Source organism: Plectrocnemia conspersa, unplaced genomic scaffold, assembly GCF_051122295.1.
Source record: "Plectrocnemia conspersa isolate PC_06_02 unplaced genomic scaffold, ASM5112229v1 ptg000001l, whole genome shotgun sequence".
Lineage (NCBI taxonomy): Eukaryota > Metazoa > Arthropoda > Insecta > Trichoptera > Polycentropodidae > Plectrocnemia > Plectrocnemia conspersa.
This window is the reverse complement of record NW_028277165.1, coordinates 28,557,960-28,679,855: the sequence shown is the minus strand read 5'-3', so window position 1 is coordinate 28,679,855 and position 121,896 is coordinate 28,557,960. Positions and strand designations below refer to the sequence as shown.

The following is a 121,896-nucleotide window of genomic DNA, read 5'->3' as shown; positions in this document are numbered from 1 at the left end:
CTTCGAATCGTATGAGTATAGAATTTGTTGGGAAATAGCAATGATTTTATTAATAAATCAAATTTACTTATTCATCTTTTAAATGCTTAAAATAACTGTAAGAATTAATTAAAAATATTTTAAATAAATATAAAAAATGTCAAATAAATTATTTTTGTAAAATATTAATAAATCAGGAACAGATTTTAATTATAAAAAATATGTAATTATTAAGAAAAAATTTAATCAAATTATTATTATTTTTTATCGTAAATTTGTCGATTATTGAAAACATAATTTGATTTTTATCAGACAAAAAATATAAAAATAAATTTAATTTATATATCTTATCGCACTATGTATTTAAAACTAAATAAAGGTGTTTTATGCATTATAATATATGTATGTTTACCCTTTTTATTTTTACAGCATTTTTTATTGCTGCATAATAAACTTAACAGCTTTCGGCTTTTAAATCCGACGATTAACTTTTAGCTTATATCATTAAAAGGGTTAAAAAATTCATATCACATAAAATCGATTCGAAGCCTTTGCATTTAGATTATTGTCAGTTCGATTACATTATATTTTTTTTAGATATCAAACTTGACTAAGTCCATAACCGAGAAAAATATATTTAATATATTATATTTTTTATTTAATTTGCAATTTATTTTAAATATATATCTGCTACATTGTTTTGAAATATAGTAATATAGTTTTATTACGTCAATTTAGGGACTTGTTAAATTTTGATATCTGACGACATAGTATATGTAAATATTTATATCTGACATCTGTTATCAAATTAGCAATAAATTACATCTGAGAACATCGGAGAAAAATTAGTGATCTGAATTTAAATACAAAAACCTGATGTTGCTGTGTTTTTTTTCACTAAGGCTCTAAATAAAATTAAAGCTTTAAATCAGAATCAAGACTATAAGTGTAAACATTATTTTATTATAATGAGATTACTATATAGCGATGTTCACATCAATGCAGTTTTGCAGCACATTTTAGGAACATGCTACAGATAAAACTTCAAGGTTTGATGAGAAGTTAGGTTAGTTTGGTTATCTAAAGTTAGAATAAATTAATTTAAAATACTTCTAGTTAGGTTATAAAATACAAAATTAAAAATGAAATTTAATAACTAATAAGATTTTTTATTTAAAAAAAATTGTGTAATGTAATGATTACAGAGATCATGAACTCATTTTTTTCTTAAAAATCCGTAGTAAGTCAAATACGTATAAAAACAAAGTACAATAAAATATAAAACTTATCTAGTTTTGTATAGACTAAAAACAGGTGTTTGAGAGAATAAAGAAAACGTGGTATTCAGAATATTTATAAAATATGTAAGATTACTAAGCTTAACATCTTCAGAATTTAAATCAGTGTTGAATATAAAAAATAACTTCAATACTATTAAGATGAAATTGGTTGTTAAAAAGACGCATTTTTGACCATTTAATTTAGTAGTAAGCAACTAAAAGCTTAAGCTCTTATTGAGTAGTTTAAGTTTTAGATATATTAAGCAATAATATTATTCATTAAATATATTAAAGCAATTAAATTGAGTTCGACGTATAACGTTTTTGTGATTTGAACCAAAACTACCCTGCAAATAACTTACCTCTACTGCTGAAATGCTTGATCTCGGTCATTGCGACCAATGAACCTTACCGTTGCTGCTGCACTGAAGTTCCTGCTAGAAAAAAGTCATGTACAATATATTTTCATGTCGTACAATTCATAAAATTTGCACGGAGCTAATCGATTAAGTAATATATATTCCTCATTATAAAATTTTATTTCATTAATGCTTTTAAGTAATAGATTTATTTGTATACTACTCTGCAAATATATATTTTTTGAGAACTTCACATCATGGTAAACATAGCTTTGTGTTTTTGTATATACCTTTATATTTATTCTATTTTTTTCTCCGATGTCCATTAATTTATTTACGATTCTCGATTCACAGCTTAAGACAGAATTACAATCAAGGCGTTGATACACAGCATAAGCATTGTGGGTCCGGTCAAAATATGCCCCCTACCGAAGATCATCCACTGGGTGTTGGGCGTGGACTTGACCGGCTTTTCCTTCCTGTCCAGGGTGTTTATCTCAATTCCTGCGTCCATCTCTCCGGCCAGCTTGAGGCCGATGTCGTCGGGTGGCAGAATGTGGTTGGTCAGCTTTTTGTCGCTCTGCTTGGCGCCCTTAGGCGTTTGCTTTTTGCGAGGCCGCACGGTCTGCGGCGGCTCGGTGGTCGTGGTGGTTGTCGTGGTGGTGGTGGTCGTTGTGGTCGTCGTGGTCGTCTTCGGCGGCAGGATGATCTCTGACGAAGTTAAGTTTGGTTAGTTAGGCGTTATAAATCTTGATGCAAAATGTGAGGATGATGTGAAAAGGTGTTTTATATTAGGTTTAAAAATAAATGATAAAAATATATTTTTTTAAATATAATTAAGACCATCGTGATAATAATTTTTCTATGTACGGGTACCCGCTTGGTTCTCTTGGTTCTGTATGTTTTCATACAATAATTTTCTAATACGAATGTCGCCCTTAAAAGTGTTTCGCAGTCGTATGTTTAGAAATTTTGAGAATATCTCTGTTTTGCGGTAACTAATAGCTTATTATTTGTTATTAAGTGTTCTAATATTTTTTTTTGTGTAAATACGCAAATCTCACAGATTTTAGCAACATTTCTGTATTAAATAAAAGTTCACTCGTCTATTTAAAAAATATTTTTATACATTAAAACGGTTTTGTGCAGAAGTGTCCACTTTATTTAATTTTCAACTCTGCTCACGCGCTACTTTAACAAGGCGCTGGTATTCTAAAGGTTAAAAAATATTATTAATAAATTAAATATAAAAAAATAATGAATACTAAATATTTTAGGATAAAAATGGTTATTAATATTAACATGAATTTAAATTAATTAAAATGTAGACTATTTCACGCAACGTATGGATTCGAAAATTTATGTTTATGTAATTTATGCTCATCAATACATACAAATCAATGATAAAACATTTAAAAATTAAGCTTTGAATAATTTTACGAATTCATGAAGACAAAGCTTAATAAAAAACCGCTTCTAAATGATTAAAAACTCTTGATGATTTCGTTTTAAAAATATCTTCCGAATTGGCGCGTTTGATAATATAGCGATTAGAGAAATTAGCTTCATTCAAAAAAGTTTCACAAACTCGGGTTATAAACTGTCCAAATGTGAAAGGGACGTTATGAATTTAATTCATAATTTTTATAAAACAAAAAAGATTGAATAGAAATTAAAGAAAAGCCAACAATTTAGTATTACGCTATACGAGTGGACGAGTATTTAAATATGAAAACTACAATTAAAAGATTTATTTTAGTTTAGTCAGAATTTATAATTCATGTTCAGCTACTCAGTAGAATGCCATAATGCTTATTTATTATTAATTTATAAAAAAAAACATATTGTTGGATGGAGTGTAATGATTTGGTTTGGAAAAATATTTTCTTTACTTTTTACCCTGTGCTTAAATCACTATACACTTTTGTACTTCACAAGAAAACAAGCTTTTGCATACAAGTCAGGATAATATTTTATAAAAAATAATGTATTTATGTCAAATACCTTTGACAGACCATCTTCAGCAGCTAGCCAAGCAACATTTTCAGAAAGTTATTTTATTTTAACACGCACTTTTTGAGCAATCTATATCGGTTGATTCAAGAGTTTTTTTGTTTATCTGAATTTGATGAATTTCCCAATCCACTTGTGTTTTTCCCTTTATAAGAAATTTGCTTTGAACTTTTGTGTGTGTTTTTTGAAATGTTTACACACCTAGAATGGATTTTTATCCTTATGGGCTAAAATAATTAACAAAGAAAATATTTGAATAATAAAAATGATACTGTACGTACAGTAAACGACAAATATAAGTAAGGTAAATAAACAGTAACCTTTGTAATTTTAGTTCAAATTTACAGCGGCGGGAACCGTAAGTACGGGAATAATTTATTTGGCTAAAGTCAAAAGACAAACTGATAGTTTTAACATTTTTTTAAAAATTATTTTAGTTTTTTTTTTACACTCGCATCGTATTTGTTGTAACATATCGAAAAGTATCTTGGGAAAATACTTCAAAATATTTTCTCTTCTGCATTTTTTTTCGTTGAAGTAATATTTTACAAATAATGACGATTATTAATCTCTCGTTACAATAAATTATTTTACAATATTTTTCATTGATCGGTAAATGTGAAAAAAAATTCATTTCACCAATCCTTAAACTATCTGCTTGGTTTTGACTATGCAGATTTGATTCTTAAAAAGTAAATGTACGAAATATTCAATCAAATTGAATCGGAAATCGTTTCAATTAATGTTAGTGTAATAAAGCCAATAATAAAAAAAATCTAAATAATAAAATATGCTTTGCTTAAGCTATGTATAGAATATGTATTTTATATATGATACACATTTTTATAATAAAAGCAGAAAATATAACATAAAATACAACGTACGCAAAGAAAAAACTAAAAAACACACACCACACATAACTATCCATCTACTTATGCATTCGCGACATTCCGTCAAAAAGCCACGTCAAAGTCACGCGTCTGTTTCCACGCGCAAGACGGATGCTGAAAATCCGCCCCGAGATTTACGACTTTGCCGGAATGCTCCTCTCTAAGGATGACTATTATAAAAAAGAAGACATTCGAAACACCACTCACCCTGCAGCCTCACCGCCCCCTCAGCCCTCCCGAAAGAGTTGGTCGACGAGCAAGTGTACATGCCGAAGTCCCTCTTTTCCAAATTCTTGATTGTGATATTCGTGAGAAGAGCGTATTCATTGAGGCACGTCTCCGAAATGGTGTACTTGGAGCCCTGGAGCAACTCACTACCTGATAAAAATAATAATATTATATATATGTATAAATAATAAAATTGTAATATACAAAAATAGATAATAATTAAAACTATTTTATTTATTATAACACGCTTGCTGGGTGTGGGTAACATCAGCAATATATTTTTTTCTAAATTGCAAAAAATCTCAAATACATTTAGATAATATGCAATACGACCTTGGACAAGCGAACGTCGCTTTCTAAAGGCGTATACCTATTTCGACGTTATACGAAGCGACTGCAGCGATTGGTGGATGTTCGCTGCATAAATGCGATTGGCCAGCAAACTTTTTTTTCAATTAAATTGTGAAATGTATTTTATTTTTATTTTACTTAAATTGCCACCACTAACGTTTTATCTTGAATTCCTATTTTTTATTAAATATAAAAGTTGCATTAAAAAATATATTTTTAATATTTCATAAATTATACTTATTCAATTATTATAATATTCTTGGTGAATAATTAGCAGTCTCGCCTCTCGAATGGCGATAATGAGAATTGTGTCAAACTCGTCACGGTTTGAAGAACTCAAAGTGATAAGACATGTTGCGGTTAACCGTTGACAAACTTTTGACAATACTCACTAAACCGCGACGAGTTGTCTGCGAGAAACATTTTGCGGGACGGTCTGCAATCTGGCGAGATTTAACACAAAAAGTGAGTAGTTTTTCTTGCTTGTTTGTTCACAATATTAATTTCTATACTTAGTTATAAATACATAATGTAGCAGCTTTCAAAGTTATGACGTAATGCAAGAAAAATACTTTTGTGACGATGGCACGATGACATAGTGTTAATTTTTATATTCATTAAAAAATTAGCTTACATTGATTACAGCACATTATTTTAACACTTTGCTTAAACACTCACAACGCAATAATATAAGAACTTCCTGAAATTTAGATCTATTGCTTTAAAATATCTTTTGTGCATTTAAAAAATCGCTTAAATTCACAAAAATTCCAATTAAATACTGTCATTCATTTAATAATTTTTGGCTGAACAATCAAAAATGTTTTTTTTTCTTCTCCAATAATTTTCTCAAGCTCTTTCAATCCTGCGCCAGTTGTTGGCTTCAAGTATACTGGCAGCTCTCGTTACGTCATCCAACCACCGATACCTTAATATTTCTGTCAATCATCAGCAAGCTAGTTTCCAGCAGTTGTTTCGGCGGTTGGAAGGATTCCATTTGAGCAACGTAGTCCACCCACCGAAGACTTCCAACACGAATGAAGGTGGAGAACCCTCTCTTCTTAGCACAGGTGGTACAGCTCTTGGTTGTTTCTCATACGCTACTCATTGCTTTTTTTAAGGCTCCATATATTCCGTGGAGCACCTTTTTCTTAAATATATCAAGTAGCCGTTCATCAGATTTAGTAAGTTTTTAGCTTTCAAAGACATATGATAGCCAGAGCTGCCGAGAGCGAACCTGGGCCTTGGAAAAACAATGATTCCGGGCCTCATGAAAAACTTAATTTACTTATAATTAAGAAACTATGTGCTAGAGATACAGTTATTTATAATAAAATGAGTGCCTAAAGACTTAAACCGATCACGAATAAATAACAAAAAAATATTTAAAACTTTAATTATTATTTAAAGGTGTGGAAAATTCAAATTAATCATAATAAAACTGAGTCAATTATATTTACGAAACGTAGACAAACTTTGCCACTGTATCTTCAAAGTCAGAAAGGCAGTAGCGCTTAATGTAATTCGAGCATTAAATACCTTGGCTTACACCTGAACTCCAAGGTTAAATTAAAGAAACATATTTTTGCTTGCTACCATTGCAGAAAACCGATATTTATTAAAAAAAAGAACGCGCACTACAAAAATACTTAAATCATTGCATAAACCTATTTTTATGCATGCTTGCTCGGTGTGGAGTAACACCAGCAATAATATTTTTTCTAAAATAAAGTTATAAAAATAGTACAATTTATATTTTTTCATACTTATTTTGAATTTTTATAAGAACTTACAAGTATCAACAATAAAAAAGCATTGTCATTTTTATATTAGAAAATACCATAAGAACTAATTAAAAATATTTCTGTAAATTATGGCTTTAAACTCTGTTCAAATAAGTTATATTTTGCTATATCGAATAATATAAAATAGCCAGCTTCAGTCAAAGTCATACGCTAGTATCGGAAACTAATATTTCTGATCGTCCGGAAAATTCTCGATTGAAATTTCCATCTGGCGGTGCAGCATCCGATAAGAATCTCTTATTTTCTAGTAGATACTGGAATAGTATACGGTGGATATTGTTGGAGTGGTATAGTATAATGGAATCGATAAAAGTGAGCCTTTGGATGCAATTGTCACAGGGCTCGCTCTTTTCACGATTGAAATTGAATAACCACACTTCCATTTGTCGGTCGCGAGGGTTTATCTCCTTTATGGCAGAGAGAATCTTCTACATAGATACATACATGTGTGTATGTATGTAAGTACAGAGGAATCCTCCTGGAGGCGCTGTAAATAAAAATGTTCCAGCCAAGAACATCGGGATTACACTTTAGCGGATAAGCTTCAAATTTATTGGAGCCTTTTCGGCATTAGTCGTTCCCTTAAGTGGCATACGATATTGATTCGTATCGTCAAAATTGTAATTTTTCACTAAAACTTAAAAGTATACTGTAAATATGTTAGATCTGACAATGAAAAATAATGTAATTGTCATATTTTTATAATGTAATTTAATACATGAGAAAAAGTAGTAAAAAAAACTTCAAAGATAAGGATCAGCACATTTCAAATTATATTAATTTATCTATCCTAAAATTGAGTATTCATATATGTAAGTTACATATCATGATACATATAATATATACAAAGTGTCTGGACACAACACAGGTGATTTAACGCTAGATAAGAGCAGAGCAGGGGTAGCCAAGCGCGGCACGCAGGGATAAGCCGGCAACGGCCATATCCGCAAAGTAATCTGGATAAAGATACGGCCTCCGTGGGTCAAATTTAACCCGTGGACCGTACGGCCGGCGTGCAAACGTTAATGCTCGCGTTTCGACAACCTGCGGCCCGCTTTGCCGTACCGCTAAACCTACCGAATCGTTAAGGTATTATTATATTATTTTTGCAATATAATTTAATGTATTTTTTGTAAATCGAGTAATTGAAAACGACAGGGTCGAGTCGTAATCTGGCTTAAGGGTAATGCTTTGTTTTATTGTAATGCTTGTTTCTTTTGTATTTGTGGAGGGGTATTTCGGATTAAATTTATTGTATACATATGTAGCACACGTATAAAGTAGTAAAGAGTGAGTTATGGATTTATTGAACTATTATTAACATGTAATCTATCAGTGTTATTATTTAGGATATTGTACAATAGTAAGGATATTGCACAACTTGCTTTTGCACATTTAAATTATATGATTTTGTACAATAAATTTACTTTGCGATTGAATTTTTTTGTTATATTTATTTATTTAAATATTCGTGAAAAGTATTTGTAGTTTGCAATACTATAAAAAATGTTTTTTAATAATTAACCAAACGCATTAATTTGATTATTCGTCAAACTTGTTCAATGTTATAATTCAATCTAATTTTTGAAATTGCGCCGTTGCTGCTTTAGAGCGTAACCATCTTGATGTTTTAATTTCACTGCGTGCATCGGTGGAGAGCGAACGTTTGCTCCGCGCGCCACTTGCTTCCACCGTATATAGTCTGACTCGCTCTTCACGCAGTTAACCCACATCGCAAAATACAAATAAAGGGACCCCTTTATTAGTGCCATGAAGAAAGCGGCAACACACAAGCGTGCAGTGTCATGCTGAATGTAGAATGGTACCTGCCAAAGAAGACGACAAGATCATCCACCGAGCAAAAGACATTGGCGATCTTGAGAAAAAACCGATTCGAAAAGCTTCTGGAAGTGACTGAAACTCTAATGCTTAAGGATACAGGTGGCCCTTGACTTTCAAACGTTCGACTTTCGCACAATTCGCTATTTTGCACATTTAAAAAAAAACATTTTTTTTAAAAATACGTTCTGATAGCGGTGAATCTTTTGCTTCAATCGGACGTTCGTATGATACAAACAGGTCTATGATATGTTTAATTTTGCAAAATAAAAATATAATTAAAGAATACGTTCAAAATTGTAAAAAATAAAGATATATTTCCACAATCTCTAATGAAATGTTTCCAAAAAAACACAGCAAAAAAAAAAAACATAGATTAAATGGAAAATCCTTGTCATCGTAGATCGATGACTAACATCAAAAATTATTTCAATTATCCAAGCAAAAGCTCTTAGTTTGCACAAAGATTGGAAGGATAGATTAAAAAAAATTTAACACGGTTTTTCAAGCAAGTAACGGTTGGTTTTACAAATTTAAAATGTGGTATATTTTTCCTAATATTAAATTTACTGGAAAATTGGCTGATGCGGATAAAGATGCTGCAAAAGAATTTATTTCCTAATTATCCAAAATTATTGAAGATGTAGAATATTCCTTTAGCCAAATATTTAATGTAGATGAGACAGATTTATTTTGGAAAACTCTTTAACAATGAAAAATATGAATGAAGCCTTCACGCACCTTGACAAATTTTTAAATATTATGGAAGATTGTGATCCCAATGGAGAACGCATATCTAAAGTGCGTGGGGCGATCAATAAAAACATAGTATGTTATAAAATACTATATGAAGAAAAGAAAAAGAATAGTGGAAAACAGTTAACTCTTGATAACTTTTCAAAGGAAACACCCGCAAACCACACTTAAACGTGTCTCTTAGATGCTTCTTAAACATCTTATATTTACTTGATAAATAAATATTTTAAAATACACACAATTTCATTTTTTTTTACTTCCCTCGACTTTCGTACATTCAACATTCGTACACATTTTCAGGAACCAATTATGTGTGAAAGTCGAGGGCTGCCTGTGTTCGGTTATTTTAACCAGAGATTTCAACGACAGACACGTGCATTGGAATTGTTTCGCTATGAATCGATTTGAGACACCGCTTTTTAAGTACTTGCCCGGCATATTTTTGTTAAAAAAAATCACCGTCTATAAAACATATTTTTGACACGAAAAAAAAGTAAAATTATGAAAAACAGTCGTAAATATATTACTAATTTTTTTTAATTTACCTTTTTAACTAATTAAACACATTTCGTTCTTCTATGATTTTAAACTTATATTAGTTTCTTTATAAGTTTAAAAATCTTGGTTTTCAATACAATTACTAAGATCTAACTACAAATATTTTAAGTAATATTTTTTAACAACCTACATTTATTCCGCTTTTAAGAATATTTGAAATTAAAATTACTAATACTGCCAAGATGCGTATTGTAAATAATATTAAAAAATATTTTTTTAGGTATCTTTATTTACAGAAATAATCACATATACAAAATACTATTAAAAATATAGATAGAGTATTCAATGTCAACTAATAAGTACGCAGTTTTTATTTTAAAAAAGGTAAATATTCCTAAAGAAAATATAAATATGTATAAAGTTAGTGGTAAAGTATCAGAAAATATGAATTCCGTACATAGAAGTAGAACATTTTCTGCAGTCTGATTTATTTATATCTATTTTCATGCTTCCCAGTCGAACCGGGCTATATATCATAAATACGCTATCAAATATCACTTCGGTTAGTTTTAGATATATTTCTAATGTATTTATATGAAAATGTAATAGAAATTACTGTTCTCTATTGCAATAACTCGATGGGTATTTTTCAGATTATCTATAATCCTATTTCCATTACAGACATCTTACCCATGTACACATACGTTTAATCCCCATATAACGAATTGTGAGGGTCAACCGATTCCAATTATGAAGTCCGCTGCACAGGATTCAATTAATTAGTAGATAGGATCCGCTACACTATCTGGACCAATATATCCCTTAACCAGTTACACGCCGTAATCCCAACCCATTAAGCGGCAAGTCATTTTCCTTCAGAGCCTTCTCTCTCTCTCTTCGCGATTCCTGCGTTTCAGCAACGCTATAAATTCGCACCTAATCGAAATGAAATATTCGCCAAAGGGCCCGACGGGTTCTGCGTAAAAATATATCACTGATTACGATTTGAAACTTGCAGCCGTAACTTAGTTATCTGCGCGCTTCCGACTTATTATTGTAGCAGGGCGTGTAAAAGGGTAAACCCCGACTTTGCGCTAATGCGCTTTTATTACGCCGTTCCGGAGAAGAATGGCCTATTACCGTGGATAGGAATCTCGAGGTGCTTTTATACGTCAAAATAAGCTCGTCACCTGCGTAGATATTTATATGTTAGCTGGGTGGTAATAATCATTGTGCACTCATGTATCAACCGAAAGATCATGGGTTCAAAACTAATATTATTATTTTTATTAAAAAATATTTCTTTTAATAGTAAACATGTAGAATGGTTTATTAAATTGCTTTCTGCTATATTTATTCTTCTATTTTGTTAAGCAGTCAGTCAGACAACATTTAAAATAGACCGATTAAATCCAGTTGCTCACTTTATGATCACTGTGAATGAAGGACAATATGCTTACAAAGCATTGTTCATGTGTTAAGCTCTTTTGTGAAAGTATCACTGTAAGACGTATTTTTATTTTATTTTCGTACGAATTGATATACAAAGTGGATGTTCAGAAAATTCTATAAAAATACAAAATCATCTGATGCAACTGATAAAACTGTGGCAACTCACATCGCCTCCAAAAAATATTTGTTCGTCCAGTTCTCTAATTTTTGAAAATATTGAGGCATACTAAAAAATTAAGTATATGTATTTTGTGAGTTTGAGGCTGTAGGGGTGTGACTTTTTAGGCAAAGTAGTCAAACACTGAAAAAAGTTAGTAAATTACCACAACACAAAACGTGTTGGTTGAGAAACGTCCTCTGGACGATTCGCTAATGTCTTTTGTGTGGATGTGAGTCTCTCTCGGTTTGTCTCAAATCTCTGATTGTCTCTCGTCTGGCCCTTTCATCTCGAATCGGTTGATCGTCTTGTCTAAAATCGTGTAATTATCTGGCGATGTAGCTAAGTTTCTTGATTTGAAACAGTTCTTTCGAATCACGGATGCGGATGTTGGTTGGCCAATTGCATCACTTCATTATAAAACCAACGAAATATGTTTACTTTTTGAAAAAATTGAACTTTTAAAAGGGGTATCAGTTCTGTGAATAAGCTTTCGGACGGTCACCTACAAAATACGCGTCGAGTCGTATTTTTAAAAGTTATTGGCGCGCCAATCCTTTTTTTTTGTCGGGGTTGTTCTTTCATTGGAGGCGCGATTATATTTTATTTATCGCTTTTACGACATTGACGGGTCAAAAAACAGTTAAGAGAGTCGGCAATAGTTCAATTGTAACAAAATTTCACAAAAAACCTAAAAAAAATGTTTTTTTATTCAATACCCCTATTGTATCTTTAGTACGACGTAATATTTGCATCTTTAGTACGACGCAAGACAGTTGTTTTTAAATAGTTTTTGATTTTATCAGTGCATATTTATTAAAATAGATTTTTAAATACCGTCGTTTAACCCTGCCACAGCAGTCTTTATAGTGCTGTTGAATTCTTTTACAATATTTCATTTGGATGGGTAAACTTATTGTAATGGATCGACAAAAAATATTATTCAGCACCAATAAAGACAATTTTGGGATATAAAAAATTGAAAAAAAAACTAAATAGATCGATGAATAACCGAAGCACTATTTAGTGGTCTCATCTTTGAGATCAAGAAAGAAGTCAAGCCGTGATCTGTCCATGGATCTTAATGAATCATGCGGCGTTTCAGTAACCCTATTGGTGGTTGAGAGTCATACTGAAAAATAATCTTCGAAGGTGTGTGGCCTTCGAAAGAATAATCATCAGAGACATAACCAGTGTTTAGCTGCAATAGTTGAGCACGGGGGTTGTTCTATAATGGTTTGGATGTTTTTCGGCGAATGGGGTTGGACCCTTGGTCAGAATTCATGAGAGACTGAAGGCAGATGGCTACATGAAAATATTAAGGCTGCATACTATTCCACCTGGACGCCATTTTAATCATATCACACAGTAAGACAACGACCGTAAAAACACAGAAAAAATTATAAAAATATTTTTAAAGAAAAAAACGCGATGGGGTCCTCGATATGTTCAATTGGCCGGCGCTGAATTACACTTTTAATTTAAGTGCCCCCTATTGGGAATATTTAAACAATAAAAAAAACACTCCCAACAAATAAGAAAGATCTAAAAAAATAATTGGCTAAAATACCCAGAAAATTCGCCGACGCACATGGCAGAAACAGTGCGCGCTAAATGGGAGCATAATATTATATTTTAATTGTAGTTAATTTATAATAATGTTTTTTTAATATCATTTTTTATCGATAAAAATGTAGAATAAGAAAAAGAAGAACTATCAGAATATTTTTATGTCTCTAACATTTTATGCCATTGGAATTAAAAAAAATGAGCAAGGTGTTTTATGTTTGGAAAAAAAAATTTTTTATAGCATCAAAAAAAAATCAATATTTAAATCTGATTTTTTTGCTTCATTAAAAACTTTGTTTCAATGCATTTAAATTTAAATAACTATTCTTAGTAAAAAAAATGGATTTACTAACCTGCTTCTCTCGACCATGATATCATAGCCCTAGGAGATGCTTCTACGTAGCATTGCATGACGATGTCAGTCTCTATAGGTGCTGCCACTAACTGATTTGGTACTCGTATCAAAGGAGGAACTGTTGTTAATAAAAAAATTTATATAAATATATTTATTTTACGTGAAAATATAGATAAAATTAAAACGTTACGTACAAGTTACTTTCACGTCAAAGCGTTTGCTAACTGTGGGTGGAACTCCATTGCTAGCTATACATTGGTAAGCCCCCATGTCCATTCTCTGTACATGCTCCAGTTGTAGAGATTCGCCCATTGAGGAAGTTATGGCTGTTGAGAGAAAAGAGAAAACAATTTTAATTAAATTATTTAATTTAATTTCTTAACATATTATATTTTTATCATTATTAAACGATGAAAAGTTCATTTTAAAATATGAATTAGAAACACACAAATTAACTTAGAAAGCTCTAAAGTCAAGAGTCAAATAATACATTTATTAATATTGTATAATATATATAGGTCTATGGGGCATTTTAGTGAAAAATTATCAACAATGTATAAGCAAAATCGAATTGAATTGAAAGTTATATGAGTAATTGTTTTTATCTCAACTTTTATTATAATATTTTTCCTGGGCCAGTAAATATTTATGGCAATCGTTTAATTATGTTTATAGATCGTAAAAAATACTTGAACTTATTTGTATACAAATAAACCTTCTATACGTTTCAAATATCAATCACTCTAATCTTCGCTTATACCATTTTCTGGGTAAACGTAAACAGACAGTAATACAAAAAGATCTTTTGTTTCCCCAGAATATTTGATAAATTGCAGGCCGTGTATCAAGATGTGCTGTTTGTTTTCAGCCGGTGTGTTTCAGCAATAAAATTTGCAAATTCCCGTGTTGGCTTTTCATGCAAATGCGTTACAGCCACGCAAAACCGCACACTAGATTCTTTTTATATCCGCGCATTACAATCCCAGGGAAAAATTCAACACACATACATATTATAGATAAGAAGGGTAGAAAAATATATTTTGAAATTATTTAGATCCCTGTATTTTTAAGTATAGTGACAACATATATCAGTTCCCTCATTTTCTTCACACATTTAATATTTAAATTAAACTTAATATTACATTTCTTGAAGAAGTCTTTTTAAAAATTTAATTTTCTGCTCTCGGATCAATAAAATTGATTTAATTTAGTGGACGTTAAAGCAAGTCTCTATCTACTATAATTAATATTATATAAATAAGTATATAAAATTACCTGCAGCTGCTGCAAAAGAAGCTTTATAAATAGCGACTTTGTACACGTGAGTACAATAAAATAAATTGTTTTATTTAATTTTTAAAAGGTTTAATTTAGAATGAAAAAGGTATAATTCAAAATGAAAAAGGTTTATTTGATTTTTTGAAGGTTTAGTTTGGAATAGAAAAGGGTGTTATTTGATTTGTGAAAGGTTTAATTTGCAATGAAAAACCTGCATTTTTTTTCTATAAAATGCAATTGCTTATTAAAATATTATTTGTGCTACAGCGTTATGTCAATATAATATTGTTTTTTTTTTTTGGAAAAATCTCGAGGAAAATAAAATAAAATATTTTTTTGATAGTGATTTTTATTTCGTATTTTTTTATTGTTTTACTATACATTGCAATTATTCAATGATTTTTTTTACGTTTAATTTGCCATATAGTGCAAATAATATCTTAAAGTTTCAACAATGACTTTAAAAATCTGCAAAACAAAACTAGTTTAACAAAAACCATTAGATACGGCATTTCAGAGCACCCTGAAATGCACAATAGCCACACAAACTTTTGAAAAAAAATTATTTAATTTAAAAACTCTGATTGGTCTAGAAAAATATATCTACCAAGCATTGTGTGGATTATCTTATGCGCATGAACAATATAACTATTAAATTATGGAAAAAAAATATTTCATGTTTTTTAATTTACAATATGAATAAGACGTAGATTTATTAGTAATTTACTTATATAATTTTTTTTTTTTTTTTTGTGTTAAGGTAGATTTTTATTTTATGTTATGCTGTTAAGCTACCAATGGTATTTCGTTGTCAAATTAAGCATATATATATATATATTACTAATGCTGATTATTAGACTAATAAATTAAATATTGTGTTGATAGTTTATCATGAATTTTTTCAATAAAAATGTAAATAAAATTGATAATGTTGCTTGCGTTTTCTAATATGCCTTTTTCTTATTTGTTTCTTTAAATGGTAACTGAAAAAATAAATTGCCATTAAAGTCATTTAAAATCATGTTTAGACAAACTATATAATATTAATGATATATAACACACTTATTGCACTACAATATAATAATTTTTCACTTAGAGATATAAAAATTTTGTTCTTAAGATTAAAAATACAATAACCCAGTAAAATTTATAAAAAAAATCATGAAAAAAATAATATACATATTTAAAACATTAAATAAACATTTTATAACACAAATGTAAATCTTTTCCAAAACATATGAGAGCACTTAATAAAAGGCAGATTGTGAAAAAATCTCGCGAGGTTTCCAAATTCTTGCCGCAAACTTCGACGAACGTTTAACATAGTTTACTGAAGGAGGTATTTCGCATTTTTAAGACGAGTCTGAGGAGTTCAAAGTTTTACTTTGAAATAATTAATTTTACATAAATTTACATAAAAAAATTTCGAGTATTTTGTGTGTTTCTCTAAATACTTTTGCTTATTTAAAAAAAATGATATATATTTGCTAAATTTATTTTCTTTTTACCTGACGATTCGCCAAAGTCTATTTATTAATTTACTCTCATGACTTATGATAATATATTACATAACATTATCATTCCACGTCTGTTCTCTATGATTCGATAAAATATTACACATTACCTGTTCTACATATTGCCCATGTGTTACTCTGCCTACACACGCGTGTTTATATTTGTGGCACCCTTTATATGCACATATTTGGAAACGCTCTATCTCTCTCTCTCTCGTTCACTTCAAATCTGAATATCCATTTACCTATCCGACAATATAAAGCAAACTCCTCCGCTTTCCGCCGATTTTCATACGCTGAAGTGTTCGAAAGATAAACGACCACACATAAATATCCCGGGCCGAGCCACAAATTTTATAGTCGCACATATAGGTACAATTTATGTACTATATATAGAGATTATTTTAATATTGGCTCCACTCTATTGAATCGAATACTTTAACAATCGCATAATTCAAAACGCTACGGGCGCACTTCAGACAAGAGGGCAGTGCTCAAGAGAAATATGGTATTTTTCGCATACGATACAGATAAGTGATTTTAATCATGTGAATGATTTTAATTATATAAATATTTGTTTAACATGTTAATAAAAAGGGTTGAGAATCAAAAATATATAATCTGAATAATGACAGACATGCTATATATTTAAATCAGTTTTTATTACCTTATTATAATAACAAATTATGTATCTAGATTCTAGACACATACCAATGTAGTCAAGTAAATATAAAATGCTAAAGATAAGGAGAGTAATCAATATAAAGAGGTGAACAATATCTAACTAAGTAATTGAAAGTATCGAAAAAAATCATTTACAATAAATGCTCAATAATCGCATCCTCTCTTGATCTGTTTAATGTCAGCCACGATTTAATTTAATGATTTTTTTGATTACTATGTAATATCCTTTAGTGGAATATTTTTACTATATTATTTCAACTTGTAAGATGGTTTTAATTAAATTTAAATAAATTATTAAATTTTGAGATTAACACTATTTTATATTAAATAAAAATAAATTTGTATATATTTATTTCTATGTATATTTCAGTGTAAAACTAATAGCAAAAATATTATTTCAACTATTGTAATAAATATAATTAAAATTATATTATAATATCTTAAATCAAAGTGACATTTTTATTCCAATTAATAATGAATTATAAATGATCCAATTATTAAATATATATAAATATAATTTTATAATACAATACAAAAAACTGTTTTTATTTTAATTTTTTCCGCTTTAAATATTTTTGTATATATTAAATTATAAATATATAATTCCAGTAAATATTTCTGGAATTTAAAATTTTAATATTTAAGGGATAAACATAATACGCAGCCGGTACAAGAGATTTTATTATAAGCAAACGATATTGAAATTAAACAAAGTTATGATATATCATCAAACTTTTCGCTCGGTTCTCCTTCGCAAGCTTTTCCGATAATAATGTCGGATTTTCCCATGAAAATGCAATCGAGTGCAGCGTTTTCTTTTATCCGGCAACAACGAGGAATAAGCTGCTTAGTTCGTGACACGTCTTCGAGCTTCTCTATCCAGAATATATTATATCACATAATAATATACCTATGTACATAGCCATACGATTTTCGGACATCTATAGAATGTAAAATATGATTTTGCAAATAATCGTGATTTTAAAGTGTAAAGTCACGCGATTTAATTTTATATTACTCTATAATATTAAATTTAAATTAATGGAAAATTTTTACCGCAAGTAAGAATCACTGCTTTATTTTTTATTGACTATAATTATCTAGTTTTTGTGTATTGTGGTTGAAATGTGACGTCACATTATTTTATTAATAATAATGATAAATATTGAAGCAAGTAACATAATAATTACTGTATAGTATATGAGCTTAAGATGGAAAGGAAGAAACAGTTACAATAACTGATTTCTGTTTAATATTACTATTTTTTCTCAATATTTTGTAGTAAATAAATAGATTAAAAAAATAGCAAAATTATTTTGATACAATATCGTGCATTAAAGTGTTTAACTTTTGCATAGATTTGTTAAATTAATATTTATATAATAAATAATTGGACTGGATATAAACTTAATTGAATTAATAAATATATGTTCAAATGATTTTTTATATATTAATATATTTTAAAATAATAAAAATAAAAAGTGGTTTCTATTAATGAAAAAAACCGTTACTCATTAAAAAGTTAAATATTTAATTTATTTATTATTTATAAGTTAATTGTTGTCCAATAATTTATTACTATCAAATATTTTTAATAGGTGTATATTTATGATATGTAGTTTTTTCTAAAGTCGCTTTTCATTAACTATATTTTTAACTCTTAGCAAACAAATCAATATCCTACTGATTTTAATTTTTTTGTGGCAACCTTTATTTAGCGATATTTAGCAAATCCGTAATTAAATATTAAATGGATTCTATATATTTTTTTTAATATATTTAGAAACATTTTATATAAATAATAATATTTAAATTACGATATTTACGATAAAAAAAGTCTAAAAGTTTACCAGCTTTTTTTTAATCCCAAGAATTATCTTGGTCGATTCGGCGTAGCTCCGTTTAGTGCAAGTAAAAAGTAAATAGTTTCAAAGTATGAAGCTTAAATTCTTTTATGGCAGCGTTCCATCTTTTACACGATAGGGATAAATTAATTTACAGATATATGTAGATGATTTGTGGCTAGCTAAAATATGTTTTAATTTGATTAATACTCCTAAAGATTTGTTAGCTGTTATACTATTTAAACTTCAGTGAAATTATTTGACTATAGTCTTATTGGAAGTCCTGAATGAGTTATATTATATGTACATATAAATACAAAATAATTCAATAATTAAATTGTCCACTAATCTGATTTTAAGAAACTGTATTTTAAACAGTGAAGCTTACATCGTACGTTTTATATTTATTTAGAGATCAAGCATATTTTGTACAATAAGTTTTTTAACTGAAATTTAATCACAAAAAATAGCTCTATTAAGTCATAAGCCTATATAAGACAAACTGGATCATTTTCTTGTTGCTAATTCTAGCAAAGATTTATTAAGCAAGTAAGTGTTTAATTATAAAACACCAAGTGCATTTAAAAATATCTTAAATATTTAAGGTAAATATGAATCTAATACAAAATTATTGTGCCTACAGTGAAGAAGTACCTAGGCTGTATTTTCCATTAATTAAATTTATAAATACATCTAAATTTAGTCAATATTTATAAATGGTATAGGAAACTTCAAGCTCTAGGACTTTTCATTAGGTTCTTTGAAGGTTTCAACGCTTAAAACATTAGAACATTGAGAAATTTAATAATTACTTATTTAACTAGTAGCCATGTTTTGTACAAGGCTAAATATCAATTAATTTATATAATACTATGGAAATTGCGTTTCGTACCACAAACTTTTCATACCACGAACCGGTTTGTGGAACAAATTAAGTTCGTGGTTTGAGGCTCCATTATATATTGATATTAGATCTATATATTAAAATATACTGTTACAAAAGTATTATACGTTTGATTTATATGTAATTAGGCAGCTACAAAATATTAAAGAATAACTCTAATTTATAGTTATTAAAAATATAAAAAAATCAAATAAATTATAATACACTGATTACTTAAAAGAATTGATGCAAACATATGTTTCAATAAAATATACAAATTAATTTAGAAAAACACGATCCTAAAAATAAATAAAAAAATAGAAATATTTACTATTTTTTTTAATGTTACTTTTAGTATCTTATATAGGTTTAAGTGTGAACGTTCCTTACATACTTTCTCAAAATCTGTTATTTTGTTCAAGAGTTGTGTCAGCTTTTGTGCAAAAAAATATTTTGCGCTAGTTAAAAAATATAAAAAAAACATTTTTTAAAAAATCCACATTACTGCATATATCAAGTACTTTCAAGATAAATTTCTTAAACTTTGTTTATTCAGATGCAATTTTTAGTATATGTTAAGTATTTATTTCAATATGATACAAACTTAAATAAAAGTGAATGAAATTACTATTCTAAAGTCTATAAGATATTTTCGGTAATAATACAAGGATTCAATAAAACGAAATTTGCCCATTAACCGATCGCTTCTCCCACTGTCCCAACGGGTGACTCCATTCTCCGTCGAACGGCGAAGGGCCGTCCCAATAATGTAATTCTTTCCGGGCCCATATGCGAGTTTTCCAAAAGGGAAAAAAATGTATCGGCTTACGTGAAAAATATACATTTCGCCCATGTGTCGGCGCGTACGTGTAGACGAAGGCGATAGTTGTCCCCGGAAAAGCGCCTTTATGAGATTGAATGTATTTTAATACTGTCCCTAGTGTACCCACATCCGTCCCTTTTATTTTGTGCCATTTTATTACAAATTCTACCGTTGTAGAAAGCGATTTACTTCAAATGGGAATGTCTACCCCCGAGAACCTTCAGTTGGAAATGTCTACTTTATTCACACTGCATAATCACTTCCAATTGCCAGAGATACACAGACATTGGTATGTGTATATACATTGTATATAGTATGTTTATATATAATAAACATTACACTTACATATGCAGAAAGGCCTTTAATGATTTTTGAATTTTTACATTTTTAAAATCTCAGCATAGCATATTTTAAATAAGTATAAAATGCGAAACAAATTTAAAAAATATAAGTATATAAATTAATTAAATAAAAGTAAATAAAAATTACTTAGAATTAGGGCTTATGTTATTTATATAGTATATAAATTGAAATAAATGGATTAATTTAATAAACTGAGTATTATTAATAATATTGTAAAAAAATAGGTTGCGTGATCTGGCTTTTAATAAATAGTTTAAAAATATTTTAAATTAGTAATTAAGTTTGATTAATTTTATTTATTTATTTTCAATTGAAAATCATATATAATTAGTCTGCATTTGATTCTCGCGAGCTTATTTTTTCCCATTAATTTATTTGAAGCGTTTCTTAGCATATTTACAACAAAAAACTTTCAATTAAAAAATGTTTAATAATAATAAAAAAATTATAAATAAAATAGCGTCATCTTTTCTTCCCTTCACAAATTTTTTCCACAACAAACATTTCGACATATACTTATTTTGTTAAAAATGTGTTAAAAAATGGAAAAAATTACATTTAGTTATCCTACTTAGCTGCAAAAACGTGATTTTAAGTATTAGTATATATTAAATAATATTTATAATTATAATCTTATTTTGTAATTATTTGTATGATAGTGATAATAAATAATATTAATTTGTGCCTTTCTAATATTTAAAAATTATGCTTTGGTTAGATTTGTAGTTAAAAATAAATAGCGTTAAAAGGTAGTTAAAGATTATGTAGCTGCAATTTACGATTGTAAAAAAAATAATAAATAAATTATTATTTGTAATTAAAAACAATATGATATTTAATTATTATGTAGTTACAAAAAAGTAAAAAATATTTTATAAGAAAAAATAGTAACAATTGCTCAACAATTTTTTTTATTAATCTTTAAAATTAAACCTTGAAGCCTTTAAAAGCAAAATGATTACAGTTTTTTTTTATAAAAATAAATACATAAGTATAAGTAGCATTAAAGGCAGCAAATTTATTCGTTGGTTTTGAATAATTTTATTATTAACTAATATTAAAGGCAGTGAAATTCTAATTGTTACCAACAATTATAATTATAAATTAAAGATTTTATATTAAGCTAATAATATATGCAATGATATTCTGAAAGGTAAGAGTAGTTTTTAATGAAAGTGAATTTATATATAAAAAACATGATTGATAAAGGCTAACAAATTAAATAAACAGTTTTTATCTATTTAATTTTTAGCCAAAGCATCATATAAAATGGTAATTTTTTTAATATAAATGGTCAGAAACTATGTTATAAACAGCCAGTCACTTCTGTCAAAGCTCAATTTGGAGGTATTATAAGTTAAAACATATGTATTATTTTTTATTTCCAGGCTTGTATAGCTTTTTAAATAAAAATATTTAAAATTCTTAAAAAAATATGGCGTCAATATATAATGCATATTGTTTAGCAATGCATTTAAATATTATGTATTAATAAAAATTTAGTTGTAACATATCTTAATATTTTTTTAAAGAGTTGTTAATGAAAACTATTAAATATAAAAATAAGTGTAACCTACTTACAATTTACTTTAATTATCAATCACTTAATAAAATGGTAGTAATTTAAAATTAAAACATAACTGACTAACTAAATTTTGACCGAAGTAATTTAAGATATTATAAGTATAATAGATTTTGATTATTCACGGTAAACAATAATTTGACACTTTATATTAACTATTACAATTAAGATTTACAAAAATAAAAAATATTGGAAAATCAGAACATAACTTTTATAATTAAATAACAATTGAAATAAAATATATTTATTAAGTTTTATTTTTTCGACCATCGTGATGCATTGGGGTTACGATGGTCTCAAGTTAATTTAAATAAATAAATATTATATGTAATTTTATGAGCAAATTAAAAAAAGAGTCTTGCTCATAGTAATTAAAAATAAATTTATAATAATATCAAGCTATTTTATGTAAATTCAAAACTTATGCTATTTTAAGTTTATAAATAAACAATTATTAAGATAAGTATCAAAATTTTACACAATAAAAACTGCGCATAGAAGAAGCTTGTTTAAGCTTTTATATAAAGCAAAAGGGCAATTTTTTTATACATAAAAGATATTCTCTACAATCTAAAGTAGCTCAATATTTGTGAATGACTTATACCTAATATAAATTGATTTTAATTAATCATGATAATAAAAAGCGCTAATATTAAAAAAATGGAGGAAAACTTAATTAGAAATATATTATATAAAAAATACTAATTCTGATCTCTCAGATATGATAGAAATTAAAATACACAAATATTTATATAGGATTTGAACCCAAGTCTTTCTGTAATTAATTAGTCCCTGATCAAACCACTGATTTATCGTGAAGGTGATAAGATAGAGTAAGGTAAAAAAAGAGAGTAGTGATTATTCAAAATAAATAATTTAAGCATAGCAGTTTATTATCTCAACCACATTTAGCTATCTATTAAAATTTTAATGTAATGAAAAAAATCTCTTATACCTTAATTTACCGGTATTATGTTCCTTACTATATTATAACCTAATATTCAATACTAATTTAAACTGCTAATATATATGTATAGATAATGTAAGGTGGCGCATTGTCTTAAAAAAATATTTATCAATAAGTTTTCGTATTATGAGCTTTTTCATGAGCTTTTAAGTCAATATCGTCCATTATGAAATTTATAAATCCATAAAAAAAATTATAAATCATTTAAACTATTTGATTTAAATATATAGATGATTTGATTTATATATCAACTAAAACAGTTGTAATGAAAAACATTATTAAATGTATTTTATTAAGCTTTAAAAAAAAATTGCAATAATTAAGATTTTTTGTTATTAACATTTTAATAATAGAAAATAAACAAGCTAAGTATTTTGATATAAATATAATCTTTAAGACACTTTTAACAGTAATTTGATTGTTAAAACCCTTACTAAAACAAACAGATATTTTGCTGCATTTTATCAATTTTAAAGTTACTCCAAGTTGTAATGATTAGCCATAATTTAGTCACTTTAATACATAAAGTGTAATTTTGGTTTTAAAAAATATTCAAACTATTATGCAGACCATTTTCTTTTTACATAAAATATCTATCTTTACATTTTTTAATGAATATAAAGCGCAGAATAAACTTTATTAATGCGTTTTTTTAATTAATACGTGCGGTACATAACTATTCATATTTTATGTTTTTTTCAATTTGCTTAAGAAGATTTTTATTACTGAAAAATTTATTTTGTACAAGCTTTTAAACTAATGCTTAAATTGATCAATTGGGAAAAAACTCTTCAAATCTTTTCTATATTCAATGCTCTTGTACACAGCACAATTTTTAAGCATTATTGTACTGTACATCCCTTTATAGTATCTACATAAAAAATTATAGCTTCTTTACTACTAGCTTTAAGTTCATACTAAAAATAAATAATATTATTTTAAATTAAAAGTTTAACGTACATGAGTGTTATAGTAAGATAACTTAAGAAAGTATAATATTCAAGTTTATTGGAAAAATATGTATATAATATTTTTACATGTAGGTACAAGTTATATACGCTTAAACCTTTGGTTGTTTTAGTAGATATAAAATTATCTAGGTATTCCTTTTCGCCTCTGAAAAAGACAAATATTCAAAGTCTCACTCTCCATGTATGGCAATGGCCATTTTTTAAGCTATCGAAAAGCCATGAGTCGGCCATGTGTAAACATGAGGGTCCCCTTTGGCCATCGTCGACCCTAGATGGCTTCCAATCAAATTTGAATTCTATCTTTGGGCAGATGGAGGAATTTCTCCAGCGCGAATAAAATTTGAATAAATAGGTACAAGCACGGTCTGCGGTTCCCCTTAATACAATAAGACTGGTACAAAGTTGTAACGGGGCAGCTAACCTATGTATTTATATAGCCTTCTTTGCGAGATGAACACTCGCGCCGAATGCCTTATGGATATTGCCAACGGGAAACTTTTCCCTCCATATATTCAACGCCGCATAGATAGACCCTGGGTTAAAATTTCGTACACCACGTGAGGCCTCTAATTTATTTTTTATTGTAAAATATAAGTTTTAAATAACTAAAAATAAATAAAATTTATTCTATATACTATGGTGAAATTTGTATTACAGTGGTTTTAATTAATAATGTTTTACTGTATTACTTCCAATATATAATACATATGTATGTGCAAATATTTTGCAATAATATAGTACAATTACAATTCGCCTTTGAGAATTTAAATATTATATAATTTCAAACGAATATTCTAATTTGATTAGGAAAAGAGCCTTATAATGTTGATAAGTAAATTTGTCACGTACATTTAGTCAAAGCGATAATAATAAAGCCCTTTGTTAAAACTAAAATTCGACGAAAATTTCGTAACAAGTTTTTTGCATAAAATATAAAGATAATTTCAAAAATTAAATTAAAAAAGGATGTATTATATCATGAATACGAAATAAAATAATAGCATTACTATTTATGATTAAATTCGATTATTATTTAGGTACATGGAGTGTTAAAGAAATCTAAGCCATTAATAATTAAACATATGAGCCATTGATTTTGAAAGTAGGGTAAGTCCATATTATGTTACTGATGGATAATTAACGGCTTGCGTTTAAATTGATTTAAAAATATTAGTAAGCTATAAAAGATTTATTTTAAATTGCTTACGGTCATGTTATTCACACAAAAAACATGTTTTTAATAGGACCCAATGATTTTATAAAACTGTTAATAATCAATAATATAGATACAAATCACCAGTACATTTTTAATGTATGGAGTCCATACAAACAATAATTTGACTGTAACATCAAAACTTGATGAGATACATCATGATCACTATAGAGACTTTGAATACGTATGATAAACTTAGTCCAAATCAGTTATCATAATCCTAGTTTGTCTTATTACAATATATTATTTTTTTTTAATATAATACTTTATTATTTGTTAGAATAATAATAAATATTATTTTAAATTCAGGATTTAAATAAGATCAGGTAATAGTCCGAAGACGCGTACCTATTACCGGTCCCAATGTTTGCTTTGTGCAAAGTGTGTAAGTGTGGCCCCTGGCCACCAGGGAGCTACTCTGCCTTGCACTGTGCGGCTCCATTGTGTGAAAGGCAAAAGCGGCTACCAAGGAATCCGACTCGCATTTGTATTCAGACAGGAGACTCGGCGATAACCTTAATCTAGGCAAAGTGTCGCACAAAAGTGGCCGTGTCTTTTCTTTGTCTGCTGTCCAAGACGCTCAGCGAATATTTGAGAGCCCTGTGCTTACTCGGAGACCTGTATGTTTATATGACATCAATCTTATAAAGGGGTTTCTGAATATTAAACAGTTTTTATTGTAATAAAAGAAACAAGGAAGTATTTTTATTGTGCCACAATTTATAGTCTGGTATTTTAATCATACTTATTGATGTATAAATTCGAATCTCCTGAATCTATTTTTTTATATATGCTATGCAATGTTATCACATATAATGAAACTTGCCATTCTGAATGGATGGTGTCTACAAAATAAAAAGGCAGTAAGCCATATGAGAGGACATTGCAATAAATAAAAAAAAATATTGTATTTGACTAAAAAAAATATTATTCTACATACGTATCATAAAAGTATGTTAATGAAAAAAATATGATATTATGAAAAACGCCTTTTACGACAAATTGGAAAATAAATAAAATTCTTAAAAAAAAAACTATACCAAGATAGTCATAGGAGACTGTAAAAAAAATAATAAACCATCAATTAGCAAACATATTCTGCGTAATGCATATAATGACAATGTCACAGGGCTCGTATACTTTATAGGGTCCAAAAATATGGTTATCAATTGTACTTTATTTTCACTTGGAGATATACACAAAAGCATATGGAGAACCCTAATTGACGCAAGGCATATGTTTGTTCAATCTAATGAACATCAGGTCGTATCGTGGAAATAATTTAGACTCGAACCATTACTTAACTATTGCAAAACGGCGATTTCAAAAAGTATAAACCATTGCTTAGGAAAAAATATAACATCGAACTATTAAAAAAACAGTAGCAAAAGAGAATTCATAACTACGAAAACAATGCTATATAAGAATTACCTGAAACATGTTAGAGTTACTGTAAAAATGTTAATACGTCAGCGGCAGAAAATTAGGGCAGGCATTAAAAAATAGAAAGTAACCCCTGCATATAAAATAATGTAGCAAAGCAAAAGCATATGTTAAAAATTATTAAATACTGAAAAAAATAATACAAAGGAAGAAAAATCGATAAAGCAAAAATCACACGCTGTACGAGATCAAACTAGAGAGTAATAAAAGTAGATACTTTTACCGTTGAGTTTATAAGATTAACAGAAAAGCATCATTACTAAGAAATCAAATACCTTAGATAGAAGGGTGGAGCAGTCCGATGAACTATTAAACGACGGTGAGAGGATCTCAGAACAAAAATATTACTTCGAAGAGACACAAACAAATATCTTAAGTAGGAATTGCAATACCGGTAGTACCGGTATTGGACAAAATCCATAATTGGTACTACCGGTATTACAAAATAAAAAACCGGTATTACTGAAATATATTTTTTTTAAATCAAATCAAAATATTTGTAACTGCCAAAAAATAATGATTAATAAAAATTGTCAAGTAGTGCTCTGGCCTCTGGTTTAAAAATTTGGAAGACATCCAGAAGTGGTAAATCAAAAATGATCTTTTCCTATACAAATTGTTCCAAAAAATAAAGATTTAGCGCCTGTATTTTCAATTTTTTTTGACAATGTAATAGTTAATAAAAGTAAAGAAGTAATTAAGACAAAATGGTTTTTGTACGCAGTCGTCCTATTGATTTAATTAGTATGTACTCGTAGACAACATAATAAAAAATTTGCGTATAAAGTATTTTCAAAAGCACCTGAATGTAAGGAATATTGTTTAAAACCAAATATGCATAAATAAAATGTCGACAACTCAAATTATATCTGATTGTTAATTATACTTCGCAAAAAATGACAATAAAGCATTTTCGACTCATAAATCCTTGGATTTTTTTGCAAAACTGGGAAGTATGTATCAACATTGAATAGACATATTTCAGATTTGCTGATTAAACAAAAATGACAATCAGGTATACTTTTAATGTAATAAAAAAAACAATTTATAATCAAGAAAAAAATCTACAAATCACAAATGCCTACAAAACATAATCAAATAATGCTATAATTAGAATATTTATAATGCTATAAAATGTAGGCGGTACTTGAATTTTTTTATTTATAAATTATAATAATAATGTCTATATCGGTAATACCGGTATTGACTGTTTTGTTTATTGGTAATACCGATATTATTACAATCCCTAATCTCGTGTTGTAATAAAATTTCTCTTGAAAAAGTAATAAAAGCATTTATACGTCTAAAAAAAATTAGTCACTAGGTAAAGACAACCTTTATGCAGAGATGCTAAAAAGAGGTAGGAATACTTTTCTGCAACACATACAAAAAAATATTTAAAATATTTTCCAAAACGAAAACTCTCTGAATAAAATAAATAAATTATATATCCAATCTTGTGAACTATTGCTCACACTAAATTTCCCAAAAGGCGATTGCTCATACGAATATTGCTCACACGAAACATTTTTCCGTGGCCACCTACTACAGCTCTGAATGACTTCCAGACAGCAAACTGAACACTAGTGAGGTGTTTTTGAGTAATAAAAATACATTCTTTTAACTTTGAATATTGAAAATTGGTCCCATTTTTGGGACCCACTTTTACAATATTTTTCATGAGAAGTGCACTTTCTCACTAAAACTGACAATCTGTCAGTTGGCAGCAGTGTTGCCAATGTAAAAAAGTGTTGTGAATGCAAGTAAAATTATTGCAAAAATGCGAAATTATAGCCAAAATATATTATATTTACCTATCAGACGCGGACGTTGAGATACTTGTCCTTTCGATCGCTCGCGTGTTAGGTGGCGAGAGGGAGTGAGAGAAAAGAGCATGCGGTCAGCCTGCCCATATCTCTCATTCATTCTCGTTACTTAACACGCGAGCGATCGAGAGGGAAAGTATTTCACCTGATACCTATCATTATCTGAAACATCTGATATGCTTTATATTTTATGTTTTTATAATCCGTAAAAAAATAATAAATATAAGTTTACAGATTAAATGTCTGATATGTTGAATATCAAAGAAAATAATACATATATATCCATAGTAGTGATTTCATGAATTATTTTCATTTTTATTAAATTTTGCGAAAAGTATCCAACTCTGCATATTCACGTGATATGAGAAAATATAATAGTCGGCTTTTCAAATCAAGTCCATCCCAGCAAAATAAGTCAAATAGAATGTCAATCGCCTTAAACACATTTCCATAGTCGAGATAGACGCGGGACTTACTCTCACTTTGCTCACAGTAAATATATTTTTTTCGCATCAACGCCGAAAATATTCGAATTTGGCTGGGCGTTTTATTGCCTTCGCTTGTCAAACATACCACTCTGCCGAACTGAAAGGTAATCCAATTGTATCAGGCAGTCAATTGTGACTTGAGTTACGGCGTCTCCCGTAGAGTGGGTTATTTACGGCCTCCGCCGAGACACGATTATATTATATAGTGCGGTGCTGCAACAATGCTACATTTTCTCGCTTTTATACTACTGTGCTACAATATATAGATGGACTTTCTTGTACTGTGAAAAATGAAGTCGCAAAGAGGTGTCTATCTGCCCAACTGCTTGATATTCAGGCAGCGTAGCTTTTGATCGGGAGCTTTTCCATTTCGCGCGGGAGCTTTCGCAGGAGCGTCCGCCGGGGGACCGCGTGTGCACAACTCCACTTTTAGTTGTATATATTTTATATATCTTTTGGGTATTGTGAATATATTAGAAATATATATTTATATTTTGTGAAGTGATAGAAAACCATTGTATTTATCATTATATAAGATCGATACTTTATTTTTTAATATTTATTGTATCATCTTTTTCACCTGACTTTCTAATATATTGTTTGCTTGAGAAGAAACAGTTTTTGCTTTGAAATTCACTAATTAAAAATATTAATAGAGTTACTAAGCTATATTTTTTTAAATATTTTGTAAATATTGTTATTCTAATATATATATTATTGTATTAAAAAACTAATATAAATTTGTAGAAATATAAATAACAAGCATTTAAGTTTTTTAAAACGTAATTATTTAAGATAACATAAAAAATAAAATAGTGTTTCTTCCTAAGATAGGTTCTCAGAGGAAACATCTAAAGAGCGGATCAATGATGGATGGAGTGTGTGAATGAAAACTACAGGACGTTGGGTCTAAAAAATTAAAAGAGGGTAGCAATGGTTTAAAAGGGGAGAATTTTACCGGATAAGAGAAAAAGTATAGAACCCAGGCCTTGGAAAAGCAAAGGTTTCGGGACTAATGACAAAATGCTATTTTATATATTTTTTAACATCGTAATATAATTTCTTGTATTATTAATAATAGGTACAAGTTAACCCTTTCTATGCTACAAATAAATACAAAAATTAGCTATCGTTGCGACATATTTTATTAATTAGGCATTAAAAATTATTTAAAATATCTACTCATTATATTCGATTAATTATTAGTCGTGTTTTCTTTGCTGCTCAGTGTTGCCATATAGAAAATTTGCAGTCCAGGTCAAAAGAAATAAAATCGTGTCATTGCGGTGAAAACGCACGATTATCAAACGTTTATTTTAAAACTTCTTATAACAATATTACGAGTGAATCGAATAAAGGATAACTAAACCAAATTTTGCCCAATAGGAGAACGCAAAAAACAATTATCCCTTCTCAGAAGTCAAAAATTCACGTCAAAAGCAATAAAATCGTGCCGTCGCCGTCGCAGTGGGAACGCTCGTTACCGAGCGTTCCCACTGCGACGGCACCGACACGATTTTATTGCTTTTGACGTGAATTTTTGCCTTCTGAGAAGGGATAATTGTTTTTGCGCTCTCCTATTGACCAAAATTTAGTTTGAAAATACTTTAATTAGCCCTCTTATATTTGAAGTCTATAGTAATATTTGTGAGGATTGCGATCACATTTTTAAAATATAGTATAATATCGAAATGCAGACAAACTATGAAGCAACATGTGAGATGCGATGTTTGTATGTAATTATTTTTTCGCTTATTTTCTGCTGAGAGATAAGTTGGCTTAGTTTGTATTTTTAACTTGACCTAATAAAAGTTCTAAAATTAATTATAGTTGACAGACTTTTATTAGTTTAGGTTTGGGTTTGAGCAACAAATGGACGTTTCGCAACTGTCAAATTGAGTTTTAAAAACATTTAAGAGCAGCATTTTAGCGCCTATAAGTTAAATTATATTTTTGCTAGTATAAATATATATCTACTGGTGAAAATATATTTGGACTTTACTAGTGAAAATATAACTTCACTGTAACATTTATTCTTCGGATGTAAATAAATAATAAAAAGTATGTAAATAAATACATATCATATTAAAATCATATAATATTACTAGCACCTACCAGATAATTTATATTTTCACCGATAAAAATATATATCTACTAGAGAAAATATATTCCGATGTTATTTTACTGAAATGACATATTTGTAAAAAATATTTTTGGGATAGATTAAAGAAGTATTTTATAGACTTTCTTTTAGGAATAAGAACATGAAATTGCGAGTATTATTTATTTATTTTGCTGCATTAAATCAAGTTCCAAAATTATTGATAATACAATCTATAAACACATTAAATTTATATAATTGAGCTAGTACTGTTGTTGATTTTTATTTATTTCTTTACTTCATCCTTAGATATTGATCTAAATTTTCTGATTGAATACTCAAATTTACTGGTACTAATTAACATTCGTTGAATATTTTCTCCCATCTCTAATATTTTTTAAACGTTTTAAAAGCAATAAAGTCAAAAATATTTTGCAAATAAATGGAGCTGCGTCAAAAAACTACAATCTGTCCCTTTGAATAATAATGTTTATTGTGAAAGTGTGTGCTTTTGAAGGCAATGTTCCGCTCATTTTATTTATTGTATGATATGTATAAAAAAGCGGTGAGAGCTAAAGGAACTTATACCTAAAATACATCAGTATATAGGTTCATCTCAAACAACTGTACATAGTTTAGTTCAGTTTCATTATTTGAAGTCGGTTTTTACTTTTTTATAAATATATTTTTGCAATGATTTTTTATAGAGTTGAGTTGCTTTCAAAGATAAAGGGCCTCAGAAATTTTTCCACAGATATTAAAAAATACTATAAAGTATTAACGCCCAAAGCACGATAGACTGTTGATACTTAAAATAAAAAAAACGACAATCTGGATAAGCAAATATCAACTCAGCATAAATACATATCAAAGTTCATTATATTTCATTTGCTAAATTATCATATTTTCTGAATCCCTTACTGAGATAATACTAATATAAAATATTAGTTACTCAAAACAAAATATTAAGTATAAATACATACTAATAAAATTAGGATATAAAGAAAAAAATAATAATCTAAGCAGTTGGGTTTATAAGTCTATGTGATACATATCAAATTTTTAAGTGCACAATAAAAGTATATCCATTCTAGATTATGAATTTATTTAAATACTATTATAAAACATATATCGCTTAAATCCCTTTATATATCAAAGGCATTAAAAAAATAATTCGCCTCACACGCGCCTGTGCGTGTCCAGGTGATTAGATTAATTTCACGTTCCTGAAAGAAAAATTCCTTAACTGAAACCGAGGGTACGTCCCTTTCGACCTATTATGCCCCTTTTTTGGCACTAAGTGGAGCGTAGTATAATCCTGTATAAGGCTGTAAAGAGTTTATTTCCGTTGTTGTTGCAACAAGCTTGGCCGGCCATTATTTGGCTTACAATAGTCCTTTCTGTAAAATCCCCAGCAGCCAGAATTTACAATGGTCCCTTAACCGCCACCCCTTAGCACCGCTAGACCTCAACCCCCAAGACCACCGTTTACTTGTAAACATTTTTCCTTATGACACGCAAGCTTAGAGCTTAGAGCTTAGGTCATCGTTTTATCAAGGCTAGAAAGGAAATTCATCACTAGACAGCGGTCCTGTCGACACAAACTGGCACCGCCCCACATTGATTAAGATTGACATGCATATTCATGTTATACTGAGATTTAGGTTTCACATACATGATGATGTTAAAAATGCTTTAAAGAGAAGATTTAATAAGAAACAAAACAGGTGGATTATAAAGTTTTAAATAAAAATTGAAAAACATAGCAATAATGTAGAAATATGACAGTATGAAAAGAAATTACCTGAATAAAATGTGGAAAACAATAAAAAAATACTTAATCCTACTCAAAGAAATAATATATTAATATAAATAAAGATCATCATATTATAATGAAAAAAAATACAAAATAAGATCGTGAATTCCATACAGGCGGCTTTCGAACGTTCGACTTTCGCACAATTCGCTATTTCGCACATTAAAAAAAAAAAAAAAAATTTAATTTATTTTTAATTTTTTTTTTAAAAAACGTTCTGATAGCGGTGAATCTTTTGCTTCAATTGGACGTTCGTATGATACAAACAAGTCTACGATATGTTCAATTTTGCAAAATAAAAATATAATTAAAGAATACGTTCAAAATTGTGGAAAATAAAGATATATTTGCAAAATCTTAAATGATGTTTCCAAAAAATAACAGCAACAAAAAAACATGGATGGAATGGAAAATCTTTGTCGTCGTAGATCGACGACCAACATCAAAAAGATGTCCTCTGAGTATTTCAATTATTCAAGCAAAAGCTCTTATTTTGCACAAAGATTTAAAGGATAGATTAAAAAAATATTTTATCACGGGTTTTTAAGCAAGTAACGGTTGGTTTTACAATTTTAAAATGAGGTATTCTTTTCATAATATTAAATTTACTGGAGAATCGGCTGATGCGGATGAAGATGCTGCAAAAGAATTTATTTCCTAATTATACAAAATTATTGAAGATGTAGAATATTCCTCTAGCCAAATATTTAATGTAGATGAGACAGGTTTATTTTGGAAAACTCTTTAACTATGAAAAATATGAATAAAGCCATCACTCACCTTGACAAATTTTTAAATATTATGGAAGATTGTGATCCTAATGGAAAACGCATATCTCAAGTGTGTAGGGCGATCAATAAAAACAGCATGTTATAAAATACTATATGAAGAAAAAAAAAGAATAGTGGAAAACAGTTAACTCTTGATAACTTTTCAAAGGAAACACCCGCAAACCCAACTTAAACGTCTCTTAAATATTTTATATTTACTTGATAAATAAATATTTTAAAATACACACAATTTCAATTTTTTTTACTTCCCTCGACTTTCGTACATTCAACATTCGCACACATTTTCAGGAACCAATTATGTGCGAAAGTTGAGGGCCGCCTGTACCTTTGTTTTATAAATAAGTACAATACAAATAATGAAACATTTGTATTTAAATCAGTATTCTTAGAAAAAAATCAAAGCATAATTTGTAAATTTTAAAAATAAACCGATATAAAAAATTGGATGTAAATATATATAATTAAAAAACATGGGAAATACTAGGAACTAAATTACATGTTTAGTAACTAAAGCACTCTTTGAAGCAGAAATACCTAATAATTTTAAAATTGCTATTATTATGCCTATACACCTCAAATAAAAAATAGTAAAAAAGTTAAGCAAATGAGATTATTTAAAATGTTGTCTTCTATATAAAAGGTGATGAAAAAGGTAGTAATAAAACGATTAAAGAATTTTATAATTTTTCAAAACATTATGTGTGAACAACAATCGGGACTCAGACTGCACTTAGAATAAATTTAAAACATAATTCCTAAATTAAAAATAAATACAAGTACTGATATGAAAATTTTATTACAGAAACATGGAAAAAATCTAGGAACTAAATTACATTATAAAATAAATAAAGCACCCTTCAAATAATTAATATTTGAAAATTTTAATATTGCTACGATTATAACTATACCTAAAATAAAATATAGTAAAAAGGTTAAAGAAATGAGACCAATTAACATGTTGCCCTATGAAAAATGTGATGGAAGAAAAAGTAAAAAAGCATTAAGAATAGCTAAAAAAATATTAATCTAACTCAGAGAAAAGACATAATAAATATGGAATTAGATGGAAATATACATAAAGATCCTCATATGAATACATACTTAATTGAGAGTATAGAAGAGATGGTGAATTTAATACCTTAGTTAAGTAATTTAGTACAATATAATAATGAAACATTGAACGTAAAATTGAGTAAATTTAAATTAGTATCTTTAGATAAAATTCATAACATAATATTTAAATTAAAAAAAGGCAGCAGTTCTAATAAATAGATATAAATATAATTAATAACACTCAAAAGAAAAATACTAGGAAATAAACTACATTATTTAGTAAATCAAGCGCGTTCCGAATGAGAAATAATTAATTGATACTACTATACCTATACCAAAAATAAAATATAGTTAAAAGGTTGAGAAAATAAGAGCAATTAACATGTTTCTATATATTTAAAAGTTTATGGAAGAAGTAGGATTCAAACAATTAAAGGATTTTATAATTTCACAAAACTTTCTGTGTGAACAACAGTCAAAATTCAGAGAAAAACATTTCAAAGAGACTGCATTTTGGCCAAAGATACGAAAAAAATGATTGAAACCGTTATCTTGGATTCCATAAGAGCATTGGAAACAATAGACAAAAGTATAATCTTAAGGAAATCGGAGATTATAGGTATAAGTAAAATAGTTTTAAAATGGTTTGAAAAGTTAAAATAAATTATGCTTATTCCAAAGAAAAAATATTATTTAATTGTGTACAACAGGTGTACAAATTAGGACTTTTGTCGTTAATAATTTTATAATATTTATTTCCATATAATTTTAATAAATAACTAAATACATTCGGTCAATAATTATCTAATAATTACAGATCTTGGTAATGTATTTGTATATGAATAAGAAATATAAGCAAATCAAAAATCAATATAAGACATTGTTATAAAAAAAATATTTACAATATATAAAATTTATATTATATAAAAAAAGGAGGTTGAAAATATAAATAATACTATTTAATATAACTAATAAAATATGCAAAAAAGTTTGATAAAATTCAAGTATGTACAAGAAATTAAAATAAATAGTAAAAAGCGACGTATACACTTATTTTATATTTACACAAAAGGTTTTTTTATTAATGATGTTTTAGTATCGCATACACATTTTTTGTTAAAATGTTTTTCCAACAAATGGCAAATCATTGACTGACCCCTGATAGCACGTACAAGGTCTATTCAATACCCAAAGGTCGACAAGGGGTTTGTTAGACAAGGTTATGGGGCGTTTGTTTAGTACATCCCAAGAACGCTGTTTTAATATTGGTCATTGAATTCCTTTAGTTGGGAAGCGTAGTGTTATTGCTTTGAATGGATTAGTGTGCTTGTGCAAAATTATATTATTTTCAGGTGTGACGGTCTTTATGCTTTTGGACGAGCTTTTGTGTTGGTAAAATTTACGAGGTGTTTTTGTTTGAGTGTGGGTCACAAAAGTGATGCTTAACCTTAGGACAATGGTTGAACGTTATTGTTCTGTGCCTGGTTGTCGTGTATGAAGCACGTGCTTCATAATCAAGGATAACTGCCATTATTTATTATACATTATATTCGCAAAAGTTTAAGAAAATTCTATCATACGATTCACTATACTATTGTATTAAATATTAATTAAATGCGATTATCTTAACCTTTAAAAATATTTTATACCTCACATGTAAAAGATTAAAATTTAATTTCACCCATATTACAAGTAGTGTATATATGTGAAAGCCATAAGCCCAAGAGCTAATGTCGCGTGGCATGGAAGCCGCGAAAGAGTTTCTCGAGGTCTGATCCGGCACATATTGATTCCTCAAGATATTCTCTCAGACTTTCGCCATACATTGAGAGTATATGTATATCTAGAAGATACAGAGAGAAAAGATACATAACGGAATATTCAGTTGTCCTTCAGCAAACGCTCTCCAAAAGCTTCAGCACAAAATGGAAAAGCTACCGATCGAAAGCTACTGTTTTTTTTTTTATCTGCAGCGTTGCATTTATAGACACTGTTTTCAATAAAATTTTGATAATAAAAAAATCATATGATACGTTTATTTTATTAATATAAATAATTTATAAACGATTGGTTTATTAATAATAATAATGACCTTCGTAAAATTGACACATGTGTTAAGAAATAAATTATTATATTAAATTATTTTTTTAATATTTTGATTATGTTCATATTATATTTTTAATTTTTTGTTTAGTGAATAAAAAAATGCTTTATTAAATAAATTAATAAGCACATGAAAATAAAAATAAATAAGCCAGAACAATAATCAAATCGTCTCAATGAAAGCGACCCAAAGAACTATGACCAAATAAAGCACGTCAAGTTATTGTTTTCTTATATTACAACGGTTAAAATCATTTTAAATCCATATCGCTTAAACAAATAGATTTAACAAATACTGTTTTTGCAGATAAAAACAACATTCAAAGAATATTTTTTTGCAATACAAAATCGTTGTTTGTATTAAATTGTATTCCACAAATGTTTTGAGGATTGAATAAAAATCTTTCTACATTTGGTTAAGTAGTATATCATATACAGTGGTATACCCAGTCAATGTTATTATTTTTCCTTACAGGATTTTTATTTGTAAATAAAATAAAAACAAGATTACCATGGAGACAGAAACACTAAAAAAATATTTCCTATACAAAACGACTAAATCCTGCCAATATTCCTCTCGTTCGCGTGAGGTATTATTACAATAATTTAATTTAACGTCCTATATAACGACACACTTTAATGCAGGCTCTTATATTCTGATTGCCTGCGCCCGCGGGCCGCACAAAAGATAAACAAATCCAGATAAATTTCATTGTTTTGATCCCCGCGTCTTTGCGGACGCACCTGGTCTCGAATCGCGGAAATACACAAATATATACATACATACATATACATCGGTCGTAAATATCTTAGCGTAAAATTGACATCGGGTGGGGAAAATTCGACGCTTGTTTTGCGTTACGGTACACACGTAACTCATAATGGGCGAGAACAAAAGGACACTAACCCGAAAACTCCGGGCCTGACCTTACGCGAACATCCAAATCGCACGCTGTGGGGCTTTTTGTTTTTGTGTATGTGTGTGTGTGTGTGTATGTATCGTACGTGGGTGTATCTGCATTTTGTTTCGCCTTATGAGGGATTTTTGGGAGAGCTTTTTGTCGGATACAATCTGCTCGCTCGATCTAGCCGCTCCAAGATTGAGCGCCACTGTTAAATTTAAATTAAACCGAGAGGGGCTTATTTAAATAAAATTGTGTTTATTCTGTACAATTTTAAGTAAATAACAACACATAAATTAAATAATATATATGGTAACAACATAATTATGTTATATAAACCAATAGAGCTTTCAAAAGTCATAATAATGTTTTCCAGTATTTGCCTCTAAGATACAACATTTAAATGAAACAAATCCTTCAAGCAGCTCTTTTACATTGCCTGGTGAAATAATAGCCACTATAATTATTTCCAATAATAATAATACTAAAAGCGCTCTTAAACTGAAATAAATACCTTAAAATTATGGGGTATAATAATGTTAAACATGATCCTTTAAAATTATAATAATATACCTTTGAATAAACCAGCATTAAATAGTTATAGATCTATAGGAAAAGTTTCAGGTACGAATCTGACAAGAACCCTTAACTATATCAAATTAGTATTATGTCAGGAGAATTAAAATTATTAAATTTCATAAGTTTAGTTGAAATCCATTTTTAATATTTTACAAATAAATATTTTAGTCAATTTATTGCTTAAAAAAAATTGAAAAATTACAACTATATTTTTTTTTATAAAAGGTAATAAAGCAGCTTTTTCTTTTTAATACTAAATTCATAAAAAGCTGTTTTTGTCATTGTTTTAACTTAGAAGTAAATTACTCACATTTTATATTGTGATTTATCAATTGACTTTAGAGTCGTTATCATAGCAAAACTGGTAAATCTTTGTAAGATTAAATATTATATTGCATGTTCTAAGGGTTATTTTGTGATTGCTATTATACATATTAATTAATATATATGTAAATATATGTCCATTTAACTATTATATATTGAATATTTTTAATAAGGTTATAAATCCTAATATATTTTACGGATATGAATTACAGAAAAAAGAAGTCAGCTGAATCAATCAAGTCATTTTGTAGTCCGAAAAAAATATTAAATAATTAGTGATGTGTCCAAGTAACACATGCTTTATATTAATTCTTTGCGGACGCTACAAGAAATAGGAGAAAAATCTTAAGAGTTAAAACCTGTCAGTTTTCGTTTTTTTTTATTATTTCCTTTTTAATAAAATACTAAAGTATTTTATTAAATAACAATAAAAGAAATAAAATCAGCAGTGTAAAATTAAAAAAAATGAATCAAACCAAATTTTCACTTCTCAGAAGTCAAAAATCCATGTCAAAAGTAATAAAATCGTACTATCGCCGTCGCAGTAGGATTGCTTGGTAACGAGCGTTCTTTAATTAATAAAATTTATTATTAAAATTTATTATTTCTTTACTCTATTGGTAAATAAATAGAGTAAAGGATTAGAATCACACAATAACCCTCGTTACGACCAAAAGAAATTACATAAATATCACGCAAGTTTTTTTACCGTAAATATTCTCCGTCATTAAAAGAATATTTCTTTGTTGCGAAACGGCCACGGATATAATAAATCACCAAATCTACGATATTTCCGTTGTAGTATACGATCTTGGACAATGCCCATTAAGCAAATGTCGCTTTCTAAAGGCGTATACTTATTTTGCTGTTAAGAAACGAATACATCTAATGATTATGATTAATCAGCAAGCTTTACAGCCCTGACTCCGATGAGGAGAAGGTTGTCACAAGCAGAAACTCGAAGAGACCAGCAGATGCAAGCCGCCCGTGGACAACATACTGTCATGGTCGCTCACATCCCAAGAGGGACTTCTCCATACGAGCATCACCGTAGCAGAAAGGGATCATCCTTTGCTATACTGTCACTGCCACGCCACCTGCATGATGATCATCATCCCTGCGCCAGCTTCCCCACCACCACTCAGAAAAAAAATCTCGGCATCTCTATCACAATTGTAATTTAATCTAATAAAACACTAACTAGATTCTACCTTGCGTCTTACTGGCTACAAAGTGAAACCCTCTACGATTTTCAAAGCTTAAATATTTTTAAATAAAAAACAAATTTTCTAAAATTTAAAAATAGGAACACATTTTTTAATAGAGTGCAAGAACGTATTTTTAGATTCTTAGGGTTGCTTAAGGTTAAGAACCACTACACCAAGGCCATTAACGAGCATTTTAACTTATAAAAAGGAAATAATAACGCGTTTTGCTAAAAGGTTAATAAAAATTAGTTAATATTTTATACTACAATTGTGTAACTGAAAAGACACCCTATTAGCGCATCAACTTGTGAATCTTGATCACAAAAACTATCATTATGTGCATAAAAAATGCAATAGACAATGCGTCCATCAGCTAAAAACCGCTATTATAATCCACACCTTGCATTTCCGACTTTTAAAACTTTCACATTGTAAAACCGTAATCATATATAGTTGGTTCAATAATTAAGTCATGCAATTAGCCTACCCATATCCGCAAATATGATACGCTGAGACGTTTCAAATCAAAAACAAAAAGTTTTTGAAACTTTTTCAGATAAAAATTAATTTTGAAGATGACAATATTTTTAAATTTCATTATAAATTTATTTCAATCCCTTCTAGAGCTTTTTTCAGTAATTTAATAGGTATATCGTGATTATTTTTTTTAATGTAAAAAAAAGATCCCGATAACAAACAAGTTGGCTGCCAATTTATAGCCAATGGTATATTTTATATTAATTTGTTTAATTAATTAAAATAGAAACAAATGTAGTAAAACTCAACACGCACGATGAAAATACCAATTTTGGTACCATTGATTGATTACACCTCGTACAGTGTAATAAATTTAGGAAAATATGTACACATGAAATTTTGACGGATCGGACCCTTTCCCTTTGGAAAATTGTAACGTAATAATAACGACGCACGTAAAGCATAACACGCATATTTCTGCGAAGATTTCGCTCTACATAACTAACATAGCCTAACCCAACTATCTTAACTCAAAGTGAACTAAAGTTAAAATTTTATGCAAAAGATCATACATCAATCATTTAATTATTTTTTATTGTTAAATAATTTACCCTATAATAAATTTCCATTACAAAATAAAAATGTTATGTAATGTTTTTTTTATTTTTTTAGGATTAACATAGCATATGACTAAATTCCCTTATATTGCTCAAAACAAAAATCATATCTGATGTTGTACTGTGTTATTAGTGTCATGTTGTAGAAATGAGTTATATATTAGATTGCTAAAAATAGTAAAAATTTTCTCTAAAATATGAAGTGGTCGTACGAAAAATATATTGATTTATTTACGTTAAGCTTTTTTTAAATATTGTATTAATAACATTTACATAATATATAAAAGAATAAAAAAGCTATGGTTTTTAATTAACTATTTCATTAAATTTATTAAGTTTTAGTAAATTTAATTATATTTTGTTAAAATATGAGTATCACACATATTTTAACAAAATTTTCATCTGCAGACACAACTTATTAGCAAACACACACAACTTTTGTGAAGCTTAAAACGTTAGACACGTCCTATCTTAAATTTCTGTGTGTACAAACAATACTCTGACAATGTACACGTGTTTCAGCAACGAATTTAACGGCGCTGCATTTGCCAATGTTACGTGATTGTCATCCGTGATACGATCTTACGAAAGAAATTAATTCTGGTAACGTTGCTTCTTGCTTCCGGCGATATAAATTGTAATAACAACTCGGGTTTAAAGTGGTCTAGTTAACATTACTTAAAGTTTGCACTATTACATTTATTGTACATAGTATTGAATTTACTATAATAAATTAGAAGCGATCTTTAAGAAAGACTTGAAATTGTATCAACTCGATTCAGAATCGATTTCAGTTTATACAATTAAAGCAGCTCTCGTATTCAATCAGAAACGCGAGGCTTCAACATTCCGCGAGCACATTTATGCGTCTTAAATTTTTAATTAAAATCCTGTTGTACTAACCTTCGATTTCTTTTCCAGATTTATCCCTCTTGAAGATATTCCTTCCGCCTTCTCTCCTCCACGTGATCGTTGGCTGAGGTTCTCCTACAGCTGAACAATGAAGCCTCACTGTGCCACCTTCTGGTGTCTCTAAATCATTGATTCCACTGGATCCTTCTTCGTCTATTATATCAGGTGGTATCACTACTGCTAAGTATCCCATCTGTAAAATAAAAAGGCTTATATAATATTTGCTATAATAATATGGAATTTGCATTAAAACATATTTATATGGACGCATTTCAAATATCCTTTAATTGTAATATCTTTAGTAATGTCAAACAGAAAGAAATTATATATACAATGATTTTAGTAGTGCCTTATTATAAAATTATTACAAAATTCTCTACATTTCGCCGACAACCCTGAAATATTTTAAGTAATTGGCAATTTTAATTATTGTTTGTCTCTAACAAAATATTAATTACCTATATAGATGATGATTAATTATTCAACTAAATCTTAGTGTTGGTCAATTATTTATTATATAATAAATATTGGTTTACATTAATGTTAATAATATAATAAATTTGGACGTGATTTTTAAAAATAATAATATAAATTATTTTTTATTGCATATTTTAACATTTATATAATTTTCAAACACTTTTTCAGGATATTTTGCTTTGAATACCAGATGAGTTATGTTTTATTTGGGTCATATTCTAGTCCTTCATTTTGGTTAAATAGTTTTAACCCGTTTCTATTGCTATGATTCTTTCTTTGCACCTTTTTTTCTTTTAGTACACATTTTTTTTTCATAAGTCTAGAAAAAATATTTATTAATGTATATATCATAAACTTGTATTAAAAACTGTTTGTGTTTCTCTATCATAAAATTTATATTATAAAATAAAATCACTTAATAATCCATCTATTTGATTTATTATTGTATTGTTATTATTAACTGACAATTCACTCAAACAGTATAACCATTAATTCACATAATCACAACAGCTTTTCGCTTTTTTTTTAACTAATATTTATTTTTTAACTGAACTTTTCTGCCATAATGCTTTATACGGTGTATTTATACCATATTTTTTTAATCTGAATAACACCAGTAACTTAAATTAATCTTGATTACCTTGAAATATTAGCTAGTTTGAAACATAACTTTCATTATTTGAACCGTCTTGCATCTCTATCCGCGGGCCGTTTTTGCCAAGCTCCTCCACAAACGCACATACACACTTTGGAGAAATATTTGCAAAATATGTCGCCAGCTGAATTCCTCCTTTGAGGAGAATTCATAAATGCTTGGCATTGTGTGCCCCGGCAAAATTCCATACTTTGATACCATGGTTAGTAACCTGGTGTCGTGTTGTGTATTATGGGTTTGAACTTGCGACACGTTACAACGACGAGCACAAAGTGGTATGCACACCTGGAATACCTGATGCTGTGCTGGAATACTTACGCAAAGATAACCAGACAAAAGGCAATGTGCAGGCCTGAAGCATGCGCTAAACATTCTCTAAACAATGAAGGCCATAATGCTATTTATAAACAATTATGTATATAATAATACACACGTTAGGTTGAACCAAAATACTGTATGGCTTAATTCGATATATTAGTAAAATCTTATATGTTTATATCTAGTGCCTTTTTATATCTAGGATCAAATAAAATTATGCTGTTAGATATTTAACAGGCATAATAAGGTCACTGATATGTTTATCTTTAATTTATTATGACGGGGTTTTCTAAATTATGTTCCGCAGAACTCTGAAGTTTCACGGAAAGTAAATAGGTGTTTCGCTAACAAAATTTAAATTTTTTTGATCTCATATTATTTATACTATCTTTTCTAACCCAGTACGCATGAAAGAGATGGTTGCCTGGTTACTACCGACGTAACAACTGACTGGCATTAGTCTGTCTACAGTTGCCAATATTACTAAGGCACTTATAAATTTGCTCACAATCTGATTTAAAGATTGAAAAAACAGCCTAAAAATATGAAAAAAATGATCTAGCACAGGCATGTCAAGCAGTCTTTCATCAAAAGGTGACAAAATTTCTCGATGCGGGAATTCTATGGTTCTAGCTTAACTTCGTTGGCACTTTGAAATGATACAAAATAATGAAAAAGAAAAGGTTATGCATTTTTTAAATAGATAACGTGAGTCACGGATAAATAAATAACTTTAAATATATTACTAAAATTTATATATAATGTTATTTTAAACTAAGTCAGATTTCGCCAAATTATAATTGTAAGATTTAAAATGGCACGTCTCCAGTGCTGATAAATAAATATATAAAAGTCAATATGCAAAATTACAACATAAAGATTTTATTCTGCCGGCGTATGAAATGATTTCCCGCCGGCCTTCCGTAGTCCGCGAGCTTGCAACCGCAATAGCTTACTTTCCGAGTCGCCTCTTTATCGCCATTGATGCGAGTTAATAATTTTCACGACATACATTTGTAATAATGACACTAACAATCTTAATAATAAAAAAAAACACTATTCACTTGTCAATTTTCCACTAAATTATATTTAATCAAAGGATTAATATTCAAAATTAAACAAATTCAAGATCGATATTCTGAAAATCACAATCTGTATTAATAAAACGCGACAAGGTATTAGATTATAAATTTACAAGTAAATATTGTATATGTATAATCTAAGTCTTTTATTAGCATTAATATTATAGTATGCGTACGCGTATCAAAGTTTAATTAACATAGTAACGCCGTGCGATTAATCACTCTTAGTGTCGATCTTAATTTCGCGCAGAGCGCCCAACTTTTTGCTCATTCGCACAACCAACTATCGCTACTCCTGCGTCTCCAAATTGATAACATCTATCATTTACATATTCCATTTCGGCTTACAATATTCATTTCTAGCAGATAATTTCCTGGTGCTTCCCCCTTCGTCGTCGTCGTCGTCTTCTTCCTTCGCTCTTCTCAACCTACCCTCATCCCTTGTCAGGGATGACAGTGTATTTCAATCAGGCGGTCATTAATCATTCGTCCTACCCCCACCCCGCATATACACTGTACACATTTACAAACACCCCCGCCTCCGCCCTCAAGCATCCCCTACGCCGCGCGTGACGTCACATCGAGGGCTAATGAAGTAATGCAAAGTGAGTTTCTCGGTTGAATTCACTGCGTTAATGGCGCCGGGTTTATTTTTCTTTTTAATTTGTGTGTAATTCAATTAAGCGCCACATTAAAAACTTAATTGACAGAGCCGTGTTTGTTTTGATTAATGTCGTTAGATGTCTCTGTTTCTCGTACTTAATTTAATATAATTAAACGGTACTGTAAGATACGTTGTTTTAACGCCGTAATAAAAGATTTGGTCAAAAAAACGTTTTGACATATGACAAAAACGCGTAATAAATTAGAATTAGGTGTTTATTTAAAAAAAAATTATATAAGCGTTCATACAAATTTAAAAAAAATATTGCAATTGTCACATATTTGTTACATGACAAAAATATTTTTTTTATAATGAATTATTAATTAAAAATAATTAAAATTGTTATTAAAAATTTTCAAGTGTTTTAAAATTAAAATAAAAAAATTAAAACAATAAACTATTAGCAAAGTGTATTTAAAATATACACAGCTTTTTTTAACACTAATTAAGGTACAAAAATAAATAAATTAGATAGTATATATGTATATATATATTTTTTTCAATACTAATTAAAGTAACTAATAGTTAAAAATAGCAAGAATTGTGGATAAAATAATGTTGAATAAAAAAAAAATGAAAATTTTTTTCAAAATATCAGTTTGTTAATTATGTAAAAAAAAAATCTTATTTGAATTTTTTCAATATTTTTAATATATATTTGCAACACTTTTTTTCATTGGCAACACTACTGTCAACTGAGAGATACCTTATCATCGATTATAAATTTAATGAAAGTCTACTTAAAAACCCTCAAAATAATACGTGAAATCAGTTAAATGTTTAAGGGTATTTTAAGACACTAAAAGACCGCGATTGATAGTTTTAGTTACATATGTGGAACATATATATCAAACAGAGAAATAATATAAATCTAAAGATTGCAACTGCATATTTTCACTACTTCGGGTGGCGTATTGGTGATCAAAACAAATCATGTTTGTTGCACATCTTTAAATGTAAATCTAACTCAGTGATAATATGTCATTTGGTGTTGAGGGACCTAGAGATTATGTAACAGATTGCTACTTCTACCTTACTGATGTCACATGATTCTTAAGTAAAAATAAACATTGCGTTTCGTATCCGAACCTTTCATCTGCCATAAGATCAGTTTTTTATAGTTCTGACATACCAGTGCTTACTCCACTATTCAATATAGAAGATACTATTTTTCATGGAGAACCAATTGCTTCTACCTTGAGAAAACTGTCATTATCATCGAGCGATGATGAAAGTTATGACGACGAAAAGAAACCACATTTAATTCAACAGTATAAGACATTAATTTATCAAAGCAAAAGGCTGAATTGCTCAGCTCACGACTTAAATAATATATTTTATTTTTAACAGAAATTGGGAACTAATAAATCTGTTTATTTTGATACTATGGATGGCGCTACTTATCGCAAAGATATACGTGGATTATTCTAAGAAATGAACAAAAAATATGATTTAGATGACTGTCGCCTATTCATAGAATTATCTAAAAGCAGTTTGGCTCTACAATAATAATAAAAAAAACCATCGATTACAATAGCTCATGCGCTCATATGAAAAAAACCTACGACATTATGTCTCTTCTAATGATTGATAAAATACAATGATTTCTAATGTAATAAGAAGTAATAATCAAACAATTAAAGGAATTTATTACTTCTCAAAACATAATATGTGAACAACAGTCGGGATTCAGAGAAAAACATTCCACTGAAACTGCATTAGAAGTAGTGATAAATGATTGGTTATTGGCTAAGGATACAAACAAAATCATTGGTGCAGTTTTCTTAGATTTCAAGAGAGCCTTCGAAACAATAGACAGAAAAATAATGTTGAGGAAATTGGAGAATATCGGTATAAGTGATATAGTTTTAAGATGGCTTAATAATTATTTACATAAAAGAAAACAAAAAGTTAAAATAAATTATGTATATTCTGAAGAGAAATTAATGTCATATGGAGTACCACAAGGGTCTAAATTGGGACCATTGTTATTTGTATTGTATATTAATGATATAGTTAATAACGTGAAAAAGTGTAAAATTCATCTATTTGCGGATGACACATTAATGTATTGCATAAGTGATAATATTAAAGAAATTGTAAATAATTTAAATAATGAATTAAGTATATTAGAAATATGGTTAAAGAATAATGTACTTAAACTAAATGAGAATAAAACTAAATGTTTGTTTATTAATTATAAAAATGTGTTAGATAATAATATTAAAATAGTAATAAATAAAATAGTAATAGTATAGAAATAGTGGATAGTATAAAATATTTAGGAGTAATTGTTGATACAAAATTAAATTTTAAAGAACATTGTAATTACATATTAAAAAAAATTAGTAAAAAAATAGGTTTATTATCTAGAATCAGAAATATATTAAGTATAAATACAAAAAAAAAAAATTAACAATAGCATAATATTGCCCCATTTTAATTATTGTGCAACAATATTAAATATGTTGAATAAATTAGACAAACAAATGTTGTAAAAATTACAAAATAGTGCAATGAGAGTAATCTTAAATAAAAATAGATTAACTAGTTGTAAAAGTATGATTGATAGATTAGAATGGTTGAATGTTCAAGAAATATTGAGTATGAATGTTTTAGTATTTATATATAAGTTAGAAAATAATATGTTACCAGAATATTTTAATAAGTATTTAATAAGAAATAGAGATGTACATAAATATAATACTAGAAATAAAGAAAATTTAAAGATAGATAAGTATAAGAAAACGAGTACGGCTAGGGGAGTTATGTACGGAGGTTTTGATTTGTATAATGGTGTTCCAAGAATAATCCGCAAAAGCAAAAATATAACGGGTTTCCTAAATGAAATTAAAAAACACCTTCGTACATATAGAAATAAATTATAATATTAAGTCTTATTAGTGTATATTTTTATTTTCTGTTGTATATTTTTTATATATTTCTTATGTATGTTTATATACTTAAATTTGTTTGATGTAAAGATAAGCTATTAAGCTAAATAAATAAATAAATAAAATAAATTTGTGGAGACTTGAAAGTTATTGCTTTACTGCTAGGTTTACAAAAATTGTTGTTTCTTATGTTTATGGAATAGCAGAGTCATACATAAACAATATAAAATAATAAAATGGTCTTAGAGAACAGAAATTGTGACCGGAAAAGACAATATTAAATTTAAGCCACTTGTAAATTAAGAAAAAAATTTTTTACCACTTTTACACATAAAGCTTGGTCTTATGATTTTTTGTGTAAGCGTTAGACAAAAAAGCACTGGTTTTTAATATCTTATGATAAAATTTCTAAAAAATTTAGACGCAAATTTGAAAGATGGTATTTTTTTTGGTTTACAAATATGGGGCAAGGAGTTTGAAAATCACCTTACTAGTGTTCAGTTAGCTGCCTGTAAGACAATCAGAGCTTTAGTGAAAGATTTTTTAGGTAATAATACGACAGTAGATGCAAGAATATCTGTGGGCCTTAAGCGACGATCTGGGTGAGAGATTTAATCAAAATGTTGCTATTATAAAAAACTGTTTTCAAGGAAATTGGAAAGCTAGTATGATGGAATATTACTGCAGGTTTCTGCAAAGAGAAACTGACGAAATTAAATATAAGAAAAGAAAATATATTAAGAAACATTTTTAATTATGTTTTTAACTGATATTTATCTTTATAGATTTGTTTTTAATATAAACTAGTACACTTTACGCAATTACTTCGATAAACTTAAGTAAATTACCATGACAGAAATAAAAATCATTACAACCCTTTTGATTAAAAATTTAATAAGGTAACATAAATATTTAAAAAAAAGTGCTAGCTAACTTAATAGGGGATAAAAAAAAAATTTTCTTTGCCCTAAAAAATAAATAAATAAAAGCGAGAACGAATTAATAGATACTCAGATGGATGGCTTTGGCCAGGAACTGGAAAAAGAAATATTAGACACTATATTATTTACTACTTTCACTAAATATTACCACAACTTTCATTTAACCCTTAGACAAAAACATTCCTATGTATCAATCACCGGTACATGTCTAATGTATGGGGTTCATACAAACAATAATTTTACTGTAAAATCAAAACTTGTCACATTGAAAATATACATAAAACTTAATCCAAATCAGTTATCAAAATCATAGTTGGCAGTGTATTTGGAATATATATTGCATAATAAAAAGGTTTAATTTGTGAATAAAAATGATTTTTGCAAAACATATTTAGTGTAGTTAATAAAACATAAACAAAAAGATCATAATGATTGAGCAAAACATTTGTAATAAAAACTTTAAAAACTATGAATAATGCGATTTCTAAAAATCTTAAAGGCTTGGACAGAATTAAAATATATTAAATACTCCGGAACGAACGTTGTGTGTTACATATTGCAAAAGAATTTCGCGCACAAGACGTTTTTTTAAGAAATACTTTTTAAGGACTTTCTAATTAAACCTTTAGGAAGGTCCCTGGGACATATAAAATAAAATATATGATGCTAAGACATTTGCTTCAAATGCGCAAAAGATATACATTTTTATTTCGGAAAAACCAAATAAACTTAACTTTTTCTTTATAAATAATTAGCCTAATATTTTAGAACAATATGCAAATTTTAAGAAAATAAGAATGTTGTTGATTAAGATAATAATTTGGGTTAGATACTTAATAATAAAAAATATGTAATTCACCCATAAATCATGTGATTTTTTGAGCATACAAAAAATGCATAAAAAATAATATTTTATTTTTAGGGGCTTGTACTGCTGCGCCGGGAGTTCTGCTTTCGGAATTAATATTTTAACTTCCTACATAGTTGCACTCATAATGACTCAGTGTCCAAATAATTAGGTGTATATTGTGCTTAATAAGTAATATGAGTTTAACACATGAGAAGAAAGAAGCATTACATGTATATTTTACTATAGAATTAATTCAAAAGTAGATCTGAATATATTACGTTGTGTATGGATAGGCACGCCCGCGTGCGTTATAGTTTACCTAGATAAAAAGTTTAGATCTGTGCTCGACACCAAAGTTTGCCTTTATCCCGACATGAATTACAAGTGGAGAAACTGGAATGGAGACACACCATTTACCTTCACGCCGAGTGAGCAAGCCGTTTTCCATAGGGTCTGCGGAATTATTGCGTCACGATGCCACGTTAATATTTGCCAGAGAGTGGATTTTGTGTATGTGTACCTATTGCGGGCTTGTTTGGGTTTTCAGGGGACAATTGAAAATTTGCGGATTGATACAGAGCCAGATATGAGAGGCTGACGGCACAATTGGGCAGGCAAGATAAATATCTGCCGAAAGCGCTGTGTCAACAGCGCTGCGAAAGTTGGCCAGATAACGGGAGAATCAACAGATTTGGCTGATAATTAGGCAAAGTTGGGGACGAAAGTACGAATTGTACGGGAAAAGTATATCCCGACGAATTCTAAGGAATTAAATATGCTTGGCTCAACTATTTATCTTTTTTCTTATCTCTTACATTGCATAGTATTTAATTAAATTATCATTACAAAAAAATAAAATTAACATATTAAAAATAATACATTTTACAGCTTTTAATGCATTTCTATATTAGTTTAAAAAATATTAAAATAATAACAAGCCAAAAATTTGCGATTGTTATTTACTTTCTAAGACAATATAAAATGTATCTATCTTATCAAGATTAATATAGTACAGTAATCCGTAGTCGTTACTCTATAAATTATATTAATCTTGAACCATATTTATTTCAATGTTTTTTATGTATTTTTCGTGAAAATAATTAATCCTTTACATTCAAGATAAACAAAATAAAAAATAAACCATACAAATAAGTACTTATTACGTTTCAAGTCAATAAGATTTAAAACGTTATGTCGATACGAAAAATAAATATATGTTAAAATATTGCTCTCACACGTGTACGTATTATACAATATATTAATAGCAGTAATAAAATTTACCTAATAATGTAACGTACTTAGTGGTTTATATACATATTTAATAAGTACTTACATTTTACGTTACAAATTATAATTCATAACATATATTTTAAATTTTGAGAATATTAATGTTACATATATATTCTTGCATTTAAATCTAAAAATTAAAAAAAAAATAAGTTAAGCTTTTGAAATCAAATAATATCAACTCTGTTTCAGTCCGCAGGCAAGTGGCTACTAGAGTCTCCAATTACTCGAACCATCAACTACTCGAGTATCGAATATTAAAATTTTAAAATACTCGAGTACTCGAGTACTTTCGAGTATTTACCAAATGTACCAAAATAGCTATTATTCAAATTCGTGCACAAATAAATAAATAAATAAAATACTTAGTATGTTAATTTTTACAATTATTTTAACTTCACGAACATACTTTTTAAAAACAATAATGCAGTGTCTCGAATTTAATATTACTGCTAAACTTTGGTTTTATTATTCCCGTTATGGAAAAAACCCTTTCCGTTGCTGTTGATGTTGGTCTTATTGTCATTTACGCGTTGGATAAGGCTTCTAATTTATATCTGTTCGCTTTTTATAGTTATAAAATTTTTTGAACTCTCTTTTTATGTTCTCTTCTTTCATTCCCTTCTCTGCTTTTCTCTTATTTCCTTCGACTATTGTCAAAATAGCATTTTGTAATTCTTCTTGAATAGATTTTTTTTCTTAACAATATACAATATTCTACTCCTTCTGATTAATGCGAAGAATTTAAATCTATATCCTTCGAAGATGTATTTAGGTGAATCCCTTTCACTCTAGAGCTAAACGGTTCGCAAAGAACTGACTTTACTTTAAATGCCTTTAAAACACAATTGTTTTGATTTATATTTTAAGCTGAGGGATCAGTATAAACAATTTACAACACTTTACGCTACAACTGCATAGTCATAAAACCTAAGATTTTTTTTGTTGGTATTTCATATTGTTCATTGCCATAAATTAGATAAGTCGGGACTGTCGAACAGTAAACACAAAAGAAATTTCTCCGTCGTACCCACTAACATAGCCGACGACCGGAACTATGCAACTATGGAACTATGAAAAAATTATACCTGATAGTAACTCGGGACTTCGGGCATAAACGCCAAATAAAAGCAAGACGTTAACCTTTACCGGACCGAGTTAAAGTTATTTTTGTTTCTGAAATATTTTAAAATTTTTTAATTTCGAGTATTAATCGAGTAATTTTCAAAATACTCGATTATGAAGTACTTGAAAAATAGATAAAAATACTCGAGTATCGAGTACTCGATTACTCGAATTGGAGACTCTAGTGGCTACACGTTCATTAGTAGTTAATAAATAAATTTAATATTAAAATCTTATTGATATGGACAAAATAAATTTTAATTCACGTAATCTAATCATTGTAAGAAATAAATGGTATATAGCGTTGTTATTTATATATATTTTTTAATTTGTCATTGTCTCAACTTTTCAAGTAACTAGCGCCTTTACCCTTTAAAAGCATTTTTCCGATAATTGGGATTAATAAGGCGTCGCCGTGACACGTGTCACCGGTTTTAAGTCTTTGAAAAGTCCTCCGAGCTGGCACTAAGCTCCGTCGGGGGACCCTAGGCATTCCATCTGAGAATTCCTAAAATTTAGCTACGTGACTCCCGTCAGATTTTCGTCATCCTGTTCGCATAGTTCGCGCTTCGTCGCGCTTCCACCTGCCTGCCGCATACCCGGGTATGGTAACAACTTTCCAAGTATGAGAGATGCCTTTACCTTACGATAGAGAAGTTAAACGGGTGCTCTAAGATAGATTATAATATAACACAAAAAAAATGGAACTTAAACTTGAAAGAGGAATTTTGTATATAAAAAATTAATCAAAATTAATGTAGATGCTTAATAAATTGTATCCTATAATACTATATCTACTACAAAATTCAGATCATTAAAAATGAAACGTGGTAGTGTAAACTTAAATATTTAAACTAGCAGATTATTTATAATAAAAAATAACTAATTTCTAGAAATGATGAAACAGATCAGAGAAAGACGGAGATACTAGCTCACGCTTTTTTTATTTTGTATTTTGATCTTACTAAAAATATTTTAAAATTAAAATATTTTTAAAATATTATATTAGTAAAAACCTTTAAAATTAAAAAAATTCTAGAACAGATAGATTTGATAACACATGATTAAATACTTTGTTTAAAAAATATATTTAACGCTTGCCTATCCTTTAGGCATTTCCCCTTCATTTGGAAAACCATTAAATTAACATGATAACAAATCTCAAATAGAATTCTATTATCATTTTAAATGCTTTTATTTTTTTAACAGATATATTTAATTGATTTTCTTAAAAAAAAAAAATTTGCGTGAGCTAGCATCTCCGCTTTTCATTGATCTGTTTTATCATTGTTAAAAATACTAAAATTAGTTATTTTTTGTCATTATAACCTATCGTTTCATTGGCTTATAACCGTAATTTGATCAAAAGTTTTAATAAAAAAAATAAAATAAAATAAATGTATTGTTAAGCAGTTCAGCTTTTGAAAAAATCACCTAATAACATAAATAGTTTTATATAGCATGTATGCACTAATCTTAATATAAATAAGCCGTGCCATTCAATGTCAGATATAGAATAAGTTTTTGACACGGTATGTCATAACAATTTAATTCCTCAGACTATACACATATATGCTAGGCTTAATATGCTCATACCTGATACATTGTTGTTTCACTAAATAATGAGCACTCGATACAGCGTAAAATTCCAGCTGAGGTTTCTCAGAAAAGTTTTTTCGCGCCGTTGCTCTTTAATATATATATATATATATATATATATATATATATATATATATATATATATATATATATATATATATATATATATATATATATATATATATATATATATATATATATATATATATATATATATATATATATATATATATATACGAACGGTATCCAAAAATTAAATAAATACGCGTTTTTCTATGTACACTGATCATAAAACGCATAAGAAGCACAGTTCAGAACGCATCATACAAAACTATATTGCTTTAAAATTAATGCCATGTAAACATTTTTGTGCAAGTACATTCATTAGTATAATTATAAAAACTGTATATTAGTTATAGGTTAAAATTGTATTTAAAATATGTTTCAATGACTTATCGAAATGGGTGTAAAAACTATTTTAAAAATCTTTAAATTGAAAATAACAGATCCAATAAAAAGTTTTGGCAACTTTTCTTTATAAATAATTAGCCTTATAATCTAGACTGAGAAAATAATTTTAAGACACTTAAAATGTTGTAGATTAGGATCATAACCTAAGTGAGGTACACCTCCAAAAATTTTGTTAACTTAATAACAAATAAAAAAATTCTGATGAAATAAAATTATTTGGTTTTATTACTATTTTTCATATATTTTGTACAATAAAAGACATAAATGTTTATGTTTTAACTAAATAAATTATGACTAAAGGGTTTCTTATTTGCATTTATGGTTGTATCTCATTGTTAATTAGATCAAATCGCAATTTGTTATTCTTGGAAAGCGAATTTAATTATTCGTTTACTTCGTCGTAATTTTAGCAAAAAATAATAATATAAAATATTGTTTCGACCCTAAATTATTATATTACACGAATTTAATTATTTATTACTTAATTATTAAATGGCAGTTCCATTAAAAATTGTGTTTTTATCTACATTGACTTTCACCAAGAATCCGCTCAAAAAGGGCGATTCTTAAAATAAAAGAATTTGCACAAAGTGCAAAAGTAATGCAATGGCAATTTTTATTTCACGAATAATATACTATAAAAATATTACATTGAAAAATTAGCAAGTTTTGATAAATAAAAAGATAGACCAACTTGTTACTAAAATAAGGCCTATCAATGGAACAGTAATATTGAGACTAAGCAACTACATTATTAATTGTTATTATTTCGTTTTGAATCGTTATCGCAAGTAGGAATTGAGAAGTACCAAAAAAATACTAATTGCTTTTAAAAAATGTGCTATAGACAATGCGTTCTAAACTATTGTTTCGATAAATTTTAAGGCGTATCCACAATCTGCAGGCGTGTGCAATAAGCAATGCAATTGACCTGCCAACATCCTCATCTGCGATTCGTCAGAGCTGTCTCTAACCATCAATAGAAATATGTGTCAAAGTGGCATATGAGCAAAGAAAGACAGGCAGAGAAAAGAAATAACAAGGAGTCACAGCACAAGACACATCAGCGGATCATCCAGCATCATTACAAGAACATATTACGATAGTTCATAGCCGACAATAATTTAAATCGACACTCCAGTAAAAATGACCTGAATATATAAATATATATTTATTATTTGGTGATTAATATGTGGTAATAAAATAAACCGTTATTATCTTTTCCATCATCTATTTTGGCTACAAAGTCACACATTTTTGCTTTAAAATTGTTAGATATTAAATACAATTTTAAATGTGAAAAATGCATGCAGAGCAGAGCAATGAAGGCCAGCTAACTAAAACACTTTTTTCCGTGTGTAGTACTACGGGGGGTGAGTCACAAGCTGGGTGCCCGCCATAAGGGTTGGACTCGTAGAGCCTTAGTACCGGTAACGGCAGTGGTGCACGCAACGGAAAAAGTAGTTACACTTCCTGTACAAATAAATATAAACCCTCTTAATTAAATAAATCCCTCTTAACACACCTAATTTGTTTTTTCATAAGATATACGTTCCGTGCAAAAAAAATACAGTGGTCAAATAAAAATGTTGATAAGTTTCAATAATTAAAATCATCTTGCAATTTATTACACCAAAGACTTTATAAGTAACACAAAATACTTACAAAATAATTTATAAATTAATATGGTTTTCGATATAAATTTAATTCAATTTAAGCAAATATATTCATTCAGTATAACTAAACAGTTTTTTTCTGGCAAAAAATACTTGAATCGCTTAAAATATTTATTGCTCCTAGTTTTTTAAACCGGGTAAAAGCAAAAAAATAGTATAAAAATATATATTTAGTCTGTTTTATATTACCATGAGAAAAATACTGTGCTCAAGAGAATCGGATAGATTTTACGACTATATTATCTTTAGTTTATTCGTAAATGGATTGATCCAAATTTTGCCTTAAATATATTTAAAATATCTGACAGCTACTTTATCGCAATAAATTTAAGTTACCTACACAGTTATATGTCATCCTCGTCAAGTTGTCAATTTAAAAGTAAACAGTTAATCTATATAAGCTATTTTAATTCAATTTAATTTAATTGGTCTATATTTATACTTTTGTAAATTGGACTCAAGTTATTTATAATATTTATTTAAATTGAATATGATACACTTGTATCTTTATGCATATTATGTACTTCACCTGATTTTTTAATTTTGTTTTAAAAATGATATATAAAAGGGCGAGGCATGTACTCGAATTGGGCGTGGGCTTTTTACAAAAGGGTAAAATAAATTTATCGCCAACGTGATCAATAACAGTGCAAAAATTTTCATTCCCTTGATTGATGGCGGTCGCTGAGATTTTTATTTTCACATATTTTTTTTAATTCTCGGCGCTTAAAGCCAAAGGATTGAATTAGTATATTTATAACAGCAAAATAAAAAAGAGCAAAAGGGCTCTCTTAATCGAGATGAAAGTGCTTGACGACGTTCAAAGATTTTTAAAATCTAAATTGCTGTCAAAATTAGATGTGAAATTTTCAAGTAAAATCAGAAAAAATATTTGACGTAAATAAAATGGCAGCAACTCTTTTCAGAGTCGACAGACGTTTCTGTTGTTTAAAGAAAAATATATAAATTTATATTTGTACAAAGTTTTATGATATGACAGCTGGATTTGACGACAAAGCCTTTAATACGTCAGACACGTTTCATTGCGAAAGTTAAATGGCTTAAATGTGTGCGAATTTAAGTGTAGTAGATAAAATTGAATTAAAAGCATCATTTTGATTAAAGATTTTATATAGGAACTAGCAATTAAAAACTTTTATATTAAAATGAGTATTTTTAATATAAAAGCTTGGTATTTTCCGGTAGCTTATCTGACATTTTTACACATTTCGTTCAGTGAAAATAACTTTATAATATTTATAAAGCATAGTTTTTTGTTCAACTCTTAACTTTGAGTATAAATTTGTAATGATAAGGTAATTATAAATACTAATATAAAATTATTCGTTAATTGCTATAATATTATTGAAAATCAGTTTCGACAATTTGCTTTGAAAAAATATAATATTAACTAGCAATTAATAATACATAAAAAAGTAATTCAATTTTTATATAATATATAAGATAAAGACATTAGTATTATAAATGTAAAATTTGCAACAATTTTTCATCCCGTAAATTTTGCGATTCACTCGTAGCCTTGGCTGCGTCTCGTAGAATTCAGTCATCTATGTTAATCGAGCAAAACTCTGGATTTTGTACTTCGTATTTGGACCAGGTTTTACATGAAGTAAGAAGCGGCAGCTCGGCCGAAGTTCTGCAACTCTCGTGTGTCCCAAGTTGGATGTTTCCGACGGAAGTGTATTCTGAATCGAAGTGTCTTTTGCACTTTATATTCACTGGTCGAGATAAATGATATTTTTTTCTCTCGTCCTACTCTTGACATCTAGTCAAATTTCGACGATTTGGGGGTAAAAACATATTTATTTGTTGCTGTTCTTATAATAATACCATTGTGTAATCACTGTAGTTTGATGCTTAAGTCATTAGGGATGCATAAATATTTTTTTTGAATTCCGATCGTCATGTACGTCATTATAATAGTATACATTATAAATAGCTTTATTTATATGTAGTTTATATGTATATAAATCGTACAAAAAATAACTATATTGTAGTTTGCTATTTTCGTCAAAGCTACTTTTAATAAATTATTTAGCATTAAGCACATATTTTTACTACATTTTTTCCATTGTCAGAATATGTATAGAAATGTATATATATTTTAAATAAAAAATAAATAAATTTCAAAAATATACAAAGAAGGTTGTATAAAGTCGTTGCTATGGATATTTTTTTTGGAATAAAAATATCTTAAAACCTAGATGAATAATACAACTTTTGACTTGCCTCGTCATAACTACTTTCATTAAGAAAATGAAAATGACAAAAATTTCCACAAGGTTTTGTAAGTATTACATCTGATCCTTTCCAGAGCGAGAAATAATATTTCATCATTTGTAGAGCGATGAATATTATTGTATTCATTTTTATTTATTTTTCTAATAATTTTTTTATTAATTTTGATAATAATAATGAGCCAAATGCTTATGCTTTTTATCGATTTAAGAGTCAAAATAATTTGTTTTTCTGTCTACGAATCGATAAATATAGAAGAGACCTCAAAAACTGAGTTTGCTATCTATCACCATTTTTTATTGTGTCCATTTATTATACGGTAAGTGACAATATAGACGATATTCCAAGAAAAAAAAATACATTATATCCTCAAATAGATAAAAATCAATATTCAAGGTCGTCTGGGATATAAATTGAGACCGTATAATATAAAAGGGAACGATCGCCCATTGTCGTCTATTTTTCTATTGTCGAACACCATCGTATTCATAGATTAAATTTAACAGTTTCGTTTTGTGTAGAGAAATGGCGACGTTTCGACATTTTTTCTCGTGGTTCGAGAAAGCCTAAACCGCCGTATTAAAATTGCTACACGACCCACGTCGCGTCGCGCGAATGGAGAATAGACAATAACGTCGCCGAGTTAACGAGTGAAAAAGGTTCGTTTTCGAACGCCGTCATGTCCAAGTACGAACAAAACCAATAAAGAAGACCAATGTTTCGTTCGCATTCCGCACGAAAGGGGTAACCAACCGTGGAGTGAAAAAAATACAAATAAAAACAGTTAGAGAATTAGAATCGACCTCGTGTGCTACATACGACCTTACATACGTGAGAAAAATATAGGTTTTTTAACAAAATAATAAAATATTCAAGCGATGTATTATTTATGTATATCTTGAGCTTACAATCACAAGTAAAAACCATAAACTTATGCGAAAAGCCGTGACAAGCGTTTTTCAAATATTTTTCATATTACGACCCCAAAGAAAAACAGGTAATTTAAAGTTACCATAAAATTTTTTGCAAATATAAAATTATTATTTTTAATTTTACTTATATACATAAAAAGAGAAATACATCATTAGTTATTTTTTAATAAAATATGTAAAGTTAAAAATAATAAATTCCAAAAAAATGGGTTAAGTTATATTATCGTGAATATTTTGGCATCGATACTTAAAAAAAAACACAATTCTAAAAAAAATTTTAACGCTGTGTAAATTTTATATATGAGCGTTGTTTTTTTTTTTGTAGTTTAAAGTTAAATTCATTAAGAAGTATTATATTATCTGCAGCAATGGCTCATTTCATAAGCCAATAAGTATAAGATAATAGTAGCTGAGTGTAGCTTTATCGCTAAGAAAAATTGCAATTGCTTCTTTGAGTGCACAAAAATCATAATAAAAATATAACATAATAAATAATTTACTTTTGGATATAAAACTCTCATTATCTATATTTAAAAGCGAGTCATTTAACATTTTAATACTGAAAGTTTATTTTATTCAGCTTACAATTTACTGTTTTGTTCGAATTTATATCCAAACACTATCAGAATCTCTATCGAAACATACAATTCCACTGAGCATTTTATAAATTGAATTCAGACCGAAATGTTTACGATCCTTGCATTCATTGTTATTCTCGCAGCGCAAAAAAAAAACCATCTCCAATATAGTACTAGAGCTTATTTATTGGAATAAAATATATACATATACAAAGAACTAACCGCAGATGTTAAATTCAAATAGGATTTAATTAAAAGAGCCTATTAAATTATGGACGGAGGAGTAGATTGTAGGTAGGATTAAGGATATTTTTCTTCGATCAATGGTATCATCCCCTAGCGCGATGGGTCGCCGTGGGGATCGGAAGACGGCAGTAGGGGTCTGGACCCTGGGGGGCAAATGGCTTTATAAACAAGCCGACGTCTGGGCGCTAGCAACAGGTAGCTCCAACCGCCTGAAAACCACCCCCTTAGTACCACCCTCAACACACCAAACTCTTACTCATCTCCAAAGAAAGTCTGCCAGACGTCTGTTCGCTTTCGTCTCGCATATGCTTTCTATTTTTTTTTCTTCCGTCGGCCTATGGTATCATTTCGTTACAAATTGAGATAAAGTGAGTATCAATCATATTATTATGATAAGGGTAAAAAGTTATGTTTTCATACATTTTTGTCGAACTATAATATAACATAGGTGAGATGGGATAATTGTGTTACAATAACAAAACAATTTAGATTACTTTAGTTAAGTACACAATATAGCAAACATTAAAAATGCATTCTAAATTTTAAATTCTGATATTCAGCATCTTTTACACTTAAAATATATATTTTATTACCCAAACTATGTATTTTTTATGCTTCTAAACATATTAAAGAAGACGCTTATTGAATTAAAAAAAAAGGTTAAAAGATCCAATCATAACTTTTTTTTATGTTTTCATATAATTTAAAGTCTTATAATTGTGCATCAGAGCCCTATAAAATTATTAAAAATTATTTATATATACTGAACATATACCTAAAAGCAGTTTATCGATATGAAAAATGTTTATCTTTAACTGGCTTTTCAAATATAATATTTACAAATAAAAGTTTCTAGCTCCCAGTAGCAACCTAATCGTTTAAGCAGAGTATGCTTACTGTGTGACTCAAATTTGATTCTCACAAAAAACACTTTTTTAGGGTTTTAAGACAGTAAATCAGAACTTCAGAATTAAAAAAACTCATCAGAATCTTTTAAAATGAGTCATCCCTTATCTTGCTGGCTCGCAGCATCACTGAAATTTCGTTGTGGCTGCTACATTATGCTACTTAAATTATATATTAACAGCATTAAACTCTATATAGCATAGATAAGGCAATCCAACTTAACTTTCACATAGTAAACTTGACACCATTTTGGTGCCATTATGCTTCTAGTTGCATGACAACAATGCAAGTTGCAACTATACAGCACATCAGTAATATACAGTTAAAAGCACACTAAGCAATATATGGTACAAATATTAAGCAAGTATTACACTTACTTATTACACATATAAAAAATATATAATAATAAAATTTTATATCTAAAAAAATACTTGTATATATCAACAAACAAACAAGTTTTTGTTTATGTTTAATTAAACAGGTTGTTCTAAAACATACTGTCAAAAAATGTTCTAAAACTATTTTTTTTATTACGCGTTTCTGATTGTTCCCGAGAAATTCATACTTTTTACTGGCGCCAGGGATAGTGCTAGTTTATAAGCCACAGTTAAGTTAAACTTTGGTCGCCAATGGGAAAAAAAACGCACAACGTCAGTCTCATTAAGCACTTTGACTAGTCGGGCTGCAATTGATCAACACCACAACTGGACGCAATTTAGCCAAGCTTTTCATTGGCATATAAAGAAGCCTATATAGAGACTTTCTAAAATGTATATGAACGCTGTATAAATGGACAGAGGGCCGACCAGGAATTTGAGCCGCCTTGTCCTCAGCTCTTAAGAAGACGCGTCGTCTAGGGTTTGCGCCCCAGTGACATGTTCATCGGTGTTTTTCTCTTCTAAAAAATATTAGATAGAATAGATGATTTTTATTATTTTACACTTTAAACATATATAAGAAAAAAATAATAATATTGTAAAAATATGTAGTCCAAATAATTCACCTGATAAAATAATACAATTTGCAAAAGGCGTACTAATTAATCACTATTATGATTATATTTTGCGTCTAATTAGTAGCACATATACCAAGAAAAAGCTTTAGAGATAAATATATTAAATGATGTTTGACAATAGTTAATAAAATATAACTATAACCTAATTATTATAAAGCTTATGCTAAGTTGTGCTAGCTTGGGTTATGTTAAGATGAGAAATCACTGTTAAAATAATATATTTGAGTAAGGTTTAAATTAAAATCGTCGCTTAAATATAGAACTTATATAAGTATACTACGGTAAATTATTATTAGTTTAGTATTTAACTATTATTAAAATATCATAATTCACTGATTTTTTTTTAATAAATGTATAATACAATATATTTTTTATTAAAACATTTTTTTATCAAATGTTAAAAAATAATATAATGTAAGAATTTCACAAAAATAACAGAGTTTTGACTTAACAAAATATAATATTAGAAATTTGCATTTTTGATGTATTTTTCATTAATAAGTAAATAAAGTAAACATAAAATTAAAAATACGAGCTTCATTAAACAGATCCAGAAAAAATATACAAAAAATAACTATTTTAGTACGCTTCCTTTGTCATTATCAAATGGTTTAAATATTGCTTCTAGGGAAACTATAGCGGACTCTTCAGCCTAATCCAGCTAACAACAAATAACCAGAGACCAGAGAGACTTAATCTCTACAAAAGCAAGGCTCTGCATCTTTAACCTTTTTACATTTAACTGTGTATCGAATATTTTTTTATGGTGTGACTAAAAAGATATTCTATTCGGCTAGAAACCCAGATTATGTATATATTATATAATTAATCAGTTTCAATAGAAGAAAAGCATATTTATGGATATACTCAAATGACGATATTGGTTATAGTTAAGAAATACATTTGTGAGACAAGTAAGCATAATAAAAGTATGTATTAAATAAACATAGTTATATGTAATGTGAATCGTTTTTTTTTATAAATATTTTATTTATTATTGTTTTTGACCTTTATATTAAGAAGTTCAAGTTCTATTTGAAGTTAAATTTTTAATAAATAATATATTTATCTTGTTAAACTTCTATTTAAATAGCAATGTAGCTACTTAAAATATTAATATTATTATCCGATTTCTCTAATAGTATAGGCTTATAAATTCATCCAATTCGGCTCAAACTTAAAGCGCCTTCCAATGAATCGACTTTGGAAACAACCTAGTACATATGTATATACTACGGCATTTTGCTTGTACATAGGTATATAATATTATAAGTGGGGTCCAGTTAAGCGTGCTTTATGCCCAAGTATTCGACTAGCGACAATATCGCTCCGGACGGAAGAAAGCACAAAGGGACGCATTTTCCGAATATTCCCCCATAGGAATTTTATATTTCGGATGTGTTATTGTGGCCGCGATATATGTGTATGTACTATACCTAGGTATACGTCTGTTTAAAATCAAACGCTCTTTTTACGGCTTTTGTTTGTGGCGCTTATGGCCCTGCGGATACGCAATTTATTGGCTACGGGGTCGGGTTTTAGAGTGTTCCAAATATGCGGAGACTTCTAAACTTTGCGCGTAATATTTTTTATATATGTTTATTATTTTATATGCGTATAAATGCGTGTGATGTATATATGGATAGAATGTCAATAGCAAGTGCGCGACGTGTATGTCATGCACGGTCGGAAGGTTCGGGTTCGAACCCTCGAATTTTTTGGTTGGCGTATTAAATTTCGAGTTATGCGATACAATATATTGTAAGTTTTGTACGCGAGGGTGTAAAAATGAATACAATAATATTTTTATATGTAATATTCAAGAGCCTTGTGGTTATATTAACAATAACTATATTAAAAACGATAACATTTAAATTAGATATATATAACAGTATAATACAATATTATTAATTTAACAACTTGTATATATATAATATACAAAATATTAAATCAAAATTTATTATACAATAATATGTTAGAAAAAATGTTAATAATTTAAGAAGTACTGTAAGTAAAGAAACTAATATTGTAATTTTTTATAATTATAATAACATAATTAAATTTAAAAATTAAATATGATTGTAAGATAATGAATTATTAAGAATCAATCAAAATTAAATCATTTCAACTTTTTTATAAATAATTTACAAGCATTTCATTTTTTTAAACCAAACTGTTTATTTTGCTAAAATTATTAAGCTTCTCGTGAATCATATACAATTGTGGTATACTCGACCCTTTTTGGACTACCCGGAATGAATATTTCAAGAGCCTTCATGGAATTCTTTTATTAACAATTTTGATGTCTACTTGCTTGCTAGCATGGTAAATATACAAAAAGTAAACAGCTGCGTGTTTTTTTTGCAAAAAAAATACTAGCTTCGTGATTTAATTTATTAAAACAATATGTTGTTTGAAAAAAATAGTAGATAAATATAATAAAAATTGTTAAATGTTGAACTATTATATAAACGCTAAATATATCAGAAGAATTAATTGACACATAAGCCGTTGATTTTGAAAGTGGGGCAAGTCCATATTATGTTGGATAATTTATGGTTTGCGTTTGAACTGATTTAAAAATATTAGTAAGCAATAATTGACTTATTTTATATTGTTTACGGCATTTTTTCAATAAAATTTTATATACAATAAAAAAATTCGTGTTATTTTAACAAAAAGCATGTTTTAAATAAGGCCTAATTGACATACCTTACTTTCAAAAGCAATGATTTAATAAAAATATTAATTTACTGTTTTCAAAAAGTTAATTGTGATAAGAAAAAGTAAAATAATTTATTTCTTTGCTTTTCTATTTAATTTCAATACTTCATTTTTTTTTTAATAGGTGCAATAAACAGAAAGCTAAATATTTTTTTATTGAAAAAAGAGCAACAAAAATTAAAAATATATTAATAATATACACAATACACAACAACAGAAGAAATATTACTATTATTATTTTTTATTTAAGATGGTGCAAATTTGTAAGAATCCATAGATGTATGGATTTATATAAGCAATACATTCGTCATATTTTTGTATTTTTGTCTTAGTTATAGGTGAAGTTTTTAATTTAAAGATGGCAATGTTATTTGGTCGAAAATCTTTGGCCTATCCCGTTTTTTAATTCTTTTTTATAATACTTTTTTTATTCTAATAGACTTGCATCACTTTCAAAATTAATGGCTTACATAATACTACAAAGAATGAAATAAAATATTTGCGGTTATTTATTTAAATATATTTTGCCTAGTTAATACATGTAATCTGCTTTGCGATTTTATTCGAAAAAATATGCTTTGTGATGTTTGTAAAAAAGAATAAATCAACAAAAAATTTCAGCTGTTAAATAAACGTCTAATTAATCCAAGGGATTAACGCCTAATTAGAAGCAATATAAAAGCCATAAGTTAATTCATAATTTCTTAATGTGCGCATAAAAATAGATCTTTGCGGTATTTTAATAAAATATGTTTTACCTATTAAATGCAAAATACACAGCTGTGAGGTTTTAATAAGAAAAAATATGCTTTGTAGACAATGTGCTTTGTGATATTTGCAAAAAATAAACAATCAACACAACATTTTATACAAAAAAATATCGAGTTTTTTAATACATTTGTAATTAATTTAAGGGATTCAAGTATAATACCATAAAGTAATAATCTGAGAGCCATGAGTAAATTGATCTTGAAAAAACGAGTACTGTAAATTTGCGCAAAAAGAGATCTTTGCAGTGTTTTATACAATATATTTTGCCTAGTTTATAAAATAAATAAAAAACTGCGTGGTTTTAATTATTAAAATATACTTTGAAGACAATATGTTTTTAAAAAATTAACAATCAGCTCAATATTTTATAAATTGTGAAATATCTAGCTGTTAAATTAATGTCTAATTAATTTTAATGATTAACGCATAATATTACAAAATAACAATTCAAGAGGCATAAATTAATTTAAATTTAATGTTTGAGTTCTCTAAAAGTACGCAAACAGAATTTTTTCAGTGTATCATCAACATATATTTTCAGCTGCCTGATTTAAATCAAGAAAATGCGCAAAAAAATTTTTTTTTAGTATTTTTTTAAAATATGTTTTACCTATTAAATGCATAATGAAAACAGCTGTTCGATTTTAATAAGAAAAATATGCTTTGTAAAACTAGAAATCATATATTATATTAAATAAATATTTGTATGAAACTGTAGTATAAATATTTTCTAATAAATTGTATTATTAATATATAGGCATTAAAATATGCTTTAATATTTAAAGCCATATTCACAATAAAAAAATATATTTTCCATATATGTATATTAACAACCTTTTCGTAATATTTAACTCGTCAAAATATTTGATGTTGTCTACTACTTCATGAAACAAACTTAATGTATTATATTTATTTGACTTATAATTTTTGCATTTTATTAACGATTATAAAATAAATATTAATAAATAGTACATAATTATATTAAATATGAAAAAAAAACTTTTGAAAAAATAAAAATAAAATTGAAATATGATTTGTTGAAAGTAACTCAAAAATATTTTTGCTTTTTTATGCAAATATATGTACGAATATGTATAAAAAATATACAATATATTTAATATAGTGTTTATAAAACACTATATAAATACTGAATATTAACATTATTAATATTTAAAAAAATAGAGAGCATACATACTATTAAAAAAATTTTTTTAGTCATCCTATATTTTTGACTCAATAATAAAATACTCTTTCATGCATTAAATACATTATTTAGTGAAAAGTTGATTAAAAAATTATCAAGAAAATGCTTTTCGTTTCCTTGCTAAAAATTAATTTCTAATATTCGCCTTCCAGCTGCTAAGAAAAGGGGAGGAAAATGAAGGTAAAGGAGAAGAAGGTTGTAATTAAAAATAAATTCCTATTGCGTGTATATTAGCAACTACTTCCTTTTCCCTATTTATTTCCTCTTCCTTGCTGCTAATAAAGACACCCCGATTTTTATTAATGTTTTGGAGATATGCGGCGTAATAAGCGGCGCTAATTTGAAGGGTCATGTTCCGGTTATTTAATCCTAATTAAATTATAGCGAAAAAGTATGCATAATCATTATTGCAGAAGATTTTAAGGCAAAAAATAAATATCTATATTTTTAAATATTCAATGCTTTTGAATTAATAATGTTGTTTTAATTAGTAAAAATACTATAATATAGTATATTGAATTTCACTCATGTTTTTTTTTTGTAGCATTGGCATAAAATAGCAAAGTAACATATCGATTATAAATAATTAGTGCTTTTATATTTAGCTTATCCATAAATAATCTGAAAGACTAGACTCATAAAGATGTCGACTGCACCTTTTGTGAGGTTGTAAAGTAAAATAATTTTTGTTTTATTTTGGTCTTAGCATAATTTATTTCCGAGTCATGAAACTAGGTTGATACCAATAAAACTACTTTATTTAGCGGTGACACATATGACACAAATGTGACACAAACAAGCTACTAAAAAAATCTCTGCTTTGCTGATAAAAACCAATAGGGTGTTTTCTGGATTTGAGTTTAGATCGAATTTTTATTCAAAAGGGCAGCAGTTAATGAAAAAGCAGTAAAAAATATCGGTGGTTTAGCCTCTATTGGTACCATATTGAAATTGATCACTACTCGGTTTCCCTGGTTTATTTTCCTGCGATTATTCACCATGCCTATTTAAATGTATTTGTGAATTGAGTATATATACTGTCAATGAGTCAGCTGCAATTTATATTTGTATATCTTTTGAGTTTTTATTACACATATATATACGAAATAAATTTTCACTGAATGTCACCAAAAATTTATTTATAGTTATATTTGCACCTGTGTAGTAATTTGATTTACAACTGTCATCAAATTCACAAAACAGATTAATTATTGCATTATTGCATTTAATTTTATGTTTGTCAATTCTTTATTATCATTATTTTCTATTATCAGAATCATATGGTGTGAATACTTTCTGCAAGTGAGCTGCAAAGGCATCGGCCTTTTCCTTATCACTTCTAACCCATTTATTGTTTTCGTTTCTAATTGGCAGCGAGATTGTTATGGGTTGCTGTAGTAACTTTCCACAGCGTGTAATCGTTGCTTTTAAAGGCCGACAAGTTTTTTAAGTAATTAAAAAAAAACATTTTTTAATTGCTTTAATAGAGCCTTGAGTTTTTTTTGCGTAGCTTAAGTTTTTTTCTATTTTTTTTTATTAATATTACAGAGTGATTTTCTTTTTTTATTTTATATATAAAGATTGGATGTGGCTTTCCAAACTGCTGTTTGAATTCCCTTTGTTAAATGTTCGACTGCCTGTTCTACTTTATTATTGCTTTTCAAGGAAATGTTCAATTATATAATTTGCGCAACGTTTTCTCCGAACAATTCCAATCAGTTTTATGATAATATAAGGTTGAAGTTTGTTCTTTGTGGATTAAAATCGTTTGAGATTTCACTAAAATTTGTGAATGATCTGATGACTGTTTGAAGCTAGAATTCGTTTTACATCTATTTCTTCGACAATGCAAAAGTCAATTAAGCTAGGCAGTTTTTCCTAATCAGTTGTCCAGTATGTTGGTTGTCCTAAATGATCCACCTCAAGATATTTTTCACTGCCGCTTTGTACAATTATTATTATATTATTTAAAAAAAAATCTGCTACGTAGTGTTGAATATTATTTTTAATTATTACTGCTGTGCCTCCATATGCAGTTACATCTTGGTGTCTCGTGAAATGAATGCAGTATGCGGGTATTTCAAAGTATTTTCCGTAAAATTAACTTCGGAAATTTTGAGATTTTTTTTCATTTCTTGTGTGTATTGCGATAGACCGTTGGCGTTCCATGTGGCAATATGTAGTAAGACTTTATTTTTTTAAATTTTATAAACAACAAATATTAGTAGGTAGAGCATAGTACTCATTTGTTGCATTACATTTTTTATCATTTTTTTTTTGATTTCGGATAGTTCATTGTTTTCTTTTAATATTTAAATCGGTTACGTAGCGTCATTTCAATTTTTCATGTTCATACGTTAGTTTTTTGGTTGCCTTATTTATATTTGTGGTGGTCATTCTATTTATATATTTGTTTTGTTGAAGTTGCTTATATACCAACATTGATATTCGCTAGTTAAATGCATATCTTCACACTTGCCATACCATGATGATTTATAGCAATAATCCTTATTGTTTAAAAATTAATGCTTGAGCATTGCTATCAATGCTTTTTCTAAGACTAACGCCAACAACTTGATTTATGGAGTGGAAGTTAAGAAACGGTAAGAGATTTTTTTAACAGACACATGTTAAACTTTTATAAGAATATTAAAAATAAGTAGAGAACTAGCACCTGTCTGACTGACTTATTGTTCAAAAACGAACAGAAGTTACCTAAACATAATTCAAGAGAAAGAACGTCTGATAAGTTTAACGATCTGCATCCATGCGATTACTAATGTGACACCTGTAAGTCCATGATCGATAAATGCGCGCAGGAGTCGCACGCCGTTAGCTACGATACTCGCTTTTAATATTTCTTACAATTTATGTAAGCCAATCGAGTGAAGTACAAAAACACATTATGTGTTAATAATTAGTAGGTGTACTCTTTAATTTATTATATAGCAATTTATTTATTTTTATTTCAAGTTTTTTGATAACTCCTTTAAGTTTAGTGTAAAAAATCTAATTTATCCCTAAAATTAGTATATATGCTGTGTATATTATATAAAACAAAATGCAAAGAAATTCTTATCTACTAATTTAATAAATTAAAATAATAACTTGGGTTCGGTACCTATAATTATAAAAATTTGTTGTTAAAAGTAAATGTGAGATAAAGGGATAAAAAATGCATTAAAAGATCCAAAAATATTCACAGTGCTTCGCCTCTCACACAAAGTTATACCAATTATAAAAAACTAAATTAAGGCCTTAATATTAAAGGATTAAACAAATTAGAAAGATGTTACAATTAAATATAAATATAATCGACTTATTCATTCTGTAAGGATAATCATAAAATTAAATAATAAATTTATGCTAGAGACTGCAATGTCAAATCGTGTATAAAATTCTAATTCACTATGTATTAAATTAGAAAAAAAAAGTAACAGCAGTGGAATACCATAAATGCCCTAAATGTGCTATACCACTATTTAATGAATCACTGGCTCAATTATGTAAGCATTGTGATTTGATAATTCAATATAATTCTTGTATGGAAATAAAGTGGAAATATATTTCTCGTAAATACCCATTAAAATCGATTTAGATATTTGTACACAAAATTTATAAACACATCGAAGATATATCGCGTTTAATACGGTATAAATAAAGATAAACGATAGAAATAAGAACTCACCTGACTTCTCATGGGATCCGTGTTGACCTGGCACATGTATGTGCCCGAGTCGTTGGCCTGTACGTTGGATATGTACAGTTTCCACGTATCGTGTCCATTGTGCGAGACTGATAAGCGCGGATTTAGGGCCACCATGTGTGTGTGTATGGCCAGGATGGTCTTTGTGTCCGATTTGATCCAGGCGACCTATACAGACAATGTAACCGTGAGCGTTCAGCTACCCGTTATACATAGAACAGACATATATTATTAGTGGTGGTGACTATTTTGACCAATTGTAATAATTTACAATGTACAACACAATTTTTGCCACAAATATATATATATATAAAAATTGAATATAAATGAAAAAATATGTTTTCTAAATTTTTGTTTAAAAAAAAAATTTTATTTTTTATTTTTAGGGTGCTATTATGTAATTTATTAATAGTATTTGAGGTCAGTATAAAAATATTGTTTTTAATAAATTAAACATGACAAAACATTACTGGTGTTACTCCACCCCAAGCAAGCGTACATTAATAGTTTGTGTGTTTTAAATATTAGACTAATATTTTATCTGTTATTTTTATATCAGGCAAATCATGTGCTAATTAATGTACTGAAAAGTGCCGTCAAAGTTACTGTAATTTTTAATTTTATACGTTGTACATGTTACATGATTTCTAATATAAACTACATAAGTGCTCCAGTTTTATTTTGTACGAACGTAAATATTTAAATTTTATCAATAATAATACATTAATAATATTAAGTGTTTTATATTAAATTACATAACCTAAACTGTGATCTTAGTAAAAAATAAAACGCTTAAATTACTGAGAAAAATAATTTGCATTGAAAAGAATGGGACAAATTTGTTTTTTATTCTATTCAGAATAAAACAATTTTTTTCATTATCAGTTTTTCTAATAAATAATTTAGCGAAAAAAAATATTATAAAATTCATAAAATAATTTAAAAGAATAAAATATGATTAAATTAGAAAAAAAAATACATAAGTTAAATTAAAAAGCTTTTACAAAAGAATTGAAGCTGGTAATAACATAGTCAAATAATGCATAGAAAAGTCAACAAATAAAAATATCCCAACATAAAAGAATGCTTCATTTTATAAATATATACTATATTTTAGAGTATACAGCAAAATTAGTTAAGAAGGTAAAAAACAAGCATAAAACTTTTAAGCGTAAATTTATATAAATATGTATATGTACAAAATAATTTTAATAGGTTTAATATTTTTAGTAAAGATCAGTTGGATTTAATATGCTAAACATATTACTGTAACTATTCATAGTCACCCGCCAGAAAGAAAATAAAAAAGAGAGAAAATGAAATATTATATTGTTTTATTTTTAAACTATTTTTATGGATGTATGTGTGAAGTAATTCATATAACTTTATATTAAATAGGTATTGGTATGTTTTATATAAATTAAAACTTATTTTTAGCTTTAAATTTCCACATTTCTATTCATCATTTAATACATACAATGTTAGTAAACAGCAGCCAATAATTTAAAAAGCAAGTCGCCCGTAGTGAGGGAAAGATTGGCCACCCCTGGTCTATATTATAAGATTAGTAACATTTGAGAAGACAAAATAAACTAGAATGCATGTCAGTCATATGATGTTTTTAAATTACTTTTTATTTTATAAATTAGCAACACTAGTTTTTATTAAATTTTAATGTAATTTTATGCACGACAAAGTTCTCACAATAAGTTAATACAATAAAGTGTAAATCCTAAAGCATCCTATATATTAATTAAATAGAAAATATCTTGTTGAAATATTTTTTTCCTATTTTTTGCTTTATTTTGGTGTACAACCAAGATGAAGCAAAAAATAAAGAAGAAAATATTTCAACAAGATAAAATTCATTTGAAATAATAATGTAAGGCAATGTAGCAAAAAAGGTAAAATGTTAAAACATAATTTAAAACAAGATTATTTTTTTAAGACAATGCATAATAGCACAGTAATGAATATTTATTTATATAAGTGTAACAATGTAAGAATGCTATTCTAATTTTTATAAAATGTATGTATCTAATAAAAAAATTGTATGATTAAATCAAATTTGTTATATAATTTTTAGTTTATTGTAAGACACAATATTGACGATGTATGTGAATGTAGAAGTAGAAAAAAATGTGAAATATAACAAATAAGCATGAAATACATAGCTAATATGTTATAAAATATATAGACAATAAAACAGTAATGCATGGAATTTTTTTTATGCACTATGATGGTACTCAATAAAGTTATTACAATTGAGGGTCAAGTAAAATAAATATAATTATTCTACCTGAAAAATAAACATTTCAATTATTAATTTTATTCAAGCAAATCTTTAATAAAAAAATAAGATAAAACGTAAAACTATATAACTTAAATATGTTTCAATTAAAAATTATTATTACTGCGTGTTAAATTAAGTCATATATTAAATCAAAAGTATGCTTCAAATCATATTAAAGGATAATTAATTAATCAGTAGCAACGTTTCTGGTCTGTTTCTCTAATTTTATAACGAAAAATATCGGTATATGCGATCAATATGCAAGTAAATGCAATCTACGATAATTTTAAATAATCATTTAATAAAATGTTTAATGCATAAATTCTTATTAAAATGATAGGTTTGTGTTTTTCCAGAAAATTTATAATTTTATTACCTTTAAAATCGCCGGCAAAAGATTTTTCAAGATTCATCTTGCTTCAATAATGTTTATTATTGATATATAATTTGTAATTCTTACACTTTGCCTATGACATTGAAGTATTTCTTAAAATAAATTTATTTAATGATTGTTAATTACTATTAATCTTTAAAAATGTCATTTAATCGCCTAATTTTAAACAAGAACACTATTTATTTTAATTAGAAAATATATAACAATATGTTTTATCGCACAGACTTGATAACCGTTTAGAAAACAAAAGAAATATGTAATAAATAATAACAATATAACATTCAAAAAAATATAATTATAGTAAAATAAATAAATAATTTAAAAATATATAAATAAACATTGTAATTATTATTGTTTTAAATTGAATTAATTTTAAATAATATTTTAAAACCGATTTCATGTAAAAATGATTTTAAATGCAATCTATTTTTAATAAAATATTAAATAACATTTAAAAACCTAAATCTTATAGATAAAATATTTTGTAGCAACAAAAATGCTTTGAAATTGATGGAAATAAAATGTTAAATATATTCATATAATATTTATATAAATTTCACTAGAAGCATACTGTTTAAAAATTCTTATTACTTATTAAACATAATTGTATTTCATACCTTATAATTCTGGAGGTGGTTGACCACACAGGTAAAGTATACGTCTCTTCCCTGGGTGACTGTGTGGTTCTCCAAGGGAGCCAGGAATTCTGGTTCTTTCTCATGTCGGACTTGAACTTGTCCTGAAATATGTTAAATGTTATTAAAAAGAAAAGTTTATGATCTCTTTGTGTAAAGTAGGGGTTACAAACATAGGTTACAGACACTAAACACACAAAGTTTTGGAAAGCCGCATCAAAGCTTTAACAAAAGGATTTGCATAATTAAAACGACGAACAACGATCGATGTATTTTATAGAGGTACACAAAAAAGTTCAGTAGAGGTGTATATAAATTGTAATAATGCTGTTAATACTACGTTTGTAATAATTTTTTTGGAACGTAAAGAAATAAAGCTGAAAAATTAATATTTGTTACATAATAAATATATGTTTATTTGATTCTAAATGATTTTTTTTTAATATTTTTATTTAATGTATTTTGAAATAATATTAATATTTGACCGTCTTTTTAAAATACCTTTTTCTTAGCAAAAAAATAAACTTGCTTATAATCGACAATATTTGCTTGTAATTGCAAATTAATTTATTTTAATAGGGTAATATCTAAAAGTTCTGGGTATGATTTAATTTTTTCGGGTAAAACTTGGTTGTTGAAGATCTTACTTTATAATATGTAATATTTTCATGGTGATAAGCCTATTGATAATTGTCTATTTTGAGGAGTAGATTTCGCAGTATTGCTGCATTTTGTCAGTTTCTTGACAATAACAATAAGCTTTAAATAGTTTCACTAGAATTAAAAAATCATTTTGTAATTTCTGTTTACAAAATGCTGTGGGACTAATTTTTTTTATCATTGTATGGACTTGTTTTATCTCACTTAATACGATCATAATAATTTATTTTGCGTAAAAGGCACAGAATAATTTCCGTAACATCCATATTTTATTTTTTGAATTTTTGAGCTGTTTAAAGTAGTCAACTAATTATTACAAAGGAGAAACTGTTAAAGCAACGTTTTACGCTTCCAAATAGTGCTACAGTTAATGTAAAATTCATTCTTTAAAAAGTAGGAATTTATTTGTTAAACGCTTAAACTGTGTAGCCAGCCAGGGGTGCCATTTTTCCAGCGCTTATTAATACGAATGTGTATTATTATCATTTTTTTTCCTAGCTCACACTGTAGTACATGCTCGCGCGTAATGTTCGTGCATTAGCGAAAATGAAAATAAAAACGCCGGTCCGCGGGAATGTGCAATTAAAGTTAAGCGGATGAATTCAGGTTGTTAACTTAACCATAAAAATAACTGGTGTTAACTCATTTGAATAAAAATTAACGGGACGCAATTAAAACTCAATTATGCAAAACGTTGTCCCATTAATTTCATTGCCGGTTAAGATTCCTTCACAAATGCTGTCCCGAATTATTTGCCTGAAGAATTTTATAGGGAGTCGGAATAATTGGTAATTACATAGATGGGGTAAAAAAAATATTTTTGCAGCCCCGTAGAAAAGATCCTATTAAAGCGCGATTAATATATTTCGTCGGCTACAATTCTGGCTAGAAGAATTGTTTTGGTTTTAACCTTTGCTCGAATGATTGTGAATAAAAGGGTTAAAAATTAAACAATACGAACAATATATTGTTTGAAATAAATAAATATAAAAAAACGATGATCGAATCAAATCGAAATACATTAAACATTTTATTTTTAAATTGACTTTATAATAATCATGAATTTGGAATAATATAGCCTTATTTTTTAGTCATCATCTTATAAAGAATAAATTATTTTCTGTTTAAAATTAAAGTACAGTGGACTCCCACTGTCTCAAATAAAATATGCGATTCATCCCCGACAACACGTTCCAACTCCTCGAGAGCACGATCTACGTCACACTAGATGACCTTGGATCAGTATATTATTCTCGCTTGCTCTCACACCACATGCATTCGATGCTATCTGTACCCTTGTCTGTATGTTCGTCTCTAACTGCCGTTGGGTACGGCCTTGTGTCCCAAGCTCTGAGTGATACGGCAGGGATTATCAACTATCTATATAAATATTATCAACATTCAATTTTTTAACTACTATTATGTTATTATTAGGACTTGTTAAACTAAAATATAAAGATTATATTTTTATTATATTTTAAGAGAATTTCATATACACGAAGCGATGATTCATACAATTCAACGAAACAGAAAAAAAAACACAGATATAGAGATACGAATGGGTTCTATGAATTCATGAAACGAGCTGCACGCGTAAATAGTAAAATAATAGCTAGAAAAAAAATTGCTTATTTGAATGAATGGCAACGAAAAGAATTACCGTTGATTTATCAACCCGTAAAACAAACAGCCTTAAAAATATTTGCTTATTTAAAAAAATAAGGAGTCGATGAAAGCGATGATAAATTTGTCACTAGTTGTGAGTGGTTTAACAGGTTTATAAAAAGATTTCCTTTACACAATATAAAGATTCAGGGAGGGCGTGTATCAGCCGATGTAGAAACTAGAAAAATATTTCTGGGAAAATAAGAGCGTGGGTATCAAGCGATTAACGAGATGAAACGGGATTATATTGAAGAAAGATGCCAGAAAAAACATATGGTTCTAGAAATTAAATCTGCTTCTAAATTTATAATGGTTTAAGTAAGTAAAATGACTTATAAAAATTATAGTTTATAAAATCTGAATAAAATACTACACTTATCAGAAGAGCTGAAATTTTTTTCCTAATAATTTTGCTCCTTTAACCAAACATTGTGCAAAATATTATATTACAAATTAAATAAATAACTTTAGACTACAAATAAACAATCTCAGAAAATAAAATAAATCGTATCGTTGGAACTTTATTTTGGATGATAGCAAGAGTGATTGTTGATTACCTTATACTTGTTTTTTTTTTCTAAATATATAGTTTTTATATTGGTACAATATATAAATCTGGATTTTAGCCTCTTTGTTTATAATTAAAATTAAAATAATTTATTGACTAACATATTTTTTATGTTCCTTCGGAAATATTTCAGATAAAAATATAACTGTAAAATAAATACATATGTACGTAAATATAAAACTTGTTAAGTTTTGCTTCCCTGTAATGCAGCCGCATGCTCTTATCTCTCTCATTCTCGTCACTTAACACGCGAGCGAGCGAAAGGGAGAAGATCTCACCGCACGCGCCTGACATACACATGCATTCGTACGTATGCAATGCAAAAAAATCTGATCCCCGAATACATGCTCTCTATCTACCATGTAGAATCACTGTGTAGATAATTTAATGATAACTACACTTTGTTTTGCTTAGTCAGTTTATTAAAAAAAACGAAGTTTGTCAAGTTGCATAACTTCATATTCGCAGCATCAGTGAGGTTCATTGGTCGCAATGATTGAAGATGACAATATTACTGACAATTAGTCAACGTTTAAAAGAATATCAACGTAAGATCCAGCATTTAGTATTTATATTATGCGTCTGTATTAAAAAAGGAGTTTAATCAAATCTTATTGTTGAATACAATATATTGAAATTGGCTTACCTGCACCAAAAGAGATCAATATAGCAGCGATTGCTGTGAATTTCAGTACGAACTCATCCATATGTCGTCCTTTGTTGTAGTCGATTTTCGGTTGCATTAAATAAAGTAATCTTTTAAATTGTTTATGTTAAGGATTTCATCAAAGTGCAACCATACTATTCTATCATTGAGCATTATCATATTCATTATATACGTTTAAAGCTATTTTGTAAACTTTAGATCGTTGTATATGTAAATATATTTTATTCTTATCATCAATATTATTGTCGAAGTATTGTCGAAGATTTATTTTTTTAGTTCTTCTTAAAACATATTGACGCGTTCAAGACATCTGAAACAAAAATAAATAAATATTATAATAAATTGTTGACACGGTACAGTTATATTATCATATAAATTATAAAGTTTTATAATCGCACTAAAGATGTTCCTATGAATATTTAACATATCTTATTACTAAGATTATTGTGAAATTTAAAACATGCTAGGGTAGAATAATTAAAACATAAATATTCAATAGTTAAATTGTACTAGCAATAATTGTAATCCATCAGTTTGCTTTTCTAATGATGAGTTCAAACTGATTTCGTGTTTCTATATTATTTATTATGGATATATAAGTTTAGATATCCATGTATAAGAGAAAATGCAAATACTCGGAAATGCCTGCACGTAAAAAATAACGGATTGCGGTCGACCGGAAATGGCTTCATAATCTATGCATATTACCTATGCACTATTCGAAGCTAGCAATGTGTTAACTAATCCAAGGTCTGTCGACGGTTGATACGATTCAGACCTTTCGAAAGCTCAACGGTCATTATTTAAACTCGGATGGACCTTTGTTTTTGTCCGAAAGCGTGCATAATATTGTGAAGTTTGCCCATGGTAGAATCAATAATGCTTTGCTGCCTGACGTTAACTTTACACGAGCTTTTAAGCTTTGTTGTTTGGACATTTACAATCTATCGCTCTTAAATAATAATTTTAAACATAAATATTTATATATTATGCAATTGAAATATTTAAAAACAGGCCACCAATGTTTATTTTATAACATAAGTAATATGATGTACAACTGAGGTGACCGCGAAATCAATCACTGACAAATGCTCGACCGCATTTCAGATCTTCCAGTTTCGCGGTTATCTCGAAAGCTTCATCTGTCTGAGCGTGACGTCAGATCTTTGTGTCGGAAATAGATTTATATACCAGATAGGATAGTGGATCCATTTTGATATAGTATTTGTTTGGCTTGCGTAATAGCTTTCCGTGGTATAATCGTCTAGATTTCAAAATCTGATACGCTTGTGTGTAATCAATTCTTCAATTCGTCAATTTGTATGGGAATATATTATAATATGTATGATTTTGTTACCAAATTAGTATTAAATACATAAAAAATCAATTGCGTTAGTACTACCCAATCGTCAGCAATGTTGGAGGCGTATTTGGTTTTTGACAGCCAATTATTGACGACGCGTTTTTAAGCTTGGAAAAAAACAGAGTTAAGAATTTGCGTTTAATTTTATGTTATAAATTTAAAAAAAAATATGAAATAGTGCAAAACTTGAACAATGCTTTTAGAAAAAATATTTTGTCGAAATAAGAGGTTTGTGAATAGTACTAATGTTTTCAAGAGTGTAATAAAGTCTTTAAAAATGATATTACAGCGAAATTAGCGACCTTAGCATCTACCAATGAAAAATATTTTTAAAAAATATTAGAGATTGCTCGAAAAAGTAATTTGCAATTTGACTAAAACACTAAAACTAGTCGCAATCATATTAAATAAAAAAAACTGAAACAGCAACGTCAAAAAATTGCTGTAAAATTATTGTATGAAGTTGTTAAATTGCTCTAATACTATTTTTCTGTTATGACATTAAAACAAATATCGAATCGTAACAAAATAAATTTATTAGAGAGCTTTAACCAACAAAAAAAGTACGTCAAGTCTCTCTCTACTGATTATTTCGAATATAACGAACTAGTCTAATACAGGTTTTACAGTATTATCTTGCAATTTTACACTGTCTGCGTTAGGTAAATTAAAGAAAAACAATAAATATGCGCAAGAAACTGTTTAATTTTGTACCATGATATCACACGTGACGTCAAAAACAACACCGTTGTAATGCTATTTTCATCTCAATAGCTAGATTTGTTTATTTATTTTTTAGATTAAATTAGGACCATTGTAACCTAAAAGGTTACTTAAATGCTTCACGATGGTCAAAAACTAAATATAAATACATAATTAAAATATTACAGAAAAAATAATAAAATAAAATAAAAAAACATTAAATATGAAAATAAAATAATACGAACTGGAGCAGCTACTCTTAGCTAACATTAAGTAGCTCAATGTGTAATGCCAGCGTATTACGGAGCCGGATGGGCACAGCCGTAGGCGAGTCGGCAAGTGCGGACGTCCTAGCCCCAATGGCTATCAAAGAGGACGCGATCGTGATTCTCGAAAAACCCAAAGCTGGAATTCCTCGAGAATAGCTAGATGAAGAAATGATAAATTCAGCGAATCGTATCCCAACGCTTCTAAGAGAAAGGCGCTGAGTTAAGAACGGATATTAACTAAATGTCCTTTTGTAAAGGTATCGAAAATACCCTTTTTCGAATTTTTTCTACTTAAGGAAAATATTTAGTTATTCGTGGATTTCAAATTATCGATCCCGATTAAAGATTGCTATGAACTAATGTATCATAAAGGATGCGAATAACTGATGGATCGTCAAAGTGAAAGGCGTTCCTCATAACAAAGTCGAGCATCTTTAAAAAATTATCACATACATCGTGTATGTGTAGAGAGAATATCCACTTGCTTTCAAAAGTAATTCTGAGATCTTTATTAAAAGTTTCTTTAGTCAAAATGTTCCCAACAAGATCGTAAGAATAAATTTTCCTACACTAAAGTGCAGACGGTTAATTGATGTCCATCTCAATAGAAAATCTTAATCACTCTGTAGAGAGAAAATTCCACAACAGATCGAAGAAAATGAATTTGTAACTGCCTTATTTATGTCATTAATAAATAATATAAAGAGCAGAAGGCCCAGGTTGGACCCTTGAAGAACTCCCGAAGGGGTGAAATATCCTTTCGACAATCGGCCGTCATAGGTTACAGACCGAGTTAAATCATCCGAGCAATTGAGGTTCGACAATTTTTTTAATAATAACCCATGACAAACCTTATCTGAGGTCTTTTCAAAATCTGTATATACGATGTCTACTTAAATTCCCGCATTGAGAGATTTTGTAACCGTTTTGGTGAAAAACAGAAGGTTAGTAACAGTGTAACCGATGCTGTTAATGCAACAAAATTTTCCGAGTTTTCTAAAAACCATTGTTAAAATAAAGCTTAAAGATGATCTATTTATATTATGGTCTAAGGAAGGAATACATTATAGGCGAATGCTTTTTTAAATTCAATATTTAATTTAGTCATATATAAGACATACAAACTAATAATATTTAAGTGGTAGTAAAATAGTGTTTGTAAACCTTTAGTATATTCATAAAACGCTTAGTAAATATATCAACAGTTTTTGAAGTTCCTTGCATTATTAAGGAGTTTTGTTGGATATTATTTTAATGTATGAGAATAAATACTGCCAATTAGCGTATAACTAGCCGTAATTGAATTACAAAGATAACCACGTACATAGATACGTAACGGTGTGCACGCCACGTAAAACCGTTAACGTCGTCACGGTATAGCTCCATTGTTTCGAGAATTAATGCGCATAAACATTGACGTTGAATGAGTAACAAAATGCTGGGTGGCAGATTGACATGTGTGAAAATTTTGCCTCGAGTGATGATGGAATATATATACTTTCGTTATGGGATTATATTGAAATATCCTATACAAACCCGTGTATATTTTGCGTAAGCGCAAATGAATGTAGCATGTATACCTACTGTATTGTGTATATGAAATTTCATACTACATGTATTGAAAACGCCGCTGAATAATGTAATAAACAAGTATAAACCATTGTGCTAATGTGCTGTACAAGAAGTTAATTTTAACGTTAAGTTAATAAAGAATTAATGAGTGGTATTAATTAATATGGTTTTACAAAAAAATCTTTCAAAACAACTTTTTTGATAATTTTAAGAAAAAAAAAATTGTATTTATTGCTGATAACATTTTATATAATAAATATATTTAAATTAGAGTCTTAGATATAAGATTATATATTAAAAAAAAATAGTTAAAATTTTCATGCTATAATTATAATTAATAAATATTAATTCGGTTTAATATTGTTATTGTTATATATAGAGAAGCTTTTGAGTCTTTAGTTTATTACTAATATATACATACAACTTTTTTTTTATATTATATATTTTTGTTTCAAATAATTATATTATTAAAACCGCCTTTAAAACAATCATATTTTAGCCAAAAAATATTATTTCTAAAAGCAACTTTATTGTAGTGATTTTTGTACTAAAAAAATATATTTTTGCGCTTGAAAATTTTAAGAAATATTATTGTGCTAGTTTATGTAATACGAGTCATATTTAAAGTTTCTAAGAGGCATAGTCGACAAGTCTGACAGTTGCGAACTTTAGAGTGCCCTTGAGTCGCGATCGCGTCCTTCATTCTTGTCTCATGCGGCCAGAACATGAGCACTTAAGAACGCTCCTCTTGCACAAGCCATTAAGTTTTTCAAGGAGCTTGACAAACAAAGACGATTTCAGCGATAGCGCTTAGAAGCTAAAAATATTATGTGAGATAGCGCTCAAATAGTTTAAGTGTGCATGCACCACAACTGTTTTAAAAAATATATGTTTATTTGTATTAATATTGTTTATATAACGCCCAACATGATGCTTTAAAAAAACATCAAAATTCAACATATAGTTTTAATTTTCATTAGGAAAATAATATATTAGTATATGAATCAAAATTTCATCATAAAAATAATACTCCACCATTTATAAATTATTACAGAAAAATAACAAAATAGAGAATAAAAATTAGCATTTTATTTGACAGAAGCAAATAAAACTTTATTTTTTGTATTATGAACAAAGAATAAGAATTGGGTATAATACTACTTTGACAAATATAATAAACTTTTCAAATTCTACAGTAAAAGTCAAAAAAACAAATTCTCAAAATAATGCATTTAAATATCGATCCAAATTATGTCAAAATTCTTGATAAAATAATTAAAATAACAATTCTACTACATTTTTTTATTTTTACAGCGGAAGAATAGAGCCACAATAAAATAATCGCTAAAAGTTAACGCCATATTCGAAATAAGCAAATTGTATTATAAACAACAACAAAAAATTGCGCAAAATAATCCACTTGTAAATTTAAGGAGTCAATCCAATTACTTTGGACCAATTCTACAGCGAAAGACGAAGAACTTGCTTAATAAAATAGATATTTTAATAAAAAAGCCATGAAAAAAATGCATTTAAAATGCATAGCAATCCAAATCACGTCAAAATGCATCAAAGACATCTTAACAACATTATAATTATAATATTAACCCTAGAAAACAATGCCGCAATATTGATCATTTTTACAGAGAAAGAAACAAATGACAATAAAATCGCTAAAAGGTAACGTCATATTCGACATGAGCAAACGCACTTTACAAACTGTATTATATACATCGACTAAAAATTACGTAAAAAATTCTAATTAAAAATTAAATGGGACAATGTGATTTTTTTATAATTAAATTTGAGTTGAAGAACATGTTTTTTTAAATATATATAGAGAAAAATATAAAGAAAAAGCGTACCAAGAATAATAGTGCATTTAAAAATCGATTTAATTTCTCCATAAAAAATGCATTTTAATCAAACAGATTTATATTTTAAAAGTTGTAATGTATATCCCAAAAAATAATGCTGCAACATACACATATTTTTATAAAAAAAATAAGCAACAATAAAAAAACGTTTGAAGCTAACGTCATATTCGACATAAGAAAACACATTTTACAAATAGTATTAAAAACATCGGCTAAAAATTTAGTATAAAATACTACTTGTTAATAAAATATGCAAATATAATAATTGTATAAATAAAAAATACTAATTTCTCAAATTGACAGTTAAAAATCGTAGCCATGAAAAGGGTAGATTTAAATATCAATCTTAATTATGCCATCACAGGTCCTAAATAAATAAATTTCTTATTTCAGTAATTATAATAAATATATACACCAAAAAATAATGCCGCAACATTTACGTATTCTTACAGCAAAAGTAGCAAGCGACGAATCGCTAAAAGCTAATGTCATATTCGACATAAGCATATGTACAGTTTGAATTAAAAACATACACAAATGCTCATATTTGCAACATTTCTCACATTATTTCATACTGTGGGTGGCAAAAACAAGTAAAGTTACTGTGATTTAAAAAAAATATTTTTAATATACTTTTAAAAAAATATTATTTGTTGCAAATTTATATAATCCGCTTTAATTGGTTAAAGGAAAGCTACAATTAGCATAAAAACTTTTGATTTTATGGATTAGGTAATAGAAGTCATATAACCGATTCAGAGAAAGCATTGAGGCTTAGACTTATTAAGATGAAATATATATTGAAAAATATTTAACTTCAAATCTAATATATGAGTGGAAGTTTGCAGCAAATCATACATATGTCCTATGTTTCATTTGTCTTAGTAATTAAACCTTAGATTTGTAGATGAATATCTAACCAAAGCTATCGATGAATTTCTCTTGACTAAAACTTAGCATTATCGATAAAGACTTAGTTTAGCGAGTGATAATAAATTATATGGAACGAATGTCACATTGATGTCTAGCTTAGCCACGAGTGTCGGTAAAAAAATGGTTCCAAGTTGACGACCCCTGGCCGCTCCAGAATTTGCCTGTCCAGTACGGAACAGTAACGGTCGGGATTGTTTGCCCAGCCAGGCCGTGCGATTAAAGCCTGCATACCTCGGCGAAATTTCAATACCTAACCGGGTACTCCTACACCCACTCCCTCTTTCTCTCAATTCTTCTCCCCCTCTTCACCACCACACGACGGCGGGTACTACCTTTAATGTACGTGAATAATGCCCGCCGCTCGGCCACTTAGGGCCAAACCTGCCGCCGAAATTATTCTCATAATTTAAATAGCGAAATTTAATTAACACCCATAATGGCAGAACAATCAATAGACAATTTTATTTAAAATAAAAATGTTTAAAATCAATAAAAAATATAAATACATAATATTACAAAACCTCTTTCTGTCTATCTCTCTTACTAAAAACTCGAAAATAAAACACTTTATCATAAAGTGTCATTCAATGTGAGGAGAATTTACATTTTAGAATAAGTGTGAACAATAAAATCTACTGACTCACAAAATGGTCATAATTTTTTTTATTTACATATCAGAATTTGTCGTGATACATCATGATCACTATAGAGACTTTGAGTATGTATGATAAAACTTAGTCAAAAAAATCTTTAATGGCCAGTGGCATTATTCGTATGCGTACTCTTAAACTGTTCTAACTGTGTAACTATACATATTATTACCATGAAATAAAAATACCTAAACCACAACATTTCAATGAACATGTGTCTCCAGTTACACTGTATTGATGTAACAAATTATATTTTATTTTGTAGAATCAAATTCAGTTTATTCTGACGATGAAACGAATACCTTATCAATTGTGATGTACAATAATAATGTCATATTTAAATGAAAATTTGAGTACAATGCTGGTATATCAATTTCATCACATAGCAATATGTTTTAAATTACGTTATAACGCATTATAGCGAATTTTATATTGTCAATATTAAAATGTTCATATTATTTTATATTTTCATTTAATGTATTATATTACGCTGTAGGCATAAATGAAAAGAGCTTGCGGCTTTGTGATCGTTTTGTGAGTAAATCGTTGAAAGTTTGAATGTAATATCGATTATTATATTAAACCTACAATATACAGATAATCAATAGCTTATTAGCAATTTTGCAATTTGTATTCATTAATATCCGATTACAGATTCGAATACGTTGATTAACAGTGAATGATGAATATTTTGAGCTCAGTAATAATATAATTATGATGATTTGCAAAATTCGAAAATAATACAAGTACTCATTTAATTTATCTACCCAATGCTTCAATTCTTAGACTCAGAGATTTAATTAACGTTTACAAGTGGAAGTTCAAGATATATGAACGATTTTAAATAAACATAGACAAGGCAATAAGCATATAAAAGAGATTGTAATGTTTTTGTAATAGCGTGCCAAATTTATAAACCCAGTAAACTGAATTTTACTTTTATATCAAAATCAAATTTAAAACGCATTTTTTTCAGTTTTCGGCAATGATGGTTTTAAAGAGCAAGATCGCAACGCACGACCTTGTTTTGAGGCAACAAATTTAGTAATAAAAAAGTCCATATTTAACAAAGCATATTAAAATAAAGTTACTAATTTATATCTAGAGATAAATTAACATGAAGATTCAGATGAAAAAAATACATATTATCAGAAAAAATATTTAATAAATTTTCATTTTATTGTTTTTATATTTAATATTATTAAATTTTTAGGTGATTAATAAATTAATATGTTTAAATTATGTTTGACTCCAATATGTAAAATTTTCCGGGTTTTTCGTATTGTTTGAGTACGCATTAGCTCGATAGTTTTTAAGTCTAATGGCCGCGTGTAAGATGTACTCTTTTATGATGTGTTGCATTATTTTTATCGGAATCAATCATATTCTAATTTGAGATCTTTTGAGTGCATCCCTCGGTTGGTCCGCATATAATTGAGGCTGCTGCATTTTCTTCTTTCAAAATTAAATCCTTTCACCCTCTGTATTTGGTCTTGGATGAGTCCTGAGATTTTTGATTTCATCATATTCGGTTCGACTTCGATGATCTTTGCCTTGTCCTAAATCTGCCATCTCTATTTTAATCTACTGGAAGCCAGAGTTTATAAATAGCTATGGCTATTCAGTTTTCATCATTTTCTTTTCAGCTGTTTCTGACTTCTAAGTTGAGATGATTTGAATATGGAGAGAACCAGTAAATAAAGCTGGGGGTCGGTTTGAGAATGCTTGAAATTATCCCCATTGCAGTTTAAGAGTGCCTGAAGTTTATTAATGTAGTTGCTGTTTAGCCACCCTAGTGAGCAATATTCCGCTGTTAAATAAACCAATTCTAACGTAAAATTAATATAACTTTGCCACTTGCGCCATATCCTGTCTCCGCTAGTCGTCGAATCAAATTAACTCTTAGCTCAGATGTTGGGTTCTGGTTTGGTTTCCTCAAGTCCTTAGGTATTAATACTATGTATTTTTTATACTCTAGCGTCTAATCGAGGGTGGTATGGCGCTAAGTCAAACATCTTCGCTTACAAATAAAGCCCGCAATTTTTCTGTTGGCATTTGGTTGTTTAGTCATGTCAAATACACGGCTCGCGGGCCGCATGCGGCTCGTTTCTTCACCTTTTCACCAGTATTTAAAACAATATTTAATATATTTTTAAATCATTGGATGATATAAGTATATTAAATTTTTGTACACCATTTTCGGTCATTGGTATGTATTTTATATTTAAAACTGTAAACAGAAAAAAAAACAATTATTTTAACCTAACGTTTTTAAATTATATTTTAAAAATAATTTATAATAAAAAATCAAAAATAATTTCTAGTTTTCTCATTTCTACTTATAATTTAGATTTGGGTTATATAATATAATATTTTCTGTATGTTATGAAGAAAAGTAAACGTTTAAATTGTTTTATTTTAAATTTTAGATAATTAACCTGGCCCCATGCGTCCTTAAAAATTATAGATTTTTTTGTTTAAAAATTTTTTTAAATGGGTAAATAAATTATTTATTAATTTATTGCTCCATAAAATTAAAATAAAATTTTTAGGATACACCTTTAACCATTTTAATTTGTAAATAAGGCGGTATATAAATGCAATTAAAAATTTTAATAAAATTAAATAAATATATGTATTGTTAAAAAACGATTCAAAGTATTTCTAGATTTTATTTATAGAAATGAAAGATAAAGTTTTTTGTTTAATAATCGGCACGATTGACTATTAACCTGAAAGATCTAAGTTCGAATCTCATATGGACCTTAATATTTTTTTTTTAAATTATCGTGTCTAGAAGATCTGAATTAGTTATTATGATATAGCTATAATTCTAATCGATCATGACAGTTATGTTTACGTAAATATTCCTTATCTCACAGATGAATATCGTAATGATTAAAAACAAGCTAGGGCGCATATATTAGGTATCAAAAAAATATAATAATGAACTAATTCAGCATATAGATAATATCTTGTATGTATTAAATTAATTATTAATTTAAAGAATAAACAATTAAAAGAAACATACATTAAAACGTAATTATTAAAAACATTAATCTAAATAATAAATACATACAAGAAAACTTTGCATATTTTTCAAGATCTTGGAAAATATGCTGAAAAGTGCAGATATTTTTCCGAAAAAATGGATTACAATTTAAAATATTTTATAAGTAAAAATGATTATAAATCATAAATTAAAATTTCAAAACTATATGATTACTTGAATTGTAGTTGCTGAAAATATATGTTACTGAAATGGCGAAAGTAGTTGTATTTATTCCTGCTCTAGATAAAAATCATACTGTGACTAAAAACTGTCTTTCTTAATGATTTTATCACAGGCAAAGATATTTTTTAAAATGTCTACGAGCTTTCAAGATAATATAGTATTTCTTTATCAAAACTAGTGCAAGATACGAAGCAAAATCAATGACAGAATGACAAATGGGTTTATAGTTATGCATTTATTATGTGTTAAGCAGACTGAATTTTTTCTGAAACAAAGCTTAGTCTATTTAGTGTATTTTTCCTCATACTTTAAAAAATGTTGTCTGCTTCAAAACCATAAAAATGAAATTTGTGCTAAATTTTATTAAAAAAATAATAACTTTTATACGTTTTTGAGTATTGAATAACCGATGGTTTTTTTAAATGCTCTTAGACGTCGGGAGTGGATTTAAGGTTTTAATTTAATATGCAGAAGTACGCTGGCTTTCCTGACATACGACTTTGGTAATTTCACATTGAAATCAAAATGTTTTTAGAGTTTTTATTACATATGATCGGAATAAGCACTGACGAAGAACGCAGGTGCAGTTCAGAAATGGGTATCAACATTTTTGGCTTGAGAAAGACATTAATCAAAACTATATAGCTTTTTCATCTTCCTATCATCCAACGTTCCTTAGAACATTATGTCACTTTAATGTAGTGGTATCCTGACCCTCAAAAACAGTCGTTAAATTTTTGATCAGTATTTTTTTACCCATAAAAGAGATTTTTCTACGTGTTTTTTGTTGTTTAGTGTCATAACGAGAAATAATATGAGAAAAACAGTTAAGCGATTTCATCCCTTCGTGGGAGAACTCGCCGTGGGCGTTTAAAGTGGTCGCCAGCCCCTATTCTGCAGTACACAACAACCTCTAGCGCAAGGTTAAATCGTTACACGAAAACCCTTTCAGCCAGTGTACCACTTTGTACCGGCGAAGGGGCAAGTTGAGAAGTGTTTCGCAACTTTAAAAAAATTATCGCACAAGACGAAACACTCGATGGTCACCGGCGGCGAACGGATGCGAAATTTTAAACTTTTGCCGATCGTATGTGGAACTTTGATATCATTTCTATTGTAGAACGTACAAAACTTAGATAAAATATAGCTAAAAAATCATTTCGGTTAGAAATTGACTGTATTCATGATTCAGACATAAAATAAAAACAAACCATCAAAACATGAGAAGTACTATATTACAACAAGATTGGATTAAATTTTATTTATTTATTTAAATGCATGTGGAAGGCTTAACAGCTCCACCCCAGAATAAACTTACACAATAAAAAACAATATAAATTAGCATAATATACATATTTAAAAACCAATTATATAAATAATGGCTAGAATACAATGCGTCCACAAATTGTAAGTAACTGGGTGTGAACAAATATATACAATTCGACAGATTTTTGTTTTTATTAAGGACGGAATAGCGTAGTCCGTAACGTCTCAGACTAGTAACTCTGAGGTTACAGGTTCGAGCCCAGACAGCGGCTCTAGAATTTTTATTTATAAAAAATGCGTTATCATAAAAAAAAACAGCCCGAGCTGCAGTAGCTTTAGTTAATTCGTACGATGCAGAAAAATAGTCAGCCAACATCTCTACCATACCCTGATCCGTGTCAGCTATGATATTTCCAGTTTTTAATTGCGGATTTTTTTATATTTATTTTTAAGCGATTTAATTACATTCCATATTGAATATACAACCTAATGTTTATATTTGATTTTAGTACAGAAACAAAGTTCACGGTTATCACACACATAAAATTGGTAACTACCCGATGATAAAACTCAACATAGAAGTCAGCTACGTAGACTCACAAATCGCTAAAAACCATTCAATAAAACTTTCTCCAAATAAATAATAATTGAGAATAACTCAGATAGCTCGATTCGTCAGTCAAATTCAATTGGCATTGTCACTGACACTTTGACAGTTGTTTGCCATTGGTTTTATGAAATCTAACAAGTTTTTATGTTTTCTCGAGACATTCTCGTTTAAAATAGCATATCCTATATAAGCTTTCGGAGCGTTAGGAACTTCTGCGTCACGATTAACGACACTGGGTCGAAGCTCATTATAAAACTGTTGAGACTGCAATAAGGCGTAACGCTTTCCATAAAAGCACACTTTACGTGGTATATATATATAAGTGAGTATATAAACAGTTAACGTTTACGTTGTCTCGGGTAACGTAGTCGTGTTTATTCGTTTATGCGTCACTGCATTGCCACGGTATAAATTCGAACGGGACATGTACTATTATGTTCGAAAATTTATATTTATACCAGTCGTACTATGCGGTAAGTGGCTATTTGCGAAGACCGGCAACAGTTGTTCGGAATATACGTATTTTGATGAGTTTTTCCGACGTTTTTCCCCTTTTTGCAGATTTTTCCACCGCCCGTTTCGCTTTCTTCTTTCTGGCGGATATATAGAATAGCCGTAGTGCCGCAATAATGATCCTCAATATACGTACACATTTCGACTTTAACACTTTATGGACTACTTACAGTTTAACGTCGCTGTGCTATTTTTTATTTGTTCACGATTTAAATGTGACTGTTTTTTCTAGAGGGTAGCATATTTTTCCCAAAGTGCAATTTCCAAATTTTATGTGTGTATGTTACAATGAATTTTTATTGCCAGTGAAGTTATATTCTTAATAGCGTTTTAGTGAATTCATATCCGAATACATTTTTATCAGTAGATATACATATATTTTTATTAGCAAAACTGATGTCTATAAAACTCAATCTAATAGCTGCGAAACGTTCATTTGGTGTTCAAACCCTAACCTATTAAAAATTTTAAAACTAATTTAAGTTTTTTAATAATTTGCGGATATGCTTAGGTTAGGCTTGAGTTTGATTTAATTTATTTTATATAATAAAGTATTTTGTCGAACGATGTGTCGTCACAAATCTGTGAAACGCATATTGGATCATAAATTTGTAAACAAATACAATTTTATTAAGCTGAACAGTAACATTTTAACTAGCCAAGTTACAAAAATTATATTTATATTAGTAAAAATATAATTTTAAAGGACCACATTAACTATTACATATACATTAAGGAGCAGAGGTTCAAAAATGTATCCTTGTGAGATTTCACATTTAAACATTCGGGCTTCGCTTTGTGTTTCATATATCACAAGTAGTACCAAATGTATATTATGCAAATAACTATTTAAAATATTAGCCATTGTTCCTGTATATATTTTTTTAATAATATGCTATGATTTTTTTAAACTATAAATATTGTTTTTGTAAATCATTAATTAAATTGAAAGCTGCAAATATGTGCTAAGTTTATTACTAAGCCCACTTAGAAAAAGTAGTTTTAAAAAACAAATAAATATAGAAAGTGTGTGGTAATCAATTTAATATTATTTTCCTGTCCACACATTTATTGAATAAGTTGACTAGAATAAAAAATAAAATATTTAGTTAATGTAAAAAAGGAATAATATGTTTGTGTAAAGTGATGTGAATAAAATTATAGTATATTAGGGACCTAAAGTGCAACTTAGTGAAAAAAAATATTTAAATATTCAATCAAATTTTATGGAGTGGTTAAATAATCTAAAAAAATTAAAGTTAAAAAAACTTTAAGCAATGTATATTTCTTAAGAAAAAATAAATATTAATTAAAAAAGTACGTTTATCAAAAACTATTTTATCAGAAAATTGAACAATGCCTTCAGCGTAAAAAATTACAAAATTACAATTTTTTTATGGATATATAATACAACATATATATTATAGTTTACTATAAAACATTATTAACATTTAAATATAATATTATAGAAATTCTGCAAAATCCCTATTATTAAGTTATCCATAAATAAAAAGAAAAAAATACTAATAAAAGTAAAATAAAACCTTATTTTTTAAATTATAAAATAAATATACAATATAAACGTAATAGTATATTAAGAACCCGTTTTAAAAATATTTGCTATTAAGATATATAAATAAATATGTCTTATAAATGTAATCTAAAACAGATATATAAAAAACTTTACTAATCTAGAGCATCTGGAGCTAAGAGTGATTTAAAAACTTATTTTAATCACTTTTGATTACAATAAGTTTTAAGTAAACTTTCGAATAAGTAAAACCAAAACTAAATATGGTTTAGTTAAGTGATTGTAAACTTTAATAAGAAAATGTTTGAAAATTATAAATACATAATATTATTTACCGTAAAATTGTTTAACATTTATATAAAATAATATAGTACCTATTTCTTCTAATATTTATTGACAAAAAACTTCAAATATTAAACATAAAAAATGTGCAAATCCTGAAATTAATGTCACTTTTTAAATTTAAGTTTTAACAGTAAGTCTTGCTTTAAATTAAATGAAACTTGTGATGCTGCACTTTAATATTAAAAAAATAAGGCTAAAAAATTAATGATGGCAGAATTTTCACTTAATAAAAAATTTATACAAAATTAATTATTATATTGTCATATAAAATTCTGTAAAAAAATTCGCAGCATTTGTAAAATCTAAGATAATTTATTAGATATCCGTAAATGTCAAAAATAATTTTAAACATTTCAAACAGGAAATTACAATATAAGGAATAGTCCTGGATGCAGAAATGGACGCAAATGCTACTTAAACTTGTGCATAGTCACATTAAAAAGATTCTGAAGGCTTGGAAGCAAGGTGTATGGATTTTACATGAATTGAGCGAAGAAAACAATTCTGGATCTTAAAACTGGTCGCTTTTTATCAATAACTTGATAACCAGAGATCAGAAATGGATAATGTATGACAAAAATCATCTTAAAAAGAAGTTGTTATTCAAGGTCAAATAACAAAAGCAACCTCGAAGCTCAAATTCACTTTAAAAACCATTATTTTGTGTATATGGTAAGATTTTAAAAAGATTCTGCATTACAAAGCGCAAATGCAAAATATTAACAGCAAGCTTAAATTGTAAGTAGATTGCACGAGGAGGGAAAAAAATGCCTAAACTGATTTTTTAAAACACGACAATGCGCATCTTTATGTAGTGAAATTGACTCTCGATAAAATCAAGGAACTTGGCTTGAAGGTTTTATCTCATCCACCGTATTCTCCAGACCTTGCTCCTTCTGGCTGCCATTTATTTTGATCGATGCAACACTTCCCAGATGGAAAAAATAATAATGCAGACGATATATCCCGGAATATGGTAATGCGAGTAAAAAAATAACCGATAATTGATAAAAAGTTATACATTGAGAAGAAAATTGTATTTTTAATTAATAAAAAAACTGTTTTTTTTTTTATTTATTACAAATACGACATTTTGGGATTACCTAATTTATGTATACCTTATTTTTATAAAAATATGTAGATGTTGTTATTTTCAAACTCATAAATTTAATCCTAATTTTATGAATATTTAATAGGTTAGGGGTAATTTTCTTTACGTATAAAAGTCTAACGACAAATATTTTTTAAAGTTCACAAAAAAAAATTTACTTTAAATTAGGGTTGATATGTAGCACTAAAGCGTTTAATATGCAATTATTATATAGAATAAATTTTTTAATAAGTAATTTTTTGCATAGCCTTTACTTTTTACTAAAGTAAAAAATCATAATATCATACATCTTAGTGTATTTAAATAACAATTATTTTAATACTAATTCTTAAGCCTTGTATTTTAATACTAATTATTAAGGCATAAAAATATTTCATTTTATCATTTATATAATAATAGACTACAATTTTTTTGTGTAAATATAATAGAATATCTGAAAATAAGTAATGACATTACATATATATTTAATCATATATTTGTAAAAAAATAAATAAGTATACATATTAGTAAAAAAAATTAGTATTGATTACATTAAATATAAATAAATGCAATATAGTACTATGAAAATTTCGTATTATTTCAATTATTATTAAACAAATAAAAAGTTTGTAATGTAGGCTATGTAATAAATACTGCATAGAAGATAAAACAATTAAGTGTAAACTTAAGTATTGAACACAAAGCTATAAATATATTTTATTCATTATTTTTTTATATTCCGTATTTAGCATATTCTATAAACTTATTTTTTATTTCAATTAGCATTGATTGTTACCTGACTAGGCATTAGCCTAATGAGTTACAACATGGTAAACACAATCAACTACTATTAGTTATTAATGAGACACCATTCATCATGATATTTATCTATGAGATAAGGAACATCTAGAAAATATGTGATGGTTCATCGTATATGGTCATCACTTATTTCGATCTAATAAACTTGATCTTAAGTAAGAAACTGGTCTGTCATGCCATTAAAAAATTAATTAAAAATTACAATTTATGCAAATATTTTTCACATTTAATCCGCACAAAAGAAAAATATTTTATTATGGCAATAGTTATTTTAAAATTATTTAAAAACTAGTCTAATTTTATATTATCTCCTATAAGATTAAAAAATCTCTTTGGCTTGAATTACATATACATATTCACAGAAACTGATAATCTAGGTTCAAGGCTATGTATCACATCTCTCTGACATTATTTGAATGCTTCACAGATATGAAATCAATTTCGTATCTTTGGATAGAGGTATCGAAATTGAAATCGGGCACCATCATTCTAAGAGCTAAGAATATACATAGGTATGCAGGGTGTTGCCCCCCTTTCCATTAACATCAAATGGTTTCTGCCTACCTCGGTTGAAAAGTAGACAGACTGACCGCAGCCTACCTTCCTATTCCTGCCAAGGATTCAAAGCAATCTCTATTCAAATTCACTTCATTTCCTCGGAATGAAATGAAAGTCGGTGTTTCCGAACGGTGTGAGGATTCGGTTATAATGGTTCACATTTTTTTATATAGAAATATTTTTTTTTATTATCTACTGCCTTTAAAAGATGTCGGATCTATCAAAATAAATAAAATCCTACTCGAATCCGAGAAGAAGCCTACTCGACGCTTAACGTCTTCCTCAGTAGCCGAAACATCTCTCGTGTTTTTGAAGGGTTTGCCGACAGCCATACTTATGTGCCCTTTTGAATTCTATACACATTAACTCTATACCCTTTTGTATGATAATATATTGATAAATAAAATTGTTTTTTTTTAATATAAAAAGTATGATAAAATACGCATATTAATATGTATATATATATATTTATCAATGAGAATTTGTGTATTAAATTCGACATTAAATAGACTCGTAATTGAAGGAGCCCTTTAAAAAAATATTCTATTTTTAATATCAACGAAGAAACGGAGCAGTATAAAATAATATTTTTTATTACGTTACTGTTCATATCAATTATTTTCTACCAATATATGTATCGACTATTTGAAAAAAATCGACTATAAATTGTTTATATAGATATATATTTATAAATTAACTAAGAAAGTAAAGCAATCTTATAAAAAAAAATAAAAAAAAAATATAATATGTGAATCCTGTTTATTTTATTACTTATTAATACTAAATTATTTTTTAATAGCTTTTTATCTCAAAATTAAAGCTTCAAACATCCTTATTTAAATAGAGGCATTAAATGCAAACGGTACACAAGAAAGTTCCCAAATCCATTGGGAATACTTGCTTCAAGATGATATTATATTGCTTTCAATATTACCAAACAAGGAAGATCACTTTAGTAGGGTAATGGCGACCCACTAATTTGTACCTTATTTTAGACCCTGTCCCTATCTTCAATACAATTTAATTGGCGATAAGTGAATTATTTATCACATACTAATAATAGATTAATCTAAAAATAAATATATTATACATTTAAATAATTTAGTTACATATATGTTTTATTACATAAACACCCAGATTGGTATTTAGCGTATGAAGTTAGTCACGAGTGTAATAATATTTTTTTAAGGTTTAAAACTTTGCTATTTTTTTATTGTACATGCATATATCTACAACTAATAAAATAACTAATATATAATAATCTAGTCAACAACTGTATAATTTATTTAAATGATATATATAATAGTAAGCTACCGTAAAATTTGTTAAAATAATATATTTATTATATAATAGTAATATTGATTTTCACTTGTGTTGATAGTTTAAATTTAATATATTTTTGAGCAGTTTTTTAATTAATCATGTCATGCATAATTTATACATAAGATTAGTAATCAATACTATTTTTACATGTACATATATATTTTACTATGATACTATTTTATCATATTAAAAGTAATATTATGGCATAAATAAATAAATAAAAACACTTCATATTAAACTTATTACTCTTATATATTAAAAAAATAATTAAATAAATAATAATGTTATTTTTTTTTTAAAAAAAAGTACATTTTGAAAAAATATACAATAATGACTTATTTAAATAGCAATTACCAAAATTATTTTTCACTGATATCGGTTAATCTAAATATAATATGATGACCACTATATTCCAAAAACACTCTGAGAGTTTATATATATTCCTAATCCTTTAAAAGTAAGGTTATTATTTTTATTAATTATTTTAAATAACTGCTATCTTATTTTAATTTTAATTTTTATATGGAAAAAATTATAATTAAAGCAAAATAATTATTTTTTTAAAAAGGCTAATTTATAAATATAAAAATAAACAGTTTTATTTCAATCAAAGCTAAAGTATTAAATTAAATAAAATAAAGTTAAAAAAGAGAGGCTTTACCTTATTTATGCGCCCCGTCGCCCATTTCTCTCAAAGTGTTCAAATCACATGTTCGCTCTCAACTGTCTAAGGATCAGCAGGATCACACGGGAGCAACGTGGGTAAAAAGAGGGGGTGAAGTGGAGAGAGGGGGGGGCAGGAAGCGGTAAAAATAAAAATAAACACAAGTTTTTTCAAAAACAGTTTTCAGTGATTTTTTGTGATTTTTCCCCCCGCGCGTTTTTGGGACTCGGGTCCCTTTTTTCGGAGTGCAAACGTCGCGTACGTGTTTCGCGTGTTTTTGTTTGGGCGCCGCGACGCCGAGCGTAAACTGCCCGCGTGAGAGTTGCGCCCCTTCTGGTTCGCCCCCCGGTTTGGGGCGCCCGGGGCGCATGCGCGCCAGAGCGGGTGGACCAATCGCGGCGCGCGCTCCCTCGGTGCACCGGCCCTGTTGCTTCGCGCGGCCCGCGCACTAAAAGCGGGCCCACTAAATGTGTAATTAGAATTCATGGCCGCCGAAATGTTTTCATAAGCCGGCGCGGCCTAATTTGAATACGGCAAGACGGAGAATGTCGATCGAGAGTTATGGGAGGCGAGCGTAAAAGGTTAACTTGAAAGTATTACAACTTTAAATTTAATTATAAAAAAGTAGTGATGCTGTGCCGTTAAAGTTATAGAAAAACTTATTTAAATTATTTTTTATGATGATAACAAAACTTCTTTACTTTTTCAGTATAGAATCATGACCCACAAACAATATTTTTTGAGTTTGTCATGATTCATATGCATTTTTAATAACCAATAACGGATAATGGAATGCTAGTATTATAAGAAACGTGTTCCCAAATATGATCGTCTGGTACGCAAAGTAATTTGCCGCCGGCCGATTCCTCCACCTGAGCGAAAACGCCTATACCGTCAACTGAACGCAATCTCTGATCATTGTCGCAGAATGAGAGCCACGATTTTGCTCATCAAGTACAAAAACTTATTATTAATTAAATAATAATAAATAATATTATAATATTATGGTTTCCATTAAAGTACGGTTATTTAAATAAAATTAAAATAAATAAACAAATAAAATTTCTTTTAAAACTAATTATTAGTAGATGCATTTTTTTATTAATTAAGTGAATCTATACCAACTGGGTAAGTCAATCATATATATGCTCCATAATGAAAACCTACAAGTAAATATCAACCACCAGAATTTTCAGTTAGGGAATCAATGACATCTAAATTATTTATTATAAATAAATGTATTTAAATTTATAATCAACAGATGTCTCTTTGCAACTGCGACTAGCGTATTTTCATAAAAAAAATCAAGGCTTCTGCCGTGGCTCAAACATAAGATCTCTAGGTTAACAGTCTAAATCAGTGGTTCCTAATCTTTGCTACGCAAACTTGTTGCAAATGTTCGGCGAAAAAATAAAAGCCGAAATTCAAGCTCTTGCTGAGAACGAGAGTATGACACGCTACAGTATTCTTGCACCGTTCTCGTTCTCGCTCTTGTAAGTTCTCGGATTGGTGTCGGTATTTTGTGCCTGAGTCAATGGGTTCTTTCGCTCTTTTCTTAATCTTACAGGTTTTCAATATTTAAATGAAACTTTTTAAAAATATCAGAATAAGAGATATTTGCCACTGTGTATTAAATTAATTGGTATATGTAAAAAAGTTAATTTATAATAACTCGTAAAAAATATAAATAGTCATAGCAGTAAAAAAAATTTTTAAATGTTTTGTGCTTTACTTTCCTATGTATTTAAATGTTATGTTAAGAAGCTGCATAATAATAAAATCTACATAATTATATTATTCTCTTAATTTTTTAAAATTGATTAGGTCCTATTCAGTAGCAATATTAAACACTGTTAAAATTTTATATAGTAAAAATTGACTGATAGTAACATATTTTTGGCTTTTCTTGAAAATCAAAATTTTTATTTCATTTTGACGTTGAATGCCATTTACACTTATTTGCCATTCTCTAAATTATTATATTGCCATTATTATTTTGCTGATTTTTTATTTTAAATAGCATTGATAATTTCTGCTTTACTTAAAAAAACATTGAACAAAACATTAGCAGCTTCTAAATATCTCACCGTCAGTAAAAGGCTTTTTGTGTTTTGCTAAAATGAGTCGCACGTAAAGATGCCACTGTTGCGGCTGCGAATTTATTATATACTTTCTTAAAAAATATTTTTTTTTAATTATATTACTGGTTCTTTCCTTATTATTAAATTTTAACAGAAACAGTTCATTATAAATCGTGAGGAAAATATATTCTCCCTACTCGTTGCTAGTTTATTGGAGCACTAATTTTTCAATGTCTATAACCTACTAATATCACGTAAGAGTCACGGTAATTTGCACTTGAAATACATACATACCAAAACTATGAAACATAATAAAATATATTTCTAAAAGCAGTCAGTAACTTATTATTATTATTTGGGACACGTGTTTTTGATTAACAATTTCGAAGAAAGTGTGCTGTATTGTAATTAAGTTAAGGTTCAAGAACTCACTAATTGATTCTGGCAAACCAGCTAAAAGCTTTATTGACCATTAATTTTTTTCATTAACAGACGTTTCTTAGGCAGGATATGATTTTATCTAAAATTGTCAATTAAAAATATTGAATTCAAATATATTTTTTTTGTAATTGAACATTTAAAAAATATCCTAATATTTTTTGCTACACAAATGCTGTAAAATATTTTAGTCTATATTGATCTAATATTTAAGACTACATTATTTTTTATGTTTAAAATATTTCTTAACCTGAGATTAGGATTTAAGTAAGATTAGATATAACAATAAATTTAATATAAATTCACAATGACATAGTCAAAAAACTAGTTACTAAAAAGTATTCCGTCTCTAGCTTAAGCCATTTAACTTCTGTAAAAAAATTAACTAAAGATAGCATTGCAGTAACAATGAAAAACTTACAAAAAAAAACAGTATCGATTTTCAACTGACAGTTACCCTTAGTAATCAATAGGTTAAAGAATTACTTGTTTCCGTAAATATCTAACTTTTGCAGGATCATATATTGATAGAATCTAACTTGTTCTAAATTTAAGATTAAATCTGGACCTGTTGCTTCACGAGGCTAAAAACAGAACCACTAAACTTGTAATTAGAATTCATAGTCGCTGAAATGCTTTCATAAGACGACACGACTTCATTTGAATACGACAGAGACGAAAGACGTAAATTGAGAATTATAGGAAAGAAATTAAAAAGGGTGTCAAATATACTTTTATCTTTAATTTTTAAATTCAGCGATAATGGATTTGAATCAGTAATTAATAGCTCGGTCAACAAAGAGTTTAATAGACTAAAAGTGAGGAATAATTGTCTATCGATTGATTTTTAACGCACTCATATTTTTGCACTTTGCGTATCAAATTATATTTCTTTTATTAGTAGATAGAGAGTGGGACACTAAAGTAGCATAAACAAAATGAGGTAGAACAACATTAGAGATATTGACAGGCAATCTATTTATATATACCACACGATCTCATCTAGTTTATTTAACTGAGCGTTCGATTAACGCTCATTATTCAGACGGTTTCCCATCCTTTGCGTAATGGACAAAAGCGCCCCGACATAATCGCGCGCCTAACATTTGCGCACTGACAAATTGCGAGTAACATTTGCGTAACTATGCAAAAATATATAATATACATATAAATACTTATATGGATGATGAAAGAGGTTTACACTCTAATTTTACAAATCAAATCAAATAGAATCATCAAAATTGTATTTTTTTATGGATTCTAGAATTAAAATATGTATAAATAAGTATTTATTAAGGTAGCATAACAGTTTATAAAACCAATAAAGTATAAATTAATTATTTGTTTTGTATCGAATTAAATATTTATAATGAAAATCATATAAAATAATAATTTATTTTTGAGAAATTAATTAATTTAATAGTTTTTACCAATCAATTAACTACTTTACTCGTCATCGTTAAAATATAACTTTTATAGTCTACAAAATAATACTAAAATAATAAATAAAATTAATAATTATATAATCTATAAATGTTCCATTGCAGCAGCCTAGAAGCAGCTAAAGATTTTGAAATGAATTATTTACAAATACATAGTTATAATTCCGTTCGACACCTCTCCGTCATTAGCCTTTTAATCGACAGTGGGTATACCCTATTATATTTATTTTTATGTAAAAATATGTTTTTATTTTTTAATTCGTGCAAATGTCACCGCGCGATTATGTCGGTGCGCTTATGTCAAGACGCGTTTGTCCAGCGTGCAATAATCGGGGTACCTATTCAGATAAAGATTTTATTTGTTTCGGTTAAGAAAACACGAAAGATTCATATAAAGTTTAAGTATTATTGTATTAAGTTTCTCTAATGCATTATAACGGCTATTATACAAACAATAATTATATCACACGTCCGATTCAAATGACCATTTACCACTTTTTCTCACTTAATAGCCCTTTAATATAAAGCTAGGAATGAAGTTCGGTCCTAAGTACCTCCAAGCATTGCAGTGAATGTGGGATCAAGATCGATTGTACAAATGATTTAATTTTTTTGTATTGATATGCATATTTACTACAATTAAATAACTTATAAATATAAATTAAATACATATTTGAGTCTATGACTAATAATTATAGCATAATAATTTAATTAATAAGTCAATAATACGTTATTATCTTACTATATTCAATTATTTAATTTAATTAATTATCCAATTAAACATCAAACGATTCGACACGTTTGCGTCAAATTAACGACACAAAATTTGCAATCAAAGCCGCCCTAATATACAAGTATATTTTGATTGATTGTCAATAGAATTAGCCTAAGAGTAACACGCGTCAATATATTCTGTCTACAATATGTAGCAACTATATGTACATATACGTGTAATAAACTAAAATTGTCAGTCATGTGTCTGAGTACGGATATTAGAGATACTATTGTTATTTTATGGTGCGCTTCCGTTCAATTCTAAACGTGGACTTCTCAAACGCAGATTTTACTTTAGATATGTTATAAATGTGTCATATAGAAGCAGAAGTGATTATATAACCAGAGTTAAAAAAAAACTGAAATTATACAAAAACAATGCGAATTGGGTAGCAAATTTAATAAATGGCTTTAATAGTTCAAGACAATGATTTTTTTATTTCCTAAATTTGTATTTTAAAATAGGAAAAAAATGTTTTATTGTATATCTATTATTATATAAAAATATTAAATAAATAAATAATTTTTAAAATACCTAATATTTTAATTAAAATTTATTGTTAAATATACAAATAGATTGTTGAAAGTATGATGCAATATTTTAATATCTTTAGCCACGAGTTTTATGTCATAAGCACATAGCCTATTTTTAAAATAATTAGGTTACACATTAATAGAAGCAATATTAGAAAAAAGTTTTATGTCTGACGAAAATTTTTTTAATCAAGTTAATAAAATATATTTTCCGAAAAAGCCGATTATTTGGTCAAAAATTTTCCTTTATCGTGTACAAATTTTTTCGTGACCCTATAATGAAATTTTCATATTTTATCGATCGCAATACTTGGAATTGTTCATCGTTCTCATATAGTCTTAATGAGCTTATTTCTAATAAAAAGTAGTTATTATATAATAATATTATATTACTACTATATCATATTATGTAATAATAAAGCAAATATATTGCTACAACGTTATATTTTATAAAATAAATATGTATGCTTTTTATAATATTAACTACTTATTATCAAACCACCTTACGTCAACCATTAAAGCAATAAACCTATAACAGTATTTTATACAAAGGCTTAAATATAAACACTATTTGAGAAGATTTATGAACAATAAAGGAATAAAAGCGATCAAAAACCATTAGCGATTCATAGAATTATGTCTGTTACTTTAAAAGTTCAGTAACAGATTCTCATTTATCTGATGGCAACATTGAAGTCAAATATAGTAATAAAACTGTTTTTTTCGGTGTTTTTATAAAGTACATTATTCACATTTCTATATAAATATGTATATATTGAGAGAACAAAGTAAAAATTATTTTATTTTTTATGTTCGATAATTTTTTTTTTAAAAAACCACTGTTTTTTTCAAATAATTTTTTTTTAATAATTCAATGTTACTAAAGAAATAAAGCTTTTCTTATAAATTTGTCATTAACTACACAGAAAATAATAAATTTGTCAAGTTATAAATGATGAACTAAATATGCATCTCATACAATATAAAATATACTAAAGTAATAAGTTAAAATGGTTATTAAGGTAATGTTATTCAGAGTATACAAATACAATATCTGTGTTAACTAATAACTTAATATAAAATTAAATTTTTTTTTTTAAATTAAGAAAAGTTTTACAAAACTATAGCTATACATTTCATTGCATTTTTGAGTCAAACAATAAATGCACAGTGATGTATATATTTTTTTATCACTTAGATTTTCTATTATTCTACTTAAAATCGCTTCCTCACTGTTAAGGATAGTTAATTGGTCCGGGTACAATTCCTTTTTTTATGTATCTTACCAATAATATCTCATTAATTCATAGTGCATATTTAGTAAATTATTTTTTCGTTAATATAGATTTATATGTACATGTATAATGGGTGTTACTCTTTACAAGTGCATAGTCTGATCGAAATATTTTAGCAGGTAGTTTTACCCGTAATTCTGAGAACTATACAAAGAAATTTGTCGTTTTTAATTGTTCACTTGAGTCTTAAAAAAATATTGCAGATAAATTAAGTGCCCTTTATGATCAGTTGTGTGATTTTGGTCTTTATTTGTCTTTCTAATTTTTTTAAATAATATATAAACATTAAAAAAAGCTAAAAAACGAAAATTTAATAAAGCTAAAAGAGCGAATATAATTTGGATGCTTACAACACACTGTCAACAAATGTGGTTCTTACAAATCAAAGCCAAGAACTAAAATAAAATGTAAGACAACTGCTCACGAAGGTCGAATCTTGGTTAGCGAGTCTTAAAAATCATCGAAAAACGTCTTTAGTCTCTTTATTTTCAGTCTCATTTAGTGAGAAGAAAGCTCAAGAATGTGGCCAAAGTCAGAGGTTGTAAAGCTTGACATAAACCGTGGCTTTCAGAGTGGGCCCAAAAACACCGAGATTAAACAGCTAGAGATTAGACGAGAGTCATTTGGTCCAATGAAATTAAATTTAAAATAATTTTAAACTAAAATTGCTTAATATAAAAAATATTAATTCAGAAATTTTTAGAGACATATTTAAAAAAAATAAACATACTGTTTTTAAATATATTTTTAAAGTTTTTGGGACCCCTGTTGTAATTCACGTGCGTCAAAGAGTCGGAGAGGATTATCTTACTGATTGCGTAGTACCCAAAGTCAAATATTGTGGCGGAAGCGTTATGGTTTGGGGTTGTATGGCAGCAACATGGGTAAGAAGCCTGTACACTTGCGAGTGTAGTATGAATATTGACATTTATATTTCAATGTTGAAACCCACTTTAATAGATTCCTACAGAAAAATATTTTACAAGTACAGACTACGCTATCATCCGATTCCAGCAAGAAGCGCTCCATGCCATACTTCGCTAAAAAGCAGGGGTTAGTTTGCGTAAAAGAATTTGATGCTTTTAAGATGGCCTACACAGTCACCAGACATATAAAGCATTTATAGGTGTATAGCACAATTGCAAACCTAAAATTAAGCTGCAGGAAAACTTGCAGATGTAATGTAAAAAATTCTCTTCATCCACCCACAAGTTATTAGTTGATAGTATGACATAAAAGGTTACAGCTGTAATTATAGCTAAGGGTGGACCTACTTAATATTAAAAATAATATTAAAATAAACACTTTTAACATTTTGAGCAGTATTTTTTTGTCCAACGTTTATTGGGGTGCCCTATAATTTTTATACTTATTGACACTTTTAGAAGTATACAAATGTCATAACGAAAAAAATTTAAACATATTTAGTAAAAATATCTAACATTTACAATAATAATTACACTAAAAAGTGGTTATGTATTTATCATCTTAGGCAAAGAAAGAACTGAAGCAAAAATAATTTCAGAAATAACGATACAAAAATGTATTTTATACGTATGAAAAAATATTTTTTTATTTATTTTTTATTTTAATAAGAAAATTTGGAATATACCAGTTTATTCACTATAAAAGTTATTCATGACAAAACAGGTTTTTTTCTGCATTAGTCGATTTTGGTTTTTTGGCATTAAGGTTAAGTATAATTTTTCCAAATATTCAGTCCTCTTTTAGGTCTGTAAAAATAAAGCAACTTTCTTTTTAATGTATGCAAACTTATCTTTTAGGTAATATAGCCTCTTACGCACTCGACAACGCCGTCCAAAACTGACACATGAATTATTTAAATTGGTATATATAATAATTTTCGTAAATAATTAATTAAAAGTTTTCCTTATTTTATTAGAATTTTGAAAGATAATGAAAAGTTTTTCTAATATTAAAATCTTTTAAAAATAGCATAAGTGGTTTATTTTTGCCACCGCTCCCTTACAGCTGGTTCTTAAGACAGTCCATTGACCTTGCTCACGTTATTTTCATCTCCTCTTTCTTCCTGTGAAAATTGTGTCAAAAGCGAGCGGCCATATTGAGAATAAGATTTTATTGATGTTGGGCAAAAAATGTTTTACGAGGCGCTGGGTGATATTGTGTACCCGCATTTACGACCCCACTCACTCATACTCGAATATTTCCACGGTCCTAATAAAATATTTATATTATTTTCCTTTCTAAACCCCTTTTTCCGGCGCTCCTTCAACGACTTTCATTATCTTTACGCGCACGCATTCAAATTGAATCCAGCGCGAAATGCCCCAATGTTACGCTATGAGGTAATATAGCAAAGGCATACATTTTTTTATAATCAAGGTAAAAATCAATATCTACACCTACACTGTAAGATATAATATTCACATATATACACAGATATGAGAGTAAATTAATCCAACTGTTATAAATAGTAAAACTACTTTTTCTACAAATTATAATTGATTACTAAATGGCTTTAGATATTTCTGTGTAAAATAAATTAAATCTAACGTAAAATTAAGACAGAAAATATTTTAGTTGCTAGATCAAATATATGCAATAAGCAAAGCTCTGCTTTAAAAATTATAAAAAATATTATTATATTTAAATAAATAAATTTATAATGATTTATTTTATTACAAAAATATCCATTTCAAAACGAAAACAAATAATGCACATAATTTGATAAACTCGAGTATCATTCAGGTCTCGAGTCTTTTATTACTTTAATAGAATCAAAACAAAGCTTTCATTATTAACCAGCTGACGACAAGTGCGATACGACTCTGGCGAAACGCAAATGAAAATTTATCTCATCGTTTGTAATTTTATCCACGATTTTTCACCTCTACCGAATGTTTATTAAATTCACAGGAATGCCTCTTGATCCCTCAATTCCAAGGACACCTCATGAAAATAAGGCAGATGAATTTTTAAAGCACCTTGCAAATGACTGCCAATAAGAGACGCGCCTACTTTATATGCCTCGTTATACTTTTGAGGATTCCAGAAGTTTTCGTAATGACTCTTTAAGGATCAAGTACGACAGAGGGGACTATATATTTTACATATCTCTACAATTAACTGGCATCGTTAAGTCAAAATATATTTTAGAGAGCCAGATGATTATTTTCGCGATTTGGAATATTATTTTGATAATAATATATACAATTTAAATAAAATATTATATATTAAGACTATACATCGATAGACTAATATATTTAATTAAATTAATTTTAGATGAAAATACTGCATCTTTAATTATTTTTATTCATTAAGCGTCCCCGTGTGGTAGCGAACGCCTTAAAAATTAATTTCCGAGATTACAAAGCAAACGTTGTGTTTAAACGTTAAATCGCTTATCATTAATCAACCAACCCTTATAACGCAAGGATGGCTATGCTGACATACAGCCCTATTACGACCACTTCTTACACTTAATCTCTCTTAGAAACGCAAATCCTAACATGTGTTTTAGTGCGTGTGCGTGTAAAAGGCAAGGCGTTAATTAGTCTTTAGCAATTTTTCCAGAAAACCTAAACCGAGTAAACTCATATGCTTAGGCGTTTAAATCCTTATCCTTATGACATGAGAAAACCATACTAGTTCATTTATATATTTAAAGGATGATAGATTAAATACATATGAAAGGTCATACCTGCTTCATAAATTACGATATATGTACTTTATTCTTTCAATACATCATTATGAAAATAACTTCCTTTATGGTTTACCTAGTTGCAGAATTAAAATCAGGTTGTGTTTGCATTTATTTTAATTATTTTTAAATTTATATATGTTATTAAAATGGTAAGAGCTTTTATCTAGAATATACTATTCCTTCTCTCATAAATGCTTTAGTTCCTGTTATTATTTTCTTATGAAAATAAGAAGTTTCTGTAGTGATGTATTTAACTAATTTTCCTTGAAACAGTAGATTCTTAAAATAGCCATATTCATTTACAACATTCAACAGCAAAATGCTCTAAATTGTTACAATACAAATATTTGTTCAATGAAAAATCACTATAGTTTTTATCGTGTAAAATAAAAAAAAATCATTATTCATAAACTAAGACCAAAAAAGCTTGTCAAAAGTATAACTAATTAAACTTAATATTTTTTTATATCGTAAGATAAAAATAAAATTTAATAAGTTATTTTTTATTAACAAAAATTTACTATTCTTTTTTATTTTAGAAACAAAAATAGCATTTAAATATAAAATAAATTAAAAATTATCATTAACTAGATCTAGAAATATGTTATTGCTATAGAAAAATTATACTAAAAATTGAAACTTTGTTTCAATCAATATTTTAAAAAGGTTTTGTGATAATGATAAATCAGTTTTTGTAATGCGATAATATTACCTATGCAAAACTAAAAAAAAATAATCTTACATAATCTAACGCAATAAACTAAACAAGAGCGTTCCAACCCTTCCAAAATTAAAAAAAAAAAAATATAAACTTGTCTGATTTCTGAGAACAAAATTATCGTTCCTACAAATGCATATTGCAAAAGATCATCCACTACAAAATTTACACTAACGACTGTACAAGGTTGATGAGCCATATTTTATCTCACCTTTTTTGTAACAAATGTTTCAACAATTTAATACAATGAATATCAATTAACTTTGCATTATTGTAACGAGATATGCTAACATAACCTAGACTAAAAAAACTTACTTAACTTAACATTACTTAGCACAGCTTATCTTAATAACATTTAAATCTAACCTAGCACAGAGCGTTCCAAGCCTTATAAAAATAATAATAATTTGTACTTAGCCGATATATAAAAGCAAAATTAGCATTATTTTTTTATTTATTTAATTATAGGCGTAAGCCCAATGCATTACAACAGGAAAATCTGTACTAACTGAGTAAGTCAATCAAACATAATGAATACCTACTGCGACGGCGACGGCGCCCACACGATTTTATTGCTTTTGACGTGAATTTTTGCCTTCTGAGAAGTGATAATTATTTGTACGCTCTCCTATAGACCTAAATTCGGTTGTAAAATACTTCGATCAGCTCTCTAATATTAGACGTTTATAGTGATATTGGTTAGGATAGCTATCATAGTATAATATCGAAACGCAGACAAACTGTAGAGCAATATGTAAGATGCGATTTATGTCTGTACTTATTTTTCCGCTTATTTTCTCCTGAGAGATGTGTTAGGTTAGTTTGAATTTTGGACTTGATATAATAAAAGTTCTAAAACTATAATTAGTTTTAGAACTTTCATTAGGTTAGGTTTTGGTTTGAACATCGAATGGACGTTTTGCAACTGTCAAATTGAGTTTCAAAGACATTTTAGAGCAGCATTTTAGAAATATATATCTACTGGTGAAAATGTATTATGATTTATTTGGTAAAAAGATAACTACACCGATATCATCGGATGTAAATAAATAATAATAAGTATGTAAATATATATAGTTATTACTACATATAAAAAATTTAATATTATTTAATTTTACTAGTACCGGCCAGATAATTTATATTTTCTCTGATAAAATATATATTAACTGGTGAAAATGTATTGCGATATTTTTTTATTGAAATAACATATTTTAAAAAATATTTTCGGGATAGATTCGAAACTGTTTTTTCTAGATTTTCTTTTATGAATAAGCTCATGAAACTGAATGTATTATTAATTTATTCTTCTGCATTTAATCTAGTTGGCAAATTACCGATAATACAATCTATAAAAACATTAAATTTATATAATTCAGGTAGTGCTGTTGTTGATTTTTCGTTTTCATTGCTTCTACCTTAGGTATTCCATCTGAATTAACTGCTACTAATTTACATTTGTTAAATATTTTCTCTCATGTCTGATATTTTTAATCGGTTAAAAGCAATAAAGTCAACAATAGTCTGCAAACAAACAAATTTTAACACAAACAGAGCCGCGTCAAAAAACTACGATATATTATCCCTTTGAATAATAATGTTAATTGTGAAAAGTGCTTTTGAAGGCAATGTTCCGCTTCTTTTAATTATTGTATATTATGTATAAAAAAGGGCTCAAGGAACTTATACCTGAAATATATCAGTATATATGTACTTTATTTATAAATCTATTTTTTCTATGATTTTTTACAGAGCTAGGCTCCTCGAAGAGTACTGTCGCTTCCCATCTCCCTCTTGGCGGGCCTGGATGGAATGCAACTAAGGCCAACCACGCTTCTTTATTACTTAGCAAGATGAGACTTAAAGGTAGATAAGGTCTAAAGAAGTGGTGTTAGATGAGAACTGGGAGCCTTATTTTGCGAAACATCATTAACACCATTATTTTATTTAAAAAAAATATTTTATTTATTTTCATATAAAATCTCACTCTTATCCATCAAATGCCACGTCTGTTCACAGATACTAACAGGTGCGATAACCGATATAATGTGTAAAAACGGTTTATATTTCACACCTGCTTGGCGGCCGATTTCCTTGTATGGATATTGAACGATATGGGATTCAGGATATCCTTTTGAATATGGCTCCTTTATTGCGATGAAACGCCCGCTTGAGTAGTAAAGGAGGCGTACCGGCGCATGAAAACGCCAATTTCACGCCCGCGGAAACCGGTTGGTCACCACTGGCCGTTCAATTCGATTCGTTTTCGGTTAATTGTTAACGCCTCGGCCGTTTTGTTCTCGGTTAACCGATCGCGATCGAAAGTAAATAAATATGGATATGCGACAATGGGCTGTGCAAATCGATTGGAACGTGATGGATTAGAATCGGTGGATGCGTATTTGTTTTGAGAGCTAAAACAATACACTTTTTATAAGTAAAACAAATAACATCGATGAATATAAAATACTTCATTTGTGGTTTTGTGTATTATAATACTCAATTAAGACTTTTAAGATTGCAGAAAAAAATCAAATGGAATACATTCGTTCGTTCTATTTTATAATAAATAAAAATATTTTTAATACGCTAAGTGTGATTTGCGTGAAATTTAACAATTTATTTTGAGTAATGTGGTGAATCTATTATTGACAAGATGAGTCAGCTGACTTTTATAATTCTGATACCAAATCAATACTTTAAGCTATTCTTTAATATAATTTTAAGTGTGTAAATTCAGAAAAGCAGATAGATAAAAAAATATGTACTCATACTTATGACTTCGATAGTGATATATTATTTGATTTGTTTATAGATATTATTAAAAAAAATCGATTAAATCTCCAGTAGGTACATATGAAATAATATAAATATGCAATGGTCGATTTTGCAATTTCGCATAGTTTGATCCGGACGTTGGTTTGGGGCAATGCATTTTCTGGACGTCTTAGCCGGTGGCTTACGGGCTGACATGGCATTTATTCGTAAAACCCTCCGGGGAGCCCGGAAAACTACTCGGGTCACTGACAAGAATGTGTGCTTTACCAGGAATGCCAACATACTGTCACACAATGGCTGTGGTCGAGTTTACCTTTGTGACCAATAAAACCGTCCACGTCACAGGATGTAGTTATTGCTCAAATAATAAAACAATAAGTTAATAAGTATGGCAATAATCCTACAACTGTATATGTTTCTGCTAAAGAAATATTCTCGATAAATTAATCAATATCTCGATATTTTATTAGAAAAATATAATATAAAAATTAAATTATTTAACATTTTTTATAATAATAATATTGATGAATTAGGAAAAAATATCTTTTTGGGCAAAAAGTTCGATAAACAATGCGTCTAACCTGCGTAAAAACCATTATTGTTATCTACTTTTTATAGTAACGATTTACGAAGTGTGAAAATATTTCGTTGGTTAAATAATCAAGCGATGCAATTGGACCACCACCATCCGCATCTGTGATTCGATATAAGTGTTTTGATTCAAGAGTATAAAAGATGTGACGCTTTATCATATCAGGCAGACGATCACACGATTCGAGACGTCAGATGATCAGAAAAGAGCTCAAACGTCTTCAAAGGCAAAGCATGAGAAACCCGCATCTATATATGAGATATAAGGGGATCGTACAGGGGACATACTTTTTCTTGGTCTGGAAAATAGAACACTATTTATCTGTGGTAAAACACTTGGTCTGCAAAATAGAACACTATTTATCTGTGGTAAAATTTAAATAATAAAAATAACTTTTGGCAGCAAAATAGCACCTCTTTGGCTTTATAACCCAAAAACCATATATGAAAAAATAGTGAACTATTTGTTTCAAAAAATTTTGAAAACAATTTAATGTTTTAGATGCTGTAAAATCATTAAGAAATCTTGTGATAAGATATTACAAAAAACTTGAATGGTATCTGAAAGAAACTTTGTCCCTTTTTTTCAAAAACCAGACGGAAGCCTCGCCTGAAATTGTTGCTTTTGTGATGATAAGTTGTCAATCTTGCCAGGCAAATAGATTTGAAGTTAATATTATATTATCAACGAGCTGTTGAATTCATATAGTCAGTAGCTGACAATCAATGAGCTCACAGAGATCAATGAACAAATTGTTACTGAAGTATACTTTTAACGCAAAAAAACATGACAATTGCAAGCTTTATACAACGTTTGAGATCAATTACACAGGGCCATATTTAAAAATATCATATACAATAACGAAAAAAGCTTTATAACTACAAAGCAAAGAAACAAAAAGAGTGCTATTTAACAGGGAATTATTCTTAGAGATACGTGACTTTAACTTTGTTCAATAAACCGAATTATTTGGGCCTTAATGTATGGCAATTTTTCGGACCACCTATCGCATAACTTCAGGGTTTTACTATATTATATTTTTCGTAGTATTATATATATCTGCATTTCTGTTTTTTAAAGACATATTTTAAGGTAAATTTGCAATGACTTTATATAATAGAATTTAAAGCATTTAAAAGTCGTTTGACTTATATATACACATATGTATGTTTTTTAATTATATATTTTAATTCGTTTATTCCATTCTATTTTTATTACATAAAACTATAAAAACGGCAATATACGACACTAATATTTTTCATGCAATATCAAATTTGATAACTTCAGTGTCTAGTTTGTGCACATTGTTCCATATATTACACAAAGCCAATATATAACTTTGAAACTTCATCTTGTACACCAACACTGGCGACGTTTATCGCTGCATCCCACATGTAGTTGTACACTTATCGTAAATAAATTCCAAAACTTAAGGTTAAACGTCGCTACTAATTTTGCCTTCAACACTAATCCAATTCGTTCCTGTCGAAGAGACGTCTGTCTGACAGTGCTCTGGATTTTCCTCGCAGATAAACACTCGGTTCCGACAACGAAGGTTCTTGAGGTTCGAACGAGATTTAGACTCGTTGGGCTTTAAAGGTTTATCTACGGCGCCCAGCGCCTGCTGTTTGTTTATGATACACGACCGTTATAATTAGCCAACTACTAGCGCTAGCTATGTACAAAAGCATAATTAACCAGGGGACAAAAAACTACTTTGTAGAGAATTGTGTAAATTGCTGCTAGAAATACGAATTAGATGTTATAAATTATAAATTTGCTTATCTAAATGGTGCGTATTAGATAACATCGGGGCCACGATTGTAGGGGCGGATGAGGCACAAAGACCTGAAGTGGACTTTAAATTTAACCGATTTTATGTGCAATAAAATTTTAAAAGCCGAACCTAAGTTGCATAGTTATTTTATTTTTAAATTAAACCTATTTATTTTTTTAGAGAATTTTTTATAAAAAAAGGTTGTAATAATAATATAAATAAAGATGTAATAAATAACATAAAGTAAAGCTGCAGAAAAAAATATGAACGTGTCTTATTTGAATTAACAGGTTACCCTGGTAATTCATATTTATTTTGATCCTTATATAATTTACTCAAAAGAAGTCTATAAAAAAAGTTTTATATCTCAAATCTTAAACTGTCCTAAACAGGAATGGGATTATTAAAGTAAGTAATAGGTTATATATATTTATAATAATACAAATTGATTAACCCTTAAATGCATCGTGTTGCAAATCTACAACAATTTAATTAAGCGCTTATAACACAGTCTACGTTCTATAAAGGAACTATATTGCATAGTGTTAGAAATGTGTAACAAACGCCGAGCCATTGTGTTCTAAAATTATTGCAATAAATGTCTCTGTACGCGTAATAATGCCATTTTTTTAAAATATTCCTTGGGTGCAGATGTGTCACATTTTTGAGAATTCCAACATTTGTTTTCATTGCTGCTAGTAGATATAAAACAAAATGAACTTAATTTATATACTCCAAAAAGATTAGTCTACCATTGCTTAATTATTTTTTCATTTTTATTTTTCGTAATAGTTGCATAAAATAAACAAAACATGCAGTTGTATACATTGGCCCATATTAATCAAGAGGAACAGATGCAAAATGCTGAAATGCAATAGAGTTTTACAAACAATGTGTGAAAAATGTGGTGTGATCTTATGTTTTAATAAGAATTTCTACTTGTAAATATTTTTTGTATGTTTTAAATTTTAATATTTTTTTTCGCGTTCTACATGATGTTGCATATTTACAACAAGCATTTTTTCATAAATAGAATCTATATATAAACCTAAACTAATTATTTTTTTCATCATTTTCAGTCTAATTTTAGTATTAAAATATTATTTGTAAAAATAATGCATTTAAGGATTAAAAAAATATTTTTTATTTTTATTAAAAAATTAAAATTCTCTGTCATATCCAAAATAAACACCCCAGACTGAGAGACTCAGTAGAATATATTAAGCTTATATGCGGATTGCAAGTGCCCGGAGACAGCGTTGACAAATAAAATAAGTTACATAGATTGTTATATAATTTTAAATATTATAAAGACATTGAAAAAATGCCAAAAAACGCGAAGAAAGAAATTAAAAATCATTGAAAAATATCTTTAAAGTTGGCTAAAGTCTCTGCAAGCGGAAGAAAGCTAAACAATGTGGAATCGGAGTTTGTAAAAATTAGAGTGGGCCCGAAAACACCGAGATTGGACATCTGAAGATTAGGCGAAAGTCATTTGGCCCGATGAAACCAACTTTAACACATTACGGTCCGTTGACTCGTCTTCGTTTGAAAGCAAATCTTCGCCGTTTGTCCATACACGCGTTTTCGAGATTTAAAAAAAATGTGAGTTGTGCTTGTAAAAATATCGCGCGAACGTCATAATTATCTAGAGATGACAATATTTATAATTATTTTGTTGGCGTGAAAAAATGTGACCTTTAAGCAAAACAAAAAAGAGCGGACTGTAATGTGTTAATATAATTTTAAACTTGCTTAATAAAAAACAGAATTTATTAAAAAAAAAAATTAAAGCAATATTTATTTAAAATAATCATATATTTATTATGTTTTTGGACCCCTGGTGTAGTGCATGTGCTTTGAAGAGTTTGAGTAGAATATCTTACTGATTGCATAGTACACAAAGTCAAATATTAGGGCGGAAGCGTTATGTTCTGTGGTTGTGTGGCAGCAGCATGGATATGAAACTTGTACACTTGCGAGGGTAGTATGAATAGTGACATTTATATTTTATTGTTAGATTCCACTTCAATGGACTCCTACAGAAAAATATTTCCAAGCACAGATCGTGCTATCATCTGATTCCAGCAAGAAAACGATCCATGCCATACTTCGCTAAAAAGCAGAGGCTGGTTAGGTGGCCTACACAGTCACCAGACCTAAATTCTATAGAGCATTTATGGGAAAAATTAAAAGGTTGCCTAATACAATTGCAAATCCAAAATTGAACTGCGAGAAAAATTACAGATGGAATGAAGGAAATTATCTGCGTCCACATACAAGTCAATTGTTGACAGTATGCCAAAAAGGATTGCAGCTGTAATTAAAGCTGAGGGTACGCCTACTAAATATTAAAAATAAATTTTAAATAAACACTTACAACCTCAAATATCTAATCTATTGTACGTTATCTTCCATATACTTATTTAGCAATCATTGTCAAAAGTACATTGAAACCTTTCGATTAATAGGCGAAGCGTCGTAAAATCGGTATGTCCATTAAACGGCGACGCCTCGTAAAGTGGCCACCTAGTCATTGTCTGTCCATAAAACGAGACACCACGAGACCGCTTTACTGCCGGGACCACGAAGTAAGCAAATGCGTGACCCATAAATTAGCACCTCAAAATTATAAAAGCAAAGGGGGAATATAACCCCAACCAACCCTGTTCTTGGGTTTAAATGACACTAAAAAGACAATGGCTTTAAAGGATATTATTTTCTATTCAAACGCTTGTCTTGTCAATTTAGTGGTTAAAATCAAAAGTGATCTAAGTTACATAAGCAATTCATTTACATTGTTCATTTTAATACAACTACATATTTGCTTTCATTGTTGTTTAAATTAATATTTAATAGATATATAAATCAAAAGGTCGATACCAAAATTAAATGTATATATTACATAATGGGCTTAAACGTTATTCATCATTACCGAAATCAATTGAACTTTAACCTTTATCGTGACATATACCAATATGGATATGAGCGACTCAAAAATAAATTTAAACTTTAATTGTTGCTTACCTAAAAATTTTATTAAATAATTATTTCTTGCTCACATTAAATTTTTTTTCAGCGCTTTAAGACTTTAAGTATGACAACTTCACCCCACCTCTAAATTATAACTTATAACCCAAATTTGGCGACCAATAACGACTCTTTCCCGACAAAAGGCGACAATTTTTCATCCCAAAAACCCACCGTTCCGGATAAAAGGCCTCGAATAAATCGAGCGCCCAACGACTCGCATCTTCGTTATTAGCCAAAACGGAATTCCCGATTAAATATCCGATATTTCAATTTTGCGCAATATACCTGGGTATTTGGGGCGGCCCTCAAAATTCGCGCACAACTCCGAGCTAAACTAATGAACATTTGAAAACGCACGCGTTTGACCGCCGTACGTAACACACCTATGTTTTTAACTAGGTGTATGATTAAATACCGATGTTGACCAAATGTCTATGTTTGGCATAATGAGATCACTGAATGCTAATTTAATCCCGGGAGCGTCTAATGACAACGTTACAATCGGACACCATATGATTATATACTAATTACGGACATTAGTCTGGGTATCTGGATCGAAGCGAATGATTTATTATTGTCACATTAGTGTATGATTTATTTAATTAAAGATTAATAAATTAGGATGTAGAATAATTTATAAGCGTTTCGATAACTTTAAGAAAGTTAAATGTTTAGCACTAATGCGCTCTGCATATATAATTAATGGGCTTTAAGTTAATTTATTTAAAATAAAATAAGTTAATTGTGACCTAACAAGTTACCTCGATGATTAAAAAACAATACATTGTATTATTACAATACACAAATTCACAAAAATTAAAAAAAATATTACAGAAAAAAATAAATGATACTACCTGGACCAGCTCCTCGCAGTTGACATTAAATATATTTATGTACAATGCTAGCGCATTAAACAAGAGGACGCGATCAAGATTCTTTAAAACGTTCAGGAATCAAAAACTACCGGAAGGTAGCAAGACAATAGCATAAAGGATGAGCCACACACAAAAACCCTAGTTACGACCACGTAAATAACACGAGTTTTGTTCTTACTGTAAATATTCACCTTCATTGAAAGAACAATTCTTTGCTGTAATACAGTTACGGATATAATTAATCACCGGATTTACAAGATTCCCGTTGCAGTCAATACGACCTTGGACAATGCCCATCAAGCGAATGTCGCTTTCTAAAAGCGTATACCTATTTCTCCGTTTTAAGAAGCGACTGCAGCGATTGGCTGGATGATTGCTGCATACTTGTGATTTGTCAGTAAGCTTTGAGAGAAGGCAATCACTAGCAGCCACCCGAAAACTCAAGTAAATAGATAAGATTTCATAAAAATAGTCATTGTTTAACAATGTCTATTTTAATGAAATATAATATTTTTTGTGATTGCCCATTTTTTAAATAAAAAGATATGATACATAATATAAAATATTATTTAATATTTATGAAAAATAAATTTGTAAATATTTTTTATTTTGCGATTAAGTAATTGATACATTGTAACTGATATCGTTTTAAAAATATATGTTTCTTATAATTTAATTTATTATCTATTTATTTGAATGACAAAATGAAAACAATTAAAGCATATAAGAATGCTGCTTATATATTATATAATATATATATATATAGCACTACACCCAATGTTGATTATAATGCGGTTGTGTATTGCTGTGTTGTACATACATACTTTAGTTGAATATGCTTACATCATGTTTGATGAAAAATGATTAATTCCTAGTAGATATATGCGCATTTATAAACTGGAAAAGCAGCAATAAACCAAGAATTGAATTTAAAACGCAACATTAAAGAAATCAAACTAAATTAAAAACATTTTTGCAATTTCTATATAAAATATATACATATATTACTATTTTGTAAATGTAGTGATACATACGGCTTATGAATTAAAGTGCTGACTACTGAAAATTTATTATTCAATATATATATTGTATATTTTTTGGTAGGTACTAACAACACAGCTACATTTCTATTGTTAATAATAATAATATTTTTCACTAATTTCTGAATAGGCGTAACATTTGTACACTCACAAAAATCAGGAACACTGATTCTATTAAGGAAATATGAAACGAAACCATTTTAAAATATGACATATATTTTATTATTATGATTGTATACAAATCTATTACATTTTAATTATTTTAAATTGTAAAACATATTTTATTTGATAAAAATCAGATGTCTTTGAAAAAAATACAGAAAAACATTATTATTGTAATCATTACATACAAGAATTGTAAAGTTGAATAGTTTTGTCTAGGTCTTTTAGTAAAATATTTTAAGACTATTTATAACTATCGCTCGTTATGAACATGTTACAGTGCTTATTAGTGGGCTTAGTAACAGGGTAATTATTTATTGAATAAACATCGCTACATAATAGTCACCTATGCGTTTTGTTTTGCAACTCGACCGTTAGTAACAACCATTTCAATCAACAAATTGACCTCAGCGTGGAAATTTATTTTAAGGTTTCATTAGTGGTTTCATTTTAAACATACAGAAGGCACTACTGCACTGTTATCATCGAATGTCGGTATTCAAGTTAATTGGGCAATATTAGAGAGTCCAATACAAATTACAAAGGCCACTTCGGACCGTTGGAGGGGAAATTAGTGCGATAATATGGTCGGTCGTGGGGTGGTAATCAATGGGGTGGTTATGGGAGGCAGGAGGTGCTGCCAAAACATTGCAATCCTAAATAGTGAAAATCTTTCAGTGAAATTCGACGGATTCAACAAACTAGTTTGTGCGAACAATCAAATGTTGGCGATTCTAATTTGGCAAACTTTCAGTATGTATGCATACAAATACGTAAATACTTGCACTGATTTAAAATTTAGTTACTGAATCATATATTTGCTAAAGTGACAAAATATTTTAAATTTATTTTGCTAGTTTATTATGCTCTAGAAACTTTATAGTGCTCCGAAAAGTAATATGTTTTCATACCAATCTGTATTTCATATTTTTCTTTTTAGCATTAAATTAAAATATGTCATAAATATAAAGTGCTTCTTTAATATTAGTGTCTGTTTTTAAAACATAAACTAGAGTCATTAATTAGCTAAATGAAAAATATATATTATCTGTTCTTATACACGTGACAATTGATTCTTATCAAAATAAATTTATTAAAAATTATTTTAAATATTTTAATAAGCTTTATATAGATTAATCAATTACTAGCCAATATGTATCGCATATCATCCACTTTAAAATTATGAGTATCCATAAAATGCAACAACGTACTATTTTATGCTGCGTTTCTAGTACGTGCGCTAAATTTATGCGACGTCCTTTTAATGGACCCGAACGTTCATTAAACGTTAATTTATCCCTTACCTTTCAAATTTGACTAAAGTTACAACGCGGCTCTACAACCGGACCGACACACAAATTAAACACACTAAAACACGATTAACATAAATTAAGTTTAACACGAATCTACATACTATACAATTGTAGTAAAAATGTCGTAGAAAACAAAATAAAAATATAATAATAGCTAGAACATAATGCTGTATTTGTAAGCACCTAATGTGAGTATCCGGATGAGAAGAGGTCGATACTAAGAGCTGTTTTAAATACAAAATATTTTATACAATATTTACTCTCGTGCAAACAATATTTTTTATTTAATAAAAAAATTTATATCGAATGACCAAAAAATCATTTCTAAGATCAGCTTTAATTAAGTACTTGTGAGCAGTATTAACAATTATTAAGTTCAGCTGATAAAATATATGCAGCCGTACGGTCAGTTCATTAAAAAAATATGGAACACCTTTTTTTAGCATTTATATCAATGAAAATATTTTATTCAATTTTTTTTATCAACATCAGCATGCTTAGAAATTAATCTACTCTTCTATTTGCAATTAGATAAATTATTTGGACTTATGATATTTAATCATAAAAAGACAAAAAACCAATTCGACACATTATAAAGCATTGTGTGAGAAAAATGGGCTTCTTCGTTAAAAGCTACACCACCATGATAAATATTTTTACGGATAAAGTCACAAGGTACACGCTTAAGGAGGGATAACCGTATATTTAAGCTAATTCTTAAAACCAGCCAATGAAAATTTATTTAAAAAGCCCGCAACTAACTCGTCAACAAAATATATTATGGATAGGGCCGGAACGTTGAGAATCAAAAATCACTTTGTCTGAGGACTTGAATTTACAACTACTGGCATCCACACTTTTTGTAGTTCAAGGCATCGAACCTTTAACCCTTTGAGGAGTGTTGCCGTACATGTACGGCGGTCGATCTTTTACTGTTTTGAGATACACCATTTACATATATAACTACAAAAATAATTAAAAACATTAAAATTTTAATTTTTGTAAATGATTTATATACAAAATAATACCAGTAAAGTCGAAATAATTAAAAATAAAAAAATATTTTAAATTAATTTTATTTAAAATATTGAAAGCCTCTGTATTGATACAAAATCAAACAATGTATTATTATTATGTAAAATAATAAAATTGAATTAAAGAAAAGTAGTAAAATAAATTATTGAATTACATTAATACAAAAAATTAGTAAAATAAAACAAAGCAATAAAACTAATAGGATCACTGATTTTTTATTATTATTTATTATCTACTATAAATGCAATATTAAATAATAATGATAAATAAATAATATCAGAAATATTAATGAAAATATTAAATGTTTATAAATTTACTTACTACTCAAAGGGTTAAAAGAGACTAAAACCAAACGTAAATTTTCAAGAAAAAATTAATCAAAATCTCATTATTAATAATATAGTATTTTTGAAAATCATATTTTACTTTTGTGAATAAAAGAAAAGATTGTTTTTCCTAAAAGAAAAAAGCAATAATCAATTCCGGCTGAGGTTTATTTATTTTTTGACTCAAAAAACCGTAAGATTTATTTTAGATTTAACTCACAAGCTGTGAGTTACATTTATTATTGGATTCATATCAACCACAAATAACAACTGATATCTGCTTTAACTAAAGTACACTGCACACCAATACTTAAACTATATACTATTTGAGCTCAATGATACGCCGACGCTAAAGGGTGCGTCCTTCCACGACACCAAAGCAACTTCTGGGCCAGACAACATCTTCAACGATGTCGCGAAACCAAAACCCTACCCTTACTATATAAACTATTTAGTAACAACTTTCATTTGAACAAAGCCACCACGAGAATAGACAACCACATTTTTCTTTATTGATCACCGCTATTAACTTACAAATGTTAATCAAATCGTTCTAATTTTTTTTAAAAAAAAGCAAAAAAAATATTCTACCTATTAATTAGCAATATGTTGAGAATATATTATACGTCTCACATTTTACTTAAACATTCCAAATACTTTGTTAAACCTGTTCCTATTTTTTCTATAGAAATGAAATATTCAATATATTAGTTATTTTATCAGTAAAATAATAATTTACACTGTCCAACTTTATAGCATCAGAAGAACAAAATCGCTAACCGGCCGGTCAGTTAATTAGCAAGTTTTGAGCAAATGCATTACTGCATGGTCCAGGTAAAAGCCATACACGCTCGTTGTTAATAAATTTAAGTAATATTTCTGTCAGCCATTTTACTACCCAAAGTAAATTTGTATCTCGACTAGTTGTTTTGGCGATTAAATCCACTCGGATATTGTTTTCGCTTTTGTGCTTGACCACTGTTGGTACACGCGTCTGCTTTTGCTCTTTGAGCGGTTGCGACACGTGTGCACTATGTGTTTGTCTTATGACACTGTTGAGATTAATTAAAAAGTGAAACGATAAAAATGTTATTACAGTTAACGTATAATGTACTTTTTCAATTAA

General features: G+C 28.3%; 1 protein-coding gene across 1 annotated transcript; it reads right to left on the bottom strand.

Moving 5' to 3' along the window:
• Positions 1 to 1,864: 1,864 nt before the first annotated feature.
• LOC148239506 (lachesin-like) lies at positions 1,865 to 97,221 on the bottom strand. Its single transcript, XM_088186787.1, has 9 exons — positions 96,873 to 97,221; positions 77,535 to 77,865; positions 73,978 to 74,099; positions 70,656 to 70,841; positions 42,285 to 42,486; positions 13,726 to 13,857; positions 13,530 to 13,649; positions 4,729 to 4,899; positions 1,865 to 2,329 (listed from the first exon to the last, which is right to left on the bottom strand). Exons 2-9 carry the CDS (start codon positions 77,629 to 77,631, stop codon positions 1,974 to 1,976), a joined length of 1,386 nt encoding a protein of 461 aa, XP_088042913.1. The 5' UTR covers positions 77,632 to 77,865; positions 96,873 to 97,221; the 3' UTR covers positions 1,865 to 1,973.
• Positions 97,222 to 121,896: the final 24,675 nt, after the last annotated feature.

What these genes read in the sequence shown, in the direction of transcription:
- LOC148239506 (XM_088186787.1), bottom strand. Translation starts at nt 77,631, where the DNA reads ATGCAACCGAAAATCGACTACAACAAAGGACGACATATGGATGAGTTC. An exon ending in CTTTGACGTGAAAGTAACTT is followed by an intron (nt 13,650 to 13,725) that starts GTACGTAACGTT and finishes TATTAACAACAG; the next exon opens with TTCCTCCTTTGATACGAGTA. An exon ending in ATCATGGTCGAGAGAAGCAG is followed by an intron (nt 4,900 to 13,529) that starts GTTAGTAAATCC and finishes TATTTTTATCAG; the next exon opens with GTAGTGAGTTGCTCCAGGGC.